Source organism: Rhododendron vialii, chromosome 1a, assembly GCF_030253575.1.
Source record: "Rhododendron vialii isolate Sample 1 chromosome 1a, ASM3025357v1".
Taxonomy (NCBI): Eukaryota; Viridiplantae; Streptophyta; class Magnoliopsida; order Ericales; family Ericaceae; genus Rhododendron; species Rhododendron vialii.
Genome location: NC_080557.1, coordinates 1,091,776 through 1,232,500, shown reverse-complemented (window position 1 = coordinate 1,232,500; position 140,725 = coordinate 1,091,776). Strand labels below are relative to the sequence as shown.

Here is a 140,725-nt window from a genome sequence, read left to right as displayed (position 1 = left end):
GACTTCGTGGTAAGAATGCTTGTGTCCACGGTGGACCAGATTTCAGTATGTTCTGGATTGAGGAAGAAGAGTTACAAAGAGGAGACCAGGGTTAACAGCATTATATTCTGTTATAGGGTTTAGAAATAGCTGTAATACCCCACAGTACTCCTAGAGTCTGTCGGTTTTGAGTGCAATACTAATCAGGTTTCACAAACCTAACAAACCACTCGTGAGTTTCTCGTAAGTTCACAAATGCCACTCACGTTATCTGTTTTTGTGTATAAAGCTTCCATTAGTGAATCATGTCCCGAGTTACATCGTTCTTCTTTGATCCTTCTTTTTAGTTCAGGGTATTCATGTTATTTGCTGTTGCAACTATGTTATTTCAGCGAAGACGCCAGATTGAAGCAATCAATGGAGCATGGGCCATGATCGGTTTAACAGCAGGCTTGGTCATCGAAGGTCAGACCGGAAATAGTATTCTGTCTCAGGTACCGCCGTTTTTATGCTCACCTGCCTTTGATTATGTGATCACAATATCAGCTTGGTGATTGCCTACCTTTTTAATCCATTGCCTGATTGTTGTCCTTACAGTTGGTTGGATACTGGGAAGCCATTGTCCATTTTTTTGTCAGATAGATACTATCTTTTTGGGCATTGACTAGATTGGAAGAAGAAACTTCATACCTGAATCATTCTTCAAAATTGAACATCTTTAATGTACACTTCACGCGGTTCGGTCTCCGTACCATGTGATTCTAAATTTGGATGTATTTCTGTTGCTATTTGTTGTAAATTCTTTCCAGACAGATTGGAAAAAGAGTGCTCTTCATGGTATGTGAGAAAATTTTGTTTTTTCCCCCCACCTCTTTTGCTCCCTCCTATGGGTTAGAATTGCCATGATTGGACTTTTAAAATTGTATCAAACCGAACCCGGATTCCTCTGGTTTAGACCGGTCCGGCCCATGGCAATCCAAGCCCATTAACCGCAACTCACAACGTAGATATGGAACAGAAATAAATCAATACCGAGATTTTTGTTTCTGAGTTTTTCGTCTAATTCTTTACATGAGATACATTGAAATTTGATGAACGATGGCTATTTCCCCTGAAAGGAGACGAGACACTTTTTGTCTAAAACTAAAGAGTACTACTATTTGCACCGATGGTTTCCGTAGGGAAACCGTACCGACGGCCACCGGACGGCCGATCCGAGCTGTCCAAAAATTTAAAAAAAAAAACCGAGGGGGCGTACGCGGGAATCAATGGCATCCGATGTGTGTAGGGTGCTTGATCTGAACACTCTTTTTTCGCATCGGATGCCATTAATTCTCGCGTATGCCCCCTCGGTTTTTTTTTTTTAAATTTTTTGGACGACTCGGATCGGCCGTCCGGTGGCCGTCGGTACGGTTTCCGTAGCTTCCCTACGGAAACCGTCGGTGCAAATAGCTTTTTCGAAAACTAAAACAGGATGCTTTGAAATAGTATTCTTCAGAGATTCCTTCTAACCCCCTTGTACTTAACTTTCCAAATGACTGTCCTTGATTTTTCATAGTTGATTTGTTAGTCATACCTAATACTCAAAAGACAAAACATTCAGATACCAACCCTACGTGTGTGTTTGTTGGGTTTGAAAAGTATAAGTTTTAAGGACAGGGTCAAAGGTTTAAGGTTAGCCATTCAGATAGAAGAGACCCTTCTAGAAAAATGACCAGATAAGGGGGGCATGTTTTAGTAGTGGTAGTATACTAGTATACGCTTTTATTTTTGAAGTTGAAAATGGAGGTGGCAGTCCTCTCTCTCTCTCTCTCTCTCTCTCTCTCTCTCTCATCAAACAAAACAGTCTTCAACAATTGCCAACCCTGGCACAAATGGATTTTGGTCTACCAGTCCAAACTCCACGAGTTGTCCTTGGATATTGTACTTGTCAAAGAGAAAGAAAAGTGAAAAAATACTACTGAAGATATTATTTATCCATTCTTTTTTTTGCAATTGCGAAAATATTGTTTTTGACGAACACTTATTTACTATTCTTTTCACTTTATTTTCTTTCATTATGTTCTTTCGGGACGATGTAGAGATCCAAATATATGGTAGATGAATTGAAAGTTGGTTTTCAAGCATAACAAGATCTACTAGACCTTGGAGGTTTGGATACATACAGCCCACTTGATTTTGAGACTATGTTTGGATCTCGAATTCATAAAAAGAAAAAATTCTCATAACTTAATTTTTTTCTCTTTTTCTTTTTCTTTTTCCCTATCTCCACAAACTCTTTCATAAATAGTTAATTCTGAATTAAGAAAAAATTAAAGTAATGGAAGGTCTTTGCCGGCAAAGGGAGGGCAAGAACAATTCAATGCTGAATTCCCCACAAACGTGGCAAGTCCCATTTCCTAAATTTATTTGAACAATGTCTGTGGACTTTGCTATGGGATGCCTCTATGAAGTCTCCTTTTAAACAGCGGTGCTACCCTCGCCGCAGCGTTCAATCTCACCGTCCCTCTCGACAATCGATTATTCGAATTTTAAAAAAACTTTTCCAGGAAAGAGTGAGTTTTTTTTTAAATTCGAACCATCCGATACACTTTTAAACAGTGAAATTGAGAGCTGTATAGGAAGCGGTAAAATAACGCGGTGGGTAGACTTTCTGCCTTTTAAAATGAGGTAGAACAATAAAAGTCACGGTAGAATAATTGGTGCTACATAAGGATTAGCTTCCTTTCCCACCTAATAAAGAAAACACTATGGAAAATCTTTTGTATTACTAATCGAAATCGTTCTTCTTTTATCATTTTGACTTTTTACTATCCTTGTAAAAAATTAGGTCGATTGGATATCTTTAAGTATTAGATATAACAAAAAAAATTAAAAAAATAAAGACTTCTTATATAGTCCATAATTCTGTCAAAATTATTCTGAACCAAAAATTTGGTAATCTGACCAATCACTTATTAGTATCCAATTGAACTTCTTTTTGGCACATACACTTAAAGCAGGAGTAAGTTCTAAGAAGAAATCATTCTTATCGTCGAAGCAGAACTCAGAGAGTAAGGTTAATGTTCACTTGGTATTTTTTATTAGGTTCTTGTCATTTGGTTGGCATCTCGCCTTCCTGTTTTTTGTTTTGGGTGGCGCCTGCAGTTGTGCCCTGGTTCGTTTAATCTTTGTTTTCCTTCTTTAATAATTAAATAAAGGTTTCCACTTATGGAGTCTGAAAAAATAAAACAAAAGTAATTTACATTCCTGAAAAATTGAAACATACATGTATTTACATTTACGTGTTGTTTTTATTTTCTGTTCTGAAAACCTTTTTCTATCATTTTTTTCTGATATTAACAGTGTCGTTATTTTATTTATTAATAAATGTCATTTTATGATTCTTTGAAGACAATGACAAACACATCAATATGTCCTCGTCGAATTAGGCAACCAAACTCGATTACTTTTCCATTTCGACAGTTTGAAAACTACTAATTTCTCAAATTTCACGTGGTTAATTCTCACCTAAATTATTTCCAGATTTCACTCGTTTTTTTTTTTGCAAAAATCATGTTCGAGATCACCCAAGTATATAGTAGGTCGTAATTAAAAGCATGTTCCGAAAGGACAACATGACAGAAACCTAAAATCGTGGTTCGAATCTTGGCTTTATGTTTTTGTTCCCGATCGATCTAGTTAAGACTAATTATTTGGTTTGAAAAAAATTTACCCAATCAACCCGATCGTCATTGCAAAGGTCATATTAATCCGACGTTTCGGTAAAGAGGGAAAACATATTCTTTGACAGAAAGATTAAGTCATATAAAGGTAGCCTTCGAAATTAATTAGGTTGAACAAATCAACCGGATAACAATTTATACTATTAAGAAAGACTAGTCGATATCCCTATCTAGCTAGGTACATGGATATGTTATTCCTTGACAGGTTATCAAATCAATAAATAAAGTAAATAAGAAAAGTTTGGATAAACTTGATGTTACCTCGGTTATATGTACTAGAGAACTTATATACATGTGCAATCAATAAATTAATTAAAGAGGTTGTTGGTGAATGAATGGACCGGATTCATCACATTTTAATTAATTTGGTTGGTTTGTTTCTTATCATATATTTATTGGTGTATTTATACTTCCTAAATGACCCGATTGGTCCTCGCCATCTTTTCTCAAAAATAAAGAATTTATTCAGATATTCTCGAACCAACACTTTATTTATTTTTATCTCGACCCTTCGTTACAAAGTCCGCCAAAAATCTCAACTATTTAGCACTCACCTTGTAAGTAAATGCAAAAGGTGAAACGATCGGACTTAGGTATCACTCTATTCATATTATCTGTGACAAGTTGCCCAAATCTCATCTATTCTGCGCCACCCGGCCACCTTATAGGATAAACTACGTCTTACGCAATCTGAGTTATATTAACTAATTTGCAAGTAGACGTGACGAATGACGTGATAATCTAAGAACATGAGATAATTACTCCTTCCAAAAAATGAAAATTTTCAAATACTAAAAAAAAAAAAACCATTATCTCTTTCAAAGTGCTTGTTCCTAGCTACCTCTATCCTATCTTTGAAAAGATTATGGTAGGCTCCATATGCCTTTGTACTAGATAGAAGATGGCCACAAGGCCTTTTCCAATAAAATGTGAACTTACTATATCCAACCACATGCGTCCATGTGTCCCAATCACACTACAACACGTCAACGTCCATACCATGGAAAGTGTGGTTGGTAACATTGTAGACTTCTTTTTAATTTAGGTCTCCAAATTAACTAAAGATGTACCCATTTGGGGGAATCCAGGAATATGCTGTAAGGCGCTACCTGTAGTGCACGCTGTAAAAAAGATCCAGACCATCTTTTGCGACAATCAATGATTGGGATCCGTCGAAGTATTTTTACTGGTCAAAGTAAACTCTTGCCAGTAAAAGTTAACATATCTGAACCATTAATTCCTAAGATGGACGATCCGAATCTGTCCTACAGGGTGCACCGTAGAAAAGCACTCGGCAACATCCCGGATCAATCTTTGGAATATAGTCTTTGAGTGTGGGCAAGTTACAAGAACTTTAAGAAAGTCAGATTGGACTTGGCCACCATTCCAAAACCATAAACTACGGAGTAAAATTGAGATGGGACTCAAAAGGAGGCAATTGAATTGGGTAGGGCTCCACCAATCTTTATCCCAAGGGCCAATGGCCAACCCTATGAAATTGCCATGTGGGATATAATATTCAACAGATCGATTTCTTTCTCAGAGAAAACTAAGAATTTGTTTCACTTCTTATTAATTACCATGCGTCACGGTTTTGTATTCCTCCGTAAAAATTGACAATCTTTGTTTTGAAATTAGACTGTATATTTTATATTAATTAAATCTGTGTAAAATTCTGTTCAGAGATAGATCAACTTACTCGTACATATAAAAATGAAGCTATTTCAACGAGAGATTGGATTCAAATTTGAAATTCATCGCAATTGATGTATGTTTTAGTCCTGCTATTTTTATCGTGTAGCTTTGAAAAGTTATAACGTGAGTTCGAAGAAACATTGACAAAAATCTTATTTTCGTGAATCGAAGTATCGAGAAATTAATACACAATTGTACATCTTCCTAAACGATATTTACTAGGTTGAAAATCTTTTCACGTACAATTGAGAATACCCTATGAGGTTGTGCTTGTCCCATATGGCTGTATTTGTCCAATTTTTTGTTGAATTCCCCTCCCCTATCTCGTTAATAAAATGTTACTTTTGCCTATAAAAAAAAAATTTTATCATCCAAAACAAACAAAAATATAATAATAAACTTATTCCAAGAGCAGCATCATTCTTTTTTTCTTTTTTTTCCTTTTAGTACTTTTATTCTTCTCTGAGTCTATCTGCTAGACGCGTGCTAAAAAGAAACAAAGGATAACCATCAACTTCAATTTGAATACTTAATTTTTATGAATTGAAAATTTGACAAGTTTACCCTTGAGGGGAGCAATGTTTTCTTGTCCTCTTCAATAAGAAATTAATTTTCAAAATACTATTGTGGATTTGAATTTTAGAGGGCTGTCAACCACTGTCCTTTCCGCCAAACCATTTGGAAATTCCGTGGAAGTAACTCCTCCAATTAGTCCAAGTCTTTGTTCCGTATCTTTATCTAAGAGAGATAAGAAACTTCCTCTTAATTGTGGTGTATATATAGATATACCTAAAAGAAAATGCAAATAATTACAGTCGCAAGGACGGTGAATATTGTGTAAAAAATGTATTGATATTCGTAAGCGCATTGATATTTGTAAATGTGTATTGGTATTCAACTATTTGTGAGAAGTGAATTGAAAATTTTAAGTTATTTAATATTATTTACATTATCGAGCATAAAAGTTGATTAGTATAGATATCTTGTCTTTTGTGCTGAAATGGAAGATAAATAAATAAGTAATCCTTTTTTTTGTGGGACGTCAAGTACATATATCTTTACAGACTAACCAATTCCTAAATATTGAAAATTCTGTAATAAAAAACCCATCTATATTTGGGAGTGTTTAGGAGCTTACAAATAAATGTCAAAAGTAAGCTAGCATTGTGGAAACAAAAAACTAGCAAGGACAAGCATCTACTTTAGGCATTTGTTTGTAGGCTCCTAAATACCCCCAGAAGTACGTAGATGGGTTTTTATTATTTTCAATATTTCGGAATTGGTTAGTCAGTAAAGATACATGTACTTGATGTCCAAAAAACAAGGGTAGTATGCCTTTGCCTAAAACCATTTAGAAAGTTGGAACTATATTTTGGAGAGAGAGAGGGAGAGAAATTTGATTGGGCTAATCCTTGTTTCTTTGAATATTCCTAATATGAATAATTTTTCCAAGGGGTGATAGCCCCTTTGAATTATATTTGTATCCATACCTTGAGTTGTAATCCAATCAAAAAAACTAATTTGATTGGGCTGGAAAAGGACCTTATTTTGGCTGCCCTACCACAATGGTCCAACTTTGGCAAATTTAATTTAAAAAAAAAAAAACTTCACACTTCATGACAAAAGGTTGGCATCCATGCTTAAAGCCAGAGTGTTTGTTGGGGCATTGTATTCTGGTTACTTTTCAAAGCAAAGATCTCAACAAATCTTTTCAACTATTTTTTTAGAGAAAACTACAATTTTTCGTTTGTTGGATTTTTATAATATTAAAACAAGGACTGACATCGATCCATTTTGGGGGTTTCTTATGTTAGAATCAAAGCCATGTTCAAAAAACGAAAAAGGGGTTGCAACGAAAGGTTATCCCCGGTTTTGGTCATGACACGAATGGAGTCAAGGGAGATAAAGTAGTCGCGGCCGCCACCCCTACGATTCATTAAAACTTAAAGTTAAAACTATCTCATTCTTTTAGCGTTTTACTATCGATTGCCAAACTAGATAGTCTTGCCACCTCTAGACTTTTAATACGAGAAATCTTGGGTAAATCTTCCCCTAAATAGGAGTTTTTTGTTTACTTGTATGCTTGCTGGCATAACCATTCGGTAGGGCCCTTCACTGCCGTTCTCAATTCTTGTTTTGCATTCGCACTTTCAATTTTCGCAATTGCAAATTTAATTGGGATACTTTGTAAAGGCACTTTAACGCTTACGCACACATAAACTAGCATTATGTGACTTAGTTTATCTGTACCCTTATTAGTTGCGATTAATAGATTTTGACCTTGTGCCTATTTGAATTTTCATAATTCAGATATATACTTGTACTCTCATATTACTTATATTAAGTAAAATACAAAAATTAGGTAATTATCACTCTTCTTAGGACTGCCGAATTTAATCTCGGCCAAGTCTAGGAGGGTCTCGGTAGGGCCCTTCGCTGCCGTTCTTAATTCTTGTTTTGCGTTCGCACTCTCAATTTTCGCAATTGCAAATTTAATTGGGATACTTTGTAAAAGCACTTTTACGCTTACGCACACGTAAACTAGCATTATGTGACTTAGTTTATCTATACCCTTATTAGTTGCGATTAATAGATTTTGACCTTGTGCCTATTTGAATTTTCAAAATTCAGATATATACTTGTATTCTCATATTATTTATATTAAGTAAAATACAAAAGTTAGGTAATTATCACTATTCTTAGGACTACCGAATTTAATCTCGGCCAAGCCTAGGAGGGTCGGATCCGGTCAAGTCCCTCGACCAGTTTCGTCCATTTTTTTCATCCGGACCGTCTAAAAGTGTTTTGGACAGTTCAGATTTGTTCGAATAATTTTTTTTCAACTGATGGCGATTATTTGTTATCTTTGGCAACTTTTTTTGCCCAATTAGACTCTGCATGTGCTGGTTAACCTTTTCTTATATAATCATCCAATCATTAATGAGTACTATAAAGATGAATTACTAGGCATAGCTATAAATAAAAAAAAAGCGCGCTCACATTTCAACCTTCATAATTTTTGCAGTTTTAGGCCATGCAACTGTTAATTTAACCCCTAACACAAGCTTACAAGGGTCCCCACACCTACCTAATTTCAATACTTTGGTAGTTTAATTTTAGGTTCTAGATCCTAGATAAGCCTTTTCCTCTAATGTTTGATAGGAAGATAGGCAGCTCTACATAATTGTCATGAATATTGCCCATCAGCCCCCAAAGGTGGAAATCTTCTCTTGGTTGGCACTCCAAGATAGATTGGTACTCCTTCATACAAACCTGATCCTTGAAGGCCAATCGGTTCTGTGCCCTATCTATTTATTACACTTAGAAACGCCATGTTAGAGCTATTTACCTGGTGATTAGACATGGGCTTTAGAAATCTGGAGAAGTATTTGTGGGAAACAACTTTCCTACCTACTCTTTGGTTCTTATGGCTGGTAAGGAATGACGTCGTCTTCAACAATGCTTCATGGAGAGTGGAGGATGTTGGGGAGTTGATAAAAACCAAAGTAGCAATGTGGATTAAGGTGAAGTTCAATATAACGGTGCACACGGTGGAGAAGTTTAAGAGTTTTCTGGACGGAATGAGGAAGGTGAGGGTTTAGCGGGGTTGTGAGGAGTGGTGATGTCCAACTCTCTGTTGGATGGCCTTTTGTTTTCTTGTTTGCTTTTCTGTTTACCTGTATCTTCTAAGCGTTATCGCTTAGTGGGTTTCCCTCGATGTACCCCTTTCGAGTTTATAAAATATTCGTTTTGCCGAGCAAAAAAAAATATTGCTCATCTCCTTATATAGTTGTTTGTAGGGTACTCTGATGCACGTACCTATGTTGAGACCAAAACAAATATATGTCACGTACTATGAGCGCCAAAGACGGTGCATGTATTAACCATCCATTTCTGCCATGAATGGTTGGTGAGATTTATTGAAAAACTCTTTCGTGGAAGAATTAACTCTTACCATGAAGAGTTTTGAATAAACCCTAATCATTGATTAAACTAGTGGACAGTTCCGATCTGAACTGTCTCGTTTAGTCCAAACCATTAGACTGATCAAGAGGATCTGGACCCATTAATCATCTAGTCATCCATTAACGGGTAAGAAAGATGAAGTACTAGACATAGACATAAATGCTCACATTCTACCCCTCCATTAATGGGTAAGAAAGATGAATTAAACTCGATTTATATATAACAAATTAAAAGAAACACACAGTACAATAAAAATGAATGCTACCGGTCTGAAAGTTCAAAAAACAATAAACAAAACAAAATACACCAAACAAAATAAAACAAAAAAGAAAAAATTGTCTGGATCCAAAACGCCGGAGTCGGATCCGCTGATCACACTTGTGAAAGGGAGTTAGAGTGGCTAAGTACGGAGTGGCCACGTGACTCTTTAAACCTAACGTAGTGTCCACATCTTCCTACCTTCATTAATAAGTTTTATCGGTTTTAGAGTCTAGATGATACTCCTAACTGTTTCAACTGGCCTAACTGCTGTTGACATCATGGGATAAGTTTTTTTAATTAAAAAGTGGACCTCTATTAACTGAACTCAACGGCCATGTGCATGGTAGGGTGGAAAAATCATTCTATGATCTTGATAAACCGTATCGTGGTGCTCTAATACCACTTCCGCCACACGTTCTTTTGGAGTTTAAGGCACCACCTCTCCACCACATGTTCTTATGGAATCCAAACCCCACAAGAACGTCATGTGATGGAGAGAGGTGTCGACGCACAATGAATAATTACGCTGTAGGGTGAGCTATACTCCCCCCGTGTTATTTTTATTGTCCATTTTTGAATTGCGTGCTATTTTTTAATTGCTTATATCGGCAAAAGATATAAAAGAAACAAACAGAATAATGGACAGTGAAAACGAGACGGAGGGAGTATATACTTATATTGCTCGGTCCCACTTTGTTTATCTGTAATATTGAATTCTCCCTCCATCTCCATTTGTTTGTCCTCATTCCATTTTAATCGGATAAAACATTAATTATATTTTCTAAGTGATAATACTTCTGATATGCAACATAGATCTTGTTTCATAGAAGTCAATTAAATTTTATTTGGAAAATTTTAATTTCAAAATTATCTAAAACATTATAGATTATAAGATATAATCAACTGAAAAATACTGGGTCAAAATCCCAAAAAGTACTAAAAAATTGGTACGCGGGAGTATTTTGGTGGGGAAAAAACTACTATAGATTTTCCTTCTCCCTCCTAAGGTTTTATGTTTGAAGCCCCTCGTATACTATTAACTCCTTTGGAACAAGCTTATTCCAAGTATTTACTCCAGCTTCAAGTGGGGCCCAGTTAGTGGACGATGGGTTTATAGTCCTCCAGGATTAGTTGAGGTGTGCGTAAGGAATTGGAGATGATGGTATGCAGTGGTGTGCGCAGCATCGTGCTGCGCACCTCCGAGCCGTCGGATCGTGCATCCAACGCTCAGATCTATCTCAGCAATAAACGGCTCTCGATTGTTGGTTGCCGATATGAGATCTGAGTTGTCGGATGCACGATTCAACGGCTCGGAGGTGAGCAGTACGGTCCAACATAACACCAATCTGAAGTCTGTGCGTAAGCTAGTTCGGACACGTGGTTATAAAATACTAATTAAAAAGTAGCCGGTGAGATTGTCATTTCACCATCCAAACTGTATACCCATACAAGAAAAAAGAAAACTATATCCCCATGAGTTTATTATCTTCTTTATCTTCTTCAATCCAAAGTACGTATCTTTATTTATTTGTCTTTTGTTTGTATGTTCTTTTTTTCTAATTGCAGATCAATTTATTAGTGGGGGCCGATCCTTATCCGTTCCTGTAACTCATGAGTCAGCCTAACTTGATCAGCCAAAACAAACAACGGAAAAATTATGCAGTGTCCTCTGCTTCGCCTCTCACAAAAATTGAAGTACTAGGCATAGCTATAAAAGCTCACATTCCAATTTCCAACGTTCATACTTCTTCCGTCCAGATTTAATAGTTCTTTTTGAAAATTCATGTCATTTTTTAATCAATTATATCTTGTAATTTATAATATTTTATATAATTCTGAAAACATTTTCTTATAGATATCTTGTAATTTATAATGTTTTATGTAATTTTGAAAACATTGTTTAATAGAACTAATTGAAATCTATCAAACAAGATCCATATTGGATATAAAATTTATTACTAATTAAAAGATATAACTCATTTTTTATCCGGTTAGAATTAAACTAAAGACTATTAAATCCGGACAGAGAGGGTAATTTTTACAGTTTTAGACCATGGGTTAGAAGGGTCCCCACCTACCTAATTTCAATAAGTATTTTGGCAGTTTAATTTATAGGTTCTAGACCGTAGATAACCCTTTTCCTCTATGCTTGATAGGCAGCTTTACATAATTGTCATGAAATATTGCTCAACTATATAATATTTCATATTGCTCACCTCTGTAGATAACATGATCTGTTGCAGTCATGTCGATACCAAAACTAAGATCTGTTGTGTATTATGAGGGATAAAAAATGTGTTTAGCCCCACAAAACAATTATATATATAGACTTGAATGCTAGCGCAGAACGAGGAAATCTAAGAATTTACGTACCCAATAAAAAATATTGCTTGGTGATGATCATCCAATGTTATGAAAAATCAATTATCAGTACGATATGATGGATCTTTCCACGAACATTCTTACCTTTTGGCACTTTTTAAGCAAACGGAAATAAAGAGGTTCATAGTGTTAGTATGTCATCAATGAGAATAACTTCTTTGCAGAGCATCCCGTAAAGAAGATTTACGCCGTTAAATTGCGCATGTTCAACAGTGTTTTGAATGGTTCGAATTGAAAATCAATTTTGACCTTTATCGGTCAAAATTGAAAAAACATTTCAGCTATTGATTGTGCGAATAAACAGGTGAAATTGCGCAAAACTGTGAATAAGTTTCTCTCGTCGTTGATATTACCCAGCAAAAAGTTCAAAGATTATGAAACCCCTTACAGTACTGCTACCTTAGAAAGAGTCTGTTGTGCATTTTGCTGCCCTAGCTAGCTTAGACAACTCATAAATTATTAACGAATGACGACTCCGTGAGATTATTTAAGATAAAATTCTGACACAATCGTCGAGGAAGGAAAAAGAACGACTCAATTTATGTTTTCAGTAACACAGGATAAAGAAATGTAGGATATTGCACTCATTATTACAACCAAAGACAGACCTTGTAAAGATTATTAACGAATAACGACTCCGTGAGATTATTCAGAACAAAATTCTGACCCAATCGTCGATGAAGGAAAAAGAATGGCTCAATTTATGTTTTCAGTAACACGGGATAAATAAATATAGAATACTGCACTCCTTATTACAACCAAAGACAGACCCTGTAAAGATTATTAACGAATGACTGACTCCATGCGATTATTCAGGACAAAATTCGGACACAATCGTTGAGGAAGGAAAAAGAACGACTCAATTAATTTATAGCAATTTTCGGGTCCAATTAGACTATTAGCTTGTTTGTTTTAATTTTTAATTAACACTGTATTCTACAATGGGTAAGAAAGATGAAGTACTAGACATAGATATAAATGCTCATATTCTACCTTCATAATATTTGCAGTTTTAGGCCATGTGACTCTTTAAACCTAACTTTTAGGATTACTAGCAGTCTAGCATCCACATCTTCCTATCTTCATTAAGTTTTGTAGCTTTTGGTTTTAGACTGTAGATGCTACAGTAATTAACGGTTTCAACCGACCTAACGGCTGTTGACATCATGGCCATGGGATAATTAGATTTTTAATTAAAGAGTCAACAGCCATATTGTGGTAGGAAGGATTATCCGATCCTTCTGGGGCACTGCCATGTGATCCTCCAACACCTTTTTCGTCACATGTTCTTTTGGAGTTTGGAGCACAACTGAATAATTACCTGGTAAGGTGAGCGATACATATATTGCTCAGTCCCACTTTGTTTATTTGCGAATATTTTGGATAGGAAATAACTATAGATTTTTCTAGCTTCTCCTTCTTAATGTTTCAGGTTCGATCAAAACCTATCAGGATGTTATCAACTCCTTTGAGGTCATTCCTAACAGAGCATTTACTTCGGCTTTAGGTTGAGCCCCACTAGTGGATGGTGAATTTATGGTCCCCCAAAATTAGTCGATGTACGCGTAAACTAACTCGGACACATGATTATTAAAAGAAAAATAAGTGGGCTGAGATTGTCATTTCACCAACCATACTATATACCCATGCAAGAAAAAAGAAAAACTATTCTTTTCCCCCAAGAGTTTATTACTCCCTCCGTTCCATAATATTTGTCCGGTCCGCAAAACGAGAACTATAAAATAATGTATTTCTTTCAAGAAAAAATTCAAATTTTTTTCATAAGTTAAAAGAACTCGTCAAGATCTAGTAAATTGTTGAATTTTTTTCCAACTTTTCTTACAAAAATTATATTATTTTTACTTTTCCGTTTTGCGGACCGGACAAATATTATGGGACGGAGGGAGTATCTAATCCTAGGACAATTTGTTGGTGGGCCCCGCTTCTTATCCATTCCTAACTAATGAGCCAGCCCAACCTGATCGGCCATACTTTACTCCCTCACCAGAAAAATTATTCAGTGTTTTGCTGATCACCTCTCACGACAAGAGTGTGAGTTCATATAATGTGTGGGCCTGATTGATTGGCAGGATTGAGGTGAGGGGAGGAGGTTATGGATTAGAACAAAACTAATGGTAATGTCATTGGTAGACAAAACAAGGTGCCTAGGATTAATGGAATTGGGACTAATTAGAGTCAATAATCTCCCAAAAAGTGATAAGATAGTTCAAAAGTTGGTTTACTTCCCGGATTAGTAGTCCCAAGGGAGGTGGAGATCGATACAATAGTTTCTCACTTACCACTTCAATCAAACGGTCGATATTAATACTCAAAATTTATCACAATTCTTTATCTCATTCGCAGGGTACATGAAACTATTGAAATACTAGTTTTTTGGTGTATCTCTCCTATCCCGTTTGGAGAGTACGTTTGCGAAAATGAACCGCAGAAACGCTTGCGGGAGAGCAGTACAAGCATAAGCGTTGCATCTGATCTTTATTTGGATACCCCAAGCACACCCTAAAGAGCACTTGATATCTTCTCCCCAAAATGAGTCAGCTCAACGAGATCTGTGAAACTAGATACCGGAAGCAACTAATAAACATTTTTTTTTTCTAACCAAACAGAAACTTACTATATATTATATGCGTAAAGGTATAATGGAGTACTTATCTACATGTACATACTTATCTCTCTCACAATATTATCCACTTTAGTGAGGTCCCACACCTAAGCGCATATATACCCAACTTCCCACACATTTAAGGCAAGAAATTAGGCCGCCCATTCTCCCGTTTAGTAGGTCCCCTCCAGCCCTATGTATGAGGTCTAAATTTGATTCTTAAGGATGGGAAGTCAGTTTTTATAGTAATTTAATAAATACCAACAAACTAACATCCGATTGTTTGAAAAAAAAAAAACCTTTGTTGGCCTTTTTCGGGGGATTTTTTTGCATGATTTTTCCAATTTTTTTTTTAATCTTTATCGGATTCAGGTCAAATTTCTTCGTCATATTTTTTGTCAAACTGAGAGAAATCAAGAATAAGACTGTCTTTTTTTTCTCTTTTTCGTCGTTTATATGAATTTTTATCAATTTTGATTTATATTTTATATTTTTCCGATATTTCTTGTCGAGCCAAACAAGATAATGTAAAGATCATACTCCAATCTAATACGTACAAATTAGGACAAAATAACTAAAAAAGACTAGTGTTAATATACCTAAAAAATTAGGGCAAATGGCCTTAAAACTCAGCCAATAACTGGGTACTCCAGGTCAAGGAGTACAATGTGATACTCCTTGCAAATGACGACTGTCACCAAACAATGGGAATAACTCATTATCTCGTAATTATTCAATAAAAATAAATAATAATATTTCTATCATAAAATTTATCGCGACGTAAATGACATAAAATGCGACTAGGACATATGGCATATGGTTCTGCAGGAGCGTTTGTTTAATGTGCGCTCGTCCCGTCTATCTCTCTCTCTCAACTTTATCAATAAAGTGTGCTAGGTGGGCCCCATTATCCTTCTGCCAGCGTACAACACAATTGGGGTCCCACCAAACCTTTGTGATAACGATAACCATCGAAACACAAGACGAACAAAGGAAATCAAAAGCGAAAAGCCTCACGAACAACAACAAAAAAACACTCAGAACGGCAAGTTGCACACTCCCCTCTCGCCCCGTACACCAATGCGGGACTGCCGCGTCATCATGCGGCGTCAATTCAGTTGACGTGTCAGTCGATGAGCCGCGAGTTCTTGATTGGTGGGATTGGATGCGAAAGTACCGTATCCGTCCAAACCAGTGGTCGGGTCAATTTTTTTTGTCCCGTTACTTTTCGGCTCTTCCAAAGCCACCCGGGCACGCCACGTTTCCGTTGTAATAACAACACGTGGCCGATAACGCCAGTTTTTCTACGCCTCTCTCTTTCTCTCTCTGGAAATTCCCCCGGCACAAATTTGTATTTCACACACTGTGTCTCATTCCTTAAGTCAAACATTGTGTTTTATTCTCTATGCCTTCTATGGTTTTTGCTAGTTGTCGACGCCTCTAAGTTTTTTTTGTTAGCCTTTATCTTTCGGCAATAGCATAATTTTTTTGTGTATTTTGTGTTTTGCGAGTCGGTACTCTATGTTCTGTGTTTCTTAAGCCCTTGTTTGGCCTTCGCTTATCGCTAACGTGTCTTAATTATTATAACGACGATAACACATTGTACTTTTCTTACTATCAATATAGTTCATTGATCTTTCAAAAAAAAAGGAAAGGAGTTTAGTTATTTTAGGGCATTCCATCAGGATTTGGCGTCCTGTGCAGTTTAAGAATTTTTTTAAGGGTTGAGATTTGTTAAAATATGACAATGTGAGTAGACTTTTGTTACAGTCATTTGTTTGACATATTTGGAATATTTATTTTTGGGATGTGTTGCCGGCGAGCTATTGCTTTCTTCAGTTCGGTTTAGATTACAGAGAAACTAGGTCCAGCCTACTATACGGTCACATTTTTGTCTTCTTGTTTGAATTGCACAGAGAGAGAGAGAGAGAGAGAGAGAGAGAGAGAGAGAGACCATAGTTTTTTTTTTTTCCTTTTTTAATATTTTTTGCGACTTTGGCACGACAGTCTCTTTTTGGGTTTTGAAGGAGTTGGTTATTGTGTGAGTTAGCCTTGAAGGGTTTGACTTCCTGTCGTTTAAGAATATTTTTAACTGTTTTGGATTAGTTAAAATATGATACCAGATAGGAGTAGACTTTTATCAAGGTCATTTAACAGATGTCGATCATTTATTGTTAAGATGCGTGGCCAACAAGCTATTGCTTCCTTCCGTTCGATTTAGATTGCAGAGGAACAAGATCCTGTCATTTATAATTTTATATACGTGTCCCTCACTTTTTTTATCGACTCGTTTGAGAAGAAGTAATGAAGTCGGATTTTGGTGCCTCATACGTTTATGGATTTCACGTAACCATGCGACGATTTTCAAAGCACCCAAATAAGTTTGCAATGTGACACTGACACTATCTCCAATGCCTTTGGCAACTTCTTCCTTATCATATTTAACTGTTAAAAGAACAGTTAATTAACATTACCTTAGAAAGATATATCCTAAGGAGAGGGATAGAGAGGAGTGAGAAATGGAGGGGAAGAGAAAGGAAAAAGAGGTGGTGGTAGTTTTTAATACATTTAAACAACACCATTGCTTGTGGAGGTTGTAATTGGTGGAGCCATGAAAATCGAAGAATTGAAGACAAATTAAGGATCTGTCCTTTTTCCCTTTTTTGTTCCACCCCTCTGTGTGGAAGTTTTTTTCTTTTTTTGTAATGCAGGGTGTTCCGGACCAGCTTGCATTTGCGTACCTCGGACTAATCCCTACAGTCCCTCACACAGCCGTTTCGAACGCTTACGCGTGAAAGTAAGATGACCCTAAGAGTTGTAGACAAGATTGAATCGAAATCAAACTTGAGACTTTAGCGGCTTGTTTGGAAGTTTTTCTTTGTTGTCTAGCTTTATGGAAATTCCTCCATTCGTGGAGGAGGTTTGTAGCCCCACCAATAATTGTTATGACTTTTTCGGTTTTTCATTCGTGAAAGTCTTTCTTCTACACTTTTGAAAGTCTTATATTATGCACCGATGTACTGAGAAATTGATTTTCGCACTTTACTTTTTATTAATAGCACTCCATTTTTAACGTGAAGTTACTAGTAACTTCATGAACAAAGTGAAGCGCGAATATCAAAATCTATGTGCAGTATTGGCTGATATTTACTATATCGTTTTATGCTCTCTCAGCAATTGTTTGCTAAGTCCCAAAAGCCCTCTCGATGTACCCTTAAATCGAGTTCTAATATATTTCTCTTTTGCTAGTCAAGAAAAACCACTGGCTCACCAGAGAATAATGTGTTTGGGAGCCAATTACTTGTTATATTATAGATTCTAAATTGTAGATTGTAGATTTTTGAATTAAAATGAGAATTTATGAAAAATTATTTGGATAGTAATCTGCTAATAAATTTTGCAAAAAAAAGAAGAAAAAATTGTATTGAGAATCCAAAAAGGTTCTCCGGATGTAATTTTTAAACTTTCCATTCACTAATTCATTTTTGAAAATGCATTTTTTGGAGAACAAGAAAATGCAATATGGAATAAAGGCACGACCAAAACACCCCTTAATTTTTATGGAAGCAAAATTATCGTTTTATGCTCTCTTAGCAATCTCGTATAGGACATCGTACGTAGCTGGTACATAGTTAATGAATAAATAAATGGTCCGTGATGGAGGATATGAATTTCCTAACTTATTGATCAATCAATTGAAATATTGGCATGTTTTTTCTTTCCCACAAATAGATTCTCCACTCAATGGGACTGGTGGGTGAGGTTTCACTTCCATTTTGTAGTTGGCTAAATTAGTTTTTTGCAGATGGGAAGTTGGTAAATGAGTCTATTAAAAGATGAGTGAAAAGCCTGCAAAAATAGGACCACCATGTTCATAAAAGATGAACCATCAGGAAATTGTTCAAGCTTAGGTCCTTGGGTCAACCTCTTATCAGGTATATTGTGGAGAATGGCAGAAATGTTGAGTGATTTCATGTACTCCACCTTCTTTTAATTTGATTTTAGAATTTTTAATAGCTTTGGCTCAATTTTTTACATTTTTCAAATTTAAAAAGTAAAAAATAATGACAAAACAAAGAAAATAAATCAAAGACCAAAGGTAATTAAAATGTGCTCAGTTTTTAGTTTAGTTTTTTTTTCTTTTTATAAAGCTGATATATAATTATTTACATTTTTGATTTCTCTCATTAAAAAAAATGATGATCCAAATATTAAAAATATTTGAAGAAAAAGAAAAGTATGCAAATAATTGAGTACTATATTAAAAATATACCCAGTGTTATCCAAAATCCATCCAATTTTGACTTGGAAATTCAACTTAAAATTTGGAAACATAGGAATGTTTCCTCGATCCTTCCTAAATTTTTTGTTCTTCCATTACTTTTCTGGTCTTCGTTAAAAACAAATAACAAAGAGGAAAAATCCAATGGTTTGGCCAAACGTACATGAGATACCCAAGCAAGTTCTTAACTTCTAATTTAGAGGTCGCAGTGTCAAATCACGTAAAGGAAAACTTTTAAACTTTAGAACCACATGAGTTTATCGAATTATTAACTCAAAATATTAGTTGAAATGCACGTGAGGTGATAGTGTGTAAAAAAAAACTTCATATATAGATTTTCTTGGAATGATCTTCTAAAAGATTATGGGAATAAAATCTAACTTTATCTTCTCGTATACAATTGATCAATGTTTCTTTTTTTGGTTCCGCCATAAGAAAGAAAGTAATTTCGTGTGAATTCTCTAATTTCTACGTGTAGGGCGTGTCTTTCACCGGGGACGGATATTAGTCGAGTAGTCGAGATGCACATGAGTTGACCCGGATACCTGACCTTTGTAAAAAAAAAAAAAAAAAACTTTATCCAGAGAGAGAGAGAGGGAGTCACAGGGAGGAGCGTTGGGGGTGGGAAGTTGATCCATATATCTATACACGTGCCAGCTGTCTTCTATCTACTTTTCCACGACCGAGTCCAGGCTGTCCAGCCTACAACCTTAATCCTCCAAACAGCTGTAACCACAGTTATCCATCACGTGTTTTTTTATCATATTATTATTACTCCCTCCGTCCCAAATTGTTTGTCCGGTCCGCAAAACGATAACTCAAAAATAATGCAATTTTTTAAAGAAAAAATTTAAACCTTTTTCACAAATTAATAGAAGTCATTGATATCTAGTAAGTTGTTAAAAAACTTTTGAATTTTTCTTGCAAAAATCGTATTATTTTTAAGACTCCGTTTTGCGGACCGGACAAACATTTTGGGACGGAGGGAGTATTATTATTATTGATATACAGGAAAAGATTTTGTATTTCCCAAAACCTTCTTAATTACCATTAAAGTGGCCAAATGACTGATTTCCCCCTATGGTAACTCCCCAAATCGGATCTTAGGCGTGATTAATTAGTGGAGTAATTACTATTTCATTACCAGTAACAGCTCCCTCCTGTCTATATTGGTAATTTCCTTTCCTAGGAGCATTTTAAAGAAAGAAGAGAACCCCAACCGGCTGTACCCGGTTCCATACTCTGAAACCTAGTATTTTTAACTGGACCCATCCATTATCATGTTATTACATAGATGGATAATTGCACTTTACCCCCGTAAAATTATGTCTGTTTCTCACTTAGTTTATTGATGGTTTTTTTTTCCCTATTAATTGGTATGCATCTGAGAGGTTTCAAGTTGTTGTCATTTTGCACCAAATTCCAAGATGTGCGTAGCCTTTTGGGTTCCCTATTAACTATATCAGTTCTTACTTGGGTTGTTAGCGTATCTGTTTCTCACTTAGGTTATATATGTTTTTTTCCTTTTAATTATGCATTTTGTGTTTTAAGTTGTTGCCATTTTGCACCGAGTTCCATGATGTATGTAGCATTTTGGGCCATAAAAAGTGGAGACTTGTGGCAATTGTTTTATGAATGAGAAGTCAACATTGAAGATAGAAATAATAGGATCCTGAAAGGCATTCATTCGTTTACAATAGGGGAAGATCTCAACTTGAAGCACAACATAGTAATGATAGTATTATTAATATTTATAGAAAAGAATACAAGATACTCTATGCCGAATGTTTAAAAATGAATAGTTAAAGATAATGAGATTTGTTGTGTAGGATTGGAAAACTTAACACCGACAATGTGTTAAGCGATTGCAAAACTATAGCTCCGGTTCTACAAAGGCCTCTGCAAGTTGCTCTTCGAGATCATAAATCATCATAGCCTAAAACATGGTCTAATTGATCTAGACGTTAGTTTGAATTAGCGTACATCGACAACAATCTACTCCCTCAACATGAAACTTGTGCAATTTATCCACAAAAGCACTTTACTTTTTTTATGTGAAAAAAAATTGCATGGTTTTTCTTAGGCGAACACTTGAAAAGAGACGGATAGAGTAATACTTCACTGTCGCAACTCGGAGAGGAAAAAATACAAGTACATTAAGTGGCCAAGCGAAAATAAGTTAAACTTTGAGTATACATGGTAGTAATTATCCATCAAACATCGACCTATATGTCTAGGCAGAGAGAAAGAGAGTGAAGGGTCGGTTACAGTTGGTAGCGAAAATCCCAAAACACAATATTCTGATGACCATATATATGAGTTTCACATTTTGTATGTCACGTGACGTGTTACTAATGTATCAATAAAATATGTCTCATTTATCATGTGGTAAAATGCATTTTCCTAATGCAATTGTGATACGTCAAATGATATTCAAAATATGGTACTCAGATATGATAACCATGGCATTGCTCGTCTCAAAAAGCCACCCTCATTGATGATCATCATGAATCCAATACCATGGTCTCGAAAGTCCATCCTAGCCGTCCGCACCCACCCCCAATTACGTACTCCCACATTTCCATAATAAGTCGGTCTCCTCTCTCTCTCTCTCTCTACTCTCTCTCTCTCCTCCTCCGTTCTTATCCTCACCACCTTCCTTCCTTGTACCAAAAACCCAGTTTCCTTATTCATATATATTAAACTCGCACCCCTTCAAAAAGCCCATCGAAAATCTCTTTCATTTAAACCTTCATGCTTCCATATCTCCTCCCCCCCATGAGAAAATACATTCTCATTATTATATGTAATACCCACCGGTGAATCCCATTCACCCCACCCAATTTCCCATTTCCCCTGTTTCTCTCTCCAATTCCCCTGTTCTTTGTTGTCTTGCTAGATTTCTCTGGTTTTCTTTTTAGGTTTCTTTGTTTCTCATTATGCTGTCTAGATCTTGTTTCAACCTACTGAACCTCGACGACTACCTCCGGCCCGATCGTACCCGGATTCCCAGAGTCATGACCGTACCTGGCATAATATCCGACTTCGCAAGTAATGACTTCAACAACGGCGAAAAAACGGATTCCCAGTCCGACGTCGTCTCATCGGCGAGCCAAGAACGGAGGATCATCGTGTCCAACCAGCTCCCGGTGAAGGCCCACCGCGACGCCGCCGTCGGTTCGCGGTGGTGCTTCGATTGGGACAAGGACGAGCTCGCCCTCCAGCTCAAGGACGGGTTCCCGAACGAAGTCGAAGTCATCTACATCGGCTGCTTGAAGGCCGATATCGATCCGTCCGAGCAAGACGACGTTTCCACCTTGCTGTTCGAAAAGTTCCGGTGCGTCCCGACGTTCTTACCCCCGGAGGTTCAGAACAATTACTACCACGGGTTCTGTAAGCACTACTTGTGGCCCTTGTTCCACTACATGCTGCCGTTAACCCCGGGTCACCGGTTCGACCGGGTTTTATGGCAGGCCTACGTATCCGCGAATAAAATATTCGCAGATACGATCATGGAAGTAATAAACCCAGACGAGGATTATGTCTGGATACACGATTATCACTTAATGGTGCTCCCCACTTTCTTAAGAAAAAGGTTTAACAGGATTAAGCTAGGGTTTTTCCTTCACAGCCCGTTCCCGTCGTCTGAAATATATCGAACATTGCCCGTTCGCGACGAGATTCTTCGAGGTTTCCTGAATTGTGATCTAATTGGGTTCCACACGTTTGATTACGCTAGGCATTTCTTGTCCTGTTGTAGTAGAATGCTGGGTTTGGATTACCAATCGAAAAGGGGGTATATTGGGTTGGAATACTATGGTAGGACGGTTAGTATCAAGATTTTACCTGTTGGGATTCATATGGGTTTGCTTGAATCCGTTATGTCGGTTTCCAGCACTGCTAAGAAGGTTGAGGAGTTGAGGGAGAAGTTTGAGGGGAAAATTGTGATGTTGGGTGTGGATGATATGGATATGTTTAAAGGTATCAGCTTGAAGTTTTTGGCAATGGGGAATTTGTTGGAGGATCATGTTGAGTTGAGGGGGAAGGTGGTTTTGGTCCAGATAATGAACCCGGCTCGGAGCCGGGGCAAGGATATCCAGGAGGTTCAGGATGAGATCGATAGCGTTGCGAACGAGGTTAATTTGAAGTATGGTGGACCAGGTTATGAACCGATTGTGTTTGTTCACGGGCCAGTTTCGACCAAAGATAAGGTTGCGTACTATGCTATTTCGGAGTGTGTTGTGGTGAATGCTGTGAGGGATGGGATGAATTTGGTGCCTTATACGTATACAGTTTGTAGACAAGGGAGCCCTGATTTAGACAAGGCCTTGGGGATTGAAGGATCTGATGTGCCAAGGAAGAGTGTGATCATTGTGTCCGAATTCATCGGGTGCTCACCATCTCTCAGTGGGGCGATCCGGGTCAATCCGTGGAACATCGATGCTGTCTCCTGCGCGATGAATTCAGCAATCACAATGCCAGAATCGGAGAAACAATTGCGCCATGAAAAGCACTATAAGTATATCAGTTCTCATGATGTGGCTTATTGGGCTAAGAGTTTTGATCAGGACCTGGAAAGGGCTTGTAGGGAGCATTACCGGAAGAGGTGTTGGGGGATCGGGTTTGGTTTGGGGTTCAGGGTTGTGGCTCTGGGTCCTAATTTCAGAAAGCTTGCGGTGGAACACATTGTCTCTGCGTACAATAAGACGAAGAGCAGCCGGCTAATTTTGTTGGACTACGATGGTACTATGATGCCTCAGGGCTCCGTGGACAAGTCGCCAAGCGAGGAGGTTATTAAGGTCTTGAATGGGCTTTGCAACGATCCGCAGAATGTTGTTTTCATTGTGAGTGGCAGAGGAAAGGATAGTCTCAGCAAGTGGTTTTCTCCCTGTGAGAAACTTGGTCTTTCTGCCGAACATGGGTTCTTCACACGGTAACGTTTTTTCCCCTATGAATGAAGCAGAATGACTTGTGTACATGAATTATACTGGAGAAACTTGGATTCAAGTTCTGGACAAAGTCGCTTGACTCGCTTTTGATATCATTTTCTATTTTCGTATGTGATTTTGGACAAAGGTTCTGTTTCTGTTTGACTGTTTGTGTTGCTTACTCGTGATTTTACACTTCTCATAGGTTTTGGCTTGCAATTTTTGTAGTTGGTGTTGCAAACTGAGTTAAATTCGTCGTTTGATTCAAAAAGCACATCCAAATGAAACTTGGTATTAGAAGTTTGCTTTCGGTCTCATCGTATGCAATCGCGTGTGATTTTTTATGGAAGTTTTTGTAATTCTGCTCCAAAGTCCTGTTTGTGTTGCATTACCCATGATTCAATTACTTGTTTGAACTCATTTTATGAGGCCTTCTGATTTGGTTGGTTTTCGGTTTCATTGTAGGTGGAGGAGGGATTCGGCATGGGAGTCCTGCATGTTGGCAATGGATTTCGACTGGAAGAAGATTGCGCTACCGGTGATGGAGCACTATACGGAGGCTACAGATGGGTCATTTATAGAGCAGAAGGAAAGCGCTCTCGTTTGGCACCATCAAGAAGCCGACCCAGACTTTGGAATGTGGCAGGCTAAAGAGCTTCTCGATCACCTCGAGAGCGTTCTTGCTAATGACCCTGTCGTTGTTAAAAGAGGCCAGCACATTGTTGAAGTCAAACCACAGGTAAGAAGCCTATTAACTAATTCTTCATACTAGTTTTTTTCTCGACTCTGAAACATGAAATGCTAGCATATTAGGAGACATTACGTCAAGAACTCGATTGGCCGGCGAGGTATATTCTTTTCCCCCCTTATCCATTGGGGAGCATGCGGATATGATTTTTTTTTTTGTAGTGAATGTTCAAGATGTGTCTGTAAATTCACAAATGGCATTTGGATAAGGATTACTCTGGTTGTCTGTTGAATGACTAAGATTGTTTTTAAGATTTCAAAATGGATGGGACAAATGTAATTTATTGAGAAACAATTGGATGCTAATGATCGTTGACTTCCACCTTCTTAATACATAAAAGTACCCTTGTAAGGAACTGGGGACCATGTCGTGCTGCACTACAGAGTTGTAGTGCACAATCCAAGCCGTCCAAAAGTGGTCCCCTTTGTGAGGATATGTCATATGTGTCTCGCTTGTTAAGGTTAGATGTTCACCTGGCAAGCACGTTTGTAATTCAGTTTAGCACGAAAGGATGAATGAAAGTCCCTAAGTATCAAGTATGCACGAATAGATCTCAAAAACACCATTAAAGTCCCCAAGTATCAAGTATGCACGAATAGATCTCAAAAACACCATTTTTTCCGAAGTAGAAGGAATTTTTTTTCAAGAATTAGGAATGTTCCCTATATTACAGTCTTTGAAATGGTAATTAGATGACTCTGAGAATCAAACACAATCGTGCGCCCGAGCTAATTAACAAGGAATTCGACAAGGTATTGTTTGGTTAATAGTTTCTTGCTAAATGGTTGTAGTGTGTTTCTAGAGGTCATATGACAATGGTATCTGTTGGTGTGGCTTTTATTGATCTATAGTCGCTGAGAGATCTATTTGGTGGATTGCAGGGTGTAAGCAAAGGAGTAGTGGTGGAAAGTCTCATAGAAACCATGCGGGCAAGAGGAAAGTTGCCGGATTTCGTTTTATGCGTAGGCGATGACCGATCGGACGAGGACATGTTTGAGACGATTGCGAGATCTGTTTCCAACCCCTCGTTGCCCGCCACAGCAGAAGTTTTCGCGTGCACTGTCGGTCAGAAACCGAGCATGGCAAAATACTATCTCGAGGACACTTCCGAAGTAATCAAGATGCTTCAAGGTCTAGCAACGCGCAGCATCTGGACAGCTTAATAATAAGTCTGCTCTATCTCAGGTCTCCTTTGAAAGTTCCATCTGAGAATTGCTCATAAGGGGTAGGTACAGCTTAGGTATCTGTTGAATGGGCACAGGAAGTAGTAGCCTAGAGATAACCTTTGTACAGAAAAATACTAGTTTCTACATTTTACAGATCAAATCTGAAAATCAAAAGTTGAAAATTTACAGGATTAGTTGATCCAAGTTTCTTCCACATTGAATTTGGGTTGTTAATTGATTTGTTTCTTGTTCTTTTGTCCACAGAATACCATGGCATGCCTCACGTATCTCTTTGTAAAAGTTCCATAGCTTCAACAACTTTTTTTTTTCCGGGGTAATATGGGGTGTCCCGTGCCAGTTTGCGCACATGGACAGCCCCTCTCACAGCCCTTTAACGCGCTTGCTCGTAGGGTGAGGTGGCCCCAAGAAATATTGGTAGGAAGAGACATTATGAGAGAGCAAACTCTTAAATTTCAGGCATAGATCACTTAGTCAACCCTTGGGGTTAGGAGCAACCATTTTGTTCCCTACCTTTGTGCTCTTGCTGCCATTCTGTTTGCTCTCAGTAGCTATCCTAAACTTAACAGTTTGTCTAGTATATGTCGTAGATTATTTTCCAGTCAAGGGTATTCGAGATTTCGCTCTAAACAATTTTTTCCTTGGAAGCACGAATATGGATATGAGACGGACACGAGACGTGGAGAGAGAATTTCTAAAAGATTAGGACACATATAGGCAGAAGCATTATTTTTCATATGGATATGAGACACGGACACAAGATGTGGAGAGAATTTCTAAAAGATTAGGACATAGATACAGGCAAAAGCATTTTTTCTTTCGTATAGATACGAGACACGGACATGAGAAGTGGAGTGATAATTTCTATAAGATTAGGACACAGATATAGACAAAAAAGTATCATCTTTCGTAATACCATAATGTATTAATTTATGTAGTTTACAAATTCATATAAAAATTCAAGATGTAATTTCTTTGTAATTAGGATTTAGAAAGAAATCAAATATATCAGTAACATTATCAGCATACGAATCGAAGGTCATTATCGAAGTATTCTAGAGGGAAATTATGACTTTGGGTCAACTTTTAAATTTATATTTTAATCTCCTAATGTCCCTCAAAGTGTCCCAATAGTTCCAACGGTTCCTATCCACAGCAATTCGACTAAACAAAACATAATACTAAAATCAAATAACAAGTCTTAACTAAACAAAATAGTAGTATAAATACAAGAATCCAACATGTATCCAAGTGTCTCTGACGTGTGTCTTGATAGTTTTGTCTCATATCTTCATATACAAATACGTGAGATCCGTAAATGTATTTATAGATCTTTTAAGTTATTTGTGTAAGACCCGTAAATGTATCCTTAGATTTTTTAAGTCAAGGGTGTTCAAGATTTTGCTCTAACCAATTTAATGTATCCATAGATCTTTTATGTTATTTGTGTAAGACCCGTAAATGTATCCTTTGATTTTTTTAAGTCAAGGGCATTCGAGATTTTGCTCTAACCAATTTTTTAGGTACATAAATGGTTGGACCGCCATCCTATATCGAAATTTTTTGGTTCTAGTTTACCATGTAACCATGCGATTGACAAAAACTCTTATCCTCTAGAACACACTTTCAACTGAGAGGAAAAAAAAAGGGTTCCTACTATATAAATAAATAAATAAAAACTTTTTTTTAATATTTCGAAGTACAAAAAAAAAAAACATTTTTCGGATACGCATTTTCTTTGGCATAAGAGAAGAGAAGTTCGATACTTGGACATGTACATGTACTCTGTACTTTTGCCCTGGTCGAAACAAAAATGAGAAGTGGATATGTAGATCAATAAAAATAATACTAACATTCACTCATTAGTCCCGCTCTTATTCACATAATCATTTAAAATGATCTTTGCTTTTTTTTTTATTGGCAATAAAATTTATTAGAAATTCGACGAAGAGTACATCGAGTGAAATGGTCTTTGCCCTTGCTCTCGTTTCTCATTTTACGCTCATGTTCTCGATTCTTGCACTCATGAACTCTAGTTGTTTAAGAACATTTTTACGATATTATGTGACTTAGGCCATCCACAGTGGTATAATCAAAAAATGATAACCAAAAGTTGACACATCAGCTTTTGATTATTCACTTAAGAGGTTGCTAAGCTTAACAATGTTAAGCTTCACTATGGTCACTTTTAGTCCATAATCAAAATATGGGGTCCACTACAATTTCATTCTCTCTCTCTTCCCCCCCCCCCCCCCCGTTTTCCGTCATTCACTTCCCTCCATTTACGTTTTTTATGAGTTAAAATATATCGATTCTCTCTCTTAATTTTGAAAAAAAAAATCGGTGACTTCCTTCCATCCTATTATGATTTTTTTCTTTTTTTCTTTTTTCGGGTGTGGATAGTAGAAACAGGAAAGAAGAGTGAAACACCTTAATCCGGCGACGATGGATTGAATTGTAGATGATTGAGAGATATGAGTTTCACTTTTGGAAGAAAAGAAAGAGAAATAGTTTGTTAGCGAAGTGAAAAAGATATAGAGTAGCGAAAAAGGTTGGCTACATAAAAATTTTATTCTTCAATTTTATTTTTTTAACCAAAAAAAAAAAAAAAGAGTGGGCGAAGAAGGAAAGAAGAAAATACTAGTTGAAACACATGTGTATACAAATTTTGGAACTAGTTAACTTATGTGGTGTAGGACCCACAAATTTTGATTATTGAAAAAGATTGTTAGTTTTGGTTATCTAAAGCCCAAAATTTAATTATTTCTAAGGATGTTGCTAAGTTTGATTATACCATTGTGAGTAATCTTTTGCACCAACATTGTTAACTTTAAAAACAATTGGCATTTGATTATACCACTGTGGATGGCCTTAGGTCCCGCCTGTTAAAATTCGAACCAATAGCCTCCGAAATGGAAGATCCAAATGGAACAACTAAAGTTGGTCACGATTACTGAACTTGTGTTGTCTCATAATTAGTATCCTACAAAGTACAAACAGTTACTACTCGTTTCTTTTTTTGGTACTTACAAAACAGTTAATAGCTTCTAGTACACAAGAAGAGGATAAAATCTTTAGTGCGGGGTGGGTATCACGTGGCCTACTCTGCGCATCCGGATTGTCTATTTTGAATTTGGATGGCTCAGATTTGGAGAGAGTAAAAGGAGAGAGAAAGAGTGGTGGGTGAGAGGAGAGAAAGAGTTTCAATCTGGGCCGTATAATATACTTTTGGACGACCCGAATGGGCTGCTCGGGCACCACGTACCCACCCGGCATTGAAAAATTTCTCGTGAGGATGAACTTTTTTCTTTACCGATTGGGAAGTTGTGTTTAAAGCAAAAAGTTATCAGAACAAGAGGTAGCACTTGCCTTGCTTTCTAATCCAATGGCATGCATGAGATTGAACGAGCTTTCGGGGCCGGTTAATTCCTGAAAAAAAAAGGTTGTCTTTGCATTCTAATTTCTTCACCTAAGCCTGTGGAGTGAGGATAGTTGGCTAAATTTATGTGAATGTTGATTCGAAAATCCACGAATCGATACTGGATCTTGAATTCTTGATGTGGATTTTTCGAGGATATATTCAATTCCAAAAAAACAAAAAAAAAAACTCTGGATATTCAAATTGATTTGTATCCAAAAGTAGCTGAAAGGTACTGTATAGGATAATTGGAACTGGGGATAGTTCCCTGGTTCTGTAACCGGCGATGAGGCTTCTTCAGTGTTGGCGGCGGTTTTTGGTGCTTAGGCCTGCTTGGGCTGCTTTTAGGATTTGGGTTTAGCCCATTTTGGGTTGTGTTGGTCTTTTGCTAACACTTGGGTCTCGGATAGCTTTAGCTTTAGATTGAGTCCATCATTGAACTGTTAACCTGCCTGCCAAAGTCAACTTTTCCAAAAACTTTAAATACATGTATTTTCTCATAAAATAGAGATTTGTTTGGCTCTTCTGAACATGTACTCAATTAACTATGCAATTGACTTTTCCGTTTGACCAAAAAAAAATTAACTATGCAATTGTCTTTTTGGTTGGATATTATGGGGCAGTTATGCTCAAGAGAACTGATGGGATCTCTTGAGAAAATCCTGATTAAGTATACAAAGAGCAAAACCATGAAGGGAATGAGAATTTTTTGGGTTTGGGGAATATAGCATATGCGAAGTCTTTAAGTGTAGTTTGTGGTGCAAGAGTACACTTGGTCATGTGCGCACTATGTGGGCAGCATATGCTATAACTATTTTTAGGTGTTCTGTCGATTGGTAGTCAAAGTATATGAAGGGAATTTTAGTATTAGTTATACATGCATGTAGTTAGATACATTAAGCACATCTCTGTAGAATCTTATCTGGTATTATTCAGGCATGTCTTTTTACGAGTCTTTCAGTTATTTTTTGGTGAAAGGTCCTTGTTGTCAATGTTAGATATGCTACCTACACGTGGAGGGATGTTCCCAGACAAGTCGTACATAACTTTGGATCATGAATGAGATTTAGTAGAGAGTGATTTTGCCTCTAATAGTCCCTGGCTTACTGAGGAGAATTTCTCTTGTGAAATTTCCAAAGGTGGCGAGTTCGCTCTGCATCTCTTTGATGGATTTCCAATGAGTAGCGACCTTATCCTTTTCCATTTGAGTCTTATTTTGTTTCCTTTTCCTCCTCCAAAACTCTTGCATGAGCTCGATAATTCACTTGAATAGATTTTAATGTGCCTGCTAGCTACCAATGAAAGAGTCCATGAGTGATCTCAAAATATGAGAGAAGTAGTCCCAACGGGTCCAGCAGCTCTTTGTGCTGAGAGGTTATGGGTTCTAGAATATGGAGAGGAGTCTGATAATTAATACCCGCCAAGGACATTTTCAGTATTAACAAATATTCTCAGTATATCTTTAACAAATATTAATTATCAAAACATGTCCTGGGCTGTCATTTTCCCAAATTCGGCTCAGAATATGTTTTCATAATTAATACCTGCCGAGGACATGCTGAGAACATTTCTTAATGCTGAAAATTGTAATTTTTTGGATTCGAAGATTAATAAATAAAAAATTTGCCGAGAAAAAAAAAAACTGGGAAGCCGTTCCCAAATTACTACTCCTTATTAGTCCACATCGAAGTTGTGGATTTTGTACCCAAGAAAAAAAGAATATCGAAAAAAAAAAAAAGTTGTGGATTTTAAGGATCAGGGCCGGACCCTGTAACACTTGAAAACCTTGGGCTTTTATCCTGAGCCCATTCCACTAGGCTGTTGAACACAAGTCCATATATTTTAGGCTCATTCCATAGAACAAAGGCTAGCCTCGTTTTGTACAACTCTTTTTGTTTGTGTGTGTGTGTGTGTGTGTGTGTGTGTGTGTGTGTGGGGGGGGGGGCGGGGGACTTATGCTGTTACTTTTTTTTTTTGGGTCAAATGGAAATTCGAAAATGTTGTTACTAGAGAGAGGATATTTGGTACTATGTGATAGTAAAATACTATATAGGATAATGGAGGGTTAACGTGGCGGCTTTAGGAATTTTTCGAATAGTGTTCAAAAATTGAACTATACTACCTCGAGAAATCACAAAATATATATAAAAAAAATTTATATATTAATATCTACAACACAACCCAAAAATAGCAAAATATACGAGCTATTACAATCGTGCTCGACGATTTTTTGGGCTGGTGTTCATTTATATGTGCGCTAAATAATGGTTTGTGGACTCATTTTTTGGATGGGTGTTCATTTACGTGTGGGTTGGATGTTCAAAGGGAGGCAAATCCAAAAAATTTACATGTATTATAGCGGGAAAAAAAAAAAAAAACTTGGGTGTTCATGTGACCATTCATAAAAGCATGTAGAGCCGCCAGTGGTGGGTTAGCAAGTCGATACTGCTTAATCAGTTCAAACCTAAAACCTCCTCACATGGTGTAATTCATTCACTGCGTATGTCTGTAAACAATTTAAATCTAAATCAATTTCTATTTTCAGTACCCTTTGTATCATATGAAACACCCATTTTGCATCTCTAGTGGGGTGTGGTTAGAGGTGTTTTGGCTAACAAATTTTCTAACTCAACTAACAATACTCATTTTGGTGTTTCTAGTGGATCATCTAAATGTGTTGTTTAACTCAAAAAATAATACTTGTTCAGATAACCGTGGCAACACAGTTAAATAGAGAGAGGGAGAAGAGACAACACAAAAGAGAGAAATGTCCGCGAAGAATTACTCATGTCCGTAAAGAATTACCTAACCACAAAAAATTATTCTTGACCGCAAAAAATTACACTTGGCCACGAAAAATTACTCCTGGCTGCGCAAAGAATTACTTTGACCGAATAGAATTACTCTTGGCCGCGAGTAATGATGTGGCCGCATAGAATTAATCTTGGCCGCAAAGAATTACTCTTGGCCGCGTAGATTTACTCTTGGCCGCAAGTAATAACACCATTACACACGGCCAAGAGTAATTATATGCATCCAAGAGTAATTCTAAGCGGCCAAGAGTAATTCTACGCGGCCACACCATTACTCGCGGCCAAGAGTAATTCTATGCAGCTAAGAGTAATTATATGCGGCCAAGAGTAATTCTATGCGGCTAAGAGTAATTTTCTTGTTGCCAAGAGTAATTCTATGTGGCCAAGAGTAATTCTACACGGCCAGGAGTAATTCTTCCCAGCCAAAAGTAATTCGTCACCGCAAAGAATTAACTCTTGGCTGCGAAGTTTTAATTTGAAAATGTGATTAAGTTAGTTTTTTACAAGAATCCATACAAAATATTTTAAGAATTACTTGCGATTTGAATTATTTTTATGGGACCTAACATAGACCCCACAAAAATCATGTCCATTTGTTCGGCATCAATTACCATCCAGGGGAGGAAATGGTCAACTTATTTACTTAGCTTCGTAACGCATCTTCAAGATGCGCTGTACTTTTTTTATTTATAAAACACATTTTCAGAATGCATTATTTGCTTGCTTGGATTTTGTTGCCATAAAAGCTTTGTAAAAAGCATTTCATACATGCATGGTAGATATCACGCATTTTAATAATACGTGATGAACTATTTTTATAAAACGTTTTAAAAGATGGACATTTCTTTAGGGCTGCAAACGATCCGAGCCGCTCGCGAGCGGCTCGGAGCTCGGCTCGATAACGGCTCGGCTCGGCTCGGTTCAAGACAAAAACGAGCCGAGCTCGAGCTCGAGTCCTGAGCTCGTTTCATAAACGAGCCGAGCTCGAGCTAGTCGAAACTCGGCTCGAATTGGCTCGCGAGCTCGATTATATAATATATTTATATATATATATATATTTTTACATATTTATATTTATTTATATATATATTTATATATATTTGTTTCATAAACGAGCCGAACGAGCCGAGCTCGAGCTCCGAAAATACCTATCGAGCCGAGCTCGAGCTCGAGTTCTGCAGCTCGTCACGAGCTCGAGCCGAGCTCGAGCTCATTGTTTTTTAGGCGAGCCGAGCCCGAACATGCCGAAACTCGGCTCGGCTCGGCTCGATTGCACCCCTACATTTCTTTAATGTGTTTTGAAAACATAGACAGATCTACCAAAAACTTGAGATTCCGGTCTATTGATAATTCAACTAGAGTCTAGGAGAAAGTGAATTACAATTTATAACCCTTTTGGTTGGAGGGGTTGGGGGTGTGTGTGTGGTGGTGGTCGTCAATATGCTATTTCCCGATTTAGTTCTTAAAATTTGATTATTCTCAACTGGCCCCAATTCTAAACATCTATCTAACTTGGGTTGACAAAAATTGTCGCTTTTTCTTCAACCTGGCTACTTATACCTTTCAACAATAACAAACAATTTAGAATCAGCACGAGTGCTCATGCCTAGAGCACGCTAATACAGTAATACTCCGTATCGCACATCCATGTCTAAACTCACGTTTCGATGTCTCTATCCTTCTCTTCTTTTTTCCTTAACTTTTTATCTACCCATTCTTTACCATTAACTTGCCAAATTTTTTTATTGCGCTAATAGGCTAAGAAGATGGAGGCCATTACGTAGAATCGTGGTTTAGCTGAGTTTTTACATGCGACTTTGGCAACACAGCTCATAAAAGGAGAGAGAATAACTTAAGGACTAGATTATTAGTACTCATTTTTTATCCTACTTAAGGACTTGATTGATAAAAAAAAAAATTCTTTGACAGCCAAAATTAGCAAACTAAATAATGTGGTGAAGCAAACTGGATTTTAAGGATCAGGGCCGGACCCTATAACACTTGGAGAACCTTGGGCTTTTATCCTGAGCCCATTCCACTAGGTCTCAACTTTATTTTAAGCTCACTCCATAGAACAAAGGTTAGATAGGATATTTGGCATGTGATAGTAAAATAATACTATAGGATATTGGTAGGTTAGCAAGTGGATACTGCTTTTAATCAGTTCGAACCTAAAACCTCACATGTTATAATTCATTCACAACATATGTCTATAAACACCCGTCTTGACTCTTGATGTCCCTATCCTTCTTTCTTTTTTCCTTAACCTTTTATTTATCCGTTCTTTACCATTAACTTGCCATTTTTTTTTTATGGCACTACTAGATTGAGAAGATGGAGCCATTACGTAAAATCGTGGTTAAGCTAAGTTTTATAGAAAAGATGCGACTTGGGCAACACAGCCCAAAAATGGAGAGAGAACAATAACTTGAGTACTAAATTATTAATTTTTTATCCCAACTTAAGGACTAGATTTTGATTATAAAAAAAAAAACCTTCTTTGACTGCCAAAATTGGCAAATGAAGTAATGTGGTGAAGCAAACTGTAGTTTGTCATAAAAAAAATCCAACAATGGAAATTCCGAAACTTTAATTGGTGGCAAGTGAAATGGAGTGTAGTTGGTGACTTCTTTATACTCTTATGCACATGAGTAAGGTTTGATTTTGGCCCGTAAGCACCCATCTTCCTCCCTAAGTTCCATAGGATTGAGTGGAGTACAATTGGTGTCTCCTTTTATACTTTTATGCACATAGACATGCTTGAATTTTAGTAAACATTCATCCCCTTCTCAAGTGCCATACAATAGAGTAGATTAAAATTTAACGAATGCCACGGAAAAAAAAATCTTTAATTGGTGAGGTTTCAGAGCAGTCCCCATATACCTCATAAAGTTCTTTTCGGTCCAATTTGCACGACTCCCACTTAGGAGTATAAAAAACCCAGCTGTTCATTCATTCATTTGGGTCCTCTGGTCAACAAATTTTTGACCAATTGGAGTCTTTTATTTTGCATTATATTAATTCTGACAAAATAAAAAATATTAATTCTGTGATTAAAAATAATAATTACAGTTCATTTGCGTGTGGTTAATGCAAAGAAACACTTGAAAACAGAAAAAAATATTACCAAAAATGAGACTTTATGGACTTCTCACGACAATTCCACTGATCAATGGTTGTTACTTGTAAGAGAAACTTTATGGGTTTATATATTACCCTGCACCCAGATCGAAACCCATCTGATTATTTCCGCAAACCCATAATCAGACACTCGCGTGAGAAGAATCAAAGACAAAGGAATGTTGCGAAAATACTTTCTGGGTACTCATCTTTAGGGTTTTCCGGGTTAGATCAGGTACCGTTCCCACCACTTGGAGATGGAAGATAAAGACTGAAACTTTAGAGACGGAGAGGACTCTCTCAGTTCAATTGGATCAGTGGTGGGCACTGAAGCATATGGAGCTGAAGAAAGAGAAGCAAGTGAGGTGTGTTGTGGTTTTTACTTTTCTTGATTGTGTCTTCTGTGTTTTTTTTACCACTTCATTTTCTGTTAGGTTGTTGAGAATAAGAAATACTACGTGTTTTGGGTTATGATACGGAATGATCTGGGTTTAGTAAATCTGGGCGACCAGCTAGTTTTGGACAGAGCTCAATGGGAAAATAAGGACTCATGTAGCTGGTTCCAATGACACCATGCTCGGTTCGGTTTGGTTTTGGGTGTTAAGAAAATCCCATTATCAGTGAGGGTCTGAGAAAGGTTGTATTCTGTTGTGTTATCCCAAATTTGGAGACAAAACAGCTGGAATTCTCTTTTCTTTTTTGGGTGACATCTATAGAAGATACGTTTGGTTGTGAAAGAGCAGATTGGATTACAGAATTATCTGGGGCTAACAAATAATCTGGCTTAGCAAACTATGAACATCCCTGTAGTTTTTTTGGCATACAGAGAATGTCTGGGTTAGTTATTTTTGGCTCTGACGTTAGATTTGATAAATGTTCAATTTCTTGGAAACTAGCTTAATCTCAAATTTCAGATTGTGTTCTTTTATTTTATTTTAGGTTTTCTGGGCTTCTTAGTTGGTTTTCAGTAACCAAAAAGGTGGGTTTGGAATTGCCTTTTGATGTGCATATGTAAAATTGCAGGTTTCATTCTGATGGAAAAGAACAAAAGAACTTTCTTTGGGGAAGAATTAACCCCTCAAACCTGGACATCTCATCCTCTGGATACAAGGTTTCATCCTCAACATTGAAAACTGAAGATGGGTTTTTGGGTAGAAATAAATTCAGTGAAACGTTTAGATTTGGAAAGTCTAAGGTGTTTCCGGAGGAGTCTCAGCCGTGGCGCAAGCGAATTCTTGATCCGGGTAGTGAGATAGTGCTTCAATGGAACCGGATTTTCATATTCTCCTGTTTGGTTGCACTTTTTGTCGATCCACTTTATTTTTACCTGCCTAGTATAACAGGGAAAGGGATTTCCAAGTGTGTGAAGAGTGATTTGAATCTGAGAATTGTTGTGACCTGTTTCCGTACTGTAGCAGATTTCTTCTATCTGTTGCATGTGGTTATTAAGTTTAGGACAGCGTTTGTTGCACCAAGCTCCCGGGTGTTTGGTAGGGGTGAACTTGTCATGGATCCCAAGAAGATTGCCCAGAGATACATAAGATCTGACTTTTTCATTGATCTGATCGCGACTCTTCCTCTTCCTCAGGTTCGTTATCTTCATTGCGACATTTGTTTAACTCAGCAAACTTGTGTATATTGCCAATGTACTGCAAATAATATAAATCGGACTTGTTGCATTTCTTGACTGGTAGCTTGAATCATATATTGTGAAAAAAACAGAACTTTGGTTTAGGTCTCCAAAGAACTGTACATGTGGTCCTCATTCTCATACAGAACGGTGCCCTGGACTTAACAAGTAGGAGATTGAGTCCATCATTGAACTGTTAACCTGCCTGCCAAAGTCAACTTTCCCAAAAACTTTAAATACATGTATTTTCTCATAAAATAGAGATTTGTTTGGCTCTTCTGAACATGTACTCAATTAACTATGCAATTGACTTTTCCGTTTGACCAAAAAAAAATTAACTATGCAATTGTCTTTTTGGTTGGATATTATGGGGCAGTTATGCTCAAGAGAACTGATGGGATCTCTTGAGAAAATCCTGATTAAGTATACAAAGAGCAAAACCATGAAGGGAATGAGAATTTTTTGGGTTTGGGGAATATAGCATATGCGAAGTCTTTAAGTGTAGTTTGTGGTGCAAGAGTACACTTGGTCATGTGCGCACTATGTGGGCAGCATATGCTATAACTATTTTTAGGTGTTCTGTCGATTGGTAGTCAAAGTATATGAAGGGAATTTTAGTATTAGTTATACATGCATGTAGTTAGATACATTAAGCACATCTCTGTAGAATCTTATCTGGTATTATTCAGGCATGTCTTTTTACGAGTCTTTCAGTTATTTTTTGGTGAAAGGTCCTTGTTGTCAATGTTAGATATGCTACCTACACGTGGAGGGATGTTCCCAGACAAGTCGTACATAACTTTGGATCATGAATGAGATTTAGTAGAGAGTGATTTTGCCTCTAATAGTCCCTGGCTTACTGAGGAGAATTTCTCTTGTGAAATTTCCAAAGGTGGCGAGTTCGCTCTGCATCTCTTTGATGGATTTCCAATGAGTAGCGACCTTATCCTTTTCCATTTGAGTCTTATTTTGTTTCCTTTTCCTCCTCCAAAACTCTTGCATGAGCTCGATAATTCACTTGAATAGATTTTAATGTGCCTGCTAGCTACCAATGAAAGAGTCCATGAGTGATATCTCAAAATATGAGAGAAGTAGTCCCAACGGGTCCAGCAGCTCTTTGTGCTGAGAGGTTATGGGTTCTAGAATATGGAGAGGAGTCTGATAATCATTTGTGATTTGGTTGGGTTAGGAACTTAGGGTAGAGTAGGTTCTCCGCTCTCCTATGTATGACCAAAAAAATTGTGTGAGTTTTGACAAAACTAGCTTCCAATTGCACGTTAAATCTCTCTGCCTAGGCCCATCCATGGCCCTGGGCTGTAAGAGCCCTGATTTTTTGAGTCCCTTTTTTCCCTCTGATTTTCCAAAAAAAAACATGATGGGCCTCCAGATGGGTAGAATTTTCACAGACCCAGCCAGGCCCTGGGCTGACTCGAGCAAGACCATGTGGTCTACAACATGGATGTTAATGGAAAAAATTATATATGGTTCCAGAGAGAACAAAATTTGATGTACTTGGTTTTTTTTGGATGCTTTCTAGGTATTTTAGTGTCCTTTTCTTTAATCCATCTTTTATCATTTCCATATACCTATTGTATTGCTACTTTGCTAGGATTCCTTCTGGTGTTTGGGCTTCATTTCTATTCTATTTGTGTTGTTTTTCTGGCGATTAGTAGATGGTAGAGGTCTTAGCTAACCCTACAGGTAATACCTGGTTGACTAACCATTCTTAGTTAATTTACTCTTTTTCGTTACTTAGTTCGCTATGTCACTATTGATTTTACTTCTATTTCAATTTTATGTTAGTTTTTATATGTTCACTAGACAGTTTAAAAGTTCGCAAGTGTAGAAAACAGAAGTATTTTAATTGGAAACCTTTTGTGCAGATTGTCATCTGGTTCATCATACCGGCTACAAGACGTCCACAAGCTGATCATAATAACAACGCCTTGGCACTGATTGTTTTGATCCAATATGTTCCCAGGCTATATCTGATTTTCCCATTAAGTTCTCAAATAATTAAAGCAACTGGATTGGTCACCAAAACTGCCTGGGCAGGCGCTGCATATAATCTGCTATTGTATATGCTGGCTAGCCATGTATGTAAATACTTAATCAATAATTTCCTTGGACAAAACCATTTGCATGACTTTTTTGTTAGTAGCACGTCCTTTTTTTCTTGTTTTTCTTAGTAATTTGGAGTGAGGTAATTGTTTTTGATGGATGATTCAACTTCATTCTCCTAGGTTTTGGGGGCAGCGTGGTACTTGTTATCACTTGACCGGTATACATCGTGCTGGAAATCTATTTGCAGAAATGAAACTGGATCATGCGTACTTAACTTTTTGGATTGTGATACTGATGATGATCATCGCGGAACGTGGCCAATTACTACTGCAGTGTTTAATAGTTGTGACCCTGCAAATAATATCACATTCAATTATGGTATATTTGAAAATGCAGTGACAAAAAATGTTGTCTCCTCGAGTTTTCTTGAGAAATACTTTTACTGTCTATGGTGGGGCCTACAGAACTTAAGGTATGTGGATATTAAATTTACATGGGCCTCGTTTTTTGCATCTCTTGATAAAATGCTCTCGTTATCGAAGTTAATGATTGTCGTGTTTTAACAAGTGGTGATGTCAAATGCATTTATAACTATAAAACTGGTTATAGAGGTGCTTTTAGCTTGTGGAGTTCAGACATAAACTTGTTCAACGTTATTCAACTTAATAATGCGTTGTTAATACATAAACTTTTTCCTTTGTTTTCTCAGTTCATACGGACAGAATTTGTCAACAAGCACATTCATCGGGGAGACAATGTTTGCCATCTTGATTGCCATCTTGGGTCTTGTTTTATTTGCGCACCTTATTGGGAACATGCAGGTAGTTGGATCCTTCACAATTTCTTCTAATTACACTGTAGTTAACATCCCACCCCCTTTATAAAGGCTCAATGAGAACATCCTACTCTGTGTCTGACCATAATGTTAAGATTTTCGGTTTAATATTTTCTGCAATATAATCTTGTTCCAGGAGCTTCTTTTTCTTCCCAAATCTGTTTTCACTTTGATGGAGGGAAAAAAAAAATTCATGTTTCACTGTTTCTGTTTCGTTTTAAGAAATGTACCAAACGCCTATTAAATATATGACAAAATTGAATTAAGAAATGCTTGCCAAGTGAATATTTGATGATAAGTATCAGACACATCATCCTTGGTTTTCTATTTGTGTTCATTGTTTCCTTTTCCTTTTATACATGTAAATGTAATATGCTCCACTCTCTCTTTTTATTTCTATGTAGACATATCTGCAATCTATAACTATGAGGCTTGAGGAATGGAGACTTAAGCGAAGAGACACTGAGGAGTGGATGAGGCATCGCCAACTCCCTGAAGATTTGAGGCAACGTGTTCGGCGCTTTGTTCAGTATAAGTGGCTTGCAACTCGAGGAGTAGACGAAGAAACTATTCTACGCGGCTTACCTGCTGATCTTCGTCGTGATATCCAATGCCACCTCTGCTTGGACCTTGTTCGACGTGTATGTTTCCGCTTACTTTTAGTTTGTAGAGCTAACTCACTCTTGTCAAATCCTTGCATATTTGTTCCAAATGGTGAATTTGGACGATTCTTTTGTTATGTTGACAAAAATGGAGTTATGGCCGTAGATAATTGAGAAGTGATCATATGCAACTTCCTTTGTGTATTGGAAACGATTGTTCATTGATCTGGGCACAAATTGGTGATGTTGACCCTCAAAATCCCCATCTAAATAGGAAGCGAGAATTTATAGACTATTGGCTTATTGAATTTAAGCGGTATTTGATTTATAGATTTGGCCTTCTTTGTCTTAGCATTACCCTAGTTCCTTAATCCAAATAGGCATAGGAGAAGCTGAGCTAGCTAACCTAAGTCCGTAGCTAAAGATCTGTAGGGATTTTATGCAGGGAAAGGAAGGGTGAAGGAAAGTATATGATGATTTTAAATGACTTGGATAAAATTCTTAATGAAACTCAGTACCAATAATCTGGAGGATTTATTTGGCTTTTCTGTCAATTTCCTCTTGGTAAAATCTTTTCATGAATCCTTGATCTACACACAACCTTAGTATTTCTAGGTCTCCCTTGCATGAGTTGCATTTATCAAAGGATGACATTTGAATTGCATGCACAGGGACAAGCCAAAGATATCATATTGCTTACTAGTATTTCTTCCCAACTATTCATCTTGCTTTTATATTCCAATGTCAATGGTGTTCACAAGATGTCTTAAAAGAATGAGGAGTGATGTGCATAATTCATGGTAAATTTTAACAATAAAATGGTTTACTTGGTCAATTGCCAAGTGAAAATGTCATACGTGTACCGCATACCCTTGTATGAGCGTCCAAGTGTCCAACACTGGTACTTTATCCCTTAGAATATAGTTCATATTCTGGAAGTAGCATAATCATGAAGTGATCTTTAAACAAGACTTTACATCTCACACATAAATATCCTTCGACCAACATGAAGTTATGGAAATTATTTCACTTCCACAATAACCTAACCTTTTTGGGATATTGGCAGGTCCCATTCTTCTCACAAATGGATGATCAACTACTCGACGCAATATGTGAGCGTCTAGTCTCCTCCTTAAGCACCGAAGGCACCTACATCGTACGAGAGGGCGACCCCGTGACCGAAATGCTATTCATTATCAGGGGAAAACTTGAGAGTTCTACAACAAACGGAGGCAGAACTGGATTCTTCAATTCTATCGTGCTAAGACCGGGAGATTTTTGTGGGGAGGAACTACTCGCTTGGGCTTTGCTTCCTAAATCCACCACAAACTTACCTTCTTCAACTAGGACTGTTCGCGCGCTTGTTGAAGTGGAAGCATTTGCTTTGAGAGCTGAGGATTTGAAATTCGTAGCGAATCAATTTAGACGCCTCCATAGTAAAAAGCTGCAACATACTTTCCGATTCTATTCCCACCACTGGAGGACGTGGGCTGCCTGCTTTATACAGGCGGCTTGGCGGCGGTACAAGAGGAGGAGGTTGACTAAAAGTCTGACAGCTGTCGAGTCATTCGCAGAAAGTGAAACCAGACAAGAAGAGGAACAGGATGGTAGCCCGGTAAGTTCTAGCCCTTCTCAGGCAAAAATGAACCTGGGGGTAACTATATTGGCTTCAAGATTCGCTGCAAACACTAGGAGAGGTGCTCAGAAGACTAAAGATCTGGGCATGCCCACATTGCGGAAACCAGAAGAGCCCGACTTCTCTGCTGAGGCAGATGATTAGTTGCCTGTATCTATTTGAATACGCTAAGAGGTTCCAAACAGGGCCTTAAATGCTCGTCTTAACAGCAAGAATATTCATCTTCGTCCGTTGTACCGTCCTGTAGTATATTAGATACTGTCAATGGGAGAAAGCTTATATTAAGAGAAGGGTGAGGGGGAAAACTAAGTGATGGAGATTGTGGAAGAGGAAACAACCGAGATGGATGGTTCATTTCGGAGTGTAATCGCAACTAGGGTTTGTGTATTGAGTTTATTTTACTATCCCAGTTCATCAACTTCCTCACTTACTGTAGTTGAGGTCTTCTCCATGGTGTATTACTCTGTATTTCCTATTGAATGGTGGTGTTGTACTCTCTTCTTTTGTTGGGATAATTCCTAGTTTGGTTATACTTCGTATATTTGAGAATATATGTATAAGCTTAAATCATGTGGGGTAGCTTACTCAGAGCCTCATGCAATTTGTGGAGTTGTCTCTTCTTTTTAATTTTTATTTGTTTTTTTATTTTATGATGAGCACTTGGAGTTGTCTTAGATGGATTGTATTTTGATGCACTGCTGGTGAAAACAAAAGGCTTTAAATTGTATCATGAGGTGTGGTCTATGAATTTGTAAACTGATCAAATCTTGCAGGATTATGGTTGGATCTGTCTCCTACCTATGCTATTTGTGTTCTTCTACTTTCAGCTCTTTCAATCACACAGTGGCTGGAGTCTGGAATCTCTGTGATCATGCTCACAGGAAGTTGCCATAACCAGTTGCCCCCTCCACCCTTTTACCGAGCAAAAAAAACCAAAAAGCGCAGCGGTAGTGCTCAACTTTAAATCTGTTTTACAATGCATTTTGTCCTGGTGCTTCCTATGCTGTATAGGGTGCTTTCAAAAATCCCATGACATCCATTTCTCTTGGTGACAAGAAACTCATACGATATAGACAGCAAAGGACTATTGTGCAACACCGGGAATAAGCTTTTTGATAAACTAACCAAGCATCAGAGAAATTTTTTACCTATTTTGAGATGTAGCGATTGTACAATATGCAAAAGTTAGAACCAAACTGTGCACCAAAAATGTCACATACAAGTGCTATTTTCTCATATACATGGCAAATGACTAAACAATACATGATCCGAATCAAAACTAACATCAACTTTCCCATTTCCCCTGCGGATTTTCATCCTTCCCACCTTCTAATCTGGATTTTTCAAAACTTGTCGATCTCATAAAACTCTATGTTCTTGTACTTCTGGGAGATTATTTCTGCCTGAACTTTTCGTGCTGTGTCAGTGGCACAACCAACAAGAATGAGGACCGATGTGCCCGCAAATCCCCGAAATGCAGTGAGGTGTGTAGTTTGTTCAATCACGGCAGGACCAGCAGCTAGAATTGCCAAAAACGCGGATCCAAGAACGGATATCCGACTAAGGACCTGAAAACTTAACCGCAAAAAGATCATGTCCGTCCAAATAACTTTCAAGCCAAATAAATAGGACATTCTGTATCGAAATGCCAAATATGCAAATATGCTACTCTTAATCAGCGCGGATGTTAAGCAGAAAAGACTTGAAGCTGCTTCTACACTTGAACCCTAACAGGATATAGCGATGAGCTACGTTACATGGGCTCGGGAACGGATGTCGGGTGCACGTATGTGTCTAGTGTCAGATTCATTTAATTTCCATCTCAAGGATATGGGGACAGAACAAAAGCAACAAATGATGCTTATAAGGTGCTTTACAGCAGTTCTTGAATGAGACAGGAGTTCAGTATAGTTCATGGTATATTCCAATTACAACATATGCTTGCTAGGTGAATGTCCAACTAAATATGCTTGGTAAATATGCTTGCTAGGGTCAAGTGTCTGGCATGGGTATTTCTTTACTTTTGGAAGATTCCATGTAAAACTAACCCCACTCTTCAAGTTATGGAGATTGAAGATGAGCAAACAATGACCAAATGCCTCCATCAAAATAGAATGATGCATTCATGTCAAGCAGTTCTTGTTAGAAAAACAGATGTTGGAAAACATGCTACTGAAGTTCAGATGCTGGGCACACGAATAGTTCTTCCAACAAGAGTAATTTAAAAGCTCATCACGAAGAGACTGAACTCCAGCGAAGCTGATGCACCTTCCAAGGGTATTGTGGTGTATCCAGGGACGGATGTACATGGAGCACGTGCCCCCACTCGAACGCGTGCCCCCACTTGTAATTAAAATATTTTATAAAAATATTTATGTATAAATTAGCATAATTATGAAAGTTTGCTAATTTATAAACATACAAACTTGTATATATCCCAAAAATACACATATAGAATTAGTTTTATGCCTAAATTTCATCATATGATGCATTTATACTTGTTACTTTACGAGCTGTTTGTCTATTTGGAGCTATTCTTTCTTGATTCTCTTTATTTTTAACCGTCTATGAGAAATATTTTAAAATAAAGGCATTAACAAAACTAGCTCGATCATTCTAAAATTTGTTGATGTTTATTTAAAACATACTTTAAAAATTTTGTCTGAGATTTTGTGCTCATTTTTACCTAATTTAACTTAAAGTACGCTTCATAAACTTTTGTAATTAGTAATGCATGCTTTAATTTTGAACGATTTTACTATGGTTGACTAAAAAAATAAACTTTCGTCATTATAATTATAATTAATTAACAGGTGCCCCCACTAGGGGTACATTCCTTGATGCGTCTATGGGTGTATCAGATTCGTTTTCCATAGAAGCAAATAATACATGGCTAAATCAGAATGAAAGTAGCTAAATAACAGCTGGAACAAAAATTTCAAAGATAGGTCACATATTCAAGGAGGTGGGACAATACCGTTTTAATAAATGCAGCGGTACTTTTACCCGGTCGGACAAGTGGGATAGATGCACCTTGGCGCTTCAACTGTTCACTCACGTCATCAGGATCCAATTGTAGGAACGTGTAGTAGTAGTTGAAGAAGGCTATCAGTAGAATGTTGGTCGGGAGATAGAAGGAACCTACGCGGAATTCTTGTGGTCAGATTTAGAATATTTCAAATGTTACCCTACGTCAAAAGGGAAAGGTTTCTGCCAACTGCCATCGTAGCGAACAAATGCTGTCTTCTACTCCTTTTTTACTACTTGTGAACATTTCATCTTCTGCATTTGCTCTTGGAGAGCTACAAAAATTTCCACACAAGGGAAAAGAGAGGCATGGCTGAATAGAAAATACTACATCAAAACTTGTATTTCTTGGCTTTCTTAAAGTGATACATCACTGAGTCTCTCAAATTCAGCACTCTGGCACTTTAAAGGCTGGCACAACTAAAAACGAGCAAAACACATTAAATGGCATGCAGCAATTGACAATTTGTTATTGCATCCAGAGCACATTAAACGAGTCACAGAGGCATAGGTTGTGTTCGGAACTTGCCAAAACGGAAAGAAATGTGAGAAGAAAAAGGAATTCGCACGTTTGATTTTACATAGAAAAGGGAAGAACATAATATGGAATGATGAGTAACAAAGAAAATCAGGAAATAAATAACGAAGGAAAATAGGCGGAAACTAACTTTCCACTATATTTTCTTATAGATTGCTTTCTTTCCCTTTCCTACTAAGAACCAAAAAAAGGACGGGGAAATAGTTAGCTTCCGTAATAGGTGGTGGTGGTGATGTAGTGGTGGTGGTGGAGTGGTGGTGGGAGTGATGGTGGTGGTGGTGGTAGTAGTGGTGATGGTGATGGTGGTGAAGTGGTGGTGGTGGTGGAGTGGTGGTGGCGGTGGCGGTGGGAGTGGTTGTGGTGGTGGTATGGTGATTAAATGCAAGTACACAAGAATTCAGTCAAAATTAAGTAGCTCAAAGCTACTTAATTTTTTTCAACTTTTTAGCCTACATTTTAAGTAGCACTTAATTTGTTGAGCAATGTATAATGTCATTATCAAACCTACTGAATCACTTACTACTTAATTGATTCATTTAAGTGCTGAATTTAGGTTATCAAACAAGACCTTAACAGGCCACCATACGGAGAAGACAATTCAGATCAAGCCTCAAGTGTACAGCATTAATTTTACAGGTCATGAGTGCAAATTTTACAGGTCAGTTCAAAAGCAGCAATGTCAAGTCAACGAACTTTATATTACTCATGGCTCCGTCAATCAGAAAGCAACCAACAAAGTGACCCGAAAAAGGAATAGTTGAGACGTTTAACTTATGCACTTCGCTTATTCCAACTTATACCAATGAAATCACTACGGTGATTGCTCTTACCCCCTGGGCCTAAAGCCACTGCAGCATTTTTCAAAGCAGCTAAACCAGTGAAGCGAGCTAAAGTTCCCGGAAGAGCTAGAGAGGATGTAGAAAAGATAATTGGCATCACTCCTGTGCTGTTCACCTGCTCCATTGGGAATTTCAAATAAAATTCCATACATAATATACAAAATTCCAAAACACTGTGGAACTCTGAAAACTACTGGAACATAAAGTGGAACTTGAATACAAACCTTGAAAGGCAAGTAAGCAGATTTTTCAAGGCCTCCAGATCTGCTAGTGTATCTTGATGCATAATTAATTGGGATTTTCCTCTCTGCCTCCTGAAACCCTTTGTTGATACTATTGTCAACATTTCTATGCTTCCGCTATATGAATTAAACATCAACAGAAAAAAAAAAAAGGCTCTTACCTGAACATACACAATACTAAGCACCAACAGGAAAAAGGACACTGTGATGGCGATGAGTCCAACATAGTTACCATCCTGAAATGCTTCTGCAACTGTTCTACCAAAAGATGCCGGCAAGTAGGATATGATGCTCGTAAAGATCAAAAGAGAAGTACCGTTTCCAAGTTTTAAGTCAGTAATCCGTTCACCAATGTATGTTGTGAGCACTGAACCAAGTGTTAATAGAGTAACAGAAGATAGGGCCCACTCCGTAGTGAAGTCATTGACGTATGGGCGAAGGAAGAGTACTTGACCAATTGCCTGCAGTGGGCAAATTAAGATTAACAGCATTGCTAAAGATATATGAAGGGGAACCCTTTGTTGGCTCTACCAGACACATTTGAGCTGACTCAGTTAAATTCAGGTGAAACTACAGAGAGAGCAAACGAAATCCATGGCTTACTTCCATACAACTTTAAAAGGCTAAAATTAAGCCGAATTCAAAGCCCCTCACAGTTACACTTTGATCCAGAATTAAGAACTTATCCCCAAAAAGCTTTACCACCGACCACTCTACTCTTTGATTTGAATGACTACGGAGTTCCAAGCGGTAAAAGAAGAAGTTCATTACTCCTGCAATAGGCGCTTTCTATCCTAAGTTGGTCTCAACCTTTTCCAGTGAAAACCAACCATATAACTGGGGCCCAGCCAAAGTACGGATAATTAACTTTTCCTAAAGGAAAATTCTAAAATCAGCCCATTGGGCTGACGATAGTAAGTGTGTAAATGTGTATTAAAGGATGTAAAAAGTGCACAGAAATACGTGTTTTTCTTGTCTTTTAGTGTGTTTATGGTCAGCCCAGTGGGCTGACAATAGCAAGACCGTTTCCTAAATACTAGTACTCACGAAGAAGTTGGCCCTGTTAATACTCACTCCGTCCCTTTTTAAGTGTCCACAAATTTTTGCAATTTCTTTGTTCCAAATTAAAGATCTCAATTAGTTCTTTAATTGGTACGAAAATTCTTTAAATACTATGCACAGAAACACTTTTTTTATTAGTATGAAAATTGGACGACTATTTGTAATGGACACTTAAAAAGGAAAACGGTGTACTTTTCATCCATTCTTGCCCTTTTCTCTGAGACTGAGCTACATTAATCCCTTATCCAATGTTGGCCCCACTTCAATAGTGATATACGAGACATATTAAGAAGTTAAAATGCCATCTAAGCATCTCTCCCATAAATCTGGTAAAGCAGCTCATAGAAACCAATGTTCCTTACCTGTACAATGGCAAAACCAACTGAAGCATATTGAGTATACTGAAGAATCTTCTTTCTTCCAGCCTGACCCTCTTTTTTCTGAAGTTCTTGCAACTTGGGATAGATCTGGGTGAGAAGCTGAAACACAATCTGCGCATTAATAAAGGGAACAATACCTAGGGAGCATATTCCAAGGCGACCAATGCCTCCTCCAGAGAACGTATCTAAAGTGCTCAATATACTGTTCTGATCTAGATTTCCAACAAAAGCTTCGCGATTTACTCCACCAAGAGGTATATATATTCCAAGTCTGGATAGAGCTAAGTATCCCAAAAGCTGGAGAAATTTCCCGGGCAATGGGCCTTTGAAGAAGTCCCCGAAATCAATGGAACTATCCTCAATTGCAGCTGCCAAAGTACAAGTATCCTAGTCAAAGACTAAAAGTTATAGTTATGAATTCTAAAGTGACGAGAATCACTGCGAAGAGAATAACAAAGGTAAAGAACAACCTGCTACTCCTCTAGTTGAAGAAGGTTTGTCCTTCCTTGTACTTGATGTACTCTCGAAATTTGGAGAAAGCAAGCCTAGGAAACTTTCCCAAGGAGAAACATTTAGATCCGTTGAACTATCCAAATTGATACCCAATGGGTCAAAAGTTGAACCCTCAGAACTGAGAAGAAATTACAATCATTAAGGATAATGGCAGGTGTGAGAAGCAATGAAATCTCTCGAAATTTGCATGTGTAAAACTCTTGTCAGGAAGAAGTCAAATGGAAAAGTTAACAAGCACGCAGTGATGGGGATACTTGATTTCCTGGACAGTTGTCAAAACAAGTCAATAATGTTGGAATGCATTTGAACATTTTCGAAATGGAAATTAATTTTTCTATAATTCCTAAATTACAGGATTCTCCTCACAAAAATGGCAGTGGTAAGGAGGGCGGAGGTAAGTGCTATTCTAGTTTGACCGCCTCTACGACCAAAAATTCTTTGGGCTACTCTTGCCGCAAGTAAAAGCTTGTGCGAAATAGCCGTGGAAGGAGGCTCTGATTTATGGTGCGGCCATGCAACTTAGAGTTGCGATTGTTTGATCAGTTCTGTTTACCCAGTACCAAAAAAAAAAAGGGAAAAATATGTTTCTTCATTACAAAAAGGGAAAGAAATCTTGCTTATGCTGAGGTGAAAGAAACAAAATACACCTTGGCCTAAGATGTAGCAACATCAGAAATTTCAAATTGGAAATGCTAGAACAATCTCTATGCATATTGAACAGCAAAAATCAGCATCATTCCGATAAAAAGACAATCAATTGCTCTCCTACTTGCAACTAAGTTGAGCAAGATGATATATTTATCAAAAAAAATTACCAAAGATAACTGATTACTCATTACAGTACCCAGATAAGTATTTCCAGATCCTCAGCCACATATATTAGTCAGTTCATAATGGTTGAAAACAAATACCCAAATCAAGAACAAACTTAGAAGATGAGAGAGAGAGAGAGAGTCATGGATTTTAAATAGAGAAACTGAAAATGGGTAATTCGTAATTCAAACAAGAAATTTCAAATTCGAAATGCTGGAACAATCTCTATGCATATCGAACCTTAGTCACATAATCTTTCAAAAGGTTGTGCGCTCCCACTCTCAATCCTCACTCTGCATCCTCACTCTGCGTTAAAGACATTTTTACGCTCGCGCCCCCCCTCGCAAATTATGTGACTTATCAAACAACAAAAATCAGCGTCACTTCCATAAGACTATCAATTGCTCACCTACTTACAATTAATTTGAGCAAGATGACATATTTATCAAGAAATTACCAAAGATGAACTGATTACAGGACCCAGATAAGTGTTTCCAGATCCTCAGCCACATATATTAGTCAGTCCAAGAAGGTTGGGGAAAAAAAAAAAAACCAAATCAAATAACAAATTTGGAAGATGAAATTGGGAGACAATCATGGATTTCAAATAGAGAAACTGAAAATGGGTAATTCGTAATTCAAACCTGTTGGAGGAAAGGCCAAGGTTCCATAGTGGGCCAGTGGCAAGTTTCTTGCAGACAGAATGGCTGGCCCTGATGCAACTTGAAGAATTTCTTGGCCTCAGGAAATAACAAGATTTCGAGGAGAGAGGACGTGGAGAGAGGTTGAAGCAAAGAGGCCTAGAAGAAGAAGTAGTAGTAGAACAGCAAAACTCTCTGACCGTTATCACCATTATCTTCCCCCCTCTCTTCTCTCTCTCTCTCTCTTTCTCTCTCTCTCTCGCTCGAATATGGGTAGAGCGCAAATGACGGACTGTAGATGGCAACTGGCCCAAGCTATAAAAATTTGTGCCCATGTTGCGGCCAAAGCCCAAATATTAGCAGCAAGGCCCTGACTTTTGTATGAAGCCGAAGCCTATACATATTGGGCTATCAATTGTTTCCTTTCCCGTGTAATGAGACCATATTTGAGCTTCCTTTCCAAAACTTTGGGTTTGGGGAAAATGCTAGATTGGCTGGCCCAAAATAGAATGGCTTGGGATAAAATGCAAATGGCTTAATATTTTCTTATATACATATATATTTTATATATTTCTTTTCGGTTTATGTCAAAAGTTGATAGTTTTCATTCATCTCAATTAAAGAAATGAAACATTTTAAAAACGAAAATACATCAAAGAGCTGGCCTTTTTGAGTTATTATATTTCTTTTCTGTACTTTTTTAAAGAGTGGTCCAAGAATTATTTTTTCAATTCATCTCGCCATATAAATAAAATGTAAGCAAAGTTAGCAAAATATAGTACAATTAAAAATAAAAAAACCCGATAAGTTAAGAACGTCCAAACTCAAGCTTAAAACCAGTCTAAACAAAGATCCAAATGAAACATAATTGAACATTGTGAAGTTTAGTTGGCAATGGGGTCAAAATTAGGTTGGATTGCATTAAGGGGAGACATGTCATGTCATCCCAAACAAAGAATTTATGGGGATCACAGACTCAAAATAGCAAAAAAGAGACTTTTGAGTTCTTTTTGTGATCAATATTCCAAATACTATATAGCAAGTGAGTCAGGCCAATTTTGGATCAAATTCATGCACCTATCTAGTCCAAGTTGATCACAAAAGTTAATACTAATAATGAATGTATGCTACGTCAACTTAAGCTTTTGGGTCCAATTCTTGTAGTCTAGTTCACACAATTTCTTTTCTTTTCTTTTCTTTTTTTTTTTTTTTTTGTCATTCGTTAATCATAATCTATACACTATCCTAGGAGACTTGGGAGAGAGAGATAGGACTTACGGGGATCGAAATCTACCTATGTGCATGGAAGTATATAAGAGAGGCCAACTGCACTCCACTTCACTTGCGTTCACGTAATTTCATTATTCCTCGAAATATCGAAAAGTTATTCAATGCCCCTGGGGCACCGCCACGTAATGCCTCACTTTAAATCTCACACTTTTGTAAGACCCGGGACTAAGTATGAGAACCCCATAACAATGAGCAATGGGAAAAGGCTTGGGGAACCGCCACGTGATGCACCAAAGGCACTGCATAATCTCTCCGAAATATCGCTGGCCAAGTCATTTGCAACAAGTGGCAATGCAAACAAGTTGACAAGTCACTTCCAGGTATACCGTTGCTTGTCAACTCAAAACGGGTTTCATCTCGAGTCTTGATTTGCACCATTCATCTGCACCTTTCACTTGGTAGAGCCCAACGGACATCAACAAATCAAGGATCAAATACATTCTCAATCACGTTTACCGCCAAATGCATCTCAAAATAAAAACTGTACTTGTATGTTCGATGGATTTGATATTTCGCAAATATGTTTTACTCGTCCATATATACCCAAGTAAATCTAGCCGATGCACAGAAATGTTTTGGACCTTTTTATGTGTGTGTTTTTTTTTTTTCCCGAATGGGTGATTAATTTATGACCATACAAAATGTTGGAAACTTTCTAGATTATGGTGGATGGATTTGGAGGAAATTCGGAGGATCTTCAAAGGCAACCGAAAGGCCTCTTATGATTCAACAAATCTGGACATTACGTTAATTACTTTGCGGCTATTGAAGACCCCATGATGGCATGAATTATGGCAGAATTTATTTTGGGAGTTTCTTATATTGATTCCTCCATACAACTCAGTCTTGATGTGTATAAGTAATGTATTCCCGTTTTTTGGATTGATCAACACTCAAATTCCGAGTTCCATACCATTCGTGTGAGAGAGAGTGGCAGATGCCGAATCGCCAAGGATACTCATGACAATGTTCCGTGAGTAGTGGTCCGAGACGAATAAATCCTAGGAGACAAGACACCGGTTCAACCTCAACAATCTTCGCTAGACAGTGAATCTATTTTAAGGATATTGTGTGTAACACAGGTTTCGATTCGCATTTCTGTATCGGTTTTCTATCGTACGTAATTTCGTTTACGGTTTATATACGTTTCTTACATGTAATATGTATCTTTCAGTTTGTACAAAATGAAATTGTTCCCTGTATTTGCCGATTACTTTGTAAATTTTCCCGACACAAAATACTCATATGATTTGTGTTTTTCTCCTCTTTCATGTTCATGCTGAATTTTTTTTTGGATACAACGGTTATTTGTAAGACGCTCTCATATGAGATAATTCTATGTATGTGTAGTTTCCACCCCATATGAGAGAGCGTTACAAATAATCGTTGTATTGAAAATTTTCTCATCTACTTGCTCCTTAATTAATTGGATTAGCTAGCATGCGGTGGATAATGGACTGCACTAATTCTATGGTCCCGAAAATATCTCCGAAAGTGAAATTAATTATTGAGATTTACTTTGTCATATGAAACCAAACATCAAAGTGAATCTGAACCATTAATTTCTCTTTTTCCAGAAAACTTTTCTGGCAACCCTTGCATTGCTGGACTGGATAATGGATATCTTTGGGACTAGTGCATTACTGCCCTTTTATTTCCTGTCTCCTTTCCTACAAGCCCAACCCAACACCATGAAAATTTTCTGTTCTTTTATGATGATGAAACCGCAATCGGATTTGGTGGAGATCTCTGCCTGTATATTATATGTAATGTGTGATTAAAATAAAGTATATTTCCACCTTTACAAAAGAATAAAATTGGACAATTTGTACGAACACCACTAGTTTTATTAGAGTACCTTACGATAAAGCGAGAGAAGTACCGATAATAGGAATTGGATCTCCTGATCTAGTTTGATAACAGTGATAGATTGATAGAATTTATAAGGAGATGGAATTATAATTGAAATTGGTAATGAGAAATGATTGGTAATGAGTATATTTGTTTGGAATGAAATAGATGATGAAATTATTAATATCATATTTGTTTCACATTAGATAGGATAGGATTGGATTGATAACAATCTCAAAAAAATTAAGTGCTCCAATTTTCAATCCGTTTGAACCGGTATGAAGATCTTATTTTTCGGATCATATTATTCTAAAAAATCATAGTTAATTTTTGTCTTTAGGGCTCTCATAATCAAGTTTATGCTCTAGAGGAGTCCGAAATAAAGAGGAGTGACAGAGGAGCAAGGACGGAGGGGAGGGGATTGGATTACCGATACCATCTCCACGAGGGTATTAGCAACACCCCTTATAGTCCGGCCTTCTCATCCCATGGGGTTCACAATCCGGAGGCATTTGTGTTACCAAACAAAGAATTAATAATCCAAAGGGACTATTAGTCCAATCCCATTGCGGAATCAAGTTATCAAACGGGGCCTAAGTCCACAAGAGCATTCTCAATGGATTGAGGATGCTATTCCTCCGGATGATGTGAAGGATCTCCTTGCGACTGATTTGGCCGGAGTTTCCTACGAGAGACCTTAGTTTGTTTTGTTCCCTTTTATTTTTTGTTTCTATTTCAGCAAAGAAAATGGATGCCTTAAGTATGAGACAATAGACATCGATCATAAATATGAAAGCTTAGCAAAGGTTTATGTACTCCATCATATTTTCAAACGCCAACCCTTGATCCAAGAATGAAATTAAAGTAGGAAAAATAAACATTTACCGATTAATACGCCTAGAAATATGCAAAACTTATTCCTCTCAATATAATGTAAGAGACCAAAATAAAATTTGACTTTAAATTTTCAGACACAATATTGGATATGTCTAGAGTATCTTATAATTATGACTTTAATATTGACATGACCCAAATCAATCTACCACCCTAATAGGTCAAAAGGACACTTTAATTAAGCTTTCAATATTAATGCCAACTAAAATAATTATAGAGCTGCCCAAATTGCTTGCTCCACCTACATTATTGAATGGAGGAGGTGAGACCTTGAGAGAAAAGTTGATTGAATTATTTATTTCAATAAAATTCAAATTGTGGGAGGGAACAGGTGAGCATGGCGTAAAAAAGCCTGCAAATCCCAAAAAAGATGAGCAAGGAAAAAGGGCATGTTGTGGTTTGTCATCTACTACACTATGACTTTTTTTAAATAAAGCTCTTACGTTCCATTATATGTATTTTTTTAATTAAATATCTCTAGACATAATATTTTATATCACTATTAGTGGTCTCCAATATAAAGCATCCAAGAAATATAAAATGGGGTAATCATTATGATATCAAGGAGATACAGATCCCACATCCTCACATTTTTAAAGATAAATTTATAAACAGCCCAATGAACTGTCATTGAGGTTCAAAAAGTGCATTCAAAAATGTGCAAAATATATAAAAATATGTAAAAGTATATTGAAAAAGTGTCTTTTAATTTTTTTAGTATGGCTATTAATAGAAAGACCCTTTTTTTTTTTAAATTAACTTTCTATTGGAAAACTTAGAAAGAAGAAAACAATCATATGACATCCTCTACTTTTTGAAGGTGATAAAGTTGATAAATACAATATTCCTTGGAGGACAATCCTCTTCTTTTCAAGAGGTTTAGGTAACTAAGTGGGCCCTCAATTACAGAGTAAACTTTACAGAAAAGTGAAGAAAAATTGTGGGACTTTGAATCTTCTGCATTTCAGACCAAAACAAAAGCAAGCGTAACCGAATTAGGTTAAAAGGCTTCTGGATCATTACTGGATGCATGTTTTGATCTCTTTTTTCTAACAAAAAAAGATTTTATTAATCTTCGAATGAATAACACAAAGATTAAAGGGATCAAGGATGAACCAGCACCAAGCAAGCAGGCCATCCAAGACCCGGAAGGGAAAAGAGCCAAGTTGGCAAGAACCCAACTTGAAACGAAAGACCTAAACCTGAAACCTAAACGATACAAAGCATATTTTGATCTCTATGTATGAGAGTGTTAGGTGGTAGGGAATTTTGATAGTAAAGAGAGGATTGAGATTGAGATTTGTAGTGATTAAGAGAGTACGTAGTAGTAAAATTAATGGTGATTGTCATGATCATGTATAATTTGCTTTGATTAATTAGTTGAGTAGTCGATAAGGAATATATGGTCCAATTGAAAGGAATGGTCATCTTTGCTTGGTTTGTAGTTTTCAGGAAAGAAAGGCATTCATGCAAAGCATGGAATTTTCACAAGAAAAGGTGAGTTTTAGACATCTTTTTCCAACCGTTGGGGAAATAATTGAGAAGTGGAATTGAGGGGTTGAATTAAAAAAGACCTAGCGTTTCGAAGACAAATAAGAACAGAAATATATCTCGATCGATGTATAATTTCAATCACTTGATGCGTACTACTCTTGCAAATACGTTTGTGTCGAAAGCATATTCTAAAAGACCGATATAAGGAACAAGGATCGATGGAGCTAACGAGGAACAAGTGGCGGCGGTCGCCACCGTAACATTTTTAAAAAATGCTACTCCGTATTAGTATTATACTACTATAATACTTAGAAAATTTCTGATTTTGTCCCTATATGTAGGGTAGCGTGGTAGTCCGAGTCACGTCACCGGACCGTCCAAATTCACAGCTAGCCCACTTTACTGAGCCGCCCAAATTGGTTGGTCTCACCCCTTCCAGAAAGTTGATTCAAAAAGCCCTTCTAGAAATGTACATTTTGAATGGCCAACCCGACACTTTAACATGGTTTTGGTTTTTTCTTTTGACTTCTTTTTTTAATTTTTTATTGCATATTCCTCTTCCCTTTTCCCCCTCAAAGACAGGCACTAATGGGTTAGATTACTCAATTTGTTTCGAGTTGCAAACAAACAAAAAAAAAAATCCAAAGTGCTATTAGACACGATAGGATTAACAAAATATTTCCTGCTAATACTCTTGTACGTCGACGAAATCTGATACTTTAGCGACGAAATCGTTGCTTCACCTAACGTCATTTTTGTTGTAGTGTTTCTTTTTAACTCTCCCGTGTTCCAACCTACGTATGTATAGCGGCATATTTTGGAAGAAAAGTATCCAAAAAGAAAATACTACTGTTCGTACAATTAAAATAAAGATATGTATGGTGAAGTATTTTAGTAGTGCTTAATAATCCGAAAGTAAATAATTGTTGAATTATTGCAGATTTTTTTTTTTTTGACAAGTTGAATTATTGCAGATGCACCGAAGAAATAAATTACGGGTCAAAGAATGCCTATTTTTCAAAAGTATCAGCACATATCCGTATTGGGGAATGGTGGTGCGCGCAGCACCATGCGTAGCACCTTCGAACCGTCGGATCATGCATTCCACAGCTCGGATCTCATCTCAGCAATGAACGACTCTCGATTGTTGATTGTCGAGATAAGATTCGAGCTATCAGATGCATGATCCGTTGGTTCGAAAGTGTACAACATGGTGTAATGAACCTCTCTGCACAACACCAACCTAGAGTCGCACGTATCCATCTATTGGAGTTTCATTAATGGGACGGTAGGAACCTACTATTATGAGTCCAAAAAAGCATGCTGGTGGACATAAATGATTGCTTTTTAACTTAAATGAGTACCCCATGGATGACTTGTGTACGTTCAAAGCAAAAGTTGAAAATAATGTCTAGGTCAATTATTGCTTTTTAACTTAAATGTTTTTTTTCTTTTATAACCGGATCATGTCTAGGTTAGTTAGCGCGATTGATTTTGGGGTCCGAAGATAATGGCCGTGCGCATAAATCCTCCAGTTGTCTTAAAGTTTGGGATATTTGACCTCCATGAAATGCGACTGGTCAATCTTGTCTAGGACAAACAGTTATTGTTTTTTCATGCTTACTTAATCAAATCCCTCGAGGTTAAGTTGAAAAGTGTTTTTACAAGAATGAAAACGTGTACCGAAAAATTATTTGATATATATATATATATACATAACAATTGTGAGTCCATGCAAGATGCACACCTATTACAATGATAAACCTGATAAAAAAAATTAAAAAGTTGTGGAATAAAATTTGTAGCATACCTTTAACGATACCTCTGTCACCAATATTTTTTTTTTCTCACATCCACTAAAAGTTGAATAAAGAAAAAAATCTAGATCCTCTTTAGTAATAATCTCCATATAATACAAAATACTCTAGTTAATGGAGTAGAAGTTTTCTCTAAAATACACATATTTGTAAATAGTTTCAAAAGCAGTTCGAGATAATCCATAGAGATTTGGCCAAATGGACATAAGAAAGTAAATACTCCCTCCGTTCCAAAATGAATGACAATTTTTGAAACTCGTGTCATTTTTGGCTGCTTATATCTTTTAATGTATAATATTTTTTATGAGTTTGAAAACTTTGTGTAATAGAACTAATTGAGAACTATCAAATAAGATCCATATTGCATATTTTTTGAAATCCATATTGAAAGATATAAAGAATTGAAATTGGCACGAATATCAAAAATTGACATCCAATTTGGAACGAATGAAATAGTAAATATTTATTTTTCATGAGATCGTAAGTTCGAATCTCATAGTATCCAAACATTCAAGTCCCAAAATTAGCAACGATGAGCATACGGTAATTTCAAGGTTCCGAAATCAGGCCAAACATTACAAATTGACTCGGGCATCCAGTAATTAATTAAAATACTTCGGGGCTCTTTGGCAATAAAAAATGCAAAAAGGCTTGAATTGTAAAGTAAAACTTAACTAATCTGAAGAATCTAATCTGAAGAATGGATAGAGATTGGTTGGGGAAGTGGGAGTTTTTGTCTTGATTGCAAAAAGGTGGATTTGACGTAGGCAAAGGACAAAGCAAGTATAAAGGTGTAAAGGTGTTTGTTTGTTTGTGGGGTTAGTTGGGAGTGGGAAAACGCCACCTTCTCTCTCTCTCTCTCTCTCTCTCTCCCCTCAACCTTTTTCTGGATCAGGACAAAAGGAAGTGGAGCTTTACTTGTGATCTAAGCATAGTTTTTATAATTGTATTTACATTTAGCTCCGTATTTTGTCGCTCTTTTTTTTTTAATCTTACTCTCCTGTAAGTGTATTTTTAGTGTAAAAATACATTTGCAGGAGAATGACGTTAACAAAAAGAAGGAATGACAAAATCATTTCTCTTACATTTACTCATACTTGGCCATATATATACATTGGAATTTAAGGCCTTAAAGTGACCGCGTGTGTGAGCGCAAGCGAATTATATCATATGGCATTACGAAAAATGATCTTATCTTAAGGTGGTGTTCCACTCTCTCCGAAAATGAAGTTTTAGAAAATGAAGGTAATTTCAAGCTCAAAAATCACGTGTTTACGTAAATAATTTTCCTATCAATATGGATCTTGTTTGACAAATCTTATTGAGATTTTTTAAACGATGCAAAAAAAATTAAAAAAATATTTTTTATTTTCATTATATTTGAGCTTGAAATTACCTTTTTTTTGAAAAAGAATGTTTAAAAAAAAAAGTGGAACGGGTCTAAGCCACGTATGCGTTTGTGAGCACGTCTGCATAGTGTGAAACTTAAAACGCAAGCTCGGAAATCGTCTTTGAAACTTATTAAGTACCCCCGTGTGTGACTGCGAGCGTGAGCGCATGCGGATTACTATATAGTATATATTACAAAAAAAACATGCATGGTCTTATCCTAAGCCACGTATGTGTTTGAGCGTGAACGCAAGCTTGAAATCGATACCCTTTTAAAAGCAAATTGCAAACAACTTACAGAATGAAAATTGAGAAAACAAAAGAATCCCATTAAAAGATTATGCAGGTCCTATCCCCATCTTAATACAGTATAATAGTAAATGGTGAAATTTCCGAAGGATCGAGAAAAAACAGATAACTAAATAAATGGGAACAAATATGGATGGTGGAAGGATCAACAGGGACCACGAAGGCCAAGTGGGTTCTTGCCACGATTGCAACACATTTGTCATGTTGTTCAGATTCAATTAAGACACGGAAATTAAAGATGAAAAATGCCCATTTTGTCATTCAAAATGTCCGTAAGTTAATTCTGGATTCCTGAAGTTAGCGAAGCTGAGCAAACCCTCAAATGGTCTCAAGGTTTGGACGGTTTGGTTTCGCTGTGGAATTCAAACGTGGGACCTCGTGGAAGACAGACACATATTTTTGCTTTCTCTAGCCTACTTGGCCAATCCCGTCAGAGTTTTGGGAAGATTCAATTGCATGCATTTAGATATATCTATATTCTACCTATGCATGTATGTATATTTTATGAGATGTTGAAGTTAGTTGGTTATTTAGTGGCCCTTGAAGAGAGCCAATGGTAGAATAGATAATAAATGAGGTCGGCTGTTTGTTTGTTTGACTGTGGGTGTGGTGTTGTGGAGAGAGAGAGAGAGAGAGAGAGAGAGAGAGAGAGAGAGCCACATCACCCACAATATTTCATTTCACGTGGGTCGTTGCCTAATTCTCTAATACTTTATTCGTCTTCATCTACGCGTGATATTTAATAGGAAGGCGTGAATAGGTAGGTTTTTCCAAAAAAAAATGAGGTGAGAGAATGACTTGTCTCGTAAAATAAAAAATAAATTTTTAAGAAATAAAAATTTTAACGGAACAGGATAGAAATTGGGCAATGGTATGGACCAAATTGGAAAGCCTGAAAGTGTAAGAGCTAAAATAGAAACAGGGCAATAGTTTTGTGATGCAAGTTGCAATTCAACCTTTGATTATAAGGGCAGAAAGTTTCAAGTATTGCGGCAGCAAAGCAGGAATGCGGTTGAGATTACACCGCACAGGATGCGGCCCCCATTCTCCGGATTTTATGTCCATCCACGAGTGGATGGTGCTGGAGGAAGATGGAGGATTCACATCAGCAACTAGAGCTCAACGTTCTTTCGTCCCACCACAGTCACTACTGCTAGACGCCACCACTGCTTCTGCAGAAGAACCCATGGACTCGTCGCCAAGACTGATCGGATTTGAGAGCCAAAGACCCTAGCTCTGAAAACTAGATTTGCGTCACCAAAGGTCCAAAAATGACGGGGCGGTGGGAAAACATCTCTCGTGAGGACGAGAGTCTCGACCACCACACAATTAACCATAGCCGGGGGAGAGGACTAGAGTTATTTCTTGACCATGTGATGTTTGTTCAATTCACCAAAGCTTCACCAGCATTCATAGCACTCCTATGAAACTTAATTTCTTTCCAATTAAAAGAGGTTTTGCTAGAAAAATAATCCGAGCTCAACCTCAACTTGATTTAATTTCTTGATCTAACTGTCAGACAAGGTCAATTTACGCGCATTTTCATTAATCCCATTTTTGTTTGACTGACTCATTTTTGGTCCAATGAAACATAGTCTTTCCACTCCGAAAATAGAGAATTTAGGAGAAAAACTCAAGCGGTGACACTTACAAAGACTTCGCCCGTAATAGGGGTTGAACTCTGACTAAATTTTCATGCCATCATTCAAAAGTTAGGTAGGACTTTCTTAGTTCTATACTTCCCTAACTTCGCGGGTTGACCTCATAGTCATGCTTGAGACTTAAGGGTTAAGGGTCAATTCATATAAAGCTTCCGTTTGAAACTTACTATACTTAGATGCTATCCGCTCTTGAAGGGCTGGTTAATATAAAGTTTAGGATGGTCCAAAAAATAAGTCAAAATGAGTGTAAACTGTCCTAGACAACCCGAAATGTAAAAGAAGGTTCTATACTTCTATTAAAGGGCCAAAGTCAAATTAGACTTCTACTTCCACAAAATTCTCCTTCAGTGGTGTACCAAAAGTCTGGTCAAAAAACAACGTCAACTTGACAACTTGTATGCCAACTTTCGTTTAAGATAAGGCTCATTTTGTAGTCTTTGCTAATTTTGTCATTTAGTGTCACCATTAAAGACAAATTAGGCCATTTTTCCGCTAAAGTTCTTATTTATTAAGTATTCATTTTCTGTTTTTCGAGAATAACCTCGAGATAGGTCATTCTCTCACGATACATCACCTTTAATTCAAAAACTAAGTACTTATTTAAAAAAAAATACTTCATCCGTTCAAAAATCAGTGACCTTTTTGGATTCCGTGTCATTTTAAAATGCTTATATCCTTCTTTTATGAAGTTTTATGTGATTTTGAAAACTTCATTTAATATAACTAATTAAAATCTATTAAACAAGATCCATATTACATATTTTTAAACATTCATATTGAAATATATAAGCAATTGAAAATGACACGCTTTCGCAAAAAGGTCACTCATTTTAGAACGGAGAGAGTAATTATTTTGATTAACGAAACACACCCTGATATTGTTTACTAATAGTAATTTTTTTGAAAGGCGATATTGTTTACTAATAATAACATTTTAACATATAGAAAAGGTTAATAGCTTTGCCATCCTGCCGCAAATCATTTGCAGGAGTAGCTTTTATGCTTGCAAATAAACTTTAAGCCACACTTAATGAGTTCCAAGTGAAAATTTGAGTTGTTCTTTCTCTTTTTTTATAACTCAAGGTCTCGGTCAACTCATTCAAACTTCGATTAATCCGAGTCCAATCCTCCCAACCCAACCACTTGCGGGGAGGTAAATTAAAGTCGGAGCATAGCTCCGCATGCACCGACCCCAAATCGGTTTAGTCCCATCTTAATTCATGTGAAGCAAAAATTTGGATAAATAATACTTGCCATGTGACGGGACCAAAAAAATAAAATAATAGGAACAATGAGCTAAGAAGAAAATTTGCATAACGAGGAATGCCTCATATTATTTATTAATCATTGTCCATGTAATTTAATAATTGTGTACGACAAAATGGCTACTACTATAATAAGAATAAAAAAGAAAAAAAGAAAAGAAAAAAAGGATGCCAAGAAATTAACAAATACTAAAAAGAAAAAGACGAGAACTGTCGCATTCCAGTAATCTATCATTATCTCCCTCTCTCTCTAACTGTATTTTTTTTTCTTTCTTTACCCATTTTCCTAACTGTTTGGGTTTTTGGCTCTCACCATCAACTTATCCATATTTACAACTATACCCAAGAGAAATCAGCAAATCGCGCAAGCCTCCCCTCCCTCTGCTCACACACCACCCCCTTTCACTGTGATTTTACTTGGCAACCACTCTCCTGTGCTCCGGCTACCGGAACCTCCGTCGGATTCGAGCCGAACGACCACGATCTCGTCTGACAGTAACTGTGCCTTGAGCTGTCGGAAGCTCGGAACCAAGACTTTGTCAATCCACTCTTCCAATCCGGTTCGCCCGAGCCACAACCCTCCGAGGATCTTCTCAAGAGCTTCATCTTCTAATTCTATCGAGGTCTTGTCGTCCACTACAACAGAAAACTTCTCCAAAATTGCGGTTTTAATCTCACGTCGAATGGGGGCAATCTCGACGTTTTTGAAGATTATAGCATCGTTAACCGAATTGATCAGCTCGTAAGGCACTGAGGCTATTGAAAATAGCCTGTTCTCAAGACCTTGTTCGGCTTCGTGTTCAACGCTGAGATCGCTCGAATTGAGTGATCCGTCGGTTTTATAGTCCTCATAATCCGCGGCAAGATTGAGATCTAACGATAGACCCGAACCCATTTCCTTCCTCGGCTTTGTAGCCCTATCTTCATTTTGTAACCAATCGGCTCGTCGCTTGGCACCCTTTTCTTTAACTGACAATCTTAACTGCCAATCACCACTTGCTACAGATGCAAGCTTCTTTTCATCAAGCACATTACTACTATCTAAGTTTTCAGGGTTATCCATTGACCCGTTTGCCGTAACGACGAAAATGACATTTCCGAGGTTGATTTCGCGGCCGTGTGAGTCAACAAGACGGCCTCTCTCCATTGCTCGCTTAATACTCCCACGAACCACCGTGTCTGCTTGGTCAATGTCCTCGAGCAAAATTACTGAAAACGGGTTCCTTCGAACCGCCTCTGCAATCCGATCTATAGCTGTTTTCCCGCGGAAATTCATTTCTGATTCCTCATCATCACGTCGTGATCCGAGGCATATCGTTACTGGGTGGCTACCACATATTTGTTCCGAGAGAACCGATGCCATCTTCTTCTTGCCAAGACGATCAGGACCTACAAATAGTAGCCATATATCGCCCTTTGATCCAGTTCCCCTCCTATTTCCACCACCGAATTTGGAATTAGTCACAGCCGAAGCAACCTGAGAAGCAGCTTCCCGTTGCCACCACACTTTGCCAGTTAGACCCTTGAGTAGCTTCTTGAATAAGTCGGCATCAACTTCATTAGCAAACTTTGTGACCTGATATTGCTGTGGTTCAAACGAGATGCATCCCAACAAGTCCTTGACACGATGCTCGGGAGCGCTTTCACTGATTTTTGTCCTCCCAAGAACAAGGTCTGTCCCAACTGGACTTCTCGGAGGGCTACAAGGTTTCTCTGAAGTTCGGTTTACCACTGGATTATTGTTCAATTGCAAAACTTCCCCAATGTTTCTGGTTTGTTGCAATTTCAGCTGGCATTGCGGGCGAACAACCAGGTTTGGATTGTACAAACCTGCCATCGGTAGTCTTATTGGAGTAGTTTTTTCACAGCTGAGGTTGTGATGAAAATTGGGGTGGAGACCGAGGCACGCATCACTCCATTTCTTTAATAAATCTTGAGATTTCTGCTTGAACACTGTTTCTTGACCCTTGGTCTGCGAAAATATAAGACAAACAAAATTAGGGAATCCATTCCTCAATCATAGTAAACAACCATGAACCAAACTTGTAAAACAACTAAACATACCTGTGATAGATCTAGTGATTTGGTATCGGTGTTAAGGACTTTGGCGTTCTTCAACCACTGGGGTAAGGGAGGCTGAGCTGCTTCTGATTTGACTTCAGATGAGGATTTCTCGTATTCATTAGCAACCAGTTTCGCTAGTTCTTGTTCATAGTTCTCTGAACAATGTGGGCAACAGATTGTTTTACGAGTAGGATCCGAGTTCTCGGATATATGCCTTAGTAGAGGAGTTGTCGCGGTTGGGAAGTTTTTCAATGGGGTTAGAGACCCAACTGAGCTGCCAAAAATTCCATTTGCTCCAAGCCTAAACATTGATGAAACATAACAGTGAGTGTGATGACAGTAAAATAGGAAGAAAAAAAAAGGTAGTGATAAAAGTTTCTCAAGTTATTTGACCCTGTATGAAGGGAACAAGAACTCAAAACCTATGGGATTAAACAACAAAAGAATCAACAAAGAAAGAGAGGAAATAAGAAAAGTCGTCCAAGGGATTGGAAGAGTGGGGCGTGACAACAAGGGGTTTGCCCCGATGTTGCAGATTCGACTCTCGCAGCCACTACAATACTCAAAAGGGCTTCCCCGGTCATTAACTTGTCCCAGAATTTGTTGAGGTGCACGTGAGCTGACTAAGACACCCGGAAAAAAGGAGGAGGAGGAGGATGAAAGGTACCACCAGAAGAGATGGAACAGACCACCAGCCCAAATCAAATAGTAGAGAAACTAGAAAATTCGGTACAAGGAAAAGTTTTGCCACAAGTAATATGAATTCCAAAACAAACAGAAATTACCATTACAGGAATGACATAGTGAACTAATCAGGTCAAAAGTGATATAGATAGTCTAAACACAACACCTATCTGAGTTGAATCATCGATAAACAAAGCTAAATTTTACACCAAATGAATAACAATCTCAAGAACACGAAAACACCAAGAATACCTTGGAAACATCCCTGGAATCGGCGATTTCGAAGCAATAGGAACCGCTTGAAGATCCCAATCATTCTCCATTGAAGGAAAATACACTTGACACCTCAAATAAGTCTCACAAGTAGCAGTCCCAATCAACGAAACCTTCCCACCACCACCACCAAACCTCGCCACCACTTCCGCCACCTCTGCCACCGCCTCCCTCCCCGTATCCCCACCGGAACCTCCCTCCACAAGCCATTTCAAATCACCCAAATCAACAATAACACTCCCACCACCAGATCTCCCCATTCTAGCCTCAATAACACCTCCCAATTCCTTAACCTTTTTACCCACTTGAATCACCTCAACATTCTTAAACTCTCCTTCACCAAATCCTTCCCCTTTCTCAATCCTCCTCATCAACTCTCTCACCACTGATTCCGGCTCCGAATTGCCGACCAGAACCGGGTTCCTCTTTTTATTCCTCATCAGAACATCTATAACCCGTTTAATCTCTTCCCCACCTTCTTTCCCTAATTGCCCCGAATTATTACCACTACCCTGTTGCAACTTCGGATTCAAGTACAGATTCCGATTACAATTGGATAAAGAACTCCCGGGGCGAATCAACCCAACTTGAGAATTCGAATTCGACAACGATTGCTCAATCGTGGCCTTAACTGCAGGACTAGAAAAGCTAGCCTCGCGCATAACCCGACTAACACTCGGGTCATCTAGTATTGATATTACGAGCTGCTCCAGCTCAACTTTAACAGCTAAAAGCGGCTGCTGCTGCTGTTCAGGGCATCCGCGGCGCTGGTGCGCCTGGGCGCGCTTCAACGCCGCCATCAGCGCGTTGGAAATGGGCGGGTCCGGGGCGGCGGCGGTGGTGGGGAGGCGTTCGAGGGCGACGCTGAAGCAGAGCTCGAGGGCGCGGCATTGGAGAGGGTGGGAGGAGTTGGGGTGGGACCGGACGCAGGCCTGGCGGAGGAAACCGGAGGGGGAGGCGAGGAGGGTTGCTGCCACGTGGAGCGGCGTGGTCTGGCCGTGGTTACGGCGGCCTGCTTCTGTTATGGAGAGGCTTAGTATGCTCGATGCTTCTGGGGTAAGGGTTTGCTGGATCGTGCTCAGTCCTGCTCTCATCTTGAATGATCAAGAACGCAATCGTAAGCGGACTCGAACACCCTCGTGAGCGTAATAGTATAAGCCTGCCTGAATGAATGACAGTACTTCTATGAGTGATTGAGTGAACAAAAGGAAACAAAAAGATTTGCTTTCTCACAGTACTTGGATGAGTGATTGAATCGTTTTTTTTTTTTTCTTTCTCCAAATGATTTGAAGAGAAATGAAAGGAGAATCAACACGAGTCAAGAGAACGGAATCTGGGTAAATGGGTATGAACAGGTTTACAAAAGGGTGAAAAGAATCAACCGATTTTGATCAGATGAGTCAACAGACCGACACAATCCTGATGAAAAAACTGAAGAAAAGAAAAGCTGAGAAAGGATTTGGCTATGGGGGATCTATATGTATATGTATGGGGTATCCAACGCGGAAAGTAAAGATTGGGATTGTACCCCTTTCACACGAACCATTTCATACTCTCTCTCTCTCTCTCTCTCTCTCTCTCTCTGTAATTGAATGGCTAGGACAGACCCAGAATGAGAAAATGATTTTATTAGAGTAGGAGGAAAAGTATAAGCATCATCATGATAAGAACGAAAACTAACTTTATCTCACGAAATTTACTACACAATCCACATGAAGCCAAATGATGGTAATTCCAGTTTAGGTGGCAGGGAAGAGTGTTTTTCAATGAAGAGAGAGAGAGAAAGAGAGAGAGAACTTTTTCGGTTGCAAGGATTTCTAGGAAAATGCTTTTCGGGAGTGCAATCTGCTATCCTTTTTGCGTCCAAGTTGTTTTATTTTTACTTATATTGATTTGTTAATGAAAATGACGGGGACACAAATGTTCTGATAGGTATTCAAAAGCAAATGTGTTTAGAGTCATCTAATGCATATAGATTTTATATATATTTCGTGAGATTCATGTATGCGGAGCCTATAATATCCTAAAAATAACCTCAAAGATTTTGGCCAAGTCGATACGATAAGACAATAGTGTTTGTTTTTTTATGAAGTCACTTATTTAAGTGTCACGAATGCCTAACATTTCAAATCTTAGATCACTAGAGAGTTGGCCAGGTCATTAAATTCAGGCCTCCGAATTAATCAAGATGCACGCAAATTACCCCGTGCATTCAGCTACCGAAATTTAAAAACTATTATACCTTTATTACAGTAATATGGTTTTGGCCAAATAGATAAGAGTGTGTGTGTGTGGCCGGGGGGAGAGAGAGGCCTTTGTTAAGAGAAGATGAGGAGATTTTTTTTAGCAGATTAGGTATATATTTGAGTCTATGGATTTGATTGGACTGGCTTTTGGGCCTTTTCACTTTCCTCTCACGTTTCTAGATAAAGTTGTAAATCAAACACTAGTACCAACCATTGAACAAGTGGAAGGAATTAACACACCACTTCCCCCCGCCCCTTCCCTTTGAGGTAGGATTCTTTGCGTAAAAACCTACGTACTTTTGTGTCGAGAGATTTTTTGGTCATTTAATTTGAAATGTAAAACAAAATCACACAATTCAACAGTCGCAGAGCTCCTTGACACAAAGGCAGATGAATTTTCAGGATAGAAGAAATTGGACCCCCTCTCTCATTGGGTAGGAGGAGGACGAGTCAATTTTTAACTCTTCACAACCTATCTCATGTGGTGATTGAGGAATAAGTAAATCCCTAAATGCACCCTAAGCGTGTGATAAACAACCCAAATTTGTGGGTAGGATAGGAGGATTAGTTAATTTTTTTGGTTTTATATATGTATTTTTTTGGGTGCTATTTACGTATGTTTTTAGTATTGTTTATGAATTTCATAGTAAAAATAAAACGCTTAAAGTTTATGAATTTTTGTAATAATGTTAATAAATTTTGATATTAAATTATGACTTGGTGTGGCTTCATATACAACCAAACACGTCCTGATCTGGCCCATATTGTACGCTCTTCAAGTTCGCGTTGGTGATTATAAGAAAACTTTCATTCTAAAGGGTTAGTTCGGTTGGTCGGTGAATAAATTCTTCATATAATTAATCAGGGTTCAATTCGTTGAATCAAACCGCAAGAAAGAATTTCCTAGTCTTGGCATGGAACTGCCTTTGGCTAGATCAAAAAATATTGAGATGAGCGTAAGCTAAGGCTTAGACACCTCAAAGCAAAAAAAAAAAAAAAAAAACTCTTTTTGGGTTGTGGTTGAAACAAAAAAGGCTTTCTTTGTCACACGAGATTTCAACCAAATTTATGCTTTTCACACGCAACTCCTGCAAAAAGGCATTGCACTGGCTTTACCATTTCATACTCTCTCTCTCTCTCCAACTTTATTGATTTTTCAAAAAAAAACAAAACTCAAAAGTTTCTCCAAAATCAAATAGTTTATGTACATGGATCTATTTTTGACAGAATTTTAATACTATGTTTGGATGAGTTTTTGAAAAATTTTATAAGAGTAATAATTAGAAGTATGGGTAATGAGTGAAGAGAGATAAAGAGAGAAATGTGAATAATAATTTGAAATAATAATAATGAATGGTTAGTAATGATTGAAAGTAGGATTAATGAGTAATTTTTGAATTGAATTTTTTTTTCAAAAAGGGAAACAAAAAAGGCTAAGCATCTATAATTACATACTGCAATACAATTCGAATAGAAAATTGGTCTACCTTTTGTCGGATCGAAAAGGGATTATTTGAGGTACATGTAAGTTGGCCTGGACACTCTTGACTGTCGAAACAAAAAAACAAAACTCAAGCGCTCATGTTTTTATGGATTTTTAGACAAATCATTCTCCTTGCATATATCAACTAAATACCATTTTAACAAAAACAAAATGCCTATTGTCCTTAGCGGAAACGCACCCTAAGCCACTTTGTTCATTTTTTGTTTCTAATTAACTTTTTGCATTTGTTTGTTTGGAGTCAATTTTTTGTCGATTACTAGTTTGCCTCGAGGAGAGCAATCGGAAAAAAAATAAAATAAAATCAATCCAAACTCGAATTTTGTTGAATAAAGACAAGAATAAATCAACTTGCATTGATTATAGCCCAGACGGAGTGAGACGGCATCACTTCAACTTGATTATGTGCATGAGGGAGTGTAAAAATACAAGTAAAAGAGCCCGTTCCAGAACACCTTCTTAAAAAATAAGTACTTATTTCACATTTTCAAACTCAAAAATAATGTAAATGAAAAATAATTTTTCAATTTTTTTTGCACCGTATTAAAGATCTCAATGAGATCTTTCTTTCAAACAAGATCCATAATGCATATTTTTAGATTTCAATAAGCCCATCATTTTTGAGTTTAAAATTGCCTTCTTAAAAAATAAGTACTTATTTCGTGTTCCGGAACGAGGCCTAACTATACAACAATGCCTATTTCACAAACATTTTTGGACATACGTTTTCAAAGGTATGGGTTCAACGCATACTCAACCACCAATATGTGTAGACACTTATCGCTAATGTTAAAGTCACCAACTAGCCATGTGAATGAAAAAAAACAAGAAAGAAAGATTGAATCGATCATTTACACATATCGAATTGAGCTGATTTTTCAAAGGCTTACTCGGGTATTTTTTTATAAAAAATTATTGAACGGTTCGAATCATTCAGGACCTGGAGTGAGCCCGCATGCCCGTTGGTTCAAGATCGGTGTGTGGCTGGTCGCCGGCCAAAGACAAGTACGACCCTTATACTTACGAAAGCATGTATAAGAATAAAGAATAGTGTGCATACAAAATGTGCATGGTCGAATGAGTTTGTGTGTAAAGTGTTTGTAATCGTAGCGCAACCCATAAAACCATTAGACAGTACAGTACAAAAATGAGAGGAATCAAAAATTGCTTTGAGTACTGCACTACTTTTACTGCCTACATCTTTCTTTCACTACTTTTTGTGCAAAGTCTTGAGAAACAAAACTCAATCATCACATGCCCTTTTCGTAACGCATGCTCTCTCTCACTTGCCTTTTACGCGTTTCTCGAGTTCAGCAGCCAACTTTTAACTGCCCAGGCCAAAAATTTATGAATTGATTTTAGTTCATTTGTTTTACTCAAATTCATTTTCTCAACGAATCCTATATATAACCAACTCCGAAAATTATGAAAATCTTGACCCAACCGATCTAAACCAAACCTGCACTAGTGCCGTTAAACATTCGGTCTGGGTGGGGTCGGTTTCATCGATTTGAGATTGGCATACCTAGAAACCGACCGATAGCACCCCTAGACTACTAGGTGTCACTCTTGGGATTGTGTGTGGTGTATAGGGATGACATTTCTATTTAGTTTGATCAATTACCCATCTCGTTTAGAGTGAGTTTTAGGAATTCATTTGGTGATCAGATCGGATTTAGAGGCAAAATTGGGAAAAAAAAAATCGGAGGTAGAATTGGAGGCTGTTCCATGTACATCCAACCTGCTCCCTGCCCGACCAGCGTCACATTTTTTTGATCTATTTTTTTATTAACTAGCGTTGTATCCGTAAAATACACGAAGCCCAAGAAAACATCAATGCGTTTTTTTTAGGTACGTCTAACAAGCAGAACACTAGTTGTAGTAAAAATAAAGGGAATTGATTTCCACTCATTTTTTGTTTATATCTACTTGAATTTATTATCTTGTCCTTTTATTTAATACTACACTTCTTCTTCACATATACAAAGACAATATAGTAAATTCACGTAGATAAAAACAAAAAAAATGAATGTAAATGTCTAAAAATGGAGTGTGTATAAAGTGTCGATCACGTGAAACGTTGTCCTCACTTTTTCGGTGGCCGATAGAAAAGTGTGATTTGTTTTTTCCCAACTGAAAAGTAGAGAGAGAGAGAGAGAGAGAGAGAGAGAGTGTGTTTGGGATTGGATCCTCTAACTTTCTGCATTTATTACTTCACGCATCTCTGTTTCAGACTTTCAGAAAAGTGGAGTGCTAACTTTGGGAAATTCTTTTCTCCACCCCCATCTTTTCTCAATTCCCACACCAAGCTCCAACAATTTTCATATATTCCCAAACTAACCAAGTACCCACCTCCAAATCTCAAAACTCCATCATCCACCATCTCTGAGATCACCATCCCCGGCCACCATCCACCTCCATCTCTCGTGTTTCCATCCACAGCCATCATTAACCATCACCTCACATATTTCATTATGGTATCACGTATCATTGATCAATTGTATCAATCTGTTTGCATGAGAAATTATTGGTTCAATTAGAATATGACAAGTAGCCATTTGTATTGGGCAAAACGGAATATGTACAGACTGAAGTGTATGGAATCATATGATTAAAAGAACGATGACGTTCTGGCTAATTCAATGTCGTTTTATAGGTAAAAGCAACAATTGCCAGGTGTCATTCAAAGAATAGTTCAGAGAAGGGAGGCAGTTCGAAGACCAAAGGCGCGAATAGCATTTATTCAAACACGAACAATTATACTTCTTTGACAGTCAGAGAAGTTGAGATTTGAATGTGAAACTACTCATTTCAAGCACAATGCAGTTTAGGGAAGTGGGATAAAGGATGAACTAAGCCACTACAGGCGATTATAAGCAATAGCCATGGAGGGAAAGTTTGAATTCAAACATTGGAGTAACTTCAAAAGCACCTAAGCGGGAGAATGGAAGCCGTTGAGAAGACCCCAAGAGTTTGCTTGCTTATAAATAGAAGAAATGAAAAAAGGAAAAGACCCAGACAAATCATCAAACAAACAACTATACTATGCTTGGTTTATCCATTAGACAGTAATTTAGGAACTTAGACTTAGTTTGAAACAGTTAAGAGTAGTTCGTAGTAGTAGTAATCACACTGTAATCTGTTCTGTTCATTTTTGAAGTTGGAGAATCAATTGGAAAGCAAGTTGTTTTGAATTGATCAAGGTATCTTGTTCTTCTTTGGGTTGTCGAATTTCTAGTGAATCGTTATGCCGTTTCAATACTTCTAGAAAAAAAAATCCTCTTCGTTGAGGTAATTAAACCGACATCACAATCGTCTGATTAAGTTTGGCTTTTATAAGTTAAATCTAAAAAGGATAATTACAAGTCTTAATTTTCTGGCACGCTCGCACACAATCATATTTCTGAAGTAGCTAAAAATCTCAGCCAAACACAATCTCAAGGTTTAATTCGTTAATTTTTCAGGAAAAAAAAAGTCCTATAGAAACGGGAATAACCAAAGTAATTTTTTAAATAACAATTTCTAAGGAAAATAATTTTTCCATTGGACTCCCTCGAGTGCAAATTATGGCTCAGCACTAATATCTGATATTAGAGTTAAAGTTGTCGGAGAAACTACTATGGATGTCAAATGATGCATCCATATATTATCACCTAGATCTTTTAGTTGTTGAAAAATTCGGGAAAAAATATAGACAAGAGACCCAATAGTGCATCAGTGTAAGGCGCCTTGACGTGCCCTATCGAAATTTCATCATCGTGATTTGGCTCCTACAATTATGTAGTGCGCTAGCGCACTATATACGAGATCTCCTAGTCCCATATTAAAATTATGACAGGGAGGGAGAGTAGGTGTGTGTTTCTGTTCGTTGGAAGTTTTACTTGAACAAGCCACATGCTTTTGTCTCAAACATGCTCGCATCTGAAGCATGACACCATAATACTCTACTTTTATTAACTTGCCAATTCCTTCAATTTCAAAAGGCTGTTGATTACTTCTCAATTCTCATCACTTTCAACTCATCCATAGATCTCTTCCCATCATTTCAAATTCTCCCTCTCAGTATCATTTCAACTCACCATTAATTGGTTCCTTCATTATGGAAAAGTTTCCCCACTCTACCTTATTGGAGTAGTACTAAAGATTGAGCTGATTTTTCGCAACACCACTCGAAAAATATTTTCAGATTAATGAACATTTGCATTCGTGTGGGACTCCCGAGATAGGCCCCGCAAACCATTCTGTACACCATCGGTACCAATATCAATCAGTACCAATACTTGAGGCTAATGTATTAAGGGGTACAGGGCATTTCAGTAGGTATTGGCAACCCAGAAATCTTACTTGTTGGGGGCACCTAAACAATTGTATAACTGGGCAACTTCATTTTTTTAATCACTCACGACAAGATAATACTAATTAACCACAAACGTTTTTACATTCATCTAATTTCTACAAAAGTTTTTATGAGCAAGCACACAAATTTAGATCATTTTCTAAAGGTATCTTTTACTCCCTCCATCTGGATTTAATAGTCCTTTGTTCAATTCTAACCGGATAAAAAATGAGTTATATCTTTAAATTGATGATAAATTTATATGCAATATAGATCTTGTTTGATAGATTTCAATTAGTTCTATAAGACAATGTTTTCAAAATTACATAAAACATTATAAATTACAAGATATAATCGATTGAAAAATGATACGAACTCTCAAAAAGGACTATTAAATTCGGACAGAGGGAGTATCATTAACGTCAACATGATTTTGAAATGAGGTGGGTCTCTCAATGAATTTCTCTTACCAGATCAAATAAAAAATAAAAAATTCTCTTACGATATTACTCTGGTTAAAAACAAATTGGCTCAAGATCCTTTCCAATCCAACATCTGGACTGGACGAGATAGTCCATGTATGAATCGTCGATTGCTGTAATGGATGGTTGAGATTCATAGAAGAGTTTTTGAATAAATTCGAACTCTTCATTATACCAATAGACGGTCGCGATGTGAACTCTCTCTTCCAGTCCAAACCTTTGGACTAGAGAGGATACGGATCCAAACAAATTCAATCAATACAAAGCACCCCAACTAGACGAATAACGTAATAAGCAATTATTGTAGCCAAAACCATATAGCGAAAGGAAAGGCATAAAATTGTAGATCCACAAAATGAACAAGAGACTAATGATACCCGATCAATTTAATTTTTTTTTGGATGATCTTTGTAGTGAACTTTTCAAACTGAATTGTTCAGATCACTATGATGAGATCTTGATTTAATGTACCGAAACGCCTTACATTCAGTAGCGTGTTAGTGCATTAGCGAACCATAGAAATCCCTTGTCCACCCTAATGAACCCTTTTTTCGTACCCTACCTCACAAATAATAGAGAGGGGCAATGATTCAAAACACACTTCTTTCCTCCAAGTAAAACTGCAATAAATCAATGACCCCATTTGTAAGGATTTGTAGGTCCTTTTTTCATTGCTTATGAAGTGGCATTTTATTTGATCAATATAACAAAACCAAGAGGCCCCTTTCCCATAAGTTCAATTCTCCATCAAGTGGTTGATGATCAATAAAGAGAAGTTATCTCAAAGGCTAATTGATGATATGTTATGAGAGAAATTGCATAACTCTCTCCACTAGTGCAACTGTGCAAGCAAAATCCCACCTTTTGTTTATGTTTGTTGTGCCCATATTTTGTCAACTACATACCAAAAAATAACGTTGAAACAGATAGAGCCTTGTGTTTGACACTTTTCGTAAACTTTTCGACGCGGTCATGCATTTTGAAATTTCGAACATGGGGTCGATAATCATGTCAACAAAGGTCACATTTTAAGCAAGCAGTAACCAACAAACTAGGTCACAACTGGGGGGGAGAATTGAGAAACACCCCATCAAAAAGGTTTTTGGTAGCTTCGTGCACTCAAAGCAAGCAAGACTTTTGAAACTTTTAATTTCCTTTTCCAAACTTTATACAAATGTGCTTTATGTGATAGGAAAGTGGCCTAGCTTTTCTTTTTTTTGGATGAGAGATGGATTAGGTAAGAGAAAGCACCAATCAAGCAAAGGGTGAACATTTGTTCCCCCTTTTATTAGGTCTTTTAGGACTTTGGGTTGGTGTTCAACACCGTGCTGCGCACCTCCGAGTCGTTATTGTCGAGATGAGCTTCGAACCTGCACGATCCGACGGCTCCGAAGAGTGCAGCACGGTACTACGCACACCACTATACAGCATCATCCCCCAATTCTTTTACTATTAGATACTGTAGATAATAAAGTCCAATCTCAAATGTTTTTTTTTCAAGTACATGATCCCAACATCTCCTAGAACAGTACTCAAGTTGGTATTTAAAATCTAGATAAAATTAATTAATACATGATTACAGCAAAAAAAATTGATATGGTGGAACCCAAAAAGTACGATATGGAGGCACCGTCCTATCATGAAACTAGCCAATATATTACTTTTCTTTCTTTTTGGTGACTCGGTTATTTTTGTTTGCAAAAGAATAATTGACAAGTTGAGTTTCTGTCAGTTTCATCTTCTCTGTTTCTTTTACTGTTGAATCTTCAAAGTCATATAATAGTAGCTCTAACGGATATATAAAAAATAGGTAAATAATAATAATAATAATAATACATGATTCTTGGCAAAAGTTACTATCAATAATTATTTTTCTCTCAAAATTATTTTCCTTTACCGAAAGAACAATTTAGAGATGTCAAATTCCCACATCATCAAAAGTTTCACATGAAAGAAGAATGGCATCTACTTCTTTCTAACTTTTCAACTTCTTTGAATCATTGGGATTCTCCAACATTAACAAAAGGCTACTTTTTCCCACTAATGGTGTGGAAAGTTTTCTTTAATTTGACTATAGTACTAGATAACCATGCACTCAGCTACACTTTACACACAAGCATTCCAACTTTTCAAGAGGAAAATGAGGAATTGTGGGATGGCGTTGTGCAGTGGTGTGCGCAATATTGTGTTGCATATTTTTGAGCCATCGAATCGTGCATCCGACGATTCGGATCTCATCTCGACAATGAACGGCTCTGAATCGTTGGTTGCTAAAATGAGATCCGAACCATTTAATGCACGATCCGACGAATCGAAGGTGCACAGTGCTGTGCACCTCACAGTACCAACCCGAAGTCTGAAAATGAGATGAAGCTTTTGGAGAGCCACTAACCTCTTTGGAAACATATATGCAAAAGGAGACATGGTTAATGAAATCCTTAAATATCTATTAGAATATTTGAGAACAGATCATGGGGTTCAATTAAACACTAAAGTTGGGCTTTTAAGATTTGTTTTTAAAAGTTAAGACAAATCTTTTGCATTAATCATCTTCCCTTGGGGCCTACATTAAATAAATAAATTGCTTGATACTAAAAGTTGTCTAAAATCCAAGCATAGTCCCATAGCTAGGTTATAACTCATCCCTCATATGTACCGCCTTCCAACTTAGCACCTGTTTTGCTAAGGTTTCTATTTTTTAAGTACTTATTTTTCATTTTACGAGACAAGTCATTCTCGATCTCACAATACATCACTTTTAATTCAAAAAATATAAGTATTTATTTGAGTTAGCGAAACGGGGTATAATCTAAAAACATATCCCATTTTGTAGGTTTTTGGAACCTCAAATTTAAAACCTTTCTGCGTAATAGTACTCCATGTTTTCGCCCAAATGCATAGGGGATATCACCCCTAGCTATAATACATTTTCACCTCGATTACGCGGGGCCAAACAGTTAGACTTCACAACTCTTGAACACAAGAGTAGGGCGGCAAACAACCAAGTTTATTTGCGAGTGATTCGCTCCTGAGATTGTTTGATCGTGGTGCTTAAGTCCGTTAGTTGTAGTGTTTTTAGCTTTCATTTGTCGTTTTTATTTAATATTGCTCATAAGGTTGTTTGTTAAGTGTTTCAGGTAAAACGCCTTTAAAAGGCGTGTTTTTGATCACGAGGTTAATTCCTAAGGAATTTCAAGTACTCACGCCCAGTGGAGTTTCCACCAGCAGGACCTAATAATGAAGACGTGAGGCATCAGGCAAGACAGCAAGCCGTCGGGTGCCAAGCCTTGGAGGCTGGCCTGAAGACCTTGAGATAAGCAACGCGTATCGATACAACCTTAATCCGTATCGATACGCATTAGCTTGGTGGGAAGACAGGTTATATTGTATCGATACGGCCTTATTCCGTATCGATACAGGAGCACTACGGGGAAAATGCCCTTTTTCACTTAGCAGCGTGGTATCGATAATTTTCTTAATCCGTATCGATATCACGAGTCTTCAGCCAGATATTTGTTACTTTTTGGACTTTTCACTTTTGGAATAGTTGCCTTTATTAGTATGCTTTTTAGATATTTGATGAGAGAGAAACCCATTTTGTATAAATAGGGGCTTCATCTCTCTCATTTTTAAGCTAGCACATTATTAACTTTAGTTTTTCCTCCATTAAAGCCCTTTAAGATTTTTCAAGTGTAATTTCCTTAGAACTCAAGTAAGTCTTTATCGTTTATTGTTTTCTCGTTTATTAAAGTTGTTCGAATGGTTTGGATCTTCCTTAATGTCAAGTTTGTTTTCAATTTCATCGGTCAAAAATAATGTCTCGTTTTTATGTTTTCTTTTGTGCTTTAGTTATGTGTGAGTAGTCGTTCGGCTCAGTCTCGGGGTAATCTTTCCCAAAGACTTAGATTGTTATTTGGTTTTCAAACTTTTGGGCTTAAAATCATGGTTTTCGGAATGAAGCTAACTTAGCCATTTTGGTCTAAGCAAGAGGTGTTAACTCCTTGATATGTTGTTTAGTTAAGCGGTCTTGGCAAGCGACATTCTGAGGGCTCGTGGCCTCCTACGTGTTAAATACATTAGCAAAAATAGGTTGGTTTAGTTCCGACTAATCACATCTTTTGTTAAACGTAGTCTTTTAAAGCTAAATCTTTCGGACGTGAGCACGCGGTCGTGTCTCTCGTTTGAGTTATAATTGAGAACAGGTAAAGGCCTAAGTCAAGGGATGGATGATCCCTAGGCTTTTACCTCTTTTAAGTTAATTAAACTCTTTTTTAGTCTTTTGCCTTAGTATTTCCTCTTTCAAAGCTTGTCTCGTTTGTAGCTCTAATGGAGATAGAGCAAGTCAACCCGTAAGCTATTTAGGTTGCAAAAGTCAAACTTAGGCAAAACATATGATAATGGTGCTCCACACGCATGTCAAAGTTCCTCTAAAAAATGATGATGTCTTTGGTTCCATTTTTTTTTTATGATGAAGGAACCATTCCATAGGTGAGCCAATAATTGAACCCACCTATTGAGCGTAAATCTCTGCATGACATGAAAGCAAACCACCACCCCGACCAGATAATTCTCAGTATCAGAGAGGAGTTGAACCCTGCCCAAAGCTAGGCAAGGGCCCTTCCCCTTCCGTTGGGCAAGCCCAAGGGTGGTTTTGGTTCCAAATTTGGCATCAACTTTGGGTTTGCCAACTTTGTCACGTTATCCTGCTTTGTAAATTTTCATCGAAAAATTAGATGGATTTTGTTAGAATAATGAAAATATTGTGATCGATTATAGTTGATAGAATCGATTATAATTGATTAGGATCAAGGATTTGATTATCTTTCCATAATATAGGATTTTATTTTATTTTCATATTTTAGAATTCCACTCTTGTATAAATACAAGTGCCTATGTACATGTTATTATCGAATTCAATAAAACTTCTCTTTCATATTTTAATCCAATAGCAAGCCATTTTAGCACCAATAGGTGCGCTTGCTCTGAGGCATCTAAGCTATCCACAGAATGCAGTTGGATTATAGTATTGTCTAAACTGGTGTGGTTGGTTTTATTAAGAAAATAGCTTACGTGGTGTTCTTAAAACCAAGAATTGCTTATCTGATGTTCTTAAAATGGCAATCTTTCTTGGTAACTAGCAAGATTTTGTGGGATTTAGTCAATGCAAAACACTCCTCGTTAACAACACAAATGGGGTAGCCTTGATAAGCTCATATTCTTCGAATCTTAAACTCCCACTTAATTAATTAGAGGGCTTTAATTACATGTCCCGAATCCGACCTATGGAAAGCATAGCTTTCACAAGATATGTGTCATATATACATATATAATAATCAGATGTGCAGGTCAGCTTGCGCATCTAGGACTCTAAATTTAACGATCGGCCAAAACTGTAATGACCCCAAAGTTTGAAATGTTTATCTCCATTGGATGTGTGATCGATACTATATATTGAGATGAAGCCAAACATGTTCTTTTGCTATTCGTATATCCTCGAATTCTTTATTATTCAGATCCTTGGCAAAAACTGATTATCAATCTCATGATTCAATCCAGAGCAAAATCCAACCAGACAACTTCGCTAGCTAATAATTCCTCTTCATTATCATCTCAATCTCAATCTTCCCCTTATTCTTCATTATCATCTCAATCTCAATCTTCCCCTTATTCCGAATCTCTAAAAACTATAACCAGCATCATATATACAAGGTCTCTTAGATTTGGAGACGGTGATCACTACCGAAGAAAAACGGAAAAATGACGGCCAAGGACGTGTTTGATAATTAATACCCTCCAAGGACATTTTCAGTATTAACAAATGTTCACAGCATGTCCTTGACGGATATTTATTATCAAAATACGTCTTGGGTCGTCATTTTCCCAAGAAAAACCTATGTGTGCGTGACAAAGAGACAAAGAAACAAACTAGAAGCTGAACTTTCACGTATTCGCTATTGAACTGCAACAAGGCTATGATCAATCGAGGGACACTAATAATTAATTGAACAAGGACGTTTCGGTATACATTTGATCCGAAGATATTGTGTGAAGTCCACACGCAACGACTGGCACTTGATACATTTATGTTCGGATAAGTTTCCGTTGGGGTACAGCATTACTCACCAAAATGTGGCCAAAATGCCTCTCACGTCAGGATGGATTGAAAGCACATGTCACATTCTTATCAAGAAGCAAACCACTTTTTAACAATTTGAGAGGGAGACAGAGAGAGGAGAATCCAAAAGGTCAGTTGTAAAACAGATTGACCCGATATTGAATTTCGGACTTTCTTTCTGTGACGGTTCCCAATAAATTTTCTCTCAATTACTACTTTTATTTCTCTCTATATATCACTCCATTCATTATCCAAAATCCAAATCTTAAAACCAACAAGCCCAGGAAAACATGCACAGAGACACAATAGAAATTACTAACTTTTTCTCTTGCCCCTGTTTTGTCTATTCCCTTTTTCTATCACTAGTTGAGTTCACATCCTTCGGCCCTTTTCCACTGAGAATCGTTGGTTTTCAAATTTTGAATCCTCACGCTATAAACTGGCCTTGTAATTCAACTACTACTCATTCACCTTTTCCCATTAAAATCCAAAAGTCTCCCAAAAGTTTTTTTTTTTTTTTTTGCATTATTCAATGGTCAGGGTATCTGGGTCAGCTTACGCATACCTAAACTAATCCACCCTTTGGTCTGGTCAAAAGTATGTCATCCACGCCAAAAGCGAAGAATTCACAAGAAATTATCTTCTGGCAACCTAACCCCAAGAATTTTGCTCCAATGAATTATGTGAATAGAAAAACCATCAACCAACCGGAATAACCTCTGGGCTTGAAAGAAAAGGTCTCCAAAAGTTTTAACGGATGGGAAAAGAAAAGCAGATTCGCCCATTTAATGCAAAAAGTGAAGAGCCTGTTTTGTCAATTCAATGCATGCAACCCCCGGAAGTGGCGCCGAGTTATAGTTTGGGCGGTGAGATTAAATGCCTGCTCGAAAATGACTTTCGTTGAGACAATAAAAATCGATAACCCAAAAATATTAACAAGAAAGAAGATAAAAAGACCTGAAAAATAAATATGATTTCATTTTATGGGACAGATGTTTCTTAACAGGACCGTCTAGATCTGGATCGGACGTTCTGGATTGTTCTTTGCTGTAATTAGTGATTTCAGATTTGTTTAGTTACTTATTTCCGGTAAGGAAAAGGTTGGAGGAACTGGCCAAAGACTCAAGAAAGCTTACCCTTTCTTCGTTTGAAATACCAATTGAATCTTTGAACCTCTATGTAAATCTAACCTGTTGATTATACTAATGTATGGTCCAGATTGAAGTTGAGAGAACCCGAAACCCAAAAAAACAGAATGAACGCTTCACTTAATATAATTCTTACTATCAAATATTTCCAAGTTTTTCTATACAGGTAACAGGCCACTGGGACAACAGCATAATAAAGAACACAACTTTGGTGGCTACTGAAAATTAAAAAAGCTTTGCAATTTCCCAAAATAGACAAATGACATTCAACTATGTATAAGAAAATAACCCCTGGTTTCATTTGTACTGAGGGGTAAACATGTACATCCAGTATTTCACATAACCCTCATTTAACTGATTCCCTCAACTACTTAGAACCCTCGTACAATTTCTATACAAGCCTCATTTTGGTGCTTCGGTTGAGAAATATATACTGTACAAAAGGAAACAACAATGTAAAAAAGAAGCAGATATATGAAATGAACAAAGGGTAACTTATGGACACGACTTGCGTCTTTTCTTCCTCTTCTCACACTTGTAGGTTACACCCGGCCCTTCCCAGATCCTTACAGTAGCGGAAGACACGTGCATTGGGTATAATCCCCTTTTTACAATCTTGCAGTTTACATCTGCATGAGTTGGAGAACCATGATAATTCTCCGAAAGACACGAATCAAATAATATGATATGCCGGGTTTAGCTCCAATTGTTGAAAACCTCTTGACATGAACATAGATTTTGGGTTTTTTTTTTTAGCCAAGAGACCTGTGAAAATGCTAAAAATGAAACACATAAGTCTCAGATCTAATGGAGAAAAGAAAACGAGAATGCACACAGAAAATTTATAGATGAAAGCTAGAAACAAAACGAATGTACAGAGGGATTTAACAAAGCGAAGAAAATGAAAAGAAAACAAATAAGTAAGTTTAACTCGTCTATTTTTGTTATCTTTCCATTCAACTTTTCCTTTCCCTTATATATTTTCACAAATCCGTGATCCAAAATCAAAACACAGCCTCAGGTAAACGTAGATCCAACCACAACAAGATGACAAGATCACCTCCTACGATCAAGTATAGCACTTAGAAGTTATTTTAGTGATAACTCAATGACATCGAGTTATAAGGATAACTCAATGAACTTTCAGGATTGTGAAATGCAAGATTAGATAATGGCTGAACCAATGTCCCACATGACAAGTTACTTGTCAAGAATTGTACCTTCTTTGATAAAAAGTTCTGGAGTCGATCGATATGCTCAACTGTCAGTTTGGGTCAAGAACAACATGCTGCAAAAGGAAGACAAAATGAGGTTAGATATATAGTAGCTTTTTCAGATGGATGAATAAAGGGCAAGGACCGGCTATTTTGGGTCAGGAAGGTCGCATTATCAAGATAACACAGTTAGTTACCTTAATCTGAATCCTGTTGTATGTATAAGTGATGTGAACTAATCCGTCACTAGCTTGTATAACAGCCGGATAAGAGAATTCCTTTCCCATTGTATCCTCCAATGTCAAGGCCTCTTGCCAGGTGTCCCCGTCGTCAGGTGACAAGGCAACTTTGAGAGTTCCCCTGGAGTCCGTATTGTAAGCAAGTAGGAGGCGACCATCCATTAACTTTACTCCATCAATCCCTAGTGGACGGAAACTCGTAGTATCAGCCAACAGTAACTTGGAAGGAAAAGGAATTATAGATAAGAAATAAGGCAGTGTCCCATTTATAGAATCCTCAAAACGGACAACCCCACATTCACTTAACAGAGTTTGATAAGCAGAAAATACAAAAGTTTGAATAGGATAGGTATAATACGCACAAAGCAGCAAGTGACCATATTAGTTATACGCAGTGTTGCAGAGCAGAGAGAGTAGAAAGAGAAATGAAAAATTAAAATATATGGAGATTGAAAAGTGGATTTTGTCACACATATTCGAAAACACAAGAGGAGCTTTAAAATATTTACAAGGTACGTTTGAAATTTTAGAAGGGCAAATCAAAAACAAGTTTCTAGGAACTAGACTTTCAGGAAACTTGAGGAGCAGATGAGCGCCTACTGGTCCCTTAGTGACACCGTGGTTGCATATGAGCCATAATTATGTAAACAAAAATGCAGAAATGAATATATCAGCCTGCAGTGATAGGGCTGAGACGAGGACAGGAAAAAGTTCGACTTCCTTTCAACTTTGATGCATCATATGCTAAAACTGTTAGTATGAGTCAGTGCAAATGAAAATGGTAGAAGATGAATAAGAAAAAGACAAATAGCTTGAGCACCATCGAAATAATATACTCAAAGAGTGAATAGGTATCCTCTCAATACCTTAATAAAAATGGCAAAACAAGCTATTCCTATACATGTAGTTTGTTTTCCAATCAATAATATCAATATGGCACCCAAATCAACCCAAGTTCAATTTCAGTTGTATGATCATAGTCAGTACCTGAGTTTGGATTGGGTAGTAAAGTAGGTTTTGCATAACCCCAGCTTAGGCCACCATCAAGGGACTCCGCCATACAAACTCTATCTATTCCGTAAGAGGATCTCAACAGAAGACGCAAGGTCCCATTTGCAGTCTTGTATGGAACTGGTTGGATCACGCTGAAAGGCTCATCCTCAATATATATTGGTCCATACTTTCTCCACGTCCGACCACCATCAGGTGTCATCTGCTTTACAAGAGTCACAAATTCCAATTAACAAGTCACTTCATAATTTTATCTTTCTTTTCGAAAACTGGATAATCCAATTGCTTAATGTACTTGAGGTTCTTGTACAACCTCGACCCAAGCTCCCCACGAATTCCAACTTTCTACTGACGATCCACATAGCAAGTTGCCATTTTCCAGCAATATGGGCTGAGGAAAGTAAGTAGCAGATAAAAATTGGACTTTTTGTAAGTACTGAACTACAATTCAATGAAATATATGAAATTTTTTGAGAGAACTTATTCATACCTTATTCTTGATTGGTCCAAAAATACCGGGAGGAAGCTGTTCTCTAGCTGTCCAAGTGATACCTTTATCGTAGGACCGCTTCATGAATCCACTCCATCTGAAGTTCAGTTACTATCAATGAACATCAAGCAGAGGCAAGAAAAATGGGATTACATTGCCACTGACTAGTCTTTCAGTTTTTATAGTAAATACATTACGAGTCCAACAACACAATTAGTTGCCCCAATAGCTTTAAGCTATTAGAGAGTTGATACTTGAGTGTATATCTCTACAACATGGAAGCCTCATGTAGAGGAGTCCCTTCAATGAATGGGCCTAATGCATGACATAAAGAAAAAGCTTGAAAGGACCAGGAAAGAAAGTGCAAATTGAATGGATCTCCTGTCCAACAGCTTATTTGATGCTAATCAAGATTCAAAACGGTTAGGCCTAAAGTCCCCAAGTGTTGTTTGGCAATCACATTTTACAAGCGCCTATAGGGTAGTATCCTTATTCAAAGTTGCAGCTCTTTCTAATGAGTGGATATTGTCCGCGAACGTCATTTTGTGAATCCTACATAAGTGTTACACGGTCTTTCTTTAGCAATAATACATATATCCCACGTTATTTTCATTTCATTCCTGTCTTCTCGTTTCCCCATTAACCATTTTCAACAAATTTTGTTGAGATTACTTACTTTTGTTTTTTGTTTTTGGATTACTTGGTTCATTAATTGAAGTTAAACAATTAACATGCATGTCGTGACTCGTGAGTTGATATAAATGAATATCCATTCTTGCGTTGTTTCTAAACATTCCCTGCATGTCGTGAGCACATATAAATGAAAAAACATTCTTGCATTGTTTCTAAACATTCCCTGCATGCGTATGCACATGCTTCTAAGATCCCTAGACTGACATCCATTGCTTCAGCAGATCTCCAAAGGCTTAGCTTCTACCTTTCAAAATGCACTTTTAATTTTTCCAGAAAGTAACTCACTGGACCGAGTGAATAAACAGATGTCTTATGGAACATATAAGAACCCAAGTAAAATTTATCCTCATAATAACTGAATCGGTGTGCCTTTTAGCTTTTGCCCATATAGCAAGAGGATACAAAGCCGATGTCATATCCTGTTTGATATCCATTCTTTTTGGTACGCTATGCTTTCCGTTTTATTTCCTAAAGAGAAAATTAAAGTGATTATTGTGAAGTCGCAAAAGTTTGTCATGCCTAGGACACTCTTGGCATCATAAGGATTTCAACGAACATGAGAAGAGAAAATGAAAACAATCAAAAAGCCAGAATTTAGATGACCTGAACCATAGGGGGAAAAAATTACCTTTGGAAGTCCCTGCCAATTTTATAGAACAAAAGCACCTCATTGGACGGGAGCTTAAACAGAACTGGGTTCCACAGTGGGGTATCAGTTTCTTCATCAGCAATAACGGGATCGTCCCAATGACCATCCTGACCAAATATTCCACTTACATGAGTTACAAAATGTTATTGGCATTACCTGCCAAGAATATGGAATAGGTGAAATTCCTACATGCGCGCAAAAGTATAGAGACTGAACTATAACTCGACAACAAAGGAAGTCGCAAAACATTTATCATGATTCATGACTATGCACATGCTTGAAATGATTCATCACATGCTGCTAAATGGAAAAGCACATGCATTGACTGCATAAACAATAACAGTACCCAGGTAATCTCCAATAGATGGGGATATGGGAGGTGGAGGACCGTCAACAGATCTAATATTTGGCAATAGATGCACAAAGTGGTTGCTCTCAGAAGGTCAAAATATCATTTAACAGAAACAAATTCTGTTGTTGCAGCGAAATCACAGCTAAGAAAGTTCTGAATCTTCTGTTCCAGATCGAGACAGTTAGATGAGCTAAATGACTTTAATTGGTTTACAGGCCAGAATAATTGTTATGCCTATCTAAATCTCACATGCTCCACCATGATGCCTAAAATGGTAATCATTTAATTACCTTATACGTTTGTAACCAAATTTTGACGTCAGGTGCTCCTTCATATGAACCCCCAAAATAAGCCACCAAAAAATGATCTTTATCAACCTTCAAGAAACCATAAATCAGCAAAAATCCAACATATATATGTATATATGTCTGCTGACTATTCAAGAGCTAAATAAAATAACATTTCCATTTTATTACCTCCACAATTGTAGAGGCATGGCAGCTAATGAAAGCAGTTGAATCTACATCGATGAAATCAGTGAATTTTACATCGAAGGTGAATTCGCTTATCAGTGGCTCCTGAAATTGACCCGTCCCATTTGTGGTGTTTGTGCCACCTACACCTCCCTTACTGCACAGAGTTTTCATTAAACATTTAGGTATTCTTCAGCAATTTGAACATTTAGGCCCCAAATACTTCTCTGGTCACAATCTCTCAACTAAGGTAGCAATTGCACTAAACAACAAAAACAAAAACAATAGATAGTTACGCCTTACATTACAAGAATCAGGAAAAATATCTCAAGATAGTTCTTTTTTTTATTGGTTCAACCGCCAGGGGTGTCTGGCCAACTTACGCCCACCTCAACTAACTCGCTTCCTGGTCCGGTCAAAGACAGGCCATCCATGCCAGAACTAGGAAATTCACAAGAAATTTCTTTCTTGCGGCCTAACCCCAAGAATCGTACCCTGGTTAATTGTGTGGGGAGCAAAATAGCAAACCCACTAACCAACCGGACTAACCCTTGGGGCTATAATGCACAAGTTAATCATAACTCAAACAGTACTGATTCAATCAAATTACCAAAACTAGGGTTTGTGGTTTTCTTCGCCATGTGCAGAAACAAAGTTGACCTCCACAAATTGACAAAAATAAAAAAATGATAAGCATGAAACCTGTCATGAAAATGATGAACCCGCCGCAGGGGGTCATGAAAATGATGATCCCGACGCGGGGCATCGGTATGCGATGGTGGATCGGCATGCGACGGAGGATCGGCAGGATTCAACAATTTACGTGAAGAGCTCAATCTACTTCCAAACCCAGAAAAGTTGTCATCGAACTTGAAAGGAGAATACAACAACAGAAATAAAGATAACGAAACACAGCCATAAACTAGCTTCCACATGCTTCCAAAGTATCGAAAAATCAGGCAAAAACCAATCTTCTATGGAAAACCCTTGTGCTTATTGAAAACCCATCTTCTGAAATACCAAACCAAATGCATAGCAGTAGTATAATTAGTATATTACCTGTAAGAGGGTGATTCAACCAATAAGATTCTGACTCCGTATATCTGGAAAAATATGCACAGCAGTAGAATATTATATCATACAAGAGCATGATCCAGAATTGCAATATTATATACTTTTACCTACAAGAGCATGATTCACAATGGCTGTACTATATTGTACCTATAATGCGTGGAAAAAAGTCTTAGTTTTTGCCAGACAAACCATGTGCCAGATTCTGATTCACAAATGCAGTAGTAGTATTATTAGTATATTAGTTGGTGGTGACGATGGGTCTCATGGAGAAGTGCAGGAACAGAGAAGTCATCCCAGCCATTGTTGTAAAATTCAAATTCAAAAGCCACGAAAAGTTCAGTCTGTGAGTGTATAATTTGAAATTTTCCAATATTGCTGGAAAAGTCGAGGAACACAACTTTCACGCACCACTCCTAACACAACTGTGTTTGAAGCCGTCCGCGGGCCCACTTTCAACAAACGGCTTTAGATGCTGTTATGTCCAGAATTATATTTTAAAATTGTGTTTCTGCCATTGAGGTCACTGCAAATCTATTTTGACCAAGGTCGTGTACTCTTTACCATTCTGTCGGACCCAATTTGGGTCATTGTGGACCTATATAATAATCGAATTCATCCATTTTGTAGAGCTCATACATAACCACTAAAAAAATCAACTTGATGAATATACATCGCTTCATTAACAGAAAAGATTTGTGCAAGGAAAAACAAATGAAAAATATACATATTTGAAACTTAAACTTTTAGCACAAATCTATTCTGTTTACGCAACCATCCCAAAAGATTGTCAACTATGCAAGGCGAGAACTTAAAAAAGTTTTAATTCTGTTTACGCAACCACCCCAAAAGATTGACAACTACGCAAGGCAAGAACTTAAAAAGTTTGAATTTTTTTGATGAAAGTACATGTTTTTAATTTTTTAATTTTGCGAAGTAGACAATTTCTTTAAAATGCACCATTTTTCTACAAACACTATTTACATTAACATATGAGATTTTGTGCATATATTGTTCGTATTATAATAGAGATATTAGAGTTAAGGTAATTTATGAACACACTGCCATAAATTCGTGGAGCCGCCACTGTTGATCTGTTAGGCTTGGAAATCAGGTAAGAAAGTCCGCAATGACATAATCAAAACTAAAAGAATTTTAAAGTTAGTAATGTTGGTCTAAAAAATGGCATAGGCCTTGTTCTTCTTTTTTGGGCATTTTCTTGTTTTGTCCTTATTCCTTTTTTATTTTTTGCGTTTGCTAGTTTTGCGTCAAATTTTTGTGAACTATTGATTCTTCTCAATGAGAGGAATCAAAAAAATAAATTTTTTTTTTACTTTTATGCAAATATTTTTGAAAATATCCAAGCTAAGGAAAATAAGTGTACTTATTTTTTGAATTGAAGATGATATATTGTGAGAGAATGACCTGTCTCGTAAAACGGAAAATAAATACTTGAAAAATAAAAACTTTAGCAAAACGGAACCTAAATACATAAATCCCATATTAATATATGGTGTTGAGAGACACTAACTAATCTCTTCGCAAAGAGATGGGGAGGAAAGAGTATTTCCGCATTGTGAGAAGAGGGAGATATATACCCGTTATATAAGAGACTTTCAGGAGAGGGAGAGGAAACATGTGGAAAACCACTGTTAGTTGTAACTTTAACAGTACACTTCACTTGATTCTAAACATTATACAACAAGAAGGATACTAATAATAGCACTCATATAATCCCCAATCAATGGAGCTGTGGGTGATAAGGACTGGCAACAAAATTAACCTTTGGCCAAGCACAAAGCGGCAGCTCTTAAAAAGTTTTATCGTTGAAACAGCGGCCTTTCTATACCACCAAAAATTGAACACAAGGGACATTATGTCAGCAAAACCATGCCCAAATCAAAGCCGGAAGGCATCAGTGACGACTGATCCGATTCACTTAATTCTCGCTATCAAATATTTCCAAGTTTCAGCAAACTGACAGATGCATAATAAGGAGGAACACCGGCTTGATGGCTATTGAAAATAGAAGCTGTATTGATTTCACTATGCAAAATAACCAAAGGACATTCAGTTATGAATAGGTAAATAACTCATGCTTTCATTTGTATACAAGGGTAAACGTGCATGTCCATAAATTTAGATAACACCCAGTAACTATTTCCCTCAGCTACCAAAAAAACCCCATACAATTTCGAAGCACTCATCATTGTGGTGCCTTTAGGTCGAGAAATATACTTTACAAAAGTAAATAACAATGTAAAAAAGAAGGAAACAAACGAAACAAAACGTAACTTACAGACACGTCTTGCATTTTCTCTCTTTTAAAATCTTGTAGTTTACATCCAATCCTACCCGGACCGTACAACAGCGGGAGCCTCATGCACTGAGTATCCCTTTGCAAGGTCTTTTAATTTACAACAGCATCAAGTGGAGCACCATCAAAATTCTGCGACGGGAACGAACCAGTTCATAGGATATGCTGAGTTTAGCTCCAATTGTTGAAAGCGTTGACATGAACACAATATTTAGAGCTTTGCTAGGCAGCATATGCTAAAATGCTAGGAATCAAACAGCGTCTCAGATTTAATGCATAATGAGAAAATAAAAGGAGACGGGGAATGAATATGGAGATTATATACATAAAACCTAGAAACAAAACCAATTTGTAGAGGGATGTACCAAGGAAAGAAAATGATAAGGAAACAAATGAATAAGTTCAGCTCATTCATTTTCCTTATCTTTCGCTACAACTTTTGCTTTCCCTTATGAATCCCTCCCCAAATCCACGATCCGATTCTGAACACATTCTTAGGTAACTTCGGGGAGGAAAAAGAAAAAAAAACACAGCCTTGGGTAAACCTTTAACCTAGATCCAAACAGAACCAGATTTGAAGCTATCATCCATTCACATGATGATGGATAAGAATTTCTCATAATAAGCTTCAATTGTGCATTGAAGAGTAAGATGGCACCAAGAGTTGGATAATTTACATGGACTATCAACCTTTTTGTGACGAGTACATGGAAACTCAGTAGAATAGCACAACGAAGAACTTCAGGAGCGGAACAATCAAATAGCCAAATAAGGTGAGCCATTCACCATTGTGCAATAAAACTTAAAAAGAAAAAAACAATGGTAGTATTTATATGATAAATTAGTCATAACCAATGAAACCAAATAAATTTCACTTTCTTTTTGGTAAGTTCAAATTTTATTAAACCCAAAATAGATTTCACTTTATTTCCAAATGGACTTTCGGGATTAGAAAACTGCTGAACTAGTCTACCACATTATAAAATGTGAGTTACCAAGATTCATACCTTCTTTGATCTAAAAGTTTTGGTACCGATATGCCCTGGTGTCAGTATGGTTGTAGAACAACATGCTGCAAAAACAGGACAAATAAAGTTAGACAGACAATAGCTTTTTTGAATAAACAAATAAATGGAAAGGAAAATGCTGGCTATTTTTGGTCAAGACGGTCATATTATCAAGGTAACAAATTTATTTACCTGAATCTGAGTTCTGTTATATGTATAAGTGATGTGAACTAATCCGTCACTAGCTTGTATAACAGCCGGATAAGAGAATTCCATTCCTGTTTCATCCTCCAATGTCAAGGCCTCCTGCCAGGTGGCCCCATCATCGGGCGAGATGGCAACTTTGAGAGTTTCCCTGGAGACTGTATTGTAAGCAAGTAGGAGGCGGCCATCCATTAACTTCACTCCATCAATCCCTAATAGATAGAAACTCGTAGTATCAGCCTATTGTAACTTGAAAGGGAAAGGAATTACAAGTAAGAAATAAGTAGTTGTCCAGTTATAGAATCCTCAAAATAGACAACCCCTTATTCACTTAACAGCGTATGATAGTACAAAATAAACGAGTGGGATTAGGATAGGTATAACACGCAGTCACGCATGAAGCTGCAAGTGACACCACATTAGTGGTAAGCAGTGTCGCAGAGCAGCGAGAGTAGAAAGAGAAATGAAAGATAAATGTGAATCGAGATTGAAAAGTGGATTTTTTTCACATATTCAAAAACACAAGGGGGTATTCAAAATATTTAAGAGGTACGTAGAAACTTTAGAAGGGACAATCAAAAACAAGTTTCTAGGCAAAATTCGACTTTTAGAAAACTTGAGGAGCGGATGAGCCTCTTCTGGTCTCTTTGTGACTCTGCCGTTGCGTATAAGCCATATAGATGTAAACAAAAAATATTGCTATGAGTCATTGCAACTGAAAATGGCAAAAAATGAGTCATTGCAAAGAATAGATATCCTCTCAGTACCTTAGTATAAATAGCAAAACAAACTATTCCCGTACATGTAATTTGTTTGACAAGCGATCATATCTGTAAGGCGTCCAAATCAACACAGGTTCAATTTAAGTCGTATAGTGATAGTCAGAACCTGAGTTTGGATTGGGTAGTTCAGTAGGTTTTGCATAACCCCAGCTCAGGCCACCATCAAGGGATTCCGACATGCAAACTCTATCAATTCCGTCAAAGGATCTCAACAGAAGACGCAAGGTCCCATTTTCAGTCTCATATGGAACTGGTTGAATCACGCTGAGAGGCTCATCCTCAATATATATCGGTCCATACTTTCTCCATGTCCTACCACCATCAGCTGTCATCTGCTTTACAGGAGCCACAAATTCCAATTAACAACTCACTTCATAATTTTAGCTTTCTTTCCAAAAACTGGATAATCCGAATTGCTTAATATAATTGAGGATTTTGCACAACCTCGACCCAAGCTCCCCAAGAACTCCAACTTTCTACAGACGATCCACACAGCAAGTTGCCATTTTCCAGCAATATGGGCTGAGGCAAGTAAGTAGCAGATACAAATTGGACTTTTTTGCAAGTACTGGATTACAAGTCAATGAAATTTATCAATATTTATGAGAGATAACTTATCCATACCTTATTCTTGCTTGGTCCTAAAATACCAGGAGGAAGCTGTTCTCTTGCTGTCCAAGTGATACCTTTATCGTAGGAACGCTTCATGAATCCACTCCATCTGAAGTTCAATTACCAACCATGAACATCAGGTAGAGGCAAGGAAAATGCAATTACTTGGCTACTAACTAGTCTTTCAGTTTATAGAGTACAAGTGCTACAGCACAATTAGTTCCATTAGAGAGTAGTTACTCGAGTGTACATGTGTACAACACAAAACCTCAGTTAGGAGTCCACTCAATGAATGAGCCTAATGCATGATATAAAGATAAAGCTTGAAAGTTCCAGCTAGAAGTTCAAATTGAAAGAATCTCCTTCTGTCCTACAGCTTATTTGATGTTAATCAAGTTTCAAATCGGTTAGGCCAAAAGTTCCCTAGTGTTTTGGCAATCACATTTGACAAGCACCTACTGGTGCAAAGTATCCTTATTCAAAGTTGCAACTCTTTCTATTGAGTGGAAATTGTCTGTGAGCGTCATTTTGTGAATCCTATTTAAGTGTTACATGGTCTTTATAGAGTGATAATATATCCAAGAGTCGCCCACATTCTTTGCATTTCATTATTGTGTTCAACTTTTTGTCCCATGAGCCACTTTAAACGGACTTTGTTGAGATTACTAGGTTCGTAAATCAAAGTAAAAACACTAATATCCATGTCATTTGGGCACATAATTGAATACTTATTCTTGCGGCGTTGTTAAACAACCCCCTATTTGTATCACATGCTTCTAAGATCCCTAGACTGACCGACCTCCATTGCATCACAAGATCTTAAGGCGTTTAGCCTACCTATAAAAAAAACTTACATCTTTACTCTTTAGTAATCAGGAAATAACTCACTGGGAGTGAATAACCAGTATTCATATGGGAAATATAGGAGCCCAAGTAGAATTTATCCTGATACTAGCTGAATAGGCCCACCTTTTAGCTTTTGCCCATATAGCAGGAGGACACAAAGCTGATACCATATGATATTTGATATCCATTCTTTTCTGTAAGTTATGCTTTCAAATTGATTTTATCGCTCACAGATCCAATATCAAATTTATTTTAGTAAAGTCGAAAGCTAAACTGGTTACAAATTTATAACTAAGTCGCAAAAGTTTTATTCCTATAAACACTTATCATAAGGATTTCGACAAACATGAGAACAGAAAATGACAACAATCAATAAGCCAGAATTAGAAAACCAAAACCATAGAGAGAGAGAGAGAGAGAGAGAGAGAGAGAGAGAGAGAGAGAGAGAGAGAGAGAACCCTTACTTTTGAACTTCCGGGCCAATTTTATAGAACAAAAGCACCTCATTGGATGGGAGTTTAAACAGAACTGGGTTATACATTGGAACATCGGTTTGTTCATCAACAATTACGGGAGCATCCCATTGACCATCCTGAACAAATATTCAAGTCATATGAGTTACAAAATTTTATTGACATTACCTGCCAAGAACATCGAATCGGTGAAATTCCTAAATCCACAAAAGTTTAGAGACTGAAATTTAACACTACAACAGAGGAACATTTAGTCATGATTCATGACTGTACACCTGCTTGAAATGATACATTAAGTGCTGCTAAATAGAAAAATGCATGCATTGACAATAAAACAATAGAAGTACCCGTGAAATCCCCAACAGATGGGTATGGGGAAGGGAGGACAGGAGATAGACCTAACATTTGGCAATATATGCACAAAGAGGCTGCTTTTAGAAAGTTTTACCACTAAATCAAAGCCAAGAAAGTTTTGAATCTTCTGTTCCAGATTGAGACACTCAGATGAGTAAAATGACTTCTATTGGATAATAGGCCAGAACAGTTGTTATGCCTAACTAAATCTCACATGCTTCTCCATGAAGCCTAAAGTGGTAAAGTACTTAGTTACCTGGTATGTTTGTAACCAAATTTTGACGTCAGGTGCTCCTTCATATGAACCCCCAAAATAAGCCAATAAAAAGTGATCTTTATCAACCTGCAAGAAATCATAAATCAGTAACAATCTAAGTCATTCCTGCTGCTGATTGGACTAGAAATAAAGAGACATTTCCATTCTCATTACTTCTACAAATGTAGAGGCATGACAGCTATTGAAAGGAGCGGATTTCGCAAGGAAGGTGAATTCCTTTATCAGTGGCTCCTCAATAAGACCATCCAAATCCGCAACCTGACCCATCCAAATTTTGGTGTTTGCACTATCTCCACCTACCTTACTGCACAGAGTTTGCATTTAAACGTGTCAGCATGCTTTACCTGCCAAATACTACTCCCTTCGCAAGCTTTCAACTAATTGATACTGTTGATAAGGTAGGAAGTGCACCAAATAGCAGACAAAAAATTACAAAACAAAACTGAACATTACAAGAATTGGGAAAAATATCTCCATACAGTTATGCCCAAGTCAATCATAACTCAAAACTGAATTAATCAAATTGTCAATATTGTCAAAACTTAGGGTTTATGGTTTTCTAAAATTAACAATGTTGAATTTGACGAAACCATCAAAATGACAAGAAGATAAGCACAATACCTGTCAAGAAGCAAACGAGACTGACGCGAGTGATTGGTATGCAATGGGGTATAGCTCAAACTGCTTCCAAAGCCAGAAACTATGTTATCAAAACTGAAAGGAGAAGACAACAGCAGAAACAAAGAGAACATTGCAAAGAGAAACAAAGCAGTTCCATATACTAGTTTCCACATTTTTCCAAGTATCAAATCGGGCAAAAAATCAATCTTTTTGAAAACCCTCCTCTTAGTTTTCCTGCTTGTTGAAAACCCTTCTTCTGAAATACAAAAATGTGCATAGTAGTAGTGCGTTTTCGCTGAACTACAGGTTAATGGCACTAATGGTAATAATCTCTAAATGATACTGTATTTCAATTGATGTATAAGAGAGAGAATGACTTGTCAAGAAATTCGTAAAAAAATACGGGCTTAGTCCATTTAGTTTAATGGAAAGCACCCATTACCTATAATGCCTGGAAAAAAGTCACTGATTGTTTTTGCCTGAGAAACCATGTGCCAGTTTCTGATTCTAGATTATCTTTACGAGTAAATTCCGCTGACTTACCCTCAGGTTTCTGACAAGGTGACTAATTTACCAAATCTTGTCCCATGGATCTGCAATAACAAATGAAAGATTGGCTACAAAGATTGAAAATTTACCCGTTGTTCAGTATGGAAATCAGGTAAGCTGTTTTGTCCTTTCTTCTTGTTCATACCTACTTCTTCGTCTCTTCCGATGATGGACTTTGATGATCACAATCCATTGGAGAGAGAGAGAGAGAGAGAAACACTCCGCCAATGGAGTTGGAAGGAAAGAGCGTTGACTGATGACTTAGATCGAATGGGATTTTAGTTTGTTGTTCACGTTAGGCAATTAACAAATTTTGCATCAAATCTATAACTTATTAAGTAGGGAAAACAACTTATTAAAATATTTCAACAACTCTCTTCCAATAAACTTAAAATTTTTCAACCATTTATTGATCAGTAAAAATAATTTGATATTTTTTAACTAGTAATTTTTAAGTTATTGCCGACCAAAAACAGAAGTTCAGTCATTGCCAACCTCATCCCGGTTCACTTTGATCATTAGATTCGTTTTGATCATCGGACTCGTTTATATGGTAGGTCGATAATCGCTCTAACTGGACACCAATCATCATCTAATTGGGCATAGGGGATCAGAACTTGAAGAACTCAACTCATGAATACAAATGTGCTCCGATAATGTACTAAAGCAGTGTCTTTTGTATAATTGTTCTGGTCGACGAATTCTGTAAAGTAAACGATTTTGGCTTCTTGATCCCTTGTTTAGGAATGGAATTTTCTGTTGATGTATTGTTTTTTGGATCTATAATATCATATTTTATCGTTTGAAAAAAAAAAAAAATTGGACCTGAAAATGGGTTGCCCGGTTGGACTGGACAACTTTAGGGGAGCTATACAAATTTTTCTTATGTATATGAATATTCAAACCAATTCTGTAATGGGAGAAATCGTACTCCCCCGTTCTAAAAATGCTTGTGCGGCCTATAAAATGAGGACTTTAAAAATATGCTCCCTTCATCTTAAAAAGATTGTCCGATCCAAAAAATGAGAACTTCAAAATAACATTTTTTTAAAGAAAAAATTCACATTTTTATTTCATAAATTGAAAGGACTTATTGATATTGAGTGGAAAAATGTATCATTTTTAAGTTATCAATTTGCTGACCGGAAAATCTTCATGGGATGGAGGTAGATTTTTTTAAGATCTTATTGATATCTAAAGTACTGATGAATTTTTTTTGAATTTTTCTTGACAAAAAGTTATTATTATGATACTTTTAAGTTTTTATTTTGCAGAGTGGACAAGCATGCAATTTGAGATAAAGGTAGTTTAGATTAAACTTGTGTGTCCCCTCCCTGCGCCAATTGTATGTTGATGCTCCTATGTTCTGTGTTTATCCCAGAATTGAGCTCCAAGCTTTACAAAACCAAGTTGATCAGAGTTTGCCTCGAACAAATCATATTTTTCTTTAGACATAAATAACAATTAAGAGTCTGACGGTATATTTTTCTTATGACAAATACACTATGTTCAAATGGATTTCAGTATCCAATGAACTTGATATTTGCATGGACATCAAATCCATTAAGATTTTCAAAATGAACGATTCGAATCGTCAAGTGAAGTGTGATCGGCCCCATTTTAAATAACATGAGGGAATACCACCAGGAATCATTATAAGGAGTGGATCTTGGGCTCAATTTTCACTGTCCATCAAGGAAGAACAACAGTTTGATGGCTGTTGAAAATTGAAGCTTTATTGGTTACACTATAGATCCAAAGTAACCAAATTATATTGATTAATGACACGTAGATAAATCCTGTTTTCATTTGTTTTTGTTTTTTTTTTAAATAAGGTTTTCATTTGCATTTAAGGGTAAACATCTGCACCCATTATTCCAGATAAAACCAGTTCCCTCAAGCTGAAGAACAAATTGAACATCTTTGAGCAAGGAATCTCCATTTGAATGATTCACGATCCATATTGCTGTTCCGACCAAAACTCGGAATTTACTTTATAGAAGAAAATAAAATGTTCCTCCATTCAGCGAGTTATTACAGAAAAAATACGCAACTCAATCAAGCTGTAGACCAATATGTAGCAAACGAAGCAAGTACATGAAATCTACAAATTAAGACATAACTTACAATAACGTCTTGCATTTTTTCTCTTCGAAAAATCATATAATTTTTACAACAGCATCAGTTGGAGCACCATCGAAATACTCTGACCCACACGACACTTAAAGCAGATAAATTACATGGAATATATACCAACCTTTTCTCGTATCAATATGCCCTACATACAGTTGGGTTGAAGAACAACATGCTGCAAAAGCAAGCAAATACGAGGTTAGATTTGTACAAGAAAAGCTTCCACTGATGATGATGATGATGGGATATATAATACTCCCACCGCCCTTATTGCTTGTACTGTACGAGCCCATATTGCTCGTAGTGTACGAGAAACTGAACTTTTTAAGAAGACATGCAATTGATGTATGTCTGTTTAAAAAGTTCGATTAAATTTTCAACAATATTACCGCTTATTTTTATTTTTATTTTTTTTGCAATAGCTTTTTATCATTTGTTAGGCTTAGTTAGTAGAAAAAAAATTGAATCTAAACGTTTTTCGTTGACTTTTCAAAGAGAACAAATAGTACTATTTTTGCACATTCTTGTATGGCATAGTGAACAAACAATATAGGACGGAGAGGGAGCAGCTTTTTTTAGTAATAAATAAAATGAAAAGAAAATGCCGGCTATTTCGGTTTAGAAAGTAAGTTTACATTATGAAGATCACAAAGTTAAATTACCTTAATCTGAGTCCTGTTATATGTATACGTGATGTGAACGAATCCATCACTAGCCTGTATAACAGCCGGATAAGAGAATTCCATTCCCGTTGTATCCTCTAATGTCAAGGCCTCTTTCCAGGTATCCCCATCATCAGGTGAGATGGCAACTTTCAAAATTGCTCTGGACACTGTATTGTAAGCAAGTAGGAGGCGGCCATCTGTTAACTTTACTCCATCAATCCCTAATGAACAGAAACTCGTAGTATCAGCCATCTAAAATGAAGGGTATGTAAATAGATGTTCACGCGATAACTTGGTATATATGGATAGAGAAAACAAGCTATTCCTATCCATGTAGTCTGTTTTACAAGTAATCATATATAATATCTATGTATGCAGAGCCCAAATCAACCATAGTTCGATCAACACAAATATTATGGTGTTAGTCACAACCTGAATTTGGATTGGGTAGTTGAGTAAGTGTTGCATAACTCCAGGTGTAGCCACCATCACGGGATTCCGACATACAAACCCTATCGATTCCCGTAAAGGATCGCATCAGAACGCGCAAGTACCCGTTTGCAGTCTTGTATGGAACTGGTTGAATCACACTGAGAGTGTCGCCCTTGATATATATCGGTCCATACTTTTTCCACGTCATACCAGCATCATGTGTCATCTGCGTTATAAGAGTCACAAACTCGAATGAACAACTCAACCGCGCACACAATTTTTGCTTTCTTTCCAAAAAGTGCACAAAACCAAATTGCATAATGTACATATTAGAGTTTTGCTACAACCTCGACCCATGCCCCCCAGGAATTCCAACTTTCTACCGAAGTTCCACATAGCAAGGTGCCATTTTCCAACAAGAAGGGCTGAGGAAAGTAAGCACAAGTTAAGAAATGGACTTTTCGCAAGTACTACTGAATTACAACGCAATTAAATACGCAAACAATTATGAGAGACAACGTATCCGTTTATACCTTGTTCTTGATCGGTCCTAAAATACCAGGAGGAAGCTGTTCTCTTCCTGACCAAGTAAGACCGAAATCATAGGACCGCTTCATGCATCCACTCCATCTGAAGTTCAATTTCTGTCAGTGAACATCAAGCAGAGGCATCGAAAATGCGACTTAAGTAGCTGCTAACTAGTCTTTCTGTTTTTCTAGTCGGCAGAAGTCCTATACATTAGTTGCCCAAATAGCTTAACGTGTTATCAAATAAAAATAAAGATATATAGGTTCTTGCCTTGTCTCTGAACATCCCGTACGTCTATATGCACAAGCTTCACAAGGCCTGAGAAGCATAGCTTCTAACTTCTAACTTCTAACTATACTATCGAATTTTCGAAAGGAATTAACAATGGTCATATTGGAAAATACGAGTGCATGGCACAATTTATCCTCATACCGACTAAAGAGAGACTCGCCTTTTAGTTTTTGCCTACGTAAATGGAGGGCACGAAGCTGGTACTGTATCATGTATCTGATATAATAGTTCTTTTTAGGTAAATTTAGTATTGAAAACTTGACTCTTTTTGAACGGCTATTGAAAACTAAACTGATTATGATGGCAGAGTTGCGAAATTTCGACGCACATGATAAGAGAAAATGACAACACTCAACAACAAGAATTTAAATGACCAGAACCATAGAGGAAAAAAAAAAACTTACTGTTGGGTACTGGGGCCAACTTTATAGAACAAAAGCACCTCGTTGGACGGAAGCTTAAATAGAGCTGGGTTCCACATTGGAACACCGGTCTGATTATCAGCCACAGCCGGAGCGAACCATTTACCATCCTGACCAAATATTCCAGTTATATGAGTACCAAAAATGTAAAGATAGTACATGTTTGCTGTCAAAAAATAAGAAACATGCAATAGGTGAAATACCAAAATGATCGGAAGTTTAGAGAATGGCATTCAACTCGACTACTAAGGAACCGGACCCGGGGATGCTGGCATTCAACCAGACTATTGCATAATTTCACCAAATAATGATGCCCATTACAACTTTAAATTGGTGCAAACAAATTCCAAAACTCATGAGCAGAAGTCTTTTATCTCGATGACGCCCACAAGATAGTACGACTTCCAATAGTGGACTATCATCAAGGAACGAATGGAGTAATTATTTAGTTACCATGTATGTTTGTAACCAAATTTTGACGTCAGGTGCTCCTTCATACGAACCACCAAAATAAGCCACCAAAAAATGATCTTTACCAACCTTCAAGACACCAAAAATCAGGAACAATCGAAGTTACTATATTTCTGCTTACAATTTTAGTGCTAAATAAGAAATCACATCCATTTCCTTTCTCATTACCTCTACTATTGTGGAGGCATGGCACATAAGGAAAGGAGTGGAGTTTACAGGAAAGGTGAATTCTGATTTGATCAGGGGCCTGCAATTAACCGGAGCTGTAGCTGGAGCCATCGCGATTGGGATTTTTTTACCGACTTCATCTATGCTGCACAAAGTTTTCCTTACAGATTTAGGTAACGTTTCGAATAATTTCGACATTTTGGCATGTTTTAACCAACGGCCAAATCATACTCTGTTTTAGAATATTTCAAGCAATTTTGTTCAAACTTGGAAAGCTATCAATTGCAATAAGCAAAAACCAAACAAGGTTTCGGAATCATATCTCAAGTTAATGCACAACTGAATAATTATATATATAACTCAAAACAATACAACATCAATCAAATTGTTCAACAAAGTTGGGTTTATGCATTTTCTTTCGTTGCGAAAATTAGCAAAGTTGACTTTGGTAAAATGAGAAAGTGATCGTAGCACCTGTCAACAAGCAAACACAAATCCTGCGCGAGCGGGATTCGTATGCAACGGGGAACTGGAATTTGCAGTTATTAATATTGGTTTTTCGGTTTTCTTGAATCGCGTAAATTAAATTAGCAAAGTTGACTTGGATAAATTGATCAAAATTGAATACAATGCAAACGTAGAACCTGCCGAGAAGCGAACGCGAGTGATTGGTATGCAATGTGGAAACAGAATTGGACAAATCCGGGGTTTGGCTCAAGCTGCTTCCGAAGGCAGAAACTTTGTTGTCGAGATTGAAAGAAGAAGACAGCAGCAGAAATAAAGAGAGCCTTCCGAAGAGAAACAAAGCAATGCCTGAAGCTACTTTCCACATGTTTTGTCAAAGTATCGAAAAATGGAAACAGCTCCTTATTTAAATAGGAGTGTACCCAAAAAGCATAGTTTAGTTCCGAATCTCACCTTAGGGCCATGTTTCACTTTGTTTGACTCTGTGAAGGAATCAAGGAATATATATTCTGATAAGTTTGACTTACCTAGCCCGAGTTTTCTAACGAATGCAGAAACCTCCTCTTATGTTTTTGAAGATGCACTGCTCTCCCTTGCTTTTGAAATAAATTTATGAGTTCCCCCCGCCTGTCAACATTTGGCAGACGGCATTAATTTTGGGGGGTCAAAAGACATCTTTACCCTTACCGTATATATTGACACTTGGTCATTTCCCTCATGCTGATTCATATGAAATATGAATCATGCGAGGCTTCGTTATTATGTAGGGACTTAATCAAGATATATAACATAAATCTTACTTAAAAAACATTTTCAGTTTGGACCGTTCAACGACTTTTGTCTTGGTTGAACCGGTTCCAATTAAGAACCTCATAATTTAAAAAGTGTTCAGCGGCTTTGGTCGCGAATGAACGATTTGTTGCACAATTTTAATTTCGAATCCAGTTGTGTAGTTTTGGACACCGTACGATGGCTATTGCCACGGTTAGATTGGGTATTGAAAAAACAATTTTCGGGTGCAAATTCAATCTCTATTTTTTGGTGCATTGTTCAAAGGCTTTTGTTGCGGTTGAATCGATGTTTGTAAATGGATATTTGAGTAACAAAGAGTCGACCAACGAACCAATCTCACTTGTTTTGAATTTCGTAAATGGTTGCAGTGTGCTGATGCTCCAAAAAATGTAAAACAGGATGCCTCTTCTTCTGCTGCAATACTTTTATAGGGTTTGTATGGCATGTATACCTGAAAGAGTGAGTGAGTGAGTGAGAGGAGTGAGTGAGAAGGTTAAGATGGGCAATTAGTGGAGTGAACAGGACGACGTTAGTGCTTTCTGTCAATTATACAAACGGATGTAATGTTTTTAGAAACTTAAGTGGAGGTTTCTGTATTTATAGAAAATCTCAGGGGGCGATGTGCAAGTTTCGCATTTTTCTAGGAATTCAGAGTTTGTAGTATATCACTACTTCGGGGAATCGGGGCACGTTCGTTTGACATAGTGAAGAATATATTCCGGCTAGCGTGCCTAATGGATTTAGTCCACGGGATTGAAATCCTTTCCTCTCTGCTGGTTGTACGGTCGGGTCGATTTCATTTTGCATTTTTTTTCGGGTTTGAACTGTTTTTCCTAGAAGATTTTTACTCTCATTTTTGAGGATTGGTTCCTAGTTCGGTAACCTAGTTGTTGCCGTTGAGCAATAGTGTTCAGTTCGGCATGTACTCACATCTAGATCTTGATAGTTTTAGTTTTCTCCTGTATCCAGTGATAAAAATTGTAATATCTTAGAGCGTTTTGTTATAAATGAAATGTTTGACTGTTGATAAAAACAATGAAAACAATCTCTTAGCCCATCTCATAGTACCCATGGGCTTCCAAGAGATCCGAGATTTGATTTTGTTAGAGCATCGTCTTCAGAATTATTTTGTAATAAGTGGAGAGACCGTTCAGACTCATATACTAATTTTGAAAGAGATAATTAATCAATGTTGGACAAACTCTATGTATAGACGTCGAACTCTCATTGGTTGTTATCCACTAATTTTAATCTAACCCCATAATATTGGGGAAAAAAGAAAAGAAAAGAAAAGAAAAATCAAACTGGATTGATCATCAAAAATAAAATAATCCCACAACTCTTATGATGTGTATAAATAATTCAAACTTTTTGGAATTATATGTTCAATATTGGCTTATTTTAGATAAAAAAAAAAATTGTCCAAACCATAAATATGCATATTCTATATATTCTCCGGTCAAACAAACAGCCTCATAATGAATTATAAAAGTGTATTATTGTTTTGCAAACAAACCCTCGTGTTTATTTTTATAATATTTACACACATAAATAATGTTAAAGGCTTTTAAAGCACCGCAATTAAAGTATGTCAAATAAAATTATCCAAGTACGATTACCCAGGACACGGGGGGCTGCTGTCCCCGTGCTGCTGTGTCCCAATTTTGGGGCCCACCCCAGTCTCGCTCCGATGATCTGAATCGTTCATTTTGTAGAGCTCGTCGAGTAGAATAATTATGCAAAAAATCTGCTTAATTGGATATCATTAAGTACCTGATTGGAGCCCATATAACTCTCAGTCCATAGGTTACAGTGGATTTGATCCAGTGTTTCGGATCCATTCTTTTTAAGATAAAAAGGTTCCGATCAGGTACTTAATGATATCCAATTAAGTTGATTTTTTGCATAGTTATTCTACTCGACGAGCTCTACAAAGTGAACGATTTAGATCATCGGAGCGAAACCGGGGTGGGCCCCAAAATGAGGTGCAGCAGCATGCTGCCCCCTCCCTCCGATTAGCCAATGGGCGCATTGCCTCAAATATTAGAAGTAACAGAAAAGATTTTTAAAAATGTCATGATGCCATCCGTGCATAAAATCTGCACTTATTTTTACTTCTTGATTTAATTACAATAAGCAAGTAAACAAAATAAGTAAATAAATAAAGTCTTAAGTCGAAATTGCATCTGATTAGGAGAACAATGGGATAATGACAAGCCGGTCCTATTTTTCAGTTTTATGGCCAACCAAGTCTTATACGCGTTTTGTGTGTTTTCTTATAGATTCTGTGGGTGTAATTTTAAAAAATTTACCCCAATCCTCATCTCTATAAATACCTAAATCTAAACTTAAATATTTTTCTTCCCTCTTCCCAAAGCTCCCCCCTCCCCCATCGCCGCCGCCCTTCCCTCATGCCCCTCCCGCCCGCACCAATAAAAAAGTTCACTCCCATGGGACCAGCCGGAAGAACCCCGAACACAATTGGAATGATGACTATCCATCAAAGCCCGGACCACTTGGGCTTACAGGCCCGGATTGGTGTCTTGTGCTTTCCCAATCTTTTTTTTTTTCAAACGGAAACTCTGGTCATAAATTGAAGTGTTAGATAAAAAGAAGTAAACTACTATATGTCTGACGACAAATATCCCAAGGTAGGGCTGCAAGTGAACTGAGTAGTTCGCGAGCTCGACTCGACTCAACTCGACTAGTTAATGCTCAACTTGGCTCATTTGGTAGACGAGCCGAGTTCGAGCTCGAGTAATCGGCTCGTTTAGTAAACGAGCCGAGTTCCACTTGGCTCGTTCGACAAAAGCTCGGCTCGTTAAGAGTGGCTCAGCTCGATTAAAGAGACTTGTTTAGTAAATGAGAAGCTCGACTTGTTAAGAGCTCTACTAGTTAAGGCTCAGGCCGAACTCGACAAAACTCGACTCAGACTCATTTTCAACCCTACTCGACATCCAATAACCGGATGCACTCAACAATCTGTGGTCCAAGAAACGAATTACTGCCTCTTGAAGAGGGATTGAAGACAAAGAAGAGGGATACTATTATGCTCTATTGGAGTGCACACACATATAGAGTTAGTGTGCCCACCTCACCGTAAAGAATAAAAGAGAAATTTGTGCTTACAGATTCACTTTTTTGTTTACGTAGTTGTCGTTTAATCTACACCAGAGAAACCAATATCCATAAGAGAAAATCATTTTAACGGCGGAGTCGTGAATAGTTGTTTACGGAGCCAATCGAGACCGTACAAAAGCGTTTTGGACGGGCCGGATGCTAATAAAAAAATTTCGGAAAAAAGTTAAAATTCGGACATTCCAGAACACTTTTGGATGGTCGCGATTGATTACTGCTATAAAAAAAACTTGTTCACTGCTGAGCCGTGAATAAGTTTATCTCTACCCATAAATATTTCAATAATCCGTGCTGAGGTTTTGGATCTTCGTAGACTATGGCACTTATATTATCTCAACACGAAGCATTAGTATCTCTTCCCTTCAATTAAAAAAAGTGACACATTACCTAAATTTTGAATGACTTTTGGTTATATTATGGTGGTGTGTCTAATTCAACTACTACTATTAATTACATATATGACTTTTGGCTACATTATGGTGACTGGTGAGTGAAACCATTTCAATTAAACAGGGCTTTGAGAAAGCAAGGTTTGGCCCACCGCCCAAATTGAGTGCACAACAAGGGTCACCGGTGCCATTGAACGGGAGTGGATTGACATCAAAACTCAAGCCCCCTCTCCTAACCCACATCTAGTTAAAAAGACCTATTGCACATGAGAGAGACAAATGTTTTTCTTTTAGGAAAAATTTATCGTATAAATGTATGAGGTGTTTGTGTGCGGCTTAAAGGATACTTATGCCATGTTTGGGATAAAAAAAAAAAAAAAAGAAGAGGGGACAAAACAGAAAAATGCCCCAAGTCTTTACCCACATCCAGTCAGTTATTCGTGATCAGTACCCTCAAATTGTTAGTTTAACTAATTTTTTTTTTCACCAAGCATATTATGTATTCACACACACACACACATATATTTTCAAAAAACCATCTATATAATAACGCGGTTCAAGGGACATCCAAAAAAACACCCCAAAAAACACCCCATAGTTCCCGATCAAATTTTGATGATCCGAGCCGCTCAATATGATCAAAATGTGATTTTAAGGGTACTCATCAAAAATCAGCAAAAAAAATGACCGGGAAAGACTTGATCTGAGCAGTTTTTAGCTTAGATTTAATGAACGGTTCAATTAAAAACTGCTCAAAACAAGCACTTTCCGGTAATTTTTTTTGCCGATTTCTCGCAAGCACGCTTAAAATCACGTTCTGCACACATTGAGCGGCTCGGATCATCAAAATTTGATCGGGAACTATGAGATTAAGATTTTGGATTTTTTTTAGGTATTTTTTTTTTGTGTCCCTTGAACCATCCCCAATAACTGAACTCAGTTTTTAAATCTTACATACATAAATCCGACAGTTTGAAATTGCCAAATTAAAATAAATCCTACGGCTGAGATAACATCTCTCTCTTTCCCTCTCCAATGAAACCCTCATAGTATTCTTAGCACTCTTGCAGTTTACTCTATCTCCTCACCTCTCTCTCTTCTCCTTCGAGCTCGATTTTTCCAAACAATAATCTATAATCAAGGAATCTATATCCTCCTCATTGATTTACTCGTTATTTTTAAATTTTGGATGATGGACATGTCTGTTAAACCACATGGACAGCTACATTTGGAGGGGAATTAAATTGTTTATTTATTTTGGACCATCACGTTATCAATGTTTTAATGTCACCTGAAATCTGCCAACAAACAAACTGAAAACAAAAAAAAATTCATCCCAAGGGATTAGCTTCTCGAGAAGTGGAAAAGTTTATTCGAGATTAGATAAGAATGTAAAATTTCGAGCTCCACAGCTTTTGAGGTGCTAGACTTAAGGTGTTTAAAAAAAAAAAAAAATACTATAACACAAAATATATGCTAGTTTTCCCTTTTATAACCAGGTGTCTGATCCAGTTTACGCACCTTGATTAATTTTGGTCCTTCAAATTAATGACCACACAAATTTGCAATAGCTCTAAAATTTTAAATTTGAACTTACGATCTCTTGGGGTCACCCACTTGGCTAAACCCTTTTCTGGGTTAAAAATTGAATGCCCCTCATGCCATGACACGATTCTCTAGTGGCACGACTATTTATGCCATTTGAATGGTCGTGGCACTAGAGAATATATAGTGTTGTGGCTAAACCTTTTTTTTTTTTTTGGGTTAAAAATATGCTAGTTGGCAAGACCATTAAATTAGGCCATATTTCATTAAAGTTCTTATATTTTAAGGCTGTGTTCTAGAACTGCCTTAAGTTTTTATTTTTTGTTGAATAAGAATGATTGTTCCAAAAAAAAGCTGCTTAAGTACTTATTTTGTTGGTAAAGATATAGGTACGACAGCCCCCGTATACACGAAAAAGTGGTGCTCGGATCAAGCACCCTATACACCTCGGATGCCGTTGATTCCAGTGTCGGCCCCTTTGGGTTTTTTTTATAGAATTTTTGGAAGGCTTAGATCGGCCCTTCGGTGGCCGGAGACGGCCCGGCGCGGCCGTCGGTACGATTTCCCTACCCGGCGCCCATTACTCATAGCACAACTCCTTATTTGTTAAGAAGTCAATTTCAAGCTCAAAAACATTTGGTTACGCAAATAATTTTCTTATCAATATGGATCTTGTTTGATAAATCTCATTGAGATCTTTTTCATTTACATTATTTTTGAGTTTGAAAATGTGAAATAAACTTTTTCTTTGGGTTTTGTGGAATGACCCTTTTTATTTTTTAAGAAGAAGTTCCAAAATAACTACTTATTTTTTAAGAAGGTTTCCGGAACGGGACCTAAATATTTAATTTTCGTTTTATAATACAGATCATTTTCTCATAATAAATTCAAAAAATAAATACATTCAAATGAATCAAATTATTTCTCCAAAAGTGCTAGAGACACATAAATATGCAGAAATATGTGTGTGCAAGTGTTCATGCACTATAATTTAGGTAGGTGCACAGTGGCTCAGGCCTTGTGCAAACCTAGCTCAGAGACGTTGCCCTGTTCCGCTTTCTTTTTAAATCTTTTTTTTCAAAAAGAAGGTAATTTTAAATTTAAATATAATGAAAATAAAAAATAATTTTTAAATTTTTTTTGCACAGTTTAAAAGATCTCAATGAGATCTATCAAACAAGATCTATATTGGTAAAAAAATTATTTGCGTAAACACATAATTTTTGAGTTTGAAATTACCTTTATTTTCAAAAACTTCATTTTTCACAAAACTGGAACACCCATTACGTAATAACACATCCGTTCCGTAGCGTACGTTTACGTGTGGGGTAAGATGACCTTAGAACAGTGCTAATCATCTTCCTGTAGAGTGGTACGGAGCAGCAAAGTCAGCCGTTTATTTCGACGATCGACGGCTCGAATTTTAACTGAACAATAAACGGTTCAAATTTTTACATGCTTAGATTCGATTCGAGCCATCTATATCGAGAAGAACGGCCGAATGATCGACCACTCTATAACCGCTCGACAAGGAGTTGCTCAAGAGCATTCTCGGGTCAACGAACATTTAAAAGTCACTTTTGACTACGTGAACAGACTCTAAATAAGCAGGTCTACGACGTCAGGCAAAGGAACTGAAAGTAATGGTCCTGATTCCTGAACAGCCGCGCGATCAAGTTGACAACAACCAGACGGGTCCAGTTTTGAAGCCGTGTCTCCTTTACGCGCTATCTAATATATTCCTACCTACCAAAAGAAATACAAAATCAATACTCATAATTTCTAGAACTACAGTATTTTTGCCCTCCATTCTCACAAGAAAATACTAAGAAGCTACCAGATACCGAACACCCGGAATAATGTGAAACAAATAATGCCGTTTTTTAAGTCTCAAATTCGCAAAGGTTTTTTTTTTATTTTTATAAGGAAAATATATATTACTTGGTGTTTAGTAAATGTTTTTGGTACTTTTTGGGCACAATATTTGAAATTAATTATTTGACTCGACAAAAGAAATTAGAAAATTAGCAGAGTCTAAAAATATGAACCGACATCGCAAAAAGTTCAAAACGATAAACAAGAAGACAATAATTGTTTTCTGATATTTTGTTTTTAGAGCCCATTATAAAATTTCAATCATAATTTTGGCGTTTTTTAAATTTTTCTGGCCATCCACACTCCATTTTTTTTGGTTTTATCCACATGAATTTACCATCTTGTCCTTTTTCAATGCAATTTTTCATACATCCAAGGGCAATATTGTAAATTTATGTAGATAAAGACAAAAAAGAGAGTGTAAATAATAAAAAATCTAATCATAATTTAGAAAGACAAACAAATAAACTTCCATTAATTTAAGTTGAAAACATTTTTAATTTTTTTTTGGTCGGAGGCCACAGATTTTGAAAATAAAGTATGTGAACACAGATTGGCTCCCAGGATTATTATGGTCTAACAGTTAGGGATGGCAATGGGGACGGGTCGGGGACGGGGGTACTATCTCCACCCCCTAACCATTACCCCCTACCCCATCCCCATCCCGACCCGATCCCCAATGGGGATTTGTTTTTTTCCTCCATCCCCGACCCAAACGGGAAACGGAGATCCAAAATGGGGATTCGGAATTCGGGCATCTGTATTTCACAATTTCAGCACCTTACCGCATATACTAGCATGTGAAAGCCGAAAGGACTTGGATTGTTTTGCATTTTTTTTCCAGGGAAAAGGGCTAAGGAAACAGTACTAGTAACAGTTGTCGGTTGGCTAGGAAGTTAGGAGCCAACAAAGCTCCACAAACAGAATTAGAAAAGCCAACAAAATAAAATAAAGTAAGGTATCAAGAACGGCCATATTTATCACTGAAAAGCTTCAGTAGAATTTTGCAACACACATGTATCTGTATTTGCGTCACATAATAGCACCTCCATTTCCAACACCTGTATTTCACAATTTCAGCATATACTACCAATTTTCAGCACATAACAGCACCTGTTATATAATAGTAGTATATATATATTTATTTTTATATATAAATATATATATTTCGGGGATGGGGACGGGGCGGGGCGGGTAATGAACGGGTAGGGTTTGGGGCGGGGACAGACCTATCTCCATCTCTTACCCAATCTTCTCTATACCCTACCCAATCCCCAAACGAATCTCCGAAGTTCGGGAATTTTCGGGGCGAGGAACGGAGCGGATTCGAACGGATCGGCCGAGATTGCCACCCTACTAACAGTCTAACTCCAAGCTGTGGTCCCACTTGCATCATCTTGTTTCCGCGTGCTCAATGTGTTATTATTGAGGCACCTCTAGAAGATCTGAAGTTTGAGGGAGGACACATTTTTTGTCAAGTTAGCCTCACTTTTTAGAGAAACTTTTATTATTTTCGGTGACATTAATGAGGGGCACAAGGAGTCAAGGATGTCAACTACATTGTTTTTTTTTTTTTTTGGGTAAATAATGTCAACAATGATGTCAACTACATTGTTGTCCCGATCTAAGTCATATAATGTATGGAAAGGTGTGAAAGTGCAAGTGTGAAAACGTAAGCCCTTTTTAAGATCTTTCAAACAACTAAAATTGTGAGTGCGAGCATAAAGAGTGCGAGCACTAAACAATTATAGAGAGTGGAAGTGAAGTCAATTTTGAAAGATTATGTAACTAAGAGCATCCACAATGTAATAATCAAAACTTGTCACGTCAGTTTTTGATTATTCATTTAGAGGGTTGCTAAAGTTAGCAATGTGAAGTCCCACATTGTTACTTTTGATTATTCAAATGCCCAAATTTAATTATTGGTTAGGAGGTTATTAATTTTGATTATTACAATGTGAGCATTTTTTTAAACACATATTGTTAACTTTAACAATTTTTAATTTTGATTATTACATTACAGATGCTCCAAGGTCTCAATTACTAGCTCTAACGAATTTGTTATAGGTATATCCAACCACCTGCCAGCCATGCATAATTGCATATTTGATATTGCCATCTGGTCATAAAAATAAATAAAAAATTGTTGTAAACAACTTTTTTGCTGCATAAATTTTCATGCAACATGATTTGCCCCTCAAGTGAATGCTTTTGCTGCATAAAATTTTCAATGCATAAATTTTCTATGTACCATGAAAGATTGACTCAGAAATTATTCTGAATTTAATAATCGATGGTTTAAATTGACTTTAAGTGAATCTGGACCATTATAAAAGAGTCCAAGAGTTGGTAATAGTTACGAAGTTGATCTAGAAAGAAGCAGATTCATAAGCTCAAGTCTTGACCAACACACCAATTTCTTAACTGTATTAATAACTGAGATGCATATATTATTACCCTATTTCAAAATCCACTTATTTCCTCTATTTCTAATTATTATTTTTCTTTTTATTTTTATCTCTCTCCAATCACTATTTCAATCATTATCTCTATCTTCCTATCCTAATCATTACAAATTCAAATCCATAACCTCAAATCTAAATCTAAAAATCCAAAAACGAACAAGCGCATATGTTCACATAAATTCAATGACTCCCCACATGTTTGGGTTATGTTCCTAGAGGTTTTTTTTTTTAAATGCCTTCACCCCAAAGCCAAAAGCAAAAAGCTGCCATATTCTTTCCCTCCAAACAAATCACTACAGCTAGGACAAGGTCCCGCAAATCATGATTTTAAATTGGAGTATAATTCATGATGAATTGTTTAGCCAACAAGGCCTTAGGTTCCGTTCCAAGACACTTTCTTAAAAAATATTTCATTCATTTTAAAATGAGTGATTTTTTTGGAAAAATGTGTCATTTTCAATTATTTATATCTTTCAATATGAGTGTTAAAAAATATGCAATATAGAACTTGTTTGATAGATTTTAATTAGTTCTATTAAACAAAGTTTTCAAAATCACATAAAACTTCATAAATCAAAAGATATAAGCATTTTAAAATGCCACGGAATTCCAAAAAGGCCACTCATTTTGGAACGGAGGGAGTAAGTACTTATTTCACGTTTTCAAACTAAAAAATAGTGTAAATAAAAAATAATTTTTAAAATTTGTTTACACCGTATAAAAGATCTCATCGAGATATTTCAAAGAAGATTTATATTGCATATTTTAAAATTTTAATAAACCTATTATTTTTGAGCTTAAAATTACCTTCTTAAAAAATAAAAATTTATTTTACGTTCCGAAACAGAGACTTAGTATATCCCTAATATTGAAAAATTTACTTCTATATCTCCTTGTCACCCTGGCTGTCATAAACTTCATTTTCAAAAAAAAAAATCATCTTCAATAATACTCCTCCACTACTTTGCAACTTTTTATAATGCCCAAAACCCCCCTTACCCTTTCCGTTCTCTCTCAACTTTCCTCCCTTCTTCGTCGTCGGACCTGTTCGCAGTCCCTCTCCCCTATTAAAAATCAACTCTCCCCTCTCTCTCTCTCTCTCTCTCTCTCTCTCTCTACATAGCTATTACATAACATACATATAAGTACAACAATTTATATGAAGTTCTAGAGAGAGAGAGACTATGGATGCACACGGGTCGGGTCGATGGTCGGTGATGGATTCCCTGAGGGGTTGCACGATGGGAGGGATGCGTGTCGACAAGGAGGAACTGAAGCGGAAGATTACGATGCCCGAGTACCTACGCCACGCGATACGAGACGCGATTGAATCCAAGGACGCCGCCGGAAACCGCCACTTCGACTCCGCCGCCGCCGCCGCCGAGTGTCCTATGGTCGTGTTCATCAATCCGAATAGCGGCGGGCGTCACGGACCCAAGCTCAAGTCCAGGCTTCAGGAATTGATGGGCGAAGAGCAGGTTCTTCAATCCCTCCCCCACTCTTTCTCTCTCACTACATTTTTTTCTGGGTGTCCGGGCCTGCATACATGGACCTCGGCTAATACCACCGTCTACTAGTGAGGTGTATTCAAACGGGAGCAGAACTCCGTATGACTGGCCCGGATAGAGGTGTCAAATGGGCCGTGCCTTGCTGGCCCCCCAATTTAGCTTCGTGGCAACCGTGCGGCCGTTTAATTAATCGTGATGTGCCGTTTTTCAATCGCGTAGTACCCGTGCTGGCCCATCTCCGGCTGAGTTTCGTTGGGAATTTTTTTTTTTTAACAACTTAGTATTTGTTGTGCCGTGGCCCGTGCCCAACTAGAACCGTACCGTGACGGTTCTGCCTGCAACCACGCCCGTGTCATACCGTGCCATGGCGTACCACATTTAAACGTAGTGCCGTGGTGACACCTCTGGGCCCGGAGGAGTTGATATGGGAGAGGTTTTGTACGAATGCTTGGGTTTTCTCTCTCCATATATGTGGATACTGTATAGTTCTGTCTCTAAATATGTGTATGGTGAGTTGGTGACATAAGCGCATGTGTATGTATATTGTGAAGGTAGTGGGACTTTGTGCAATGATGCAATAAATACGGATATATGGTTTTTTATTGGCATTTGAAGTGTGCTGATTCTGCTGAACATGCGATGTTTGTGACTAAATATTTCATTATTTTTAACAATTTTTAATTAGTATTTTTTTTCTTCTTGTGCTTTCGGAAAGATTGGTTTTTTGCTTCATTTATGAACTTGAAAATGTTTTTTGTCCGCCTTCGATCTGTCCCTCTACATAAGCGTGTATTACGAATCTGTACATTGTTGATCGTGTTTACTAGCTCATTCTTTATATGTGATGAAATGTTTTTTTTTTTTTGAGAGAGAATGCAAAATTAAGGTCTTCAATGCCATTTTTATTATTTTACATCATTACCACCTAAAAAGATAATAAGGAACTTCAAAATTGGACGGAATTGGTTCTGGGCAATGTTTCCAAGTCAGAGTTCATTTTTCTTAATGCTAATTTAAAAGGGTTGAGGAGGGGGGCTATCAGACGTAGCAGCCCTACCCTGGGTGTGACCCTAGTGAGTCCAAACCCGTGGCGGATCCCGGAAGGAACCAAAGAGCCATGGCAACTATGGTTCCGGGCTTCCGCTTGAGGCAAGAGGCCAGTAGGCATGAATTGGGGGACAGGGTCGGGGGCATTGATAGCACGAATCGAACCTGTGACCTGTCGGGCCCAAACCCTGTGGGTGGAACTCACTGACCACCAAGCTACCACGTCGGGTGGTTCCCAAGTTGGGGTTCTGTGGAAGTGTTAATAACTGTTTCCTGCAGTTGTGTTGCTTAGAGATATCTTCACTTCTGGATGGTTATGTGATTGATCCGTTGAATGTTCTGAAAGCCAGAACCAATTTTTTATTGGTTGCTAAAACCAATTTATATGTTGGATAACTAATTTCTCACCTCAACTAGTCTCAGTTCTTAATAGTACTTCCCTGATTTTGATCATGAAATCGCAACTACAGATTCTTATCTTCCCCCACTTTTTCATGCTAGGTTTTCGACCTTCAATCTGTGAGGCCTCATGTATTTGTTCAGTATGGGTTGGGATGCTTGGAGAAGATGGCTGAACTTGGGGACTCGTGTGCCAAAGAAACTCGTGAGAAGCTGAGGGTTGTGGTATGCATTCGTGCATTTTGATTTCTCGGCTTCTTTATGTAGCAATTTATTGTTCATTTTTCCATTCTGTTTCCTCCACTGGTGGAAGCAGTCGCAAAGATAATGAGAAATACCTGCTAAGTTTTTGCATGCCTGAAATAAAACTTGAAATTTCATGTGGGACGTTGTGGGTTACGAGTTTGGTTTGACAGGTTGCAGGAGGAGATGGCACGGTGGGTTGGGTTCTAGGATGCCTTGGAGAGCTTCACAAACAAGGACGCGAACCAATTCCTCCAACAGCAATCATTCCCCTTGGTACAGGAAATGACTTGTCTAGGAGTTTTAGTTGGGTAAGCGCTTGTTTGTGACAAACTTCTCTGTTTTTCAACTTCTGTCCTGTCATTATGAGTAGGTTCCTTAATTTTCTTTGCAGGGTGGTTCATTTCCTTTCTTCTGGAAATCAGCAATCAAAAGAACGCTTGACAAGGCTAGTAAAGGTCCAACTTGCCGTCTGGATAGGTGAGCATTCGTTTCCTTGAAGTAATATTCTCTGGTTCTTGTTTCTTTAATATGTGTTTTTTCTCAATGATGATGGTAGTGTCAATACCATCTCTTTTGGGAATCAAACAAAGCTTCCAAGGTTCATTGCGCAGATATTGGACATCTAGTTTGCTTTGTTTTTCACTCGAGCTTGAGCCATGTACTTGGAAGTTTGGAACTAAAGTAAAATTTGTATATGGAGTTCTATCCCATAGTGCTACGAGTTTTTTTGGTTCCTCAGTCTTGCTTATAGTGTGTATCATGTAATAGATGAACCTAGTTGTTGAGTTTTTACACATTTAGACTCCCCTGGCTTGATACTCAACGGGTAACTGAAAAGCACAAGTATTTTGAGTTTCTTAGGTTCATGCCAGAAAAGGAAAGTAATTTAAGATAGAAAGGACCAGAACAAGCAGTATTGCTGAAGTGGTTGATAATCCGAGGATAATAGTTCATACTCAGCAATGACAGCATACCATGTCTAATAGTTTCCTCAAACTAATGTGGGTTTACATTTTGGTGTTTGATGTTTACCCATTTTCAATGCTGGATTCTATGCTGTACATTTATCTCCCCGAGTCTTTGTTCATGTGCAATGTCTTATTTTGATTGTGAACAAGGGGAATTAGCAGATGCTTTGTAGAACATTATTCGTTTGTGTTAAAAATTATTCTTGGCTATCTGTCAGAAGCATCTGGATTCATAAAAAATGCATTACATATGGGTTCATATAGATGCATTATGTATGGGTCTATATAACATGTATGCTTGCATACCAAATACTAATTTCTAAGAGATTTGTTGCCTACTCATGGTTGTTTCTGGCTGTAAATTCTTTCTCACGCTTAACAGTTCCATAAAATACAACTTCATTTTCTGCAGCTGGAATGTTTCGATATCCATGCCAGCAGAGGAAGTTGTGGATCCACCTCATTCTCTGAAGCTTGTGGAGGAGCGTTCCCTTGATTCGGTAGTCTTTTAAAAAATTTTATTGCATCTTGTTTTAAGTTCGTTGCTTGTGCAGGAGTACTTTTTGTTTGTCAATCAGTAGTCTTTTGACCATCTTGATCTTGTGCATGGAATTCTCTGTTAGGACATCTTCTGTTCATTAACCGCAGCTCATTAATTTGTGATCCTGGGGCGGCTACTAATAGCACTCGTGTCTGCTGTTAATTTGAGCTGGTGGTCCATTCTTGGTTCTGTTTTACTTTTACTTTTACATGATTTGCCCCTTATGTAAAATGTGAATGTCATCTCTTCGTTTTGAACATGTTTTCCTTCGCTCAACTGCCCTTCCTTTTGATCGATTTACTATTTCTAGTATTGTGCTGATTGTGCGCCTGCACCCATGAGTCTTTGAAGTTCATTTAAAAAATCCTGTCTTCCGATGGTTAGCAATCAATTCTAAATATCTTCATGAATAAATTGGTCAGATATTGCTAATTGATCTCATTTAAGTATTTAACTAGTTTTTGGATTTCGCTTTTCAATGTCTTGAATGTTGGTGGTTTGTGCAGGGAGTACAAATAGAAGGACAGCTACCTGAGAAATTGTCTTGCTATGAAGGAGTTTTTTATAATTACTTCAGCATAGGTATGCCATCTTGATTTTAAGAGACAACACATGATACATTTCATCTGTTTTCTTGTTTTCCCAATATAGTTTATGCATGAAAATTGAGAAGTATTGACGCTTGAACTTGTTTTTATTGTTTGGAAACCTTGAACCTTCAAAAGTGGATCCTTAACTTTCTGTTTTCATGGAAGTGATTGTAAAAGCTTATGCTTGTAAGACCATTGCCTACTGCACTTGGATTTCATGTTTGTTTGTTAATGATCTTCATGGAACCATGTCTTGTGGATGTGTTGAACAACTTGAACTATGTTACATGGACTCGGGTGCAGTCTAGATGAAAGAGTCTGTCGATTACAATCCTATTCTTTTTTGTTTTCTGTGTGTGGCATGAAACTTTTCCACTTTTGATTATTCCTGACAAAAGCCTCTTTTAGAGGTGTGTGCTTGTGTCTAAGTGGCGGATTTATCTAAGTCCCTTGTTTCAAGTTTCGAATTTTGATACTGTCTCTTTTTCAGGGTAAAATGGTATTTATTAGGTGCCGTAGAGCATTTCCTGCATTAGATACTTTACTAGTTTGTTGTTTTGGGTGAGTAGTCAGCTACATATGTTGGCTGTGTAACCCATTGTTCCCACACTATCCAAGAGTCCAATGTCCAACCTGAGAACTATGTAGATATAGGAAAGGTCATCTCACATAGAACTAACAGGAGATCTGTGCTTTCACTGAGCAAAACACACTCAGCACTGAAGGGGTTCACTTGCTTCTTCTACCATGCAACCATGGTGTATCTCATTCCCAAATTGATCCTTTGAATGTTAATTGATAAATAAGAGAAAGTTTGTCGTTGTAAGATTTGCCTAAGATTTTAATGCAACCAATTTTGATGGGTTTGTTATGCCTCTATGCTTTGTTCAGAACCTTTAATATTTCAATGCAGGAATGGATGCGCAAGTTGCTTATGGCTTTCACCATTTACGGAATGAAAAACCTCACCTTGCCAAAGGTCCTATTTCAAACAAGGTAATTTCTTTCTCTCTCAGTTACAAGTTAATAATGCACCCATATTCTTTGGAGCTTGATCGAGCCGTAGTTCCTTAACTTTAGGGCCTTTTCTTATAAAGATCAGTAGAAAGCCCACTGACTATAAGAAAATGATTTGTGGAGAAAGTGAACAGTAAACAAGAAGAGAGGAGATAATGGGATTGGGGGCTGACCAACAATACAGAATTCTAGTCTTTGGTTGAAATTATGTTTTGGACATAACAGAGAGCTCTAGCCTAGTTTGTTCGACAAGTGAATGAAGCTTCCTTTGCTAAAGTAGTACAATATTATGACCTATCTTGGCATCTGATTTAACTTGGAATTTTCCTTTATGATATCTCTCCCGTGTTACGATTCATGCTTTTGGGCTATTAGTGCCCGGATGTATTAATTATGATTTTTGGTATAAAAACTGACCCAGCAAGCAAGCAGGTGATAACATAAAACACCAATGCTTCCTCTGTTTGTTAACTCTAAGTAACAACCAAACACGAGTAGATATCTTAGTACTAGATAAGATCCAAATGGTAAAAGAAAAGAAATAATCTAAAGCACTAAAAGCAACTCACCTAAAAGTAATTGCTGGGGAAGGCACAACTTAATCTTTTAAAGGGCAACGCAAAGCCTTGCACTTAGCGGTAGGCGGACATGAGGCACTTCGCAATTATGTCCATACATCACCGATGGGTGGAGGTGGTTAGTCCCCCCTACGCTTGCCCCGCACCAGCAGTAGGGGGCACCTCGAGTACATGGTAAATCCTGGCCCCCATAAAGCCAACAATCTCCCCGCAACACCCGCTTGGGATTCGAACCCGTAACCTTGCTCTGATACCACTTGGTATCAGGTACTAACCAATCCACCTAAAAGCAATTGCTGTTAGAGTAAGGTGTAAATGTAATATGCATAGGACATGAATTCTACTTTTTTTACGTTTTCATTCTTGTCTCTTTGCTTCCATCTCAAATTTTCTCTCTTTTGCTTTACTTCTATCTCAGTCTTTCACAACCTTCAACTCCTTCGAGTTGTCACTCCCTCCAGCAAATTGTGACTGGAAAAGAGGGGTTGGGGTGATTGGAAAGGCGCATGTGGAACCATTTCATTTGTTAGCTTCCAAGCTTTGGGATTTAGAAAGAGTATATGAAGCATTTAATTATTGCAAAAGAGAGATTATAGTGATCTGGTTTGCAAATTAGTCGCGTGTGGAACTGTGGATCAGATACCACTATTTTGATACGGAGTATGGACCTTGCAACTAGTTGCAACTGACACATTGTTACATGCTTAGTATTGTGCATATAAAGCATTGAATCATTGAAGATACATGTACGACACCTAAATTGATCCTTCTGTTGTAACAGTTGATTTACTCTGGCTATAGTTGCACACAAGGTTGGTTCTTCACACCGTGCATCAGTGATCCAAGCTTAAGGTCAGAACACTTTGTTCTCTCGATGATATACCCTTGATGTCATCCCATCCATTGTTAATTTTGGAGGGTGACTGATGTTAACATAATATAATTCACTTGATTATTTTGTTTCATATTTTCCTTGGACCATCAAGCATTGGCATTGAAAGAAGAGAAAGAAGAATGTCTCCTGTTAGTACTATGATAGATGGACTTCTCTAAAAATGTTTACAATATCCATGTTGGATGCTGGACTCTTGAATGAAAGTATGGGAACATGGGATACGCGCCCATACTAGGCACACGTTACTATAAAACCATGTATAAGAACCCCATCCTATGCATGCAATGCTCTATGGCGATTTATAATGACCATCTTACTGGGGGTGATAAAAAGGAAATTAGAATTCGAAACCTGAAACATGTGAATTAGATAAATCCGCCACTTATACACAAGCACATACCTATAAAAGAGATATCCATACTCGAATTATCTGTTTTGTAAAATGCGACTACTTTGCAAATCAGATAATTATAGACTAATTCACAAAACGTGACTAAAATTGTAAAAGAGAGCCTGCAACTGACTAATATCGAAATAATTGAAAAAGAGTATCAATGTCTGGAATTTGAGTATGAAAGAAGAAGAAAACTCTAGAAAGTATCTGTGTCCATAATATATTCCTTTTTTGTTTATAATACTTGTATACATTTCATTTTTTCCTTCCTCTTACTATTAGTTGTGGTTTCGTATGGAAACCTTTCACATTAGTAGTTACCTCTCATTGCTAGTGTGCTTTGTCAACAATTTTAAATGCAGGGGACTCAAGAACATTGTAAGGATGCATGTTAAGAAGGCCAACTGCTCAGAATGGGAGCTAGTTCCAATCCCTGCAAGGTTAACACACTAATTTTCTTTTTGTTACTTTACATGGATCTCATACAGAGTGATGATTTGTTGCTGTGCTCCATTACTGAGGAAAGTTGCTTTCCGACCCTACAAAAATAAATGACTAATCAATGTAATTTGGAGGGCCAAAATATCAACATTTCGGCACTGATCTGCTGGTTACTTATACTTTTCTTCATTCCATATTTTTTTATACTTTCAATTAATTTTTCCCTGACAGTTTCTTTTTCTCCAGTGCTAGGTCCATTGTTGCTTTAAATTTAAATAATTATGCAAGCGGAAGAAATCCGTGGGGTCATCTGAAGCCAGATTATTTGGAGAAGGTAGTTTTGTAGTTGCGTTTGGCAAGTACTTGCATTAGAGTTGTGCTGACGTGCTGTAAGCCCCTTTCAAAGTTGATAAAAGGCGCTTATATCGCTATGAATATATAGACTATATATGATTGAAATCTATAGTCTAATGCAAGCCTAGAAAGCCTTGTGATGATAATGCTGATTTGTCCACAACTTCACTCCTTCAGAATTTCTGGCTTAGCTTTTCTTTTCGTGATTGTGGGTGTCTTTAAAGTAGTTCACTTATGATTGATGTAGTGCTGTGTACAGATAAGAATGTCGTTGGGCAACAGCGTAACCAAACTAAAAAACACGGAAAAATTAAAAAACCAAGGAAAAGGAAAAACTGCCAACCTACTTTGTAACCGGTTTATTCTCTTCCAACAAGTTTAAGTTTGTTTTTCCCATTTTCTTTCATGTGGCGACGTTTCAAACATATGTTTGTCGTTCTCATCTGATCTTTCGCTGTTTGTTTTTTTTATGCTCTTAATCTAATTGTAAACTATAAATGGTGTTTCTGTTTTCCTGTTTTCTTTCCCCCTTTTACAGAGAGGCTTTGTTGAGGCACATGTTGATGATGGTCTTATAGAAATTTTTGGCCTCAAACACGGATGGCATGCTTCCATGGTCATGACTGAACTTATTTCTGCCATACACATTGCTCAGGTACTGCTATTTCAATTTATTCCCATTTCCCAGCAATCTTTGGCTGTATGGTTTTAGGAGCTGCAGATCACGAATCCAGATTTTCTTTAATACCAAAAAAGGCGCATATTTGTGAATGGTACTTTTGGATAGAAGCCCATTCAATTGGATAACGAAACTGTATCTGTGGCTTATTTGTACTATATGCTTATGATTCTATGGATATTGTGCAGGGTGCGGCGATAAGGTTCGAGTTCAGAGGAGGAGAGTGGAAGGAAGCTTTTCTGCAAATGGATGGAGAGCCATGGAAACAGCCAATGAGTAAGGATTATTCCACATTTGTGGAAATTAAGAAAGTGCCATTTCAGTCTGTTATGATCAATGGGGACTAAGTTAAGCGCAACTTCCTCCGATTGGAATCAATGTAAATCATATGCACCCTAGGGTATTGTTGTATTTAGTCCGTCACTATCAGTAGGTTCATCCATTTTGAGAAACTTAGGAATTATTTATGGAGAAATTAGACTTCTTATGTAGATAGAAATTTGTGTTTGCGGGTTATCTGGGGTAGGTTAATGATATTACATGTAAAGTACCTGTGATTAATACATAACTTCGGAATCTTTCGTATTTTAGATTTGTATATCTTACTTGGTTTCCTGTACGTGTAATAACTCTGTAATGCTACTGTTACTTACATTCAAGTTTCTATGCAATGAAAACGGAATGCTATTTTATGATCTTTTCGGTGTTAGTTTTATTTTCTTTCTTTCTGGGAAAACTTGATACTGTATTTGTTTTTCGCTGTTGGTTTTGAATTTCCAGAAACGTAGAGAATGATCTTCTATCATTCTCAGTTTCGCTGATTTTCTTCATTCTTGAAGTTGGAATCATCTTTGGGGGTGTATGCCTAAAAGTATGTTGAATTCATAACTTCTTTCCACAATCTGTGTTTGGAAGCAGTTTTTTTAATAACCACGGACACGAGCCTATATCAAGCAGGTTGGCCTTGTGCCCACCTGAAAGTCTTGGTGGTTTGGAAGCAGTTGCCAGTGTCATTTTACGCTTGTCGGCAGCATATTGATCGACCATAGAGTCAATAAACGAACCAATTACCGAGTTAAAAAAAAAAGAGGAGGATAGGTATCCACTAGCCAAGTGTGGATGGGAGGGCTTTATACCGTGATGGGTACAAATCAGCAGGAGGCCAGGGTGAAGGAAGAAAGTGACTGAAGGAATTATTTACTGGGACCCATCCCAGGGCCAGGGTTGAGTTGCAGTTGAAGGTGGCTTGGGGATGTGGTTCAGGTGAGTGGTGCACCCTACCTTAACTTTTCAATTGTTTGATAGCTGCTTGTAACAATCATTTGTCTACCCCATGGGAAGCAAGTGCTATGACCCTTATGTTCCTTTTTCTATTCACTCCTCATTCTGTTTACTGACTCATACTCCACAACTCCTCTCTCTCTCTCTCTCTCTCTCTCTCTCTCTCTCACACACACACACACACACACACACACACACAAACCAAATAAATCTTGTATGTTTATATCTGGTGCTTGTTCTCAGTACATTGTTCCCATGATCTTTCCAGCCATTTTATTAATGCGCTCTCTCTCTTTCTCTGCTTCGTCCCAGCAGTATCTCGAAAGTTTTTGGAATAAGATATTGAGAACAAGCACAAAACGGCAAAAAATGCAAGGTTTGTTTAGCTTATGTTTGCATGTTTGAGAGAGAACCAATGTTAGTGGGAGCCTGTGTGTGGTTAGTGCAAAGCAAGAAAATAAGTACTGTAACAACTTGGTAGTCTGTCTCTAGTTAAAGGCATCACCCATTAACCTTTGTAGGGTAGTAGTAATTTAGACTGCCCCAGTGTTCCATAGGCCTGGGGCATTGTGAATTGGATTCCACCTCGCTCATACCTAATGAAAGAGATATTTTGGCCCTGGCTGCAGAGGAAAATTTATTGGTCGTTCCTAAAACACTGGCACGTAGTGTTGCAAGCCTCTTCATAATCTCTCATTCATGTGGAGTTTACGACTAAACGTATAAGTTTTATATGAATGTGTGATTGTGGATAGGGCACGAAGTCACTTCGACACAAGTGAGATCAGCTGGCCCCACTAAATTTACCCCTTTGGCTAGCTAGGGTTTCTAAACTAGAACTAGGGCGTCACATGGTATGGAACGGGAGTGGCTGGGGTGGCAGATGAGCAGTGGTGAGGGATTGATAATTCATAGGATATTCATTCTCTTCGATAAGTAGTCTAATGATGCTCATATCCAGTCAAACAAACGGGTCTTTGTGAGATTAGTCTAGTGGATGCTATAACATGAAAATTATTATGAACTCTTGGCACATAGTCATGTGGCGCCTCAACACCCTTAATCACCACAAAATTTTGTGCTTCCCATGATTACTCTATGAGATGGTACTTGTCCATGGCTCATTACTCTACTATAACCAGAGACAGACGCAGGAACCCAAGGTTGGGTGGATGCACATTATCAAAAATTATAACGTATAAAATGAAATATTAGTTTTTCGAATATGACTTGTTAAACTAAAACATTACTCCCTCCGTTCCTAAATAAGTGTTCGGCGCGCAAAACTAGGCCTTCAAAAATATGCATTTGTTTCGTTAAAAAAATCAAATTTTTTTCACAAATCAATAGATAGCAATGAGTTCTATTAGATTGTGAAAAAAATTAAAATTTTTAATAAAAAATATGCATGTTTTATAAAATCTAGTTTTACGCGCCAGACACTTATTTAGGGACGGAGGAAATATTATATATTTATTCAAAGTATATCTACAAATATAATTATTTTTCTCAAAACTCTAGGTTGGACGAGCAAACATAGATGATTTTAAAGTTTTGAGATAAAAACTACTACCATAATCCAAATACAAATTTGACGTGGTCGCTCTAGTTCATCCGCCACTCGATCTGTCCTTGACTGTAACATCCGATACCCATAGTCAAAAGTTACATGAAATTAGGGAGACTTATGATGAAAGAGTATACAAAAGTTTTTAAATAAATAAGCTGTGCTGTTGTGATGTGATGTGATGTGAAGGAAGAATTACCCATTAGGTCGACACAAGATGCTTAATGGAGTAATATGATGCCTAAAGAAGAAATTATGGGGAGGTGGGGAACCACCAAATGATCAAGTGTTCTTATTAGGATTACTCTCAAACTTGCTCCAATTGGTCTATTTGCACCACTAAACCAGTTCCTTTAAAACAAGTACAGAAAAATGGATAGGAAAATGTTAACCTCCGCCCTTAGGGCTGGAGGAGGATAATAGGTAAAATGCGTATCGATATTCGAAAAAAATGTATTGATAATTGTGAAAATGTATTAATATCCGTGATGTGTGTATTGATATCCGAATTTCTTTGAAATTATTGAAATATTATCCTCTGTCCACTTATCCTCCGCCTAATGGGCGGAGGTTAGCAAAACCAAAATAGATAAATAAAGCTCACCCCATTTATATGATATAGTGATATACCCACTTCTTGTGTGATGTCTATATATATTGACTTCAGTCGGTGTTGGGAAACCGGGTCATGCGCACAAAAAGAGTCCCATCTGTTGGAAAAACTGAAGAGTGAATAGATGTTTTGATGCGGATCAAAAAAAAAAAAAACATGTTTTGATAACCGAATATTCTGGTCTTCTTGCGTTTATCTCGACGAATTTGGGATTCTGAAGTTAATGACCAGACAAACCATCCAGTGATACACACCCAAGGTTGCCCTAATGGTTCGGACGGATGCCCAAACGTCGGGAGTACTCTTCAAAGTCTGGGTTCGATTCTCCACCGGGTAAGTACCCTGCAGTAAGTGAGGGGCTGTGACTAGAGTGGCCGCGCTAGCTCTCCCTGAGGTTTGAATTACACAGTCGGATCTATATAGTGGCTTGACGGTAGGACTGTCCACCATTACCCAAATCCCCCAGTGATCCCAAGGTTTGTAAGATTTGACTCTCGTGCAAACGAAACAGTTAGTTGCTTTCTTATTCCTACTTGGCCAAACCCTTTTATGGTTAAGAGTATATAGATGTTTACAATACTACCGGTAGTAATTTTTTTATTCAAAATGTTTACTTCACTTGAACCAATTAGTACAAAGTGTCTACATCTAATATCTGCTTAAAATAAATCTTGCGAGTGTTGATGAGTTCGTCAAATCTAAAATACTCCTAAAATGTTCTTCTTTCAAGAAAAGAAAATGAAAACTTGTTTCCTACTCCTATTTAGTAAAACCCAAAAACTGAACAACGAAAAGAGCCGAAAGATTCATGCTACATATAATTTTCCCAAGAAACAAACAATTAAGAGTGATATGCACTGAGGAAAATTGTTGTTGGGTTGGTAACTTGTACTCCATTTTTGGTCCCTCCAAATTTGCCAGTGCTGTGTGTTTTTATTCATTGTGGTACTGTCTCCTTCTGCGGCTGATGGACAAGGGGGAAAATGCTTTGTGTTTGTTGCTATTGATCAAGGCCAATTGGCATGCACATGGTGATATTTACTACTCATCGATCTGTTTCACATCAATGTCGATCGTCTTGTACCTGAACGTGCAGTGGGTCAGCTGCTGTTGAAGCATGGATAGTTACATAGCTATCTCTCTCATACGTACGTTTTTCTTTGGTAGTGTATGCGCTTAATTTTGACCGATCCTTACTGTTGAGATATTTGTCAAACCACAATGTATCCAACGGCCGAAAAGCAATGCTATACAAGAATTACAAACAGAAGAGACACAAAGTCTTTTACGTGATTCTTCAACTATATAGTATTTGACTACATCTAAGACTTACACCAGTTTTAGTTGTGTACGTGCAAAAAATGGGTCAGTTCTTGTTGAAGTATATTAGATACATAGCTATATCTCTCATATATTTTCTTGGTAACGTAAAGTGACTAGCTAGTACTTACTGTTTTTTCTTGGTACGTACCATATGGTGTCCTGGGCTAGTTTGCGAATAGTTATACTAGTTTTTATTGTTGAGAAATTGGTCAAACAAAGAACAAAAGAGAAGTCAAACAAATAGGAGAGAGAGAGAGAGAGAGAGAGAGAGAGATTTTTATGTGATTCTTCGACTGTAGTACTTGAGTACATCCAAGGCTTACGCAATTTGAATTATGTAAGTGCATATCGGGTCAGCTGTTGTTAAAGTATAGAGATACATGGCTATTATCTCTCATACATTTTCTTGAAAATGTATGGTGACTACTATTTATTGATGAGAAATCGGTCAAACCACAATATTCCCAAAGGACACAAATTAAACAATGCAAGGAAAATAATACAAATGGAAGAGACACAATGATCAATTAGTAGATTACATATAGCATGTCAATGTATTGACAAAATTGACATGATGTAAATGTGAGTATCTGTTCATAGCATATCTGATTACTTAATGTAATCTTGTTAATGATAATGTCCAAACTGTTTTTGTTAGTACCAAAAATGTATTATATAGTACCAAAATTGTAGTATATAGTAAAAACTTTGTACCTTACACATAGTACAAGTCTTTTATTCATCACAATTTTTGGCACAGACCAAAATAGTTTTGACACTAGCAACACTCGTTTTAATAAATCAACACTGAAGTTTAATTCACATTTGAAAGATACATATATCCTTCACTGAATACAAGGTGGCCTTTTGTCTGCCAGAGTCAAAGTAAATTGGTTACTTCTTTGATCTCTTCAGTATTTTTTCCCCCTTCTTTAGAATCTTTACGATGCAATTGCCTTTAAAGTCAACTGGGAAAAAGAGCCCCGAAATAACTAATCAAAGGGATCCAAGGATGATTTTCTAACTTCCTTTTGACCTAATTTTACCATCTTGTTAAGACAAAAATTAAACAGGGTTACAAAGTAGGTCAACTTTTTTACTAGTTATAACAATAATGACTTTGCTTAAAATTATATACTACAAAATATATTTGAGGAAAACTATTCACTTATCCGTAGTTACCAGTGGCGTAGCTAGGAATCTATATACGTGGGGCACCTTTTGAACACATTTCAACCAAAAAAATTCATACCGAACAATGTTAGAATAATAAATAATTAATGTTCGTGCTGAGAATTGAAAAACCTAACCAATTTATTAAGAAAGTAACATACATAGAATATAAAACAAGCAAATTTGAATTGTTTTAACGGATCAAGTCTAAGAGCAATTTACTACACAATATTTAGCAATCTTGCTTCCATTGTTAATAATTTCTAAAGTATAAAACCCACAGCCCATGGTTTAGGCACTTTTGAATTGTGGACATTATGCATTAGAGAGTTCCAAAGAGTAAGTGGCTGCTATTATTTGCATTAGACATCTCATTTCGCAAGTGTAATGACATTGTTCTAATATGTCAAATAAAATTGAGAATGAATGATATTTGAAATGTCTTAGAGTGATTAAAAGTAAATTTATGAAATACAATTACCAAGACAAAATGCCAAATCTACATTTTTAAATTTTGAATTCAAAAAAAAAAAAAAACAATGGGGTGCGTGCCCCCGCTCGTCCCTTACTCTCTCCGCCACTGGTAGTTACTACTTACTTTTATCCTATTTTTCCATGGCATGCATTTTCTAAAACTAGCTTGAATCTATTATGGCCCCATTCTATTAAGCTTCTTATTTTGTAAGTATATTTCTCTTTTTACGAGACAGGTCATTTTCTCACAATACATCAAATTTAATTCAAAAAATAGATAGTACTTATTTTTCTTAACAGAAGGGTTACTAAATCCAACCTAGACACAAGAAAAATAGCTCTAGTTCAACAACATTAAGTAAACTTTTTTGTTTTCTTTTTCTGTTTATAAAATAGATATGCCATTTCAGTCACGAAATATTGATATCAACAAGACATAATTACTTACAAGGGACTCCACCATACCTTTGCCAAAGCCAAAACCAAGATCCCACGGTCCTGTTGCGCGCATACATTTAATCATTTAATCTCGATTCTCGCCAAGCGACCGTGGATACATAAACCCAATTGTATGCATATATACTAGTGGGGATCGAAGAAGATGAACTACACATTGTTGGGAAATCCATTGGAAGAAACTTTCAGAAATTGTATCTATAGGTCCTAAAACCTTAAATAGGACTCCTTCGTCCTCAAGAAAGAAAGACTAGGAAGCATTCGTACTTAATTTTCCCTCTGCTATGTTCTTGTAATTAATTAGACAAAATATTTTCTAACTAATTAACCTCTCCGGCCGGGGGTGTTAATGGGGATTAGCAGCCAGTTGCATGCATTGTATCTCGTGAGGATAGGTACATGTTTTATCCGGCCCCTTGTTTACTTTGCATAAAGCTATGCCACTGTTTTATTAAATACTATTTAATTTGTATATATTCAGATGGGGTGAGGGTTTTTTTTTTTCTTTTGTTACTTTCTTCATAACCACTTATATATTACAAAGAAGATAAAACTATCATATCATACGTCAATTCTGGATTTTTTTTTCTAGCATGTGACATCATCATCATCATCTTTTTTAAAGGCTGAGAGCAATTAATATGGTAAATATTTAATTTAAAGGGCCTTTAACCAATGGTGGAAGGAAACGTCCACCATTTATGCATCTCATATAAATCAACACTATTCCTCTTTTCGATAACTCAGGTCGTAATCAATTTACATGCACCTCGATTAATTTTGGAGTGGATTTTTCCTAAAAAATTTATTTATAATTTAAAGACTATAGACAAATTAATTGTTGACGCTAAATGGACTTTCGATTGACATAAGTGAGGAGAATGACTTGTTTTAAAATTTTGAGTTTTGTCATAGATTTAGTCTGTTTAGACAATAAGGAAAATCCAGCCTGGGAGACTAATCCCATCGTCCATTTTTGGGTCCAAAAACCCTTGGTAAAGCCTCATAGGAGAATCGGCCGCAAAAATGCTGATAGCACTTGCAAGGTTTCAAACCTAGCTAGAACCTGATCAGGAAGGAGCAAATCGTTAAGTCCTAGGCCTTTTAACACCGGGCCAAGCCCTCCAAATAATGCTACTAATGACCTAAACTAATGTTGTTGTAGTTTGTCTCATTATGGCCTATTAGTTCACACATAAGATAAGATGCCTCTAATTGTATTATATACTTACTACGAAGAGGCATATATATTCTTCGAGTGTTGCTATAGGTACAGAAAATGGGGGAGGGATTTCGGACCGCCGGCCGCCGGCGGGCCATCTCCGGCCACCGGACGGCCGATCGGAGCCGTCCAAAAATTCTAAAAAAAAAAACCGAGGGGCCCAACGCGGGAATCAACGTCATCCGAGGTGTATTTACACACGAAAAGGGGTGCTCCGATCAAGCACCCTACACACCTCGGATGACGTTGATTCCCACATTGGGCCCCTCGGTTTTTTTTTTTAGAATTTTTGGACGGCTCGGATCGGCCGTCCGGTGGCCGGAGACGGCCCGCCGGCGGCCGTCGGTCCGAAATCCCTCCCCCATTTTCGGTACCTCTATCATTTTTGATATTCTTCTTTGGTTTAATTACCTCCCGTTTCTTTAGTTTGTTAATAATTAATTAGCATCCTCTTACCATTGGTAATCCTATTTTAATGGTGTGTTTATGCGTCGTGAAGTCATCATCTTGATGCGTTTAGCAGACCAATCAATTCATAAACTTTTTTGATCCGCAACTAATACATCCATAAACTTGATCCTGTACACCACATTATTAGAGATTTTATATGCCAATCCCCTCCCGCATTTTTGTATAAAACTGCGTCTTATATTCACAAACACTTTGTAAATGGGTCCCATCCTAGACCCAAGAATGTAATTCAAACCGATCATTTTGTCCGGTTGTCAATATTTGAACCCAAGCAACAACACAAGAAACAAGAGGGCTCGTGTACATTTGGGAGATTTTGAAACTCAGCGGCAGTTCGAATCTTATCTGAACTGCAAGCTGGAGTGACAAAATAAAACTGATCGGATATCGGTATCGATAGAAAAAGAAAAGCTTTTGTCTTTGCATTATTGTGATTGTAAAACTAAGCATATATAGTATTGACAAAACCAAATGCCACACGTAATCTAATTCCTCGAAGCAGGGAACCTGTTCTTATCCTTTCTTTCATGGATCTCTCTCTCTTCCTTTTTTTCTCACTCCTGAGTTTTGTGCTGTGCCAATAGATTCCAACATTTCCCCACTTGATCTTATTAAACACTTGTTTTCATCATTTGTAGGGTACCCTTTAACAAAACACTTGTTTTCATCATTTGTAGGGTACCCTTTAACAAAAGCAAAGTTATTTGCAACGAATCTAATCAAAGCCTACAAACTCAAAACCTAGTTCACTCATGTGCCCTATCTATCATACCCTTTATTCAATTCTAAATGGAAGTGGATTCTCTATGGAGTGCTCTTTCTGTCTCTGTTTGGAAACACGAAGAATGAAAGAAAGAGCTTGAAGAGTGCCCTTGAAATGCAGATCAATCATACTGGCTTAGCTTCTCGCGAGCCGAAGAAAAAAAGGAGAAAGTCGAGAAAAAAAATGGGAAGTAAAATCAGACAAAGACCTCATGTACGTGCATGTTTATATAAAAAAATTTCAAGAGGAAATTTTGAGATTCTATTTTTTAAAAGCAGTTGTGAGCGTTTGTCAAAAAACGCTATCAACATATTTTGATATTTTATCGATTTCTGAAAGCTGAAAAACCAGACTAATTTTTTATTCTTTTTGGTAATGAAGAGTGTCCTTACGAACCAGACTAAATTTTTGGAACTATTAAATTTTAGATTCTACTTAATTCAAAATCTGATTTTTGAATTTGCAATAAGGATTACTGCCTTTGCTACAGATTGATAATAGCTTCATCATAGGTATATCATAGTACAAGTTTATCAACTTTTACGAGAATCTAAATTTATAATGTGGAATAGAATCCAAGGCTATAACTTAAAGTTTGTTTTCACAGTTATCTCAAACACGCCTGCTGATTCTATCCTACTAACTAAAGTTATAGCACAGCCTATAAAAAATACAAAAACAAAAAACTAAAGTTATAGCACATGATTATTTTAGTAGTATTTTAAAGACTATGATTAACAAGGAAGAACAAATGTTTGGGATATGAGAGCAGCCAAAAAGATATTATGTTGTGGTGGTTACCCACAATGATCAATTAGTTTAAGCAGCCAAAAAAAAAAAAAAAAACTAATCGAGGTGGTGGCAATCCCACTTTAATAAAGTAGAAATTGTTTAAATTTCGAGAGAAGTTCCGTTTATCTACAAATCCTAGATGAAGATCATTCTTTAAATTATCCACAGGGGATTGATTCCATTAAAAACTATTTGGAGTAGATGTATAATCGGACGTTTGGGCCAATTTGCGCTCACTTCAACTAATTTCTCACCGTGAAGTTAACACTCGCAAACCCTTCAGTAACTCCAAGATTTAGAATGTTTGATCTCTGATAGAATTCAAACATGAGATCTCGTGAAAGACACATACTTATTGCAATGTTTTTGTTCGCGTTTGGTTGAGGAATAATAAGAAGCTACGATGCTAATGATAAAGTTACCATGAATATTAACCAAATCATTCCAAGTAATTAATTACCTGGAAAAGTTCATCAAATTAAGATTAGTTGCGTATGGGATCGACCTCCATTTTTAATTATAAGAGTATTTCAACTTAATCTATGCCCAATTAGCACATGAGATTCCATACCCATTTTTTAAGAAAAGAAAATTGGGCTCTCTTTCCTTTTTCTGTACGTTAATTTATGTGTTTTAATTCTTCTAAAGTTGTAATGCCTATTCCATGATCACATTTCAATGCTTATGTTTTATTTGGTAGATAATGTTTTTTGTTTGTCAACATTTTGTTGTTTTTCGATCGATATATGTTGCAGTTATTTTTGTGGAGCAAAACTTTGATGTGTTAAGTAATACAAAGTACATAATAAATGCCAAGAGAACCTCTCTCTTTTTTTCGGCAATTTTTTTTATTATTAATCTCTCAAAATTACAAAGATTAAAAGGACAATGGTAGCCAAAAAACCCTTCATTACAAAAGATTGAGGCTACTCGAGAGTCCAAGACCCAAGAGTCGGCAAGAGACCAACAAAAACCCTAATGCACGACCCCTTTTCCCTGAACGTCGCCTCAATGGAGATCAAATTCATGCCGCCATCGGAACCCGGGGAACTAGCCCCTGTTGCTACGGTGCTACCCGACCCAAATCGACACAGACACCCCCAACTGCTGACCACTCCGTTCAGCCCAGCCCAAAGCTCATCGAAAAACACATCAAACTGTCGGACTGCTTTTTCACCGTCTTTCCTAAAACTAGTTGGTGTTAGCGATGACTTCAATTAAGTCTTTTATGACATTCGACATCACACACACGTCTATTTTTAGAACGATCGTAGGAAGTGACATTGTGTAACCAAATCTATGGGGCACTCTGGACCCAACAAAAACCGCCACTGGAATTCGGGAAACTAGCCCCTGTTGCTGCCCCAGAGTTATATCGATGCCCCTCCACTACTGAACCCCAACCGCCACCTCTGCCGCTGCACCTAATGTTGGGCTTAGGTGCTATAGGAGGAAGGAGGTCATCGGAAGTTCAACTCTTCTTCCAAAATGCTAATCTAATTATTTTGACAAGAGATATGCTATAATCACACTTAAAATTACACACCCAAATACACACATTCTCACAAAACATAAGGGTCACGCAGTGTGTGTGGGGGACCCTTGTGTTTTGTGAGAGAGTGTATTTGGGTGCGTGATTTTAGGTGTGGTAGAATTTTTGTTCTGACAATATATATAGACTTTCATCGATAAAAATAAAATAAAATAAAATTTGTACTACTACTTACTCCATCCGTCCCAATTTACTTGTCCTAGTTCTATTCTAATTGGATAAAAAACCCAGTTATATCTTTAAATTGGTAATGAATTTTATATTCAATATGGATCTTGTTTGATAGATCTCGATTTGTTATATAATACAATATTTTTAAAATCACTAAAACATTATATACTATAAGATATAATCAATTGAAAAATGACATGAACTCTTGAAAGTGAAAATTAAATTGGGACGGAGGTAATACTTAACAAATTAATTGGCCGCCCAAACCTTGTCCGGAACCAGCACTCGTGACCTGTTATCAATATCATCATTTCAAAAGATAAAAACCATTTTCCTTTTGGTTTTTAGTGAAAACGAAAGACGGAAATTATCTGAAAGAAGACAAAACAAAAACCGTTAAAAAATTGAAAAAATATTTTTAATCCTAGAAGATAGCACTTCAATAAATTAATACTGTACGACAATTTTAGTACTAGCAGAAGAGACAGTTTAATTATACTATTGCTATTAAGGGAACGGGTGATGGCACGGTGTAGCATCTAAATCATTAATGAGATGAGATTTAGATTATCAGATTGCTAAACGAATAGCTTTGATGGTGCACAGCACGTCCTCCCATTTCGCTATCAAGTATCAAGTAGTAAATTACATTTTCGCCCGTTATAAAATTAAGGAACATTACTTTCCGTTGTTAATAAGTTTGATAACGAATTGATTAGTTAGTTAACTAAGTAGAGTTAGTTGTCATCTTTGTACACTTTCATATCAGAGAGGCCAGACGGTCAACAAACTATTTTTGCAATCGCATTTTTACTACGAACACTCTCTTGTCATTTTGTTCGTGTAAAGTTAGACACTGTTTTTTTCTTTTAATGTGTAAGTTAAAAAAAAGAACTAATTTAGAGTAATAATATAAATTCGCATAACTAAGGACTAGGGTTGCAAATGAACCCAGCTGAGTTCAATTTTGTCGAGCTCGAGCTCAGCTTGTTTACTAAATGAGTCAAAAACTTGAGCTCTAGTCTTAACGAGTCGATCTTAGTTATTTACTAAACGAGTCTCTTTTAACGAGCCGGACTTTTTTTGAACCAGCCCAGCTCTACTCGGTTTGTTTAGTAAATGAGTTGAAATCTTGAGTTGGACTTGTTTAGTAAACAAGCCAAGCCGAACATTAACGAGCTAAGCTCGCGAGCTGTTCAGTTCATTCGCAACCGTACAGCAAGGACATAAAAGAATATACTCCGTAGATCCCATAAAAGAAGTGCGTAAATGACCAAGCGATTTTTAACTTTCCTGAGTAAGTGGGAATTTTTATTTGGAAACTGGAGTAAGTGGGATTTGGGTTTGCTTTCTTTTACCCTACTTTTATTATTATTATTATTATTATTTATTCTTGAAACTGACAGAGCAAGTTGTTTCTTCTCAACAAAATGAGCAAGACTACGGCCACCGAAGGAAAAAAGCGGTGGCCAGCCACCGCACGCCATGACGGCCCACTCCGGGCCCCCACACGGATGATCCGATCCGTTCAATAATTTTTTTTTAAAAAACCGAGTGAGTTATGCGTGAAATCAGCTTGATCCAATATGTGTAGGTGCTCGGATCAAGCTTCTCATCTTTGGAAAATCGGAAAACCGTTTTCCGATTTTCCAAAGATGAGAAGCTTGATCCGAGCACTTACACATATCGGATCGAGCTAATTTCTCGCATAACCCACTTGGTTTTTTTTAAAAAAAATTATTGAATGAATCAGATCATTCGTGCGAGACCTGAAGTAGGCCCCAAAGGGCATACGGTGGCCGGCCACCGCTTTTTCCTTCGGTGGCCGTAGTCTTTCTGCAACAAAATCGCATTCGTGATGATCAGAAAAAACAAGAAAAAATAATAATAAAAAATCTCATTGGCATGGAAAGGCATATCCAATTGTCCTTGGAGTGTACGTTGGGTGGTGGAAACTGACCTAAATGTGGGATCCTCTCTTCATTCAATCTTTGGGAGGTGGGACCTATATGTAAATATGGTCAAGCTTGGCTCTCTTCACCTATCTAAACCCTAAAAGTAGTGGATAATTTGCCTATAATCCCAACTAAAGTACTAGAATTTAAATACACGTTTCTCGGATATTAATACAGTACTTTCACAAAAAAAGTAACACATTTTTCTGTATATCGAGGCAATTTTTACACATTAATCACAACCCATTTTTCATAAATTGTAATCAAGGCGATGTCGAACGACTGAATGAGCATCGTAATGCTCCATAATGTATGCTCAAACTTTGTTTAATGAAAAATGTTCAAGTAACATACACATCTCGAACGAGCTCTTAACAAGTGCATCACAAGTTTGAACTCGACTAGCTTGGCCGTTTAATTATCAGCACTAACAGTATTGTTCTTATCCTTTTTGGCCCATCCTCATTGGTGGAGAATTCAGGCGTTGATAGTAGGGTAGGGGGTGACATTCAATATCCACCGTCTCTCAAACTTTATTTTCTCGTAAGCCTCACAATTTTTTTCGTATTCATAAAAGTACTTTTTACAAAATACAAAAGATTTTAAATCGATCATACTTCTTCCCCAGATACAATGGCATTTCATGACTCCTTTTGCGACATTCTTGGGTCCAAGTTCCAAATGCAGAGTTTTCCTTAGATTTGGAGAGTTCAGTTTTGTGGGGGTATTGAGGGATGTCGGATCGGTTTTACACCGTCTCTCTTAAAACCAATTGGTGTTTAAGGGGTGTTTCAACTAAGTCTTTTATGGAATTGACGTTGCACCCGCAAGTGCATGATTTTAGATCGGTTGCATAGAGTGAAATTGCGTAATAAAGTCTATGAGAGCACTCTAGACAAACAAAGAAGGCTAAATTAGAAATGTCTAGGGTGGCAAGCAAGGCATAGGCTAGTGCAGGGGGCCAGGGGCCCCAAATTTGTGGGTCCTTTATGGGATTGATGTTGCCTGCAAGTGTGTTTAAAGAGCCGTCAAGAGAGTGAAACTGTGTAACAAAATCCATGAGGGCACTTTGGGCAAACAAGGAAGGCTAAATGAGAAATGTCTAGGGTGGCAGGCAAGTCATAGGCTAGTGCCGGGTCCCAAAACTATGCAGGCCGGGGCTTTTTATGGGATTGACGTTGCACCAGCAAGTCTGTTTTTAGAACAATCGTAGAGAGTAAAATCGTGTAATAGTAAAATTAATGGAACCCTCCGGGAAGACAAGGAAGGCTAAATGGGAAATGTCTAGGGTGGCCGGCAAGGCATAGGCTAGTGCAGGGGGCTAGGGGCGCCAAACTTTGTGGGTCCTTTATGGGATTGACGTTGCCCGCAAATGTGTTTATAGAGCGGGCAAGAGAGTGATATTGCACCCGCAAGTGTATTTTTAGAGCAATTGCAGAGAGTAAAACTGTGTAACAAAATCCATAGGAGCACTCTGGGCAAACAAGGAAGGCTAAATGGGAAATGTCTTGGGTGGCAGGCAAGGCATAGGCTAGTGCAGTGGTCAAAAAACTTTGTGGGCCGGGGCCTTTTATGAGATTGACGTTGCACCCGCAAGTCTATTTTTAGAACAATTGCAGAAAATAAAATCGTGTAATAGTAAAATTCATGGGAACGCTCCGGGAAGACAAGGAAGACTAAATGAGAAATGTCTAGGGTGGCCGGCAAGGCATATGCTAGTGCAGGGGTCCCAAAACTTTGTTGTTCCCTTTATCTGCCCTATTTTCCTATGCATCTTGTGATTCTAAAGATAAATATACCACTTGCGCCCAGACAAGAACTGATTTTGGGATTCAATTCTGCAATCTATTGTAGATTTGGTGTTTGGTGTTCAATTCTGTGATGTACTCCCTGGAATATAAGGGGATTAGACATGATTGACTTATCCCCAGGGATTTGACGGGATATTGGATTTCGATTCTGTAATCAAATCTCCCCTCGTTTTCTTTTGACAGTGAGAAGGTTAGTTCATTAATCTAATTGCGTCACTAATTTCATGATGAGGCTTTTGGCTAGCTATCTTAAAGAGAATCGTAGTTACTTCCGCTGTTTATTCGTGCTTGATTGAATTTCTTCACTTTATTTGACAGTTTTTAATTCAACTGCCATGATAAAATTGAAGGCGTCAATCATAGAAATGCAAAATTATTGGTCAGTACAAGTTTTAGAAGCTCCCTAATCCGTGTTGAGATACTGACAATTTTTCCACTTTCTTTTTTACCTTGTTCCAAAAAAGTAAGAATTTTGTCTGACCATATTAAACTTAGAATAAAATGGTGGAAATATCATTAAGTAAAAACCGAAAACATTGCAAAAGGTTTTTTGGGGGGTGAATATTTCATATTTTCTTGTCGGATTTTTCAAGGCTAGCTAAGGCAATAACAATGCAATTTGAGGGGGTGTTTGGGCGCCCATTTTATTCACGGTGGACTATGCATATTCAGATTATGGGTGTTTGGGTGCCCATTTGAGAATATATTATACAAAAAAAGAAGCATGAAAAATAAACAAGAGAATAAATATAATCTAAAAATTACATGAAAAAAATTATCATTTTGCATTCTTCATTCTTTAGGTTGTATAATAAAAATATGCCCATCCGCTTAATCAGAACCCTATATAGGGGTATTTTAGTACTCTACTATCCCTAGACATGCATGCAACTGCAAGCACTTTTATGAGATCGCCAAAATGCAAGACAAAATCTATTTCTCAAATTATATTTCCCAATACTACTTTCCGGCAAAATATATTCTACACATGTTAAAATATCATTTTTACAAATTCTGATTATAATTCAAAAAAAAAAATCAAATCTTCAATTTAGAATTCAGAATTCAAGTAGTAATTACAAAAGGTCTTCCAAATTACCAGAAACCTAATCAGGTAAGCTACATTATACAAAAACAAACATGGTCCCTCACGTAAAGAAGCACTATTGATATGGTGGCTTTGTCGTACTTCTTTTTCCTTTCTTTGTGGAAATTGATTTTTACACTCTCCTAACTAATACACACACATCTTTTTTTTGTCATTTAACGGGTGAATTTACGAAACAGTCTCTAAAAATCATAAAAATTGTATGCATGCAGAGACTGTTTCGTAAATTTACCAGCAAAATGACCACAAAAAAAAAAAAAGTGCTTGGCATAAACTAAGAGAGTGTAAAAATTAATTTCCTTTATTATTTGACCAATACTTTCTCGTACTCATACGCTATGAAATGGACATCTAAAACGTTAATCTTAATCTATGTTATCCTAAGGAACTTCGGAAGGGGGATGAGTGCTTACGAGAATCGAATCCTACCCATGTGTATGGCAGTATAAGAGAGGTATCAACTGCACTCAAATTCACTTGTGACATCTAAAACGTTAAGATAAGAATGAAGATCTTGAATTCAACAAATAATCCTCTAAACCAAAAAAAAAGCCCTCGTTATCGGGTACGCCTTCTTTCTATAATTTTAATATTTTTTCCAAAATGAGAAGACACCGTTTTTAAAGCAAATAGAGCCCTGCCTTTAAGAAAAGGCATGCAAAAGCCAAGGAAAAAAGCAGAAGACAGAGACCCCCAAATGCCGATTGCGTGGAGTGAAAGAACAGCTAGCACAAGATAGACATGATTTATCGATCTCATGTTCTTTTGCTGTTTTTTTTGATGGAACTAACTTTGCAAAATGCGTTTCACGGATTACTTCTAAAGCAGCAAATATGTATCGACGATGTCCAATCTGATAATAGCATAAACGTATCGTTCAATATGTCACATGTGCGTTATTTCGATGAATCGAACTGTTCATTTTATCTATCCCGTGTAGCCGTTCATGAAAACTTTTACTAATTGATTTGATCGGAGTTATCCTACATAGCCTTACGATTCCATCAAGGTTTTTGAAAAATATATAGACGAATTTTATGATACACCATCGATTTAGACAAAAAAAACAATTATAATTGTAAATTTCACATGCTTACGACTATCGATCAAGCTAGTTTTTTCATAAATGATATGTATAACAAGATTACAACGTAAATCATCATTAACGAGTTTCAGGTCACCCCCATTTGAAATGGAGATATTAAAAGACGACAATAGCCCTTGCGTTTTTTGGACACTTATCCCGATTCTTTTTCCCTCCCTTATAAACGAGTGATTATTCAATGTTTCTGAAACACTGCAACGTAACGTTATATTGGACGTCTCGCCACACATTGGTGTGAGATTTACGCATTTTGCGGTAGGGTTGAGGAGCACTGAACAATTTTTTCCTGATTTAAACGGACATAGTTTTAAAGCAGCAAATAGGAGTTGCCTTTGGGAAAAGGCATACAAAAAGACAGACCGAAACAAAATGCTGATGGCGTGGAGTCCAAAAACAGAACACTAAAAAAGACAGCAGCTTTGAAACCGTCTCCTGTTCGCTCTCTGTTTTTATCAACGCTTTTCGCGGTTTTTTTTTTTTTGTTTCGACAGTCAGGGTGTCTGGATCAATTTACGATGCACGTCTACTAATTCTTTTCCCGGTCCAGTCAAAGACAGGTTATTCATGCCGAGACTAAAAAATTTACAAAAAAAAAAAAATTACCATCTTGCAGCATGATTCCAAGAATCGAGCTTTGGTCAATTTTACGAACCAACCAACCGGACTAATTTGGGTAGCTTTTAATTTTCTCTATTTTCATCAGTTACACACATTTCACAGTCACTCCAAAGTCTCACTCTTTCTGGTCCAAAAGGCTATAAAGGTCTTTCAGATATCCTGTATCTCCGAAGCAAAAACAACAACAATGTCTTGTGAAGGATTTATGTGATGTCCTTTATACTTTATTGGTGCACCACATCACTTCAATGGCCGTGACTGAATATTCAATCAAAATTTTGGTAAAAACAACAGAGAAACATATATATATATATATATATATATATATATATATATATATATATAATAATCAGTTGTATACTCACTTTCAAAATGCATGGACAAATGAAATGAAGTCTCGACCGTCCGATGTATAATTTGCACGAGGGTTACTGAAAGTTTGTCTAGTTATTAACTTGGTAATTTCAAGATTCAAAAATCCTTTAAAAAAAATCTTTTGGAAAGCCACTTCAAACGAATAGTAAGGTTCATAACTCCTACTCAATGGGTCATGCGGATTCAGTCAAATTTTTTGTAAATTCATTCGCTTTCGCACCTAGTCATCGCTCTTGCGAATTTTAGTAGCATGAAATGTTTTTAAAAGACGCTTTTATAGTCACGACCGCACTCCTACTCCACTCGTGTACGCGCATTAGGTGACTTTAGGGTGTGGGACCTGCATGCCTTATCAACCGATGAATTGTAAAGTGGCAATCCTTACTTAACACTTATAATAGTAGTAAATGTAATCATACCCCGTAGACTAATTCCTGATTACATCACAAACCAAATAATGGAAACAGAGAAAGCCTCTCCCCCCCCCCCCCCCCCCGGCGAGAAGAGACTCTTTTGAATACAAACGATCACACAGACAACATGGGTATGAGCTCTTCAACATAATTCTCATGAATTATCCTACGAGCATTCCAAAAGCATTAAGTTCACTGGAGGTTCGCTCGGTCTTTAATTTTAAGACCTTGTTAATCGAGATGAACGCAAATTGCTCGGACATCCCGCGCGTTATCAGGAAATAAAGAAAAGAACATAGGAATAATTACCATGGATCACGCTGTATATTTGAGTGGGGGGTCCAGATTTTGTGCATGGTTTTAATGGTACATCAGATATGTTAGGATCATAGTTTGTTTGCCAACAAATTTGATCCCAATTCTCTGAACTCATTAAGTGGGATTTTACTGTGTGCTTAGATATAGAGCAAGTATATTTCACTAGGTCCCACCACCCTACCAAAAATGACGACATAAATCACCAATACCCTAATACACTAACCAACTACTCTCTCTCTCTCTCTCTCTCTCTAAAACAACTCTTCTTTTTCTCTCTCCATTTTGTTAGTATAGCGTACATGTCCGGATCAGTTTGTTCGTATTACGATTATTTTTGGAGATTAATTTTACGGTCCACTAATAGATGTCAAAATTATATACGGAACAAAATTCCTTATATCCTAACTCTAAAGGAGCCCTGTATACACTGACTCTAAAAGAATTGTTAGCACCTAAAATATTTCGAACCTCAAATCTTAAGCAGAGTAAATGCCTGAGTCTCAAACCTTAAGAAGCCCTAGCCATGGTTCTTTTCCTTTCTCTATAAATAACACCTCAGCTCCTCTTTGCCTTCTCATCCACTTTCATTCCAAACTTACCAACATATCTCTCTCTCTCTCTCTCTCTCTCTCTCTCTAAACAGCAATATAACATTCCAACACCCGCATTTGTTTCATCTCAAACAAACCAATACACTCAAAAATATGTACACGGAGGTTTCTCACATTC

The 140,725-nt window shown here is 37.3% G+C and overlaps 10 protein-coding genes across 24 annotated transcripts in view; 5 read left to right on the top strand and 5 right to left on the bottom strand.

Moving 5' to 3' along the window:
• Positions 1-847, top strand: part of LOC131334216 (uncharacterized) — a 6,930-nt gene extending 6,083 nt beyond the window's left edge. The window contains exons 4-5 of one of the 2 annotated variants that reach the window (XM_058369147.1): positions 372-473; positions 577-847. In XM_058369147.1, the coding sequence (XP_058225130.1) occupies positions 372-473; positions 577-621 (147 nt within the window). In that variant the 3' untranslated portion in view covers positions 622-847. Of the gene's footprint in view, positions 1-371 lie in introns of both variants that reach the window. The other variant, XM_058369141.1, reaches the window with a different exon arrangement.
• Positions 848-21,511: 20,664 nt separating this feature from the next.
• LOC131316415 (probable alpha,alpha-trehalose-phosphate synthase [UDP-forming] 11) lies at positions 21,512-25,969 on the top strand. Its single transcript, XM_058345772.1, has 3 exons — positions 21,512-23,846; positions 24,307-24,580; positions 25,471-25,969. Exons 1-3 carry the CDS (start codon positions 21,853-21,855, stop codon positions 25,750-25,752), a joined length of 2,550 nt encoding a protein of 849 aa, XP_058201755.1. The 5' UTR covers positions 21,512-21,852; the 3' UTR covers positions 25,753-25,969.
• A 9,163-nt stretch (positions 25,970-35,132) lies between these two features.
• On the top strand, positions 35,133-42,461 carry LOC131308312 (cyclic nucleotide-gated ion channel 17-like). The gene is made up of 7 exons (XM_058335225.1): positions 35,133-35,489; positions 36,148-36,712; positions 38,638-38,850; positions 38,998-39,290; positions 39,528-39,639; positions 40,058-40,294; positions 41,322-42,461. The coding sequence occupies exons 1-7, from the start codon at positions 35,461-35,463 to the stop codon at positions 42,033-42,035; spliced, it is 2,163 nt and encodes a 720-aa protein (XP_058191208.1). The 5' UTR covers positions 35,133-35,460; the 3' UTR covers positions 42,036-42,461.
• A 597-nt stretch (positions 42,462-43,058) lies between these two features.
• LOC131308306 (preprotein translocase subunit SCY1, chloroplastic) lies at positions 43,059-50,237 on the bottom strand. Its single transcript, XM_058335213.1, has 8 exons — positions 49,950-50,237; positions 48,450-48,610; positions 47,962-48,347; positions 46,699-46,998; positions 46,520-46,609; positions 46,287-46,410; positions 44,869-45,032; positions 43,059-43,459 (listed from the first exon to the last, which is right to left on the bottom strand). Exons 1-8 carry the CDS (start codon positions 50,156-50,158, stop codon positions 43,235-43,237), a joined length of 1,659 nt encoding a protein of 552 aa, XP_058191196.1. The 5' UTR covers positions 50,159-50,237; the 3' UTR covers positions 43,059-43,234.
• Positions 50,238-61,959: 11,722 nt separating this feature from the next.
• On the bottom strand, positions 61,960-66,788 carry LOC131304153 (protein SUPPRESSOR OF MAX2 1). Its single transcript, XM_058331288.1, has 3 exons — positions 64,917-66,788; positions 63,981-64,281; positions 61,960-63,888 (listed from the first exon to the last, which is right to left on the bottom strand). Exons 1-3 carry the CDS (start codon positions 66,029-66,031, stop codon positions 62,302-62,304), a joined length of 3,003 nt encoding a protein of 1,000 aa, XP_058187271.1. The 5' UTR covers positions 66,032-66,788; the 3' UTR covers positions 61,960-62,301.
• Positions 66,789-81,007: 14,219 nt separating this feature from the next.
• Positions 81,008-87,074, bottom strand: LOC131304083 (uncharacterized). 5 transcript variants are annotated; one of them, XM_058331216.1, is made up of 10 exons: positions 86,946-87,074; positions 85,890-86,546; positions 85,704-85,790; positions 85,041-85,168; positions 83,720-83,816; positions 83,543-83,620; positions 83,206-83,431; positions 82,177-82,400; positions 81,986-82,053; positions 81,008-81,484 (listed from the first exon to the last, which is right to left on the bottom strand). In XM_058331216.1, the coding sequence occupies exons 2-9, from the start codon at positions 86,058-86,060 to the stop codon at positions 82,030-82,032; spliced, it is 1,035 nt and encodes a 344-aa protein (XP_058187199.1). In that variant the 5' UTR covers positions 86,061-86,546; positions 86,946-87,074; the 3' UTR covers positions 81,008-81,484; positions 81,986-82,029. The 5 variants fall into 5 exon arrangements, with proteins under 5 accessions (XP_058187199.1, XP_058187171.1, XP_058187178.1 ...); XM_058331188.1 differs by lacking the exon at positions 86,946-87,074 and adding an exon at positions 86,589-86,904 and having other exon boundaries at positions 81,008-81,541; positions 85,890-86,043; XM_058331195.1 differs by lacking the exon at positions 86,946-87,074 and adding an exon at positions 86,589-86,904 and having other exon boundaries at positions 81,008-81,530; positions 85,890-86,043.
• A 1,960-nt stretch (positions 87,075-89,034) lies between these two features.
• LOC131304113 (uncharacterized) lies at positions 89,035-95,307 on the bottom strand. Of its 8 annotated transcripts, none has more exons than XM_058331254.1 (12): positions 95,145-95,299; positions 94,994-95,043; positions 94,451-94,510; positions 93,983-94,133; positions 93,809-93,895; positions 93,190-93,317; positions 91,892-91,988; positions 91,712-91,789; positions 91,374-91,599; positions 90,474-90,697; positions 90,282-90,346; positions 89,035-89,466 (listed from the first exon to the last, which is right to left on the bottom strand). In XM_058331254.1, exons 4-11 carry the CDS (start codon positions 94,094-94,096, stop codon positions 90,323-90,325), a joined length of 978 nt encoding a protein of 325 aa, XP_058187237.1. In that variant the 5' UTR covers positions 94,097-94,133; positions 94,451-94,510; positions 94,994-95,043; positions 95,145-95,299; the 3' UTR covers positions 89,035-89,466; positions 90,282-90,322. The 8 variants fall into 8 exon arrangements, 7 of the variants coding, with proteins under 7 accessions (XP_058187237.1, XP_058187227.1, XP_058187241.1 ...); XM_058331244.1 differs by having other exon boundaries at positions 94,451-94,543; positions 95,145-95,220; XR_009192316.1 differs by lacking the exon at positions 94,994-95,043 and having other exon boundaries at positions 89,035-89,406; positions 90,270-90,346; positions 94,451-94,543; positions 95,089-95,261.
• Positions 95,308-96,290: 983 nt separating this feature from the next.
• LOC131304069 (uncharacterized) lies at positions 96,291-101,027 on the bottom strand. Of its 2 annotated transcripts, XM_058331180.1 has the most exons (10): positions 100,754-101,027; positions 100,110-100,254; positions 99,924-100,010; positions 99,453-99,580; positions 98,763-98,859; positions 98,577-98,654; positions 98,230-98,455; positions 97,795-98,018; positions 97,257-97,307; positions 96,291-96,444 (listed from the first exon to the last, which is right to left on the bottom strand). In XM_058331180.1, exons 1-9 carry the CDS (start codon positions 100,939-100,941, stop codon positions 97,278-97,280), a joined length of 1,203 nt encoding a protein of 400 aa, XP_058187163.1. In that variant the 5' UTR covers positions 100,942-101,027; the 3' UTR covers positions 96,291-96,444; positions 97,257-97,277. The 2 variants fall into 2 exon arrangements, with proteins under 2 accessions (XP_058187163.1, XP_058187157.1); XM_058331174.1 differs by lacking the exon at positions 96,291-96,444 and having other exon boundaries at positions 96,969-97,307; positions 100,754-101,026.
• A 10,722-nt stretch (positions 101,028-111,749) lies between these two features.
• On the top strand, positions 111,750-121,132 carry LOC131322689 (diacylglycerol kinase 7-like). 2 transcript variants are annotated; one of them, XR_009198923.1, is made up of 13 exons: positions 111,818-112,256; positions 113,835-113,957; positions 114,149-114,286; positions 114,370-114,455; positions 115,359-115,446; positions 115,994-116,069; positions 116,991-117,073; positions 118,454-118,524; positions 119,324-119,401; positions 119,649-119,736; positions 120,295-120,411; positions 120,624-120,868; positions 120,908-121,132. XR_009198923.1 is itself a non-coding variant. In XM_058354106.1 (12 exons), the coding sequence occupies exons 1-12, from the start codon at positions 111,963-111,965 to the stop codon at positions 120,780-120,782; spliced, it is 1,401 nt and encodes a 466-aa protein (XP_058210089.1). In that variant the 5' UTR covers positions 111,750-111,962; the 3' UTR covers positions 120,783-121,132. The 2 variants fall into 2 exon arrangements, 1 of the variants encoding a protein (XP_058210089.1); XM_058354106.1 differs by having other exon boundaries at positions 111,750-112,256; positions 120,624-121,132.
• Positions 121,133-140,544: 19,412 nt separating this feature from the next.
• LOC131304378 (protein GLUTAMINE DUMPER 3-like) overlaps positions 140,545-140,725 on the top strand; it is a 921-nt gene continuing 740 nt past the window's right edge. The window contains exon 1 of the mRNA XM_058331604.1: positions 140,545-140,725. This exon is cut by the window's right edge and continues 740 nt beyond it. Coding sequence (XP_058187587.1) covers positions 140,701-140,725 — 25 coding nt within the window. The 5' untranslated portion in view covers positions 140,545-140,700.

What these genes read in the sequence shown, in the direction of transcription:
- LOC131322689 (XM_058354106.1), top strand. Translation starts at nt 111,963, where the DNA reads ATGGATGCACACGGGTCGGGTCGATGGTCGGTGATGGATTCCCTGAGG. An exon ending in AATTGATGGGCGAAGAGCAG is followed by an intron (nt 112,257 to 113,834) that starts GTTCTTCAATCC and finishes TTTTCATGCTAG; the next exon opens with GTTTTCGACCTTCAATCTGT. An exon ending in AGGAGCGTTCCCTTGATTCG is followed by an intron (nt 115,447 to 115,993) that starts GTAGTCTTTTAA and finishes TGGTTTGTGCAG; the next exon opens with GGAGTACAAATAGAAGGACA.
- LOC131304069 (XM_058331180.1), bottom strand. Translation starts at nt 100,941, where the DNA reads ATGTGGAAAGTAGCTTCAGGCATTGCTTTGTTTCTCTTCGGAAGGCTC. An exon ending in ATGCCTCCACAATAGTAGAG is followed by an intron (nt 100,011 to 100,109) that starts GTAATGAGAAAG and finishes GGTGTCTTGAAG; the next exon opens with GTTGGTAAAGATCATTTTTT. An exon ending in ATAACAGGACTCAGATTAAG is followed by an intron (nt 97,308 to 97,794) that starts GTAATTTAACTT and finishes TTGCTTTTGCAG; the next exon opens with CATGTTGTTCTTCAACCCAA.
- LOC131308306 (XM_058335213.1), bottom strand. Translation starts at nt 50,158, where the DNA reads ATGGTGATAACGGTCAGAGAGTTTTGCTGTTCTACTACTACTTCTTCT. An exon ending in TTCAACTAGAGGAGTAGCAG is followed by an intron (nt 48,348 to 48,449) that starts GTTGTTCTTTAC and finishes GTACTTTGGCAG; the next exon opens with CTGCAATTGAGGATAGTTCC. An exon ending in TTGGTTTTGCCATTGTACAG is followed by an intron (nt 46,999 to 47,961) that starts GTAAGGAACATT and finishes TGCCCACTGCAG; the next exon opens with GCAATTGGTCAAGTACTCTT.
- LOC131316415 (XM_058345772.1), top strand. Translation starts at nt 21,853, where the DNA reads ATGCTGTCTAGATCTTGTTTCAACCTACTGAACCTCGACGACTACCTC. An exon ending in GAACATGGGTTCTTCACACG is followed by an intron (nt 23,847 to 24,306) that starts GTAACGTTTTTT and finishes GTTTCATTGTAG; the next exon opens with GTGGAGGAGGGATTCGGCAT. An exon ending in TTGTTGAAGTCAAACCACAG is followed by an intron (nt 24,581 to 25,470) that starts GTAAGAAGCCTA and finishes GGTGGATTGCAG; the next exon opens with GGTGTAAGCAAAGGAGTAGT.
- LOC131304153 (XM_058331288.1), bottom strand. Translation starts at nt 66,031, where the DNA reads ATGAGAGCAGGACTGAGCACGATCCAGCAAACCCTTACCCCAGAAGCA. An exon ending in ATTCCAGGGATGTTTCCAAG is followed by an intron (nt 64,282 to 64,916) that starts GTATTCTTGGTG and finishes ATCAATGTTTAG; the next exon opens with GCTTGGAGCAAATGGAATTT. An exon ending in AATCACTAGATCTATCACAG is followed by an intron (nt 63,889 to 63,980) that starts GTATGTTTAGTT and finishes ATATTTTCGCAG; the next exon opens with ACCAAGGGTCAAGAAACAGT.
- LOC131304113 (XM_058331258.1), bottom strand. Translation starts at nt 94,096, where the DNA reads ATGGGTCAGGTTGCGGATTTGGATGGTCTTATTGAGGAGCCACTGATA. An exon ending in ACTACCCAATCCAAACTCAG is followed by an intron (nt 90,698 to 91,373) that starts GTTCTGACTATC and finishes TCTATCTATTAG; the next exon opens with GGATTGATGGAGTGAAGTTA. An exon ending in ATAACAGAACTCAGATTCAG is followed by an intron (nt 90,347 to 90,473) that starts GTAAATAAATTT and finishes CTGTTTTTGCAG; the next exon opens with CATGTTGTTCTACAACCATA.
- LOC131308312 (XM_058335225.1), top strand. Translation starts at nt 35,461, where the DNA reads ATGGAGCTGAAGAAAGAGAAGCAAGTGAG. An exon ending in ACCTTATTGGGAACATGCAG is followed by an intron (nt 39,640 to 40,057) that starts GTAGTTGGATCC and finishes ATTTCTATGTAG; the next exon opens with ACATATCTGCAATCTATAAC. An exon ending in GCTTGGACCTTGTTCGACGT is followed by an intron (nt 40,295 to 41,321) that starts GTATGTTTCCGC and finishes GGATATTGGCAG; the next exon opens with GTCCCATTCTTCTCACAAAT.
- LOC131304083 (XM_058331188.1), bottom strand. Translation starts at nt 86,821, where the DNA reads ATGTGGAAGCTAGTTTATGGCTGTGTTTCGTTATCTTTATTTCTGTTG. An exon ending in ATGCCTCTACAATTGTGGAG is followed by an intron (nt 85,791 to 85,889) that starts GTAATAAAATGG and finishes GGTTTCTTGAAG; the next exon opens with GTTGATAAAGATCATTTTTT. An exon ending in ACAACAGGATTCAGATTAAG is followed by an intron (nt 82,054 to 82,176) that starts GTAACTAACTGT and finishes TTCCTTTTGCAG; the next exon opens with CATGTTGTTCTTGACCCAAA.